This window comes from Mustela putorius, unplaced genomic scaffold (genome assembly GCF_011764305.1).
Source record: "Mustela putorius furo isolate JIRA1106 unplaced genomic scaffold, ASM1176430v1.1 tig00000407_pilon_pilon_pilon, whole genome shotgun sequence".
NCBI classification, from domain to species: Eukaryota; Metazoa; Chordata; class Mammalia; order Carnivora; family Mustelidae; genus Mustela; species Mustela putorius.
This window is the reverse complement of record NW_025421373.1, coordinates 6,982,398-7,126,576: the sequence shown is the minus strand read 5'-3', so window position 1 is coordinate 7,126,576 and position 144,179 is coordinate 6,982,398. Positions and strand designations below refer to the sequence as shown.

General features: G+C 41.5%; 1 protein-coding gene across 2 annotated transcripts; it reads right to left on the bottom strand.

Moving 5' to 3' along the window:
• Window positions 1-46,155: 46,155 nt before the first annotated feature.
• On the bottom strand, window positions 46,156-113,552 carry NPR3 (natriuretic peptide receptor 3). Of its 2 annotated transcripts, none has more exons than XM_013052104.2 (8): window positions 112,013-113,552; window positions 102,843-102,965; window positions 91,485-91,651; window positions 56,507-56,642; window positions 50,877-50,971; window positions 49,188-49,323; window positions 47,664-47,751; window positions 46,156-46,650 (listed from the first exon to the last, which is right to left on the bottom strand). In XM_013052104.2, the coding sequence occupies exons 1-8, from the start codon at window positions 112,767-112,769 to the stop codon at window positions 46,539-46,541; spliced, it is 1,614 nt and encodes a 537-aa protein (XP_012907558.1). In that variant the 5' UTR covers window positions 112,770-113,552; the 3' UTR covers window positions 46,156-46,538. The 2 variants fall into 2 exon arrangements, with proteins under 2 accessions (XP_012907558.1, XP_012907563.1); XM_013052109.2 differs by having other exon boundaries at window positions 47,664-47,748.
• Between the last annotated feature and the right edge of the window lie 30,627 nt (window positions 113,553-144,179).

Below are 144,179 nucleotides of genomic sequence, written 5' to 3'. Positions count from 1 at the left end.
GCCCTGGTTAAGGTGGGTTTCAAATTCTCAGCCTGGTCCATGTTTAGGCTATGATCACATGCAACCCTTCCCCTCTGCTTAGCTCCTTCTTCTCTACTTGAAGGATATCCTCATTGAGAGGGTATCTGTTCAACAGTGGGCTGTTCACTAAATATCCCATCTCCAGGGGCAGATCTAATTTCAACCCCAGCGAGTGGATTCTGGATAAGGCACAAATACAAGCTAGTGGAACCTCAGAAGAATTGACTGATATAAAGAAAGCACCATTCCATTCTGTTCAGTGTCATGGTTGTAAATCAGTCCCACCTAAGATGCCCAGGAGGATAAGATTCCTGATTCTCATGCTTTTGCTCTTCCACCACACTAGACATGCCCAACAAGTTGTGCTCTTCTCTCCGTGATGCAAAACTGGAGAAAGACAATTTAACCTTTCTCTGAGGAAGCTCCTAGAGTAGCAACTGTCAAACACAAAAAGATCTCTGGATAAACCAGGTATGCAAGCACAGTCCTGTGTTATGACAAATCCAACCACAGCAATGAAGGAGACAGCTGAACATGTTCATGCCTGACATGAATTTTATTCTTTGATAAACGTTCCTGTCATGTCAGATTGGCCTGTGGAAGAACACTACCGTGGACAACCATGTCATCTCATGAGTCTATTTAGACAACAGTTTAGAAATACTAAGGACAGTTGCCTGTGGCCTTGATTCTGGCTAACAGGCTTGATTTCAGTTGAACCGTATGGAATTTGTCAAAACATGATTTTTTTTCCCAAGTTAGAAAAAGGCTCCAAGTTCAGTGTGTTCAATTTAGACGATTAGGGTGTTAAATATATCATGCTGTAAAGATGAGACCGCACACCTGGGTCCTTCCATTTTTCTGAGACATGCCCTTGGGCTCTCCTCACTGGCCACAGAAATTTAAAGATAAAATTCCATGCAGAACATTTCACTCTCTTCTAAGAAGTAAAATGAGAACACCAGGGGGAAAGGAAAGCAGCTTTCATCAGGGAGGAACCCTGTGAGGGTCAGAGTTGAGAACAACCTCAATTTGTCTGAACTGTTACTATAGATTTAAAATATATAGCCATGCAGTGTTTTGGCTGATTTCCCAGGGGGCATATATGCTCCAAATTCCTAGCTCATCTATCAAGAGCTGTTAAGTGTTTAATGTTGCTTAAGACACTGTGGTTGTTGCCAATACAATCTTCCCCTCAGGGAACATGTTTCCCCTTAAAAGTTTTCATCTTGGCTTGTTTCAGGCAAAGGCCTTAAAAACACAGCAAGTGTTTTTGCTCTGGGTATTACCACACCCTGACTGCTTCTTCTTATTCTATACCTCATAGCATATAGAATTGAGTCTTTGCATTCATTCTTTAATTCACTTAGCCTTTAAGCATTGTATTTGTTCCAGATACTAAGCTCGGAAGACTTAGGCAAGCAGGAGAGATCAACAAGTCAACACAAAACCGTAATCCAAGGTGATTATTGCTAAGAGATTTAGAACAACGTGCTTTTGGAATATTTTTCGACAGTGTTGTCCTCAACTAAATTATGGGCTCATCTCAGTGATTTTGCTTTCTTTATGCCCCAAATATAAATATCTCTCCTTTAGCTTGTTTTTTTCTAGAAGAGCCTTATTCTCTATTTTTTTCTAATAGATGTTTTAGAAAGTCTACGTGTGTTTTTACACAAAGCCATTAATTCTTTATTCCGTTGCAGCTCTAGTATAGTCCCCATAATATAAAGGTCACTGGGAGATTTTTGACCCTCTTCTCCAAGGTACTATGCCATTCCAAATAACAACTAAGAAGCATATGGGTTTTTGTGCTGTGAAATCCATTCAAGAGGGAGAGAGGCCTTCTTTTTGAAGGATTTCATGCAAAATACTGAAGATGTGAATTCAGTCACTGACCTCCCAAGCAGAGGGTTCTTTCAAAACAGGAAAGAGCAGCAGCTAAATGTTCTTTTGGTTAAATCGTCTGAAAGCATAAACACAGGAATTCCACTTCCTTATCAATCTATTTATCTCCAACGCCTCTGACGGATGAAAGAGGTGATCTCACATTGTTGATTTGGATGGGTAACTTTTCTACTTGAGCTCTCCTGCAACAAGGCAGTATTTGGAATACGTTAGAGGAAAGAAAAAGTAATGCCAGTTCTTTAGAACAATTATGGAGAAACTGCCAATGGAGCTGGCATTTCTTTATAAACAGCTGGCTTCAAATGGCCCAGAGATTAATGGACTGGAAGCAGGAATGACCTCATCAGCTCTCACCTTGACGTCATAAAACTACTATTGCTTGCTCTTTCCTCCTTCAAACAAAGGGACTCAAAGCTCTTGGTGAGTCCATATCCCTATTCCCATCACCGAAAGCTGTCATGCCTTTAAATGTCAGTGCCTCTCTAAAGGGACCTCGGCCCTGCTGAACCAGGAAAAGGGAGAGCAAACAGATGCTTATCTGCAGGAGCAGAGGAACAAACTGCTCCCTGGGCTGAACCCGAGTCTGCCGCTGAGCTGGGCACCGCGACGATGCTCTCTGGCAGGAGGCCATGGCGCGGCTCTCTGTGGAGGCCGGGCGCCCTGAAAGAGTTCATTCACTCCACATGGGTGAGCAATTTCCTCCCAAGTGGCTACTCACCAATGGCAGACCCAATTACAGACAAGATTGATGGGTCTGCCTGGAGTGCTGAATCTACCTTAGTGCTTTCTTCTGACTTTGAAAAAAAAAAACTTCACACACAAGAACTAAAGCTCTGGGACAAATCTCATCTCAAATAATGGGATGATTTCTTTAAATGGAGGGGAAAAGGAAACAAAGAGGAAACTCACAAGAAATATTACAGAAAGTAACTCAGGAAGCACTGCCTTCCACACCTCCCTCCTACGCTAGCGCACATGCATACACACACACACAGAGCCCAGAAGGGCAATAATTCTCAGGGCCAAGAGTTGAAGACTCTTTATTACTAGTGTGGGAAAAGCTGTAAGCTCTGCCCACGGGAATGACATGGGCTGTCTGCATTCTCTCCCTTCCTGGCTTCAGTCCTGCAGCCTGGCTCTGAGGCTAAGGGGAAGAGTTTGATTTTATCCCATTTTATCTAGAATAACTTCTTGCTAGAGCAGTACTGGAACCCCAAGCCCTCTGAAATTTCACCTATTCGCCTTTTCTTCCAGCTACATAACTTATGTGTCCCCGCGCAAAACACAAATATAAGAACCTTGTCCACAAAAGCAAAAAAATAAGTTTTCCCTCTTGTTGTGGTTTCTCTTGAGCCGGCCAAGATAAGGGGTTTTTCATTTGGTATTTAATGTTGCACTCCCTTGAGTGTAATAGGAAACTTCCAGATGAACTCACAGATGTCTGTGTCCTTGCCCCACAAGTTTAGCGCATATGCTTGACCCCAACCCTCTTTCCATCCACACCCATACCCCCCACCAGGGGTAGAAGACAGCAGCACTAACTGGGCACTTTTAGGAAGTGGGAGGCGGAGAACCCAACCAGCAGACCTGGTGGGGGACCGGAGCACAGGTAAATCAAGGCTCCAAACCCCCTGTGCCTGCTTCATCGTCCCTTTGGAGTTCACTTATGAAACACAAATTTAAAGAGAAAATTATCTAGAAATTCAAAATGACAACCACAAGGGTGCCTGGGTGGCTCAGTGGGTTAAAGCCTCTGCCTTCGGCTCAGTTCATGATTCCAGGTTCCTAGGATCGAGCCCTACATTGGGCTCTCTGCTCAGCAGGGAGCCTGCTTCTCTTCCTCTCTCTCTGCCTGCCTCTCTGCCTACTTGTGATCTCTCTCTGTCAAATAAATAAACAAAATCTTAAAAAAAAAAAAAAAACCCACCACAGAACATTAAACCCCAAGGATGAAACCCTTTCTGAACTATGGGAACCTGTGCAACTGTACTGGTTTCCCACTCAGGAAACCAGCCCTGTTTTCTCCTAATACAGGAAATACAGATATGAAGGTAAAAATTGTAAGAGTTTCCTCAAACACACAGATTTAAATAAACAGAAGGTACACACACACATGCGTTTATATGTGTATAACCAGCTCTTCCCTGTACTGTCTTCTTAAGCTAGGTGCTCTGATGCACAATTACTGAGACAAAAGTATAGACATAGTTGGTGTTCTTGTTGCATGTTGACAGATTACTTTGCCACCAGTAAACCCCAGCAGAACAAGCTGAATATATCCATTTAGGCCCTGGAGGGGTACATGTGTTAGTAAACAGTTTTGTTCACATAAACTTTTTTTAATATTTATTTATTTGAGAGGGAGAGAGAGAGAGAGAGACTGAGAGAAAGAGAGAGAGAGTACATACACATGAACAGGGGGAGGGAAAAGCAGACTCTCTGCTGAGCAGGGAGCCTGATGTGGGTCTTGATTCCAAGACCCTGGGACCTGATTTGAGCCAAATGCAGACACTTAACTAACTGAGCCACCCAGGCACCCCTCTATAAACATTTTAATATAAAAAAAAGCTAGCCCAATTTTATTTTCATTTACATTAAAATATTATTTTAGGTACCTTATGTCTGCAATATTTTGAAATTTTTAAAAACCGTCAATGTTTTTCAAAATTAAAGCATGCTATTTAGGGATCTCAGGTAATAAGCAGTATTGGAAAATGTCACCTTTCATGCTGATCTTAATGGTTAAGTTTGTGCCCAGTAGAAAAGGACAGGAAAAGAAAAAAGGAAAGGGAAAATTAAACCTCAGTGGGGAAGTGTCTTACGTTAAAGTCACGTCAAATGTGGCAGTTGGATCTATCCCTTGTCATTGCAATGGGACAAACACATCTGGTCTCATAGAAGACATTATCAGTTCTCATCTTAAATCCTTTAGCACTTGCTGCTTTTACTGTAGTTACTTCTACACGTGTTTTATTCCCCATTCTTCCATCCTCAAACAAATCATAAGCCTCAAGTTTGATGCAGCTTTGCATGACCCCACAATGCTTAGCACGCTGATAAGTACAGAGTTCTCAAGAGACTTTCTAAAAGCATCAGGAAAATTCACTCAGTTTACCCATGTTAAGGTCCCTCATCCCTCACGTGTAGCTATTACTAAATCTATGGGTTTTAGGTAGAATCATATACAGTAACCATGAATTAAAAGATAGCGTCAAATCCAAAAAACAATTATCACATACAAACAATTATAAGTATATAATGGCCACCTTTCATAGGCCATGTAAACCTTAAGCAATATTTACAGAATAAGGGCCTTCTGACCTTTATGTTTCTCACCCTGTAAATAATGATAACATTTCACTGGGCTGTTCTGAAGGTCAAGTGAGGTTATTTATGTAAACATTTACAAGCACATGCATGTAAGAAAATGACACTTGGTAAAACTGTAATAACTGCACTATTCAGAGCATACAGTGTTTCATTTTCCCTAACTTGTTTTCTAATTAACATCTAAATTCAGGGTATTTAGGGTATAATGGAAAAATCATTTCTGACAATAAAACTATATATATGTTAAAAATTTATAATACATGTAAGCTTATAAATACTCTAGTGAAGTTAACAAAAAAATAAAGTTAAGCATATCTGCAAATACTGTTAAACTGAACACTAACATTTTTCTTAAACCAGAGTTAAAACCAATAATAATAAATATAGGCGACTTAATACAAAACACACTACCAATGGAAACAAATATTTTTAAAGGAGATTCACCAGACAATGCAGTTACTAAATGTAAGCATCCAGGCCAGTAAGAAATTTTACATATAGGTTTAGATGTAGATATAGACATAGATAGATAGGCAGATATAAATATATATAATGCATAATTCAAAGTGTTATCATCACTGTGTTCCCCAGGAAGAGAAGATACTATATAGAATACTAACATAAATACAAAGTTTATTGAGCATTTATCATGTGAAATGTATTCTGAGTTATTTTATTTAATTCTCACAACTCTGAGGAAATAGAGACTGTTGTTATCTGCTGTTTTGCAGAGGAGGGAACCAAGTCTCAGGAAAGCTAAGTAGCTGGTAAGCAGGGGAATCAGAATATGAATGCAAGCAAGGAACAATCCAGCTTTAGTGTCTACGTTAGTCTGCCTCCTGTGATGTTATTAGTAGATTTACTACCCTTAAAGTTTGCACCAGGCCACCAACTGCTCCTTGCCTAGGAAACCAATTTGTAGAGTTGCCAGATTTAGCAAATTAAAAATTTAGGATGCCTAGTTAAAATTGAACGTCATATAAATATTACATTTTTTAGTATAAGTATGTCCCAATATCACATGGGACATACTTATACTTATAAATGTTTCATTCTGGGGCACCTGGGTCATTCAGTCAGTTAAGCATTTGCCTTAACTGAGATCATGATGACGGAGTCCTAGAATTGAGTCCCGAATCGGTCTCCCTGCTCATTGGGGAGTCGGCTTCTCCCTCTGCTTCTCTCTCTATCTCTTTCTCTCTCTCTGTCAAATAAATAAATAAAATCTTTTTTAAAATTAAGAAATAAAAAAAAAGTTTCATTGTTTATCTGTAATTCAAATTTAACTAAATGCCCTGTATTTTATCTTGCAACCCTACTGGCCTGCCATCTCCCAGTACCTCTGAGTGACCATCACAATTTCTTAAAGGACAGCAATATGGCTTTTTGAAAAAGATGGACTAATTCTAGGTTGAAGTTGGCATCAGAGACAAGGGCAAACCCTGTTTCCATAGATAAGATCTCTACTTCATAGCAAAAAAAATGAAAATCCCTCTTAAGCTTGCAGATTGGGCCAAAGAGCCCCATTGAACCTCACCTTTCATAGGCCATGTAAACCTTAAGCAATATTTACAGAATAAGGGCCTTCTGACCTTTATGTTTCTCACCCTGTAAATAATGATAACATTTCACTGGGCTGTTCTGAAGGTCAAGTGAGGTTATTTATGTAAACATTTACTGTAAATGCTGCCTGGGGACTTGTGTTTTTGGACGTATAAAATTAAGAAGTTGTGTCATTTTTTTCCAAGAACCGAGAATAAATATTGTTAATCCAAGCCACTTTCAGTGCACATATAAACCAAGAAGCCTAATAATTAAACAGATTAAGATTAAAAACTAACATGCTTGAAGGTATATTTTTTCAAAAAAAGAAAGATTTAAATTTTGAAATCAGCTGTAAAAATCAGTGTCTGTTCAGTCAGCCATATACAAGTAAAATTAATCTTTCTCATTCCTTATTTCCATTATTATCCAGTGTCAATAATAAAAATAAAAAGATAATAATTTTTTTATTTTGTTCAGTTAGCCTCATCCTTAGTTTTTGAGGTAGTGTTCAATGATTCATTGGTTGTGTATAACACCCAGTGCTCAGCACATCACATGCCCTCCTTAATACCCATCATCTGGCTACCTCATTCCCCCAGCCCCTCTCCTCTGAAACACTCGGTTTGTTTCCTAGAGTTCAGAGTCTACCATTGTTTGTCTCCTTCTCTGATTTCTTCCCATTCAGTTTTCCCTCTCCTTTCCCTGTGGTCAGTGTCAACTATTTTTAAGTGATATGATATAAAAAGCAGGTAATAAATAATATTAAAGATTATCCTTTTTTCTCTTTTTAGCTGAAAAGTTACCAAGATACAGTTACATAGAACAACAATTTAATTAAAAGAATTACTAGTAGTCAAAAATAATATGGGAACAGGAAAAATATGTGTTATATACATACAGGATGATAATGAAACAATGAATTTTTTTAGTGATGTTTTAATTTACCAACATTTTTCAGGTATCTGCTCAAGTACTTTTATTTTAGAAAAGTCTTGGTTTTCTTTTAGAAATCTCCCCAAATCGGAATTTCAACTCTTTTTTTTTTAAATAGAAAACCCCTCTGGAGAAAAATTAATTTAATAATAGTTTCAAATATTCAAGTTGAATTGATTAACTGAAACAATTTGTTCCCCCAATTCCTTTGTAAACTGGCAACTGTCAGTCTGATCAGGTCAGAATACTTGAAATATAACTCTACTACTAGAAACTCCTGAAAGAGTTTGAAGAAACTTTAGGGTGTTTGAGGATAAATGTTGGAGATACAGAGCAAGAGAGAAAAAGCTGAAGCTGATGAAACTGAGTGTGAACTTGTGGCTTCAGACAGCAAGCAGCTGAGGAGATGGGGTTGTCAGAGAAAGAAAGAGCTTGGAAGGCAAGAAAATCTGAATTCTTGTCCTGTGTGCACTACTAACTTGCTGTGACACTGGGCAAATCACTCAATCCCTCTGAGCCTCCATTTTCCCATCTTCAAAACGGAGATGAGTTATCACAGGGATATTGTGAGAAGAAAATGAAGTAATGTGACCAAAAAATGCACTTTTTTAAGGTTAATAAGTTGTTGTTTTTATAAACAACATTCTTACCATGTTTATCAGGGAGTGGCACCTAAAGGCTAGATGCTCAAGAAAGAGGGAATTCAATGAAGGGAGAATACATAGGCAGAATTCAAGGACTTTATAAAATGGAGTTCATCTGGGTACAGGAAGAAGAAACTGGGATTGGAAAGGTAGATACAGAAAATGAATTACAGTTCCAGAAAATTCTGATGTTAGTGGTACATGGAACTGGAAATTGTTGTAAAGATTTCTATTGTCCATACACTCATAATTAAGTCATTGTACATATAAGTGGTCCTTCAAAATCTCTTCATTTGTTCTGTTCCTCATTTGTTCTGTTCCTGAGTCTACTGAGTGGAGACAACCCAGGATAGGAGCAGTGACTCAGGAGAGTGTGAAAGAAAGATTGTGGCTTTGGAGGAGAAATCTGTGATTGGATATGATGGAGGAAAGTTTCTCAAGTGTCAACCAAACAAGATAGCTGCATTCTACTTGGATGATTTCATGTTTTGCAATGATTCCAAATTAGAAACAGTTGGCAGGCCGTCAAATCAAATCACATTGAGTTCAGTCTCATCTCTTCCCTCTGCTGCCCTATAAATGGGAATGAGGGATGAATGAGCTACCAGGTACCGTGTCCTGAAAATCCCAAGGATGCATAAAAGGTCTTCTGAGTGAATCTCTTGAAGTGTCCTCCCCCACTTGACTCAAGGTGAAAGGGGAGTATTCTCTGACTCTACCCCAGGATGGGAGCTATACCCACCATTCCAAAAATGTTCTCCAGAAATATACTTTTATTGACCTTGCCAATCTCCTCTTTAACTTATAGCCTTCTCAAAAATTTAGCTTCTTATATGAACTAATAAAGGAAGACCTGAATCACTCACTTTGCAAATCCTACATAAACAGTCTGATAACCTCACTCTAGAATGTAGATGTAGACACCTATTGTTTTATCCTTGATTTTATGGGCCTCTAGCAAAATAAACACTAAGAAAATTCTTCCTTTTTTAATATTTTATTTATTTATTTGACAGACAGAGATCACAAGCAGGCAGAGAGGCAGGCAGAGAGAGAGAGGAAGAGAAGCAGGCTCCCTGCTGAGGAGAGAACCTGATGTGGGGCTTGATCCCAGGACGCTGGGATCATGACCTGAGCCGAAGGCAGAGGCTTTAACCCACTGAGCCACCCAGGCGCCCCAACACTAAGAAGCTTCTTAATTAACATCTCATTTCATTAGTATATTGATAGAAATAATCTAAAGGAGTATGCGCAAAACTATACAGTGATTTTCAGGAAGTGGTAATGATCGCAAGGGACTTTTTCTACATGACACAGTTCTACTAAGATCAAATTTCTTACTTTTGTGATAAGGAAAAAAATCATTAATATGAATGTCTCCAAGATCCTAAGCTAAGGTATTCACATGGAATATTGAATTGATTATGAATCTCTCCTTGGGAAGAGAGCCGACTCCAGTTTTAAGGCATGAAGTTTCAAAAGATGACATCAGCTCTCTGCCCTCTCTTCATGTAAAACTTGGCTTTGTCTTCCTCTGAGTTGGCTTCATTCCCAGGCAGACTATCTCCATGTGGGAGCCAATGTGCCTCCCCAAAGTTCCAAGTTCACCTTGTTTCTTGGTCTTCACAAAGTCAGAAATACAGAGTCACTCCTTCGTAGAGTTTACAGTGATCTCTCCTACTCCCGAGATTCTCAGTGACCCTGCTACGACCTTTGGACAAATCACTCTGTCCAGAGACAAGTACTTCGACTGGTGGGCTAAGTGGCTTAGCCATTTAGTGGCTCACCAAGTGGCAGGTGAGATGAGATCCACTTGATTGTCAGCCCCATCTAAAATATATGTAAAAGAGAAGAGAATGTTTTCTAAAGTGATATAGAGGCAGGCTAAAAAAAAAGGGGGGGGGGAAGGAAAGAAGGTGGGGAGGAAGGATGGAAGACGAGAGGGAGGGAGTGAGGAGGGGAGGACAATAAAACCTGACTTACTGTGGCTCAGTGGGTTAAAGCCTCTGCCTTCGGCTCAGGTCATGGTCTCAGAGTCCTGAGATCGAGCCCCGCATCGGGCTCTCTGCTCAGCGGGGAGCCTGCTTCCTCCTCTCTCTCTCTGCCTGCCTCTCTGTCTACTTGTGATCTCTGCCTTTCAAATAAATAAAAATAAAATGTTTAAAAAAAATAAAACTGACTTACTACCTCAGAGATGCTGTATCTGTAGAGCACATTTATTGGCAGTCATCTACATGTATGTTGCCAAAGATCCTTGGAAATCTAGGATTTAACATTGAAAGTTTTAGCTATAAGGGACTTCAAAGATCCAAGATAAGATGGTATATAACAAATTCTGTGGTGCTAATGTTTCCTACTTTGGTGGGTTCCAAACTTTATTGTGTATCAGAAGCCCTTAGAAGACTTAACTGAAACACAAATTGCTGCCCCATGAAGTCTGGGGTGGGCCCAAGAATGCTTATTTTTAGGAAGTTCCCAAGTGATGCTGATATTGTGAGGCTCATACGTTGAGAACCAGTGTCCTACGTCAAAGGATTTCATGAAAACAAAGCAGATAATATATGGTGGTTTCTGCTCATTTGAATCTCTAGTTCAGCAAGAGTACTAACCTTATTTGATGAACAAATCAATTCAATTTCTGCTTCTCAATTAGTGGCATCCTTGAGTTTAAAGAAACCATAAAATCAATGTATGCATCAGAATTATCAAAGTTTGGTGTTCAAAGTTTAATCAAGGCTCTCCATCCCGGAGAACAGTGAAACTCAGTGTCAAATGCTGGTTCTCTCACTGAGGCTAAAGCCTGACGCAAATGTCCCATCCTTACATTTTCCCACTGCTGCCTCATCCTATGAAAAAATGACGCAAGGCATGGTCAAGTCAAGGACACCATCAGAAAGAAGCCAACAAAGCAGGCAGAAAAACACCAATGGCTTTAAACTCAAGATGCTTTCACCTCCAAAACAGCATGTTCTTTCTCTTTGGTTCATCCAGTGTTTCTGACGGAAGTGAAATTCTTCTCTGGCATCCAAGAAAGATTTATGACTGAGTAAGAACAGATTTTACCTGGCAACGGGTGCGGACAAGGTTTGCTCTTTCCGAGCAGGCCCAATTGCTTTTTATTTTGCAGATGCTAATATTAGATTCACTTAATCATTGCACATTCCTTTTATTAGGTGAGGAGCTGCATTCTTGAAACCACTCTCAAGAAAACAATCCTTCTCTTCCAGACCACCCTGAGTTGTAGACTTGGGGTTTCGGCAGCGGTAGCGCTGCTGGGTCATGTGGCAGACGTCTGGGCAGCCCAGAGACATCTGTTCTTTAGCCTCAACCCTTTGCAAGTGGTTCAGGAACTTCCTCTTTTCTTGTTCACTTGGCCCAAAGTTGTTCCTTGTACAAACATCCAGAAGGTGTTAGTACCACCAGAGTATCAGACTTTATTGCCTCTTTCCTGATGGGAAAATCGGCCCATAAGGAAGGCAAGCCTGCTGCAATAGGATGTATTCAATCTACTTTATTTGAAGCCCTAATTCAGACAAGTTAGATCCATCTGAGTTTTGTACAAAATCTGAAATAGACCATATTAGCTCTGTTGGTTCTCAGTGAATATGTCTTGTTCTAATAATCATTTCTAAGTTGATAATTGGCAAATTGTGGTTAGATTCTGAGTCAATCCCCAAATACTTCCTTAATTCATTTTTCTCCTGAAGTATAGTGCTACACTAGTAGTTCCATGAGATCTCATCACACTTTCAAATATCTATTTCTGAAATTAAAACATCCCAAGTTCCAGCAGAGGCCTTTAGGGAGTCATGCAGAAACTCTCCATCATTCCTCCCTGTTCAACCCATAATAACCTGCAGATCTCTCAACAGTGAGATGGGGATCCCGGAAAGCAGAAAGGGGATCCTGGGTGGGAGACTTGAGATGATGGCACCAGCAGAAGTCTAGGCCTTTGGTGAGCATCAGCAGGCAATAGCCGATGTCCACGGTTTGCGTGGCAGTCCCAGTCCTTGCCAAGTGACAGTAATGGTAGAAATGGGGAGTAAGGAAACAGGAGGAAGGAAAGTTGGCCCTTCACAGAAGCAGTGATGCCCGCAGGGAGATCAGCTTCTGGTTTGGCCTCCAATTCACAAGAAGAAAATACTAAAGAGTCTTGGTTAAAGAAGTGGTTCATTTGATGACCACAGTGGAACACACACACACATACACACATGTACACATACACACACACACACACATTGCCAACAAGATACTCAGGGGAATTGCTTCACCAAAAAAAAAATAAAATGATGTATAATTGGCACATCAATTCAAAACATAAATCCATCCAATATGCTTAAAAATCATTTATTCCTTTAAATCTTTTAACACCTACTTCTCTGCCCACCCCCAGATTCCATTATCAGACCTCACCCGGCGACTATTTATTGAGTACTTACCCTGTGCCAAGACCAACCTCATTCATGTGTCTACTGTTAGTTTGCACAACCCACGAAGCATTGCCGTGCCTCAGAAATAAACTCACTCGCCCAGTTCCTTCCCACACGCCGCCTCCCGCCCCCTCTTTCTCTTCTTCTTTGCTCTTTCCCTTCTCTACAATCCGACTGGCCTTCCTAGAAGGTCTTGTGGGTACTGCTCATTCTAGAATCCCACTCCTGGTCATATAAGCAAGATTCCCCCCTTTTCCCAGGATAAGGAAGCAGACAACAGTCCTGGCTGCCGCGAGGCCGTGCAAGAGGACGAGTGCATTTCTGTCTGCGTTCCATTTGCTAGGCTCGAAGCAGACTTGCTTCTTTTTCTTTCTTTCTTTCTTTCCCCTCATTCCATTTTTCCTTTTACATGCCTTTGTCTTTCTTCTCTTTCGTGCTTGTTTTCCACCTTTATCTGTGAAATGCCTGCATTTCGCTAAGTGGCGTGGAAGGTCAGGGGAGATAGCAAGCACACACGTGCCCAGGTCACACAAAGGAGAAATGCACGTGTTAGGTGGCAGATGATGAAAACAAAGAATCGAGAAGTACATCCCGAAAGAACTCTTCTTTGGGAAAACTCCTTACAGGCATTCACAGAAGGCTCCAGCGTCTTCTATTCATCTACATTTTATGGCATTTACTGAATTTTCTTCAACTGTCTCTCCAAACATACTTCTCTGGTCCATAAACCATGTCCAGTGAAACTTGGATCATATTGGTATAATTCCTGTAACTTTGCAAGAATATGAGATGGAGGGACGCCTGGGTGGCTCGGTTGGTTGGACGACTGCCTTCGGCTCAGGTCACGATCCTGGAGTCCCAGGATCAAGTCCCGCATCGGGCTCCCAGCTCCATGGGGAGTCTGCTTCTCTCTCTGACCTTCTCCTCACTCATGCTCTCTCTCACTGTCTCTCTCTCAAATAAATAAATAAAATCTTTAAAAAAAAAAAAGAATATGAGATGGACCATTCGTTTCTAAACAAAGCTCTCTATTCAAAAGATCATGTTTGCCATTTCTCAGTCAGCATTGTACTATCCTCCGTCATTCTGATAATCATGGTGGTCTGTATCTCCCCCAACATAGTGCTTACTGGGACCTTGCATGCCACTTTTAATTTCATTGCTTCTCTATAGACATTTATTTATTAAACTATGAACATCTGTTCAAACTGCATGAGGCGAAATGTGAAAGAAATACTAAGAACATTGGATATGCCCAGCCTTCCCCAACCTAGTATGGCTTTTAAGTTAAAAATATATATATATACTAAAATTAGACAACATATAAGGATTGGAGGTGACTTCTTGCAGCACATTGAGTTTCCCTGGGGGATAATACGATACGGAATTCCAGGGAGGAAGCATCCAGGCTATGTCGTGAAGTTTGTGAAATATTTGAGCACTAAGGAAACCACTTACTCCTGTGAGTCTGGCTCTGAAAAGTCACAGGAATTGCTCACGCTCACTGCTTCCTGGAGTTTCCCTTTTAAAATGATTAGGGTGTAAGTAGTAGGGAGCCTGATCCGTAAAGACCCCCCAAGGCAAGGAATTTCCTTTGTAGGATAGACAGTAGCTCTGCCTTCCTTTCTCCTGGAACGTGATGAACACACAAAGGCAAGCTCTTCTTTAAGCCCCCTGGGAGGAACAGAATATCTCTCCCAGCAGTCTCACCAAGGAAAAGAACGTTTTGTTAATCATCACTTATTATCAATTTGGCCCAAGGATTGTAGGTTTATTTTTTTTTTGCATCTGGGTGGCGTAGACTCTGGGCAAACTTTATGACATGAACAATTAGTTTACAATTCTGGGTGGTTTTCCTGGTGCAGAAACTCTCACACTGTCCTTCTGAATTCCTAGTGGGATGTATTTCACCTTAATAGGCTCGGCATTTTCAGCCGTCCTCTTGACTGAGTGAAACGGAATCTTCCTTGCGTCTCTTCAGAGCTCAGGAGGGTTTTCTGGGGGAAAAAATAATTGCTTAGACAGACCGTCATTTTCGGTTACAGTTACCCTAAAATGCAATAATCATTAAAAACACTTCTGTGCCTTCTTTGGCCCCATCATCTGATGCTGTGGATGCAAGGATACAGCTGGCCTTCTGGAACGGGGGATGCTTTTCAATACTAATAATGGATCTAGCTTTTCTTCCTTGAGATTATTTATTCAAACAGTGACATTATTTAATTTAAACAAGCCATGTTGGTCCTTCTGCCTTCAACAAATAGGAAAGTCCAATAGGAAATCCACATTAACTCTTATGGATAGCAGAGATGCATTTATTAATACTCTAATCCCCAAAATCACTTAGAAACACTTAGATGTCCCCTCCCCTTGCCTTAGATATTTCAGGCAAAAAACCATTTGCTTAGGTAGGCAGGAGATTGTTAGGTCTTTCATTTTGGTTCTTTTCCTGAGAGGACTCGGAAAAACTGAGAGAGTTCCACTCCTCTGATATGAGACATAAAAAAGTAAATTGAGGGGCCCCTGGGTGGCTCAGTGGGTTAAGCCTCTGCCTTCAGCTCAGGTCATGGTCTCAGGGTCCTGGGATCGAGCCCCGCATCAGACTCTCTGCTCAGCAGGAAGCCTGCTTCCCCCTCTCTCTCTGCCTGTCTTCTGCCTACTTGTGATCTCTCTGTCAAATAAATAAATAAAATCTTAAAAAAAAAAAAAGTAAATTAATATATTCTGTTTAGAACCCACCACCAAGCAAGATGTACTAGCCAAGTTGTTCCTAGTCTAAGAAAAAGCCAAGTCATTTAGGCAAAATCAAATTGTACTTTTCTAGAAAGTAAATTTGAGACAACATTTTCAAACATTTGTCTTTACTACAACCCACAGCAAAAAACATAATTTAAACATTTACACACAAGCACACACACACACATATACATATATGTGTATATAAATACACACACATACATATATATATGTATATAAATACACACACATACACACATATATATTTGTGTATGTGTGTGTATTTTTTTAACCTGAAATAACATTTTGGGGCGTTTTTTGTGGTTTTTTTTTTTTTAAAACATTTTGTGAAACATCACTTATTCATACCACATGCAGTGACTTCTGATATTTTCACCTCTTTTATTTCATCCTATTCAATTCTATTTCATTCTTTTTAAAATCCTATCTGCAACTCACAAAATTTGTTTCCCAATCCATGACCCACAGTGTGCAAAAAAAAAGATACTCCTGGGGATGGGGTGGGGGAAATAATTTTATCATAAATCTACATCCTGCCACTTCTATTGGAGATGCTTAAATTCCCCATTGAGGATGGCATTGTTTTGGCTAAAAACGTTCTCTGCTATTAAAATGTAGATGAATCCTGAATGGGTAAGAGAATAAACTTGGTCTATCATTTACACCTTTATGAGACTGAAAATATTACATGACGTTGCATCACATCACACCGCAACAGAAAAGAGGTCAGCTTGAGTAAGGGAGGGGGTGTGAGTGACAATAAGAATGCTCTGAGGCAGGACTGAGTGGAGGGCTTCTCAGGAGATTAGGGCACCTTGGTGAACCCAGGTGCCCTCTCCCCATGTGAAGGTATAGAGAATGTAGGCCTTTTTTTCTTAAATAACTTTTTTTACCGTTTTTTGGTGTCACTTATGGTAGAAAAAAGCATCTAGAGATGTGTATGACCCAGTTGTTAAATAGAACATTTCCAAGGTGAACACGCGCCCTAGCTCTTTTACCCACTTTCTAAGAGAGCCAATCCCTCCTTTCTCCCCACCGCAAGGCCTCCTCTGCACACCTTGAGCTCCTTGGCTGTCCGCCTCCAGTCCAGCACATATCACAGGACAAGAACAGGAAATGCAGTACAGAAATGGAAGAAACAGAAGCCAGCAGTGGGCCTGCACTGAGGGTCTGCAGTGAGGCAGGGAACAACCCAGGAACAGGAGCCCCACGTGGCCCCACCTCTTCCCCCTTCTCCTTACTCTTTCTCCCTCTGGGAATGTCCTTCTCATCTCTCTCCACCTTGCTGCCCTTTCCGCATAAGAAGTTTCCAGCTCTGCCAGCCCTGCTGTGAACCCCAGGAGCACTTTCTGCCAACACCTCTCATCTGTCGTTTCAAAGCAATTTATGCATTTGTCCATCAAATCACTGTTTGATTGGCTGCCTCAGACTGTCAGTTCCCTGAGGGGCCTATGGTCGTACCATAGTACCCAGGACAGTGACCATGCCCCCGACTCATTCATATCTTTCATTCATTTAACAAATACTGATATAGTGCCATACACTGGGCCGGGTGTAAGTAGTGCATTCATGAGCTGCCATTCTGGAATACCTTGTCTATTTCTCAGCGTTGCCTATTTGTTGGTTAATAAATATTTGCTGAATGAATGAGGTTGTGGAGGAGTGAGTAAATGAGCCCACACCACCATAGGTTGTCACCTCACCACTTCCATTCCAAGACAGCTTTGATTGTGAGGAAGTCCTTGCATTGAATCAGTCTGTTGCCCTGAAGCTTCTGTGTATTGGCCTACAAAGAATAGGAGCCGCTGACAATAGCTTCTATGTCTCAGGGCTTTGTCCTCTCCAACCTAAACAACCTCAGTGTTTTTGGGGTCCCCAAGATGGCTGCATCAACAATAACATGGGACCATTTGAGTTGCGTCACCCATCTACTTGCACTCCTAGAAACACCTTCCATGTGGTCTGTAATCTCCTATAAGCATAGACTCCATGACAAAACTCCAGCCTCCAGGTGTGCTAACTGCTAACTGCACCCCAAACTCTACATCAACAGACCCAACCCCAACCTCCTGCTACATCGGCTTCTCTGAAAAACACATTCTCTCTCTGACTTCATATTAATGTTGGCCACGCACTTATACTTGAACTATATAGGGCTGTTTATCCAGAAACTCCCTTTACTTCTTAAAATTTTGGAATGGCCCTCTTCTTTTCCCCTGCCCATAAGCACATTTAAATGGTTGTTTTGAAAGCTTCCCTTTTTTACATGATTGTGTTTCCCTGGCTACAGGAGAACCCTTACTAGGTGTCCTATCAGAATTCTCCCACAGAATTTTCTGGGCCTCTTTCAAGGGTAGTAGCTAAAGTCAGAATAGGTCAGTCTCACAAGCATTTAAAGGTCATAATGTTGCCTAGAGTGGAAGGATTGTCTGTAGTGAGAGAATAAAACCCAAAGGAGAGAATGCCACCCTAAGAGAAGCCAAGACTAGGATGGAGAGCCTCAGGGCTCTTGTGTCCCTTGCCCCCATTTATCCCTGAAACCTAACAGCAATATTCCTTCCCTCAGTCTGGTTGTTCTTGGATTCTAAGAGCCAATAAATTCCCTTTTTTGCCCTTTTGCCTAATTCCAGTTGGGTTTCTGTAAGTTGCAACCAAAAAATTCCCGACAAATACAACCCCTAATTTTTTCTTCCTGAGTGTTGCCGTGCTGTTCCTAAACCAAATATTCTCATCCTGTACTTACATGGTTTTCAACTCAAAGGCAGGATCTTACATTCACTGCTGTGGAACATCATCTTGTTTTATTTGATTCATAATTCTAGTGTAGCTGGTCACAAATTTGTACACACTGCTGTCAGCTGTCCTAAGAAAAAGTGGCTTTTGTAAACTTTTGGTAGCAGAGCTAGTCACCCTCATAAGACCCCGCTGAGTGGCAAGAAAAAAATAAATTTTCCGGTAACAGTGTCTCCAAAAAGACTTTTAAGCCGAAAGAAACTGACTTGATTCTTTTGAGTAAATTTTTAGTCCTTTGAAACACTCCAGCCCCTATTCTCTAAGATTTTGACTGGCTAAAGGAAGGAATCATGAGATTTCATGATGATGGAAATCTCATCCAGGTGACTTCCTCTGGTCCTCCCTGGTCTGTACAATGGACCAATTTGCCTGGTCTCGTCTCAGAGGTGTTGATGACCTTACCTGAGCATTAGGTCATCATACTGACATCCACAGCTGAATCAGTGGCCCTGACCATTCGACTCTGGTTACAAATTTACGCTGTTATCAAATAAAACAAATCCAGACTTACTAAGAAGACTTTATTCAAAAGGATTGTTCCAAAAGGGATAAGAGCAGTAGGTGTAGGCGCTATTGTTATAAGAGGACGTCTTGAGCCTAAGGTCTGCAAGCATCTCAAGAACTCAGCAAGAAGAGTTTTTCTTTTTTTTTTTTTTAAAGATTTTATTTATTTATTTGACAGACAGAGATCACAAATAGGCAGAGAGGCAGTCTGAGAGAGGAGGAAGCAGGCTCCCTGCAGAGCAGAGAGCCCGATGTGGGGCTCGATCCCAGGACCCTGAGACCATGACCCGAGCCAAAGGCAGAGGCTTAACCCACTGAGCCACCCAGGCGCCCTGAAGAGTTTTTCTTTTATATGGAGGAGTAAACACGGCTAAAAAGAACTGGAAGTGGAGAAATGGAATGAAAGGGTGCTGTGATGGAATAGTAGATCAGAGAATATTTTACCCTGAGGCCAGCCTAGTCATAGGAGGGCTTGAATGCTGGTTCAGGCTTAGGTGAGGCCAAAGTTCAGAGACCTGGGGTAAGGAGAGAGTCCTAACTAAAGTTCAATTACAGGGCACTTGGGTGGCTCAGTCAGTGAAGTATCTGACACTTGATCTCAGCTCATGCCTTGATCTCAGGGTCATGAGTTCAGGGCTCTGCACTGAGCAGGGGAGCCTACCTTAAAAAAAATATTAGGGGTGCCTGATTGGCTCAACGGGTTAAGCCTTTGCTTTTGGCCGAGGTCATGATCTCAGGGTCCTGGGATAGAGCCCCACATAAGGCTCTCCAGTCAGCAGGGAGCCTGCTTCCCCTCTCTCTGCCTGCCTCTCTGCTGACTTGTGATCTCGCTCTCTCTCTCAAATAAATAAATGAAATTGTTAAAAAGAAAAAAAAAGTTAAAAAAAAGAAAATAAATGAAGTTCAATTAAAAAGTATTTTTTCTTGGGGCACCTGGGTGGCTCAGTGGGTTAAAGCCTCAGGTCATGATCCCAGGGTCCTGGGATCGAGCCCCGCATTGGGCTCTCTGCTCAGCGGGGAGCCTGCTTCTCCCTCTCTCTGCCTGTCTCTCTGCCTACTTGTGATCTCTGTCTGTCAAATAAATAAATAAAATCTTTTTTTAAAAAAAGTATCTTTTCTGTTTAGTCAATAGACACAAGCAGTTAATCTAATCATTTATGAGGCAAAATGGGAATTTGGAAGATCTGTGTATGGCCTTGTTGTAGATAAACCAGAAAGCATGGGGAGAATCTTCTTTAAGCCATATGGGGAAGGGTGGTTCTTTGCAGTGAACCCTTTCCTGGAACACAAAAGGATGGGGAATTTTATCCCTTTCTCGGTTTCTAAGATCACAGAGCTCAGCAAGGCCCAACATTGTCACTATGAACCTTGGTTTTTAGTCCAAGCCCTCTTAGCATCTCCATATGCCCTCTCCAGGGCACATGAGAATTCCTGGGCTCTGAGAATGACACAGATGGATCACAGAAAGCTGGAAGTGGTGCCTTGGATCCATCTCTCAAGCCACCTCCCTGTCAGTGATACACCATACTGGAAGCTATAGATGCCCAGTCCATTGTGAGATCAAATCTCACAATGAATTCTCACAATTCTCACAAAGAAGTTTTTAGGTAATCAACTGGCTCTGCCTATAGAAACTGACCAATCATCCCAACATGACTGGATTCCATTCCATAAACCTATCTGGATACTTCAGCACCCTTGAATTTTGGGGCCCTTGAATAAGGTCCTTAAGGGCCCTACCATCAGACCTTCATACCTTACTCTGTCTTTTCTCACCTTCCCACAGCCCTCTGAGATTACAAAGGGTGAGTTTTCCTTCCTTCCTTAATGGCTTCTGTGACATCATACCTAAGTCCCCTCTGCCCTCAAGAATCAAAACTGAATGATCAAAACCATTAGTAGGAACTAAAGAAGTTTAGAAAATCTATTCTCCCCCACCAAAGCTTGTCTTTCAAAATATTATCAGTCTGTGAACTCAAAACTTCCATTTTGGAATTTAAAGTTCAGCATTGCCTTTGTCCTTGCATTCTTGCTGCAAAAATTCTAATTTTCTGCAAGGCAAATGGGTGCCTCTGGCTGTCTAGGAGGTTACATACAAGGAAATTCAAATATGAAGGTCATTTTATATAAATCAAAAATATTATCCTCATTACATTAGCATGAAAATAAAAATGGAACCTAATTGTGACATCCAAATTATTTGTTAACACTGATCTCATTCACCAATAAATTTGAAAAACTCATCTTTTGTACCTTCATTGGTAAAAAGGATAAAATTATTGAACAAGGTAGAGGATCCTGGAGATGCACTTCTAGAAATATATTTGCAAATTGACCATGATCCACAGTGAAAAATACTGCTTGCCTCAAATTTATTCTGATGTTAGCCCAAATAGATCATTTTGGGGGGCTGTAGTCTACTGACTCTAAAGTCCCCCTCAAAGATCATCTTCTTCTGGTATTCATGCCTTTCTATCATCTCATTGCCTTGAGTCTGGGTGCTACTTGTGAGTTGTTTCTAACCAATAGAATATGGCAATGGTGATGCAAGGTCTCTTCTTGATTATGTTAAGTCATATAAGACACAATCTTATTAGAGACTTTCTCCCTTGCTGGGTTTGAAGAAGTAAATGTGCATGTTGGAAGGCCCACACGTCTAGAGAGTGAAGGTGGCCTCTAGGAGCTGAAGACATAGAGTATGGTGTAATAGATAGTAGATGTATATTGTTTTAAGATGCTGTGTTTGCTGCAATTTGTTACATAGCATAGAACACTAATACAGAATCATAAAGTAAGGGGACAAACTGTTCAGCTATGTGTCTTGGTTCTGATCCTTGCCTCAGATTACATTGCCTTTTTAGGCAAGTGACTGAATCAGTACTCAGAAGAGCTAAGATCTAAGACAAATCCCACTAAATTATGACAAGCAATTCCCTTCCCTTCTCTGTGCCTCACTTTTCTCATCTGTAAAATAAGGACATCATAATAGGTGAACTCTAAGGGACTATTCAACTCCAAAATGTTATACCTTATTATCCAAAAAGAGGGGGATACCCTTGAAATGCATTTGAAGTGAGGTGAAACAGAAAGGAATGAAATTTGGAAATAATGGAACAGAAATGAGCAAGCATTGAAAACTGAAAGGAAATTCAGCTCTGAATAAAAAGTTGTAAAAAGCCCATATACTGACAGCCCCATAGAAGTCAATAAAATGAAACAACCCAGACCAGTCACAGATGTGATGCTGGCTCATCTAACAAGTGGGCAATAGGGCCGTTAGTACTCCTCAGACTGGTTTTATGGACTTCATTTTGGAGACATATATTGTTTAAAAAAAAAAAATTCTGGTTCAAATATTTTCCAATGAAAGGAAAAAGAACTTACCCTCCGCCTGACTCTGAGAAACTTTATATGGAAATCCTCTTTGCGTTCTCCACCCTAATAACAGACATTGCTCAGTTATTAGACCGCTGTCATGACTTCCGGTTAGTAGGAAGAGCAGAGCCAATGTTCTTAGAAGTAAACCAGAGCAACAAACTCATGTGAAATAGTTTTGTGGGTCTCCATTTTCTAATGCTACATAAAGAAAGGCTTTGAATAGTGCTGGATTCTGGGAAGAACCACGGTGAGTATTTTCTAAGATTTCAAAGTCAATGGGGGATATAACTGAGAACATAAATTCTAAAATCATCATAAGCCGAATGTTGGAAAAAGAGAAGCAAGTGTTCTTTTCAGTGTGAAGAAAAAAAAAAAACCTGCTCATTAGAGCCTTAGAATGAATCTACTCTTATAACTCTAATCCATGAATAAACTAAGAAATAGAACTTTGCTGAAAAATTCCTCATGGATTTACAAGTTGCTATAAGTCCCCAGGGAGTGGGGTTTGAGCTATAAAGTTGCCTGAGGTACACAGCTCTGTACAGTGTAGTGCAAATTTGGAAACTGACATCTCTCCACAACAAAGACACTACTGATACCAAAAACCAGACCTATCTGGCTTTCTGTCCCCTGTGTTAAATAGTACTTAGTGTGGGTTTAAGAGTAACTTAATGGTTGCTGGCTTTAAGAAGAGGGAATTTTTGAAGGACTATTGGATATGTGAAAGCAGAAGTGCCTATCTAGATTTCTTTAAAACCTGGAATGTGAAAGTCATTTAATTAATTTTTTATCTTAAATTGATAATTATGAATGGTGTAATAATACTCAAAATTCTTAATTACTGAACATATAAGACCTGAAAACTAGTGTACATATACTTTTATTTTTCTTGTCAAATGAAATTACAATGTTAGAGAATCCAGAAAATATGTTTCAATAAATTTAGGTTTCATTTAATCTTCCATTCTATGTTTTATCCAATTTCCCTATAATAATGGACCCATTTTTTGACAACTCATATTTTGTAATGAACTCAGCTAAATGTTAAGTGTGTTGTTTTGGATGGACACCCATTAAAAATAGTCACAAAACTATACTATAATAATACTAAGCTGATAATATTGACCATCTTGCAGGTTTTATCAAGATCTGATGCTAAATCCATTTTTGAAGTCTGCTTTGACCAAATGTAACATTTCTTACTTCCTCAATTGAAGAAGGATCCAATTCGGTAGTACTACAGGAAATAGGATAATGATCAACTCTAGTGGCATAAGAGTGCTGGTCAGAGTAAGGATTATTTTATCTTCTGTATGTTTTGATCATTAGATTGATTCAGAAAACTGGAAGTCAGTGATTCATAATGATCTTACCACCTTAAACAGACAGCTGGATGCTCACTAGGTAAAGGGCTTCAGGTAAATGTTCCATGACACTTAGATGTCTCCAGGATGAGATTTTTGTTTACCTTTGTCTTCAATCAGACTTTGTAGTTCACATTCAAGAATTCCATTTTTTAAATTAACAATTGCACTAAGTGTTTTTAATTATTTAGCAAATACTCCTTCACCAAAGAATATATAAGTGTCTAACTATATTCAAAATACCCTGACAGTTAGGTAGAGCAGTCTGGGGAGAAAGACAAAGACATAAATAGGATGTAATTTCTGGCCTTCAAGAACACCTTTTCTAGTAAAAGAAATGAGACATAGTCACAAACAACCACCCCCACAAAGTAGGATATTCCCTGACAGGAATACAGGTAATATGCAATATGAGTTCAAAGGCAGGATTATTTTATATTGGCAGGATTAAAAAAAAAACAGATTTGACAGTATTTATCTTTGATGCCACAATGTGCAGCGATCATAATTACCTTAGAATCAAGGATCTCAGAAGTAGAAGATTCTGAGAAATTATCAAGTCCACCCTCTGTCCCATGGGTTCTTAAGTAAAAATTCATAGACTAACCTTAAGATATTCAGATCTTTTACATTGCATATCCTTCTCGGTCTCCTTTGGAGACTCATACTCTTTTATCCTGGCATTATACCGAAGTGTCTCAAGGATTCATCCCAAGCACATCCATCTATATCCAGGACTTCAATAAGTCTATATATCAGTGACTCCTAAATTTATCTCTCCAAACAGGATATCATTTCTAAGTTCCATATACAGTGCCTATCTGGCATCTTCAGTAGGAAAACTTAAAGGCAGATTACATTCAACACATCTGAGATGTATCTCATAATCCTCCCCCTCAATCCTGGTCCTCCTTTATACCTACCCCTACGCATTCATCCTTAAACCCCTACAATAGCACTCTCAACCCTGGAACTAGACCATCTTTTTGCAATTCATCTCTGACTATGTTACATTTTTGCTAAACCCCTTATCACCTTCCCATTGTTCATTAGTTAAAACCCGAACATGGCTTCATGGTTTTGGATGCTTTGGGTTGGAAATAATGAAGAATCCCCACTCAACTATCTTAAACAATAATTTTGTCACTTAATACTAAATCTTTAAAATGGTGGCTCTGGATGGATCATCAATGTCATCAAGGACCCATTGAATTTTTTCCCAAGATTTCTGGTTTATGCTAACCATAGTCTTGATCATAAAAAAAATCTCCTTCCCGGGACGCCTGGGTGGCTCAGTTGGTTAAGCAGCTGCCTTCGGCTCAGGTCATGATCCCAGCGTCCTGGGATCGAGTCCCACATCGGGCTCCTTGCTCCACAGGGAGCCTGCTTCTCCCTCTGACTCTTCCTTCCACTCTGTCTACCTGTGCTCGCTCTCACTCACTCTCTCTCTGACAAATAAATAAATAAAATCTTTAAAAAAAAAAAAATCTCCTTCCCATACCAATCCCTCACACATTTACTTCTGCAAGACATTTTCAAGTGTGAATATGTATGGTTCATGGGATCTGTTGCCTCAACAAGGTCCCCAGTTTGAGAACCATCACCTTGGTCGCATGACCAAAAGACAGCATATCAATTTATTTGTCCCATATGAATTTATTTGTAAAGCACCAATAACTGAGGAGTTTCAAGGTCAGAAGCATTCAGTTGGATTGGATTGAAATCTCTAATGGTGTTTGGTCAAGCACAGGCTGGCTCACTATGTTGCCCTCAGTCTACCTCCCAATAAGATAAAATATTCATCAATTGTGAGTCATAAATTCTCTCCTTGCCATGTTCTTTGCTGTAACTCAAGAGATAGTAAGGAAATAAAAGGTAATACAAAAGGTATGATTTATTATTTTAGAGCCTTGGAGGAGAGGTACACCAGACAGAAAGTCATCATGAGATACCGTCCTTGGGAATGGCATAATGCTCTTGGGAATGCAGGCTGCCACGGTGAGTATACCAGGTTTTGATCCAATATCAACTGCAAATAAAATCTAATGAACAAGAAAGTCATTTACAGTGAAAATATGTTACTTGGGGTCATAACTTAGAGGTAGCCAAGGTGACCTTTGTGACCTCCAAAAGAAGCCAACCACCCCAGTTTGAAGAGAGACCAAGATTTAGAATTGGGAGGGATTAACGTTCTATCTTAACCCAAACATATAAAAGACATTGCACAATGACCTTAGCATGAGCTCACAGAAGAAAAGCAGAAGCCAAGATGAAGTGGTCTTTCCATCATTAGGAAAACACACAGAAGTCTTGTAAGGAGAGCGTTATAAAGTTTATGTAAAGAAACCAGGTGGAATTTGGTGGTGAGCATTAATTGAGTGATAATTTTGGATGGAAAACAAACATGAATGTTCTGGATGTTTTCCACTCTTGATCAGAAAACTCTTAATTTGTCACAGTTTCTTTGAATTTTGAAGATCATTTGGGTAGCCATTGAAAGTCAAAATGAGAAACCAGATGTTGGCTGATCAGATATTTTTAAAACATCCATAATCCCAGCAATCATATGAAGAAGTATAAGAAAGACATAACCACCTTACAACAATTAGGATGGTTACTATCAAAGAAACAGAAAATAATAAGTATTAGCAAGAATGTAGAGAAATTGGACTGTTTGCAGGAATATAAAATGCAACTGCTATGGAAAACAGTATGGAATTTCCTCAAAAAAACTTAAAAATAGGACTACCACATGCTCCAGCAAGCCCACTTCTGAGTATATACCCAAATTTAAATCAGGGTCTCAAAGAGATATTTGCATACCCATGTTTATAACAGGACTGTTAACAATAACCAAGATGTGGAAGCAACCCAAGCGTCCACTGACAAATTAATGTAAAAACAAAATGTGTATACACACAGTAGAATATTATTTGGCCTTTAAAAAGAAGAAGTCTTGCCACATGCTACAACATGGATGAACCTTGAAGACAGTATGCTAAGTGAAATAAGCCAGTCTCAAAAAGACAAATATTGTACAATTCCACTTATATGAGGTATTTAGTAGTCTAATTCATAGAAATAGAATCGTGGTTACCAGGGAAGGGAGGAGTTTTTGTTTAAAGAATATAGAGTTTTAGATTTGCAAGATAAAAAAAGTTCTGAATCTGTTTCACAATATTGTGAATATACTTAGCACTACTGGACTTAAAAATGGCTGAGTTGGTAAATTTTATGTTATGTACTTTTTATCAAAATAAAAAACTATGAATTCTCTCATTGGCAATGAACTTCAATAGACATCTTGTTAAAAATTTCTTCACAGACAACAGAAAGAATACAGAATTTTAAGGGGTCTGGACTTGTCTGTCCTTCCTAGTAACTTGGGAAGTATTGAGTGTAAATGAAGACAGAGCTGAGTTAATAACCTCAGAATACAAAAGGGATTGAAGAGGTTTGGTTTTGTTTTTAAATATTTTATTTATCTGTCAGAGAGAGCCCACAGGCAAGGGGAGTGGCTAGCAGAGAGAGAAGCAGGCTCCCCGCTGAGCAAGGAACCTGACCCAAGAATTGATCCCAGAACCCCAGGACCATGACCTGAGCCAAAGGCAGACACTCAACCAGCTGAGCCCCCAGGCATCCCAGGATTGAAGAGGTGTATGCTAAGCCTGCTTCCTGCTCACTTCCGGTCTCTCCAGTTCTGAATGTCTTGATAGATCTGCATCTTTTGATATCACAGACCCACCCACTCTCTCCTTAGAACCTGAACTGTCAAGGCACAGTCTTCATATGATTTGCCCTTATTCATTCTGGGGAGAAGGCTAAAAGAAACTTATATCCTGGGAGCCAAAGCACTAGAGTGGGTTGGGCTTGGGGGAAACCTGGGGACCAGGTGAGCGGCCAAGGGGGCTCTGCATACATAGTTCTTTAGTTTGAAGAAAGGCATTGATTCAAAACATTCAGGCAGTGAGAAACCAGAGGGTAACAAAAAACTAAAAACAAAGCTAACTAGTGGGACAAAGCCTGAGGAGCACAGACCAGCAGTCTAGACCACAGGCTTGAATAGGAGCCTCAGTTCCCCAGGGAGTAAGTACAACTAAGGGAGGTTTAGGGACACTGTTAGGTGGTCCAGGTAGCACACCCAGGAATCCTGCAGCAAATGTACCTGATGTCCCATAAGAAAACTCTTCTCAGGAGAAATATATTCCATACAGAAATTCATCTCACCTCAAAGACCCAGGTAAAGAGACCCCATCAGTGCTTGACCTTTCCAACTTTAAATAAGAAAAGGCAACCACTGTTTCTAGCTTGATTTCTTTCCATTCCTTACCTCTAATCAGATTGCAAAGACTTTATTTCTGGCAGTGTGGAGGATATGATTATGTGGAAACTGCCCACTACAGAACAGCTAGAAATACTGGGAAGAGTGAAAGAGAGAGAATCAAACATTCCAGTAAATGTATAGCTGAGCTCATCAAAAAGAAAAAAAAAAAATCAAGGGAAATCTCCAAGGCCCCAAAGGGGCCAAAATGTAGAAGGAACTGATAAGCTCTAGACCAGTAAGATCATGAGCCAGAGCCACTGCCGTGGGCACGAAGGGAAGGCAGGGAGTTTGACAGATAACAGGGCTTCGGGGGTTTTTGTTTTGTTTTGTTTTGTTTTTTTGTATTTTATTTATTTTTATTTTTTTTATTTTTTATTTTTTATAAACATATATTTTTATCCCCAGGGGTACAGGTCTGTGAATCACCAGGTTTACACACTTCACAGCACTCACCAAAGCACATACCCTCCCCAATGTCCATAATCCCACCCCCTTCTCCCAACCCCCTCCCCCCAGCAACCCTCAGTTTGTTTTGTGAGATTAAGAGTCGCTTATGGTTTGTCTCCCTCCCAATCCCATCATGTTTCATTTATTCTTCTCCTACCCACTTAAGCCCCCATGTTGCATCACCACTTCCTCATATCAGGGAGATCATATGATTAGTTGTCTTTCTCTGCTTGACTTACTTCGCTAAGCATGATACGCTCTTCGGTTTTAACAGCCATGTCAGAATGGAGAATGAATGTTTTAGAGAAATTTTGCCATGACTAGGTGCCTCTCTTGGGTGACTTTGGTGGACTTTCAGCCTCCTTGTCAGAATCAGTCCCCAAATCTTTCTTCCCTTTGGCAAGTCCTGAAGATGAGTGCGATAAACTTTCTTCAGTGCTGCTTCTCGATATGTTTGTCTCAGAAAGCAGAGGACACTGAAGCTTCTTAAGTACAATAACAAACCCTGGAGACCCTCGGAGTCTTCTAGCTTGCGCAACGTTTAGTCATCCATGGGCCTTCAGCTTCTCATCTTCTCACCTAGGTTCACAAAGCTTAGGAATACATCTTCCCACCTGCCTCATTAAAGGCTCCTAGATTCTATACTCTATAGCCCAGAGGATCCTGGGTCCAGAACCTACTTACCTTAAAATGAACAGTTAAACCTAGGATGTTCTTTCAGAAAAATTCAAGTTTCCTTTTAGAAGAAGGAAGCTTGCAAATTTTTTGTTTGTTTCATTAGGTTTCCTACTTCTTCTTCTCCTTCTCCTTCTCCTTCTCATTCTTATTCTTCTTCTTCTTTTTTTGTAATCATTATGTCCCCAACATCTAGCAACAAGCACTTAAAACGTTTATTTAAAGGGGCGCCTGGTTGGCTCAGTCAGTTGAGTGTCTGACTCTTGATTTCGGCTCAGGCCATGACCTCAGAGTCAGGATCGAGCCCCACGTTGAGGTCTGAGCACAGAACCTGCTTAGGATTCTCTCTCCCTCTCCCTATGCCCCTCCCCCCACCCCACTCCCTTCCCCAACTTCCCACCCCCCACCCCCAGGCTCACAAGCACACACACATTCTCTATTAAAAAAAAATTACTGAATGACCAATGAATGATTGCAGCCCTTTATACCACATCATGTTATCAGTTTTTCAGCACAGAAGAGGGGCTTTTCTGTATTATGATCTTAGTTGCTACTTAGAACAGTAACACACTGGGTGATACCTTCCTCCGTGCTGCACGGGGAATCTCATGCTCAAGGAATAGCTTTTTCCTGTCTTAAAGACAAGTCTCCCAGCCTTTGCTTTATAGCCTATAGCCTCTCACTTTCTTTTTTCTCCTCTTTCTGACTCCCTCCTGCTTTGCAACCTTCAAGTCAAGCAGCTAAGTTGAATTTTGTATGAGCTTAGTTTTTTTTAATCTATTGTTGAAGTATAATTGACATACATACATACATGTATACATTCTATACATTACTCAACATACTGCTTCAACAATCCTGTGCATTCCAGATGATGCAACAGTTCTAGACATAATGACTCAATGCTCACCTCGGTTACTGTGGTCACCATACAATGTTACTGCAATATCATTGACTATACTCCCTATGTTGTACTTTTCATCTCTGTGACATTTATTTTATAACTGGAAGTTTGTACCTCTTGATCTTCTTCATCTGTTCTGCCCAGGTCTCTAATGACCATCTCCCTTCTGGCAACAACCTCACCTGCCTACCTGTTTTTAAAGCCAAATGAATTCTGGAACACTGAAAAGAAATAAAATGGGGGGAAAAAGGCAAAAATAAAATAAAATAAAAAACAAAAAATAAAGCCAAATAGGATGTCTTTCCTTTAACAAGTCTCCATAGTGACAGCTTTGTTCACAGCCACCTTAAGCCTGGAACCAGTACCTTGGTGAGGATTTAGAGCCCTCAGGAAATGGGACCACATTGTCAGGAAACCAGTAGATATTTAGAAAGAAAAAAGGAGCACATGGTTACAATAAAAACAGAGCTCCTTATCAGTGATGTTCTTTCTCCTCAGACAAGGAATTTTGTGTTTTCCTGAGAAGGTAAAAATGAAAAGACCATTAGCCCTGAGATAACTCACTGAAATGCACCCAGAGTGGCCGTATGTTCACTGGGAGACCCCCATTGGCATTGCTGGCTATAAATTATGGTCATTCCTAAGAGGTAACAAGAGAGGTTCTGTCAGCTGTGCAATTACTTTGTTTTGGCAGGACACTTTGGAGTCAAGAAAACATTGGCTGGAGTTCAAGGCCAAGATTTTGGATCAGCTGCCACCATAATTTTTCAGAAATGTGATGACCGTACCTCAAGAAATAGTTTCCTAAGTAGGCTGCAGGAATGTCTCCTGTACATGTTTGAAAGGGATTTAAGGAATGAAGCTTTTGGGGACTTTACTAGTACAGCTGAGTTACATGGGCTTCTCAAGCTAAGGGCGAGAATTCTGGATCACATCAGGAATCTTCTTCACCAAACACAGTGAAGTAGAGGATGGTTTTAACTGATGTAGGGCACTCCTGATGCCTGGACTCTGTACCTTGTACATGATTCGTGAACACAGCAATATAAAGTCTATCAAGGTTACCCAGATCTCTCTTCATCATTGAAAGTTCTGTGTTACACTAAACAGCATAGGATTCCTATACTTCTTAGTATCCTGTTTGAATGTAACAGGAGTGAAGAGGAGAATCATGGGAACATCTAAATGATCCCCAACCTTCCAAGGGGCCAGTAGATGCACTCAGCAAGAAATAAGCATTTCTTGCTTATTCACAGCCCTTCATTTATATATCAGAAAGCATCACTCATACTTAAAGATTTCAAAGGATCATTGCAATTTAAATATTTAGGTCTATGGGTCGATGTGGAGAATATTCCCTGCCCATTTGTATTTAGCATAACATTACATCAGTTACTAACAGTATATATTGTGGTTGTCAAGGGAAATATTCACAATATACCTGAGTTCCCAGGATAGAAAATAAGATAAAATTTGAGTGGTGGGAGGGTGGGCATGAAATTAAAAATCAAATATTGAGTCAGGATTACCATCACAGGGGCACCTGGGTGGCTCAGTTGGTGTCTGCCTTCAGCTCAGGTGATGATCTCAGGGTCCTGGGATCAACCCTGGAGATCAAGCCTGGAGTCAGAACCCATGCTGAGCAGGAAGTCTGCCTGAGAGTCTCTCTCTCTCTCTCCCTCTCTCTGCCCTTCCCACTCATGTGCTTGCTCTCTCTCTCCCTCTCTAAACAAATCAATAAAATCTTTTAAAAAAATAAAGATACATCATCACAGATATAGAGCTATGATGCCTACAGAGGAACTGAACATCCTTGACCAGTAAAGGTAGAAAAAGAACTAGTCCTTCGAGGGCAGTAGCTTGGCCATGCAAATAACATCATGAAACAATGAGGCAAGACATTAAGTTATTATCAATTATCACATTCATTTTATTAATTTTATGGAATCAAACTAAATACATTAAAAACACTGTTCTATGAGTGATTTTTTAAAAAATAGCAGTGGGTCTCAGAGTTTATATAGGAGGCTGCTGCCAGATTCCGCATTCTATTTAGGAAATTATATCCATCACTCCTGAGGAAGCCTCTAAAATTTCTCTGCTGTACTACAAGTGTGCTTAGATTGGTTCTATATCATAAATGTAATATTTAAATGGCCACAGATCTAGCATTTTGCAAATGCATGGACTGACGTCTTACTTGGAAAGCCTACTATTTTCTATATTTTTAATCACGTTTCCATCTTTACTATGTGTGCCATGTATGGGTGTGCGGTGTGTGGGGCTGGGAGCTGTAAAGGGAGGAGGATGAGGGTTCTAAAGTTTTCCACAAAAGCAAAGTTTCCAACGATCAGATTGCAAAGGGTTCTTATCCCTTCGACCTCTCCCCTTCCCATCCTCCAACTTCCACTGTACACACAAACATCACTAAAATACTGAGGGTTTCTTATCAAACAATTTGGAACTATTAGCTGTGGCCATAAAAGCATTTTTATCTTTTAAAGAAACAAGAATCAAATCTTTGATCTCCTGGGAGACCCTCAGGGTAGCACTTTCTCTGGGGCAATTAGTATGTTGGGAAGTTTATCCCAGTATTCAAGGTTCCTTTTAGAGTCAAGATTATTTAGAGGTGCCCTTCATTCTCTAGCATAAAAAAAGAACACTAGGTAGACTTTAGAAGTCCTGGGCTCTAGTGCTCAGTTCACTGTTTATCAACTGTGAAACGTCGAAAAGGTCATTTAACTTCTTAGAATATCAATTTTTTTTTCTGTGAAAGAGAAGCCTCATGGGTGGGTTTCATTCTGGGTTCACCTAGTAGGAAGAAGAAAATCGTAAACAATTGGTACGTTGGTAAACATTTAACAGGTCTCTGGAGGGAATGTGCCATGATCTGTAGTGCTCGTTAATGTGTGTGTTGTAAATACTCATAACACAGCCAGTGTCAATACCCACATGACTTCATTGAATGTGGAGCTAAGAAGAGACGTACAGGAGTGCATGGTGGTTTTGTATTTCCCTACAGAGGGCCTACAGACAGACCCAGAGTAGATGTGAATAACGCAAGTGCATGGATAACAGTACAATGTAATGAAATAATTTGAAAGGAATGTTTTGAGTATTTATTACCTTTTTTATTTTTTTTTAAAAGATTTACTTACTTATTTATTTGACAGAGAGAGACCACAAGTAAGCAGAGGCAGGCAGAGAGAGAGGAAGGGAAGCAGGCTCCCTTCCTGATGCGGGGCTCGATCCCAGGACCCCAGGATCATGACTTGAGCCAAAGGCAGAGGCTTTAACCCACTGAGTCACCCCGGTGCCCCTATTACCTTTTTTTAAAATAAAATTTATTTAGGGGCACCGGGGTGGCTCAGTCAGTTGAGTGTCTGACTCTTGGTTACAGCTTAGGTCATCATCTCGGGGTTGTGAAATGGAGACTTGCGACTTGGGACTTGCCTGGGACTCCATGCTCTCAGCAGGGAACTGTCTTGAGAGAGTCCCTCTTTCTCTCCCTCTCCCTCCCCCTCTGCCCCTTCTCTGCCGCCTTATGCTCGCTCACTCTTTCTCTCAAATAAATAAATAAAATCTAAAAAAAATTTTTTTTAATAATAATAAAATAAAATTTATTTAATTAAAAGTTTATATAACTTAGCTCTTAAGAATGACTTCGTTAACCAGGTCACAGAGTTTCTGAAATGTTACTAAATTGTTCTCACAAGCCACTACAAACAACCCCGGCTCGCTGCCAGGGGCTGGCTGGTTTGGTTAATGACAGAGATGAACCACAGGATGACCGTTAATTCTTAAGTAAAATCTAAGAAAGCCTTTGGGGCCAAGGCTTACTTGAACGAGAAGACAGAGGCTCTTGGATGGGTAGAAATGAAGAATAAAATGGTATAAAACATCCGCACTGATAGGCAGGGTTTTTGGCTTCAGGAGCTTTTCTTTTTTTCTCTTAAGTCAAAGCGGCTATAAAAAGCTTAAAGAAAAAAATGTTCCAGTGTGATTATTTGCAAGTATACATTAAATAAGGAAGACGAAAACCATATGATTTCCTCATGTGGAATCCAAACAAAACAAAACAAATGAATAAACAAACATAAAGCGCTATCAGTACCAGAGAACAAACTGAGGGTCGGGGCGGGAGAGGGAGGCCGGGGTCGGGAAAGTGCGGGAAGGAGAGCGGGAGGTGCAGGCGTCCAGGGACGGATGAGTACGAGAGGAAGGAAAGGCACAGCCTAGGGCGTCTGGTCAGTGACCCTGGGCCCGCTGTGCGCTGACCGCGCGACTGCGCCTGCGCGGAGCAGAGAAGGCACAGAGCCTGGGGTCCCTGCCCTTACGCCTGACGCTAATGTAACACTGCGAGTCACTTACACTCACATTTTTTGGGAAAAAAAAAATTTTTAGGCAGCTAGAAAAGGCTTAATAAAGGAAGAAAAAACATGCTTTAGTGTGACGGTTTGCGAGCGTATTGTCACACAGTTAACCAGCATCGCTGTCAGAATGAACTGGTAAGTGGTGCTGTTTCAGCACAGGAGCTGCTTGTAAATGTAACCACAAGGTCAACCCTGGAGGCCGCAGACACCCTTTCCGGGGCGCCTGAGTGGCTCAGTAGATTGAGCATCCCGCTCTGGGTTTAGGCTGGGGTCGTGACCTCAGGGTGGTGAGATCAAGCCCCAGGTTGGACTCCGCTCTCGCTCTCGCCATGGAATCCGCTTAAGACTCTCCCTGCCCTTCTGCTCCTCCCCCTGCTTGCAATCGGTTTCTCACTCTCTAAAAATAAATAAATAAAGTCTTTTTAAAAAGTGAAAAAGGAAAACTTTGAAGGAAAGATCAGGGGTCTGGGATGTTTGTTTTGCCAATAGTTTTGGTTTAGAAATGATCTATCGATCATTCAACTAACAGAATGTGAGAGATCTCTCAAGGAAGACAAGGATTAACTATTAGGACCCTGGGCTGGGCACAGGTTTTGTGTGGCCTTTAAAAGAATCAGCCAGCAAGGATTTACTAAACAGATGGGTGTTCTTAAGCCATGCGACACAGCCGGGGGAAGGCTGGTCCAGAAGACAGGATGTATTCCCCTGTCACCGTGTATAAACAAGAAGACATTACGTAATCCCATCTTGACAACAGACTAATGTCTCTAGACTGATAGACATCATGAATTTCAACTATCATTTACCAACATTAAATTCTGTCAAGTAAAGACCTAAAAAGAAAAAAAAAAAAAAGCACATTTGATGATAGAAAAGATTTTCTCCCAGCTCATACAGAAAATCTTAGTTAATCTCAAGGGGAAAAAAAGCCCAAACTTTCCATATTGAATCAATTAGTGTTTATGAACATTTCCCTGTTATTGTCCTTATTGTCCTTATTAAAGCACAAACTGGTCATGTTCCCTGGGTTGACAGCCAGCCTACAGATAATACATGGGAACCTACAGGCTAAAATCCTAAATTCTGCTGGAAAGGCACCATCTTTTTCTCATCCTCACCACTGATGTCTGACAGGGGTGTGGGCAACAGAGGGTTAAAGGTGAGATGGTCTTCGAGGGTCTTTGCAGTGGCCGCTACCGTATTTCATGCCCTGGCTTTGTCACTTCCTGGCTGGGGGACCAGGCAAGGTGTTGAAGCACACCGTGTCTCAGAGATGACCGCAGTGCCTGCCTCACCAGGCTCTGGTAGGGACCGCATGACATAGTTTAGCCCTCAAGGGTCCTGGGAAGTTCGATGCCACCAATGCGAGCTAGCATTACTTCTCTGTGCCACCCGCCATCTTGTGCACACCCCCGGGTCCTCATCTATGAAATGAGAGTGGGGGTAGATAGAATCTACCACAAGGTCACATACAAGAACCACAATTATGAGCCAGTCTTCACACAGGAGCCCGAGAACTTGAGGCGCTAAGGCTACCCCATGCAAACAGTAACAACCCCATTCGCTGAACTGCTACTGCGTGTCAGGAAAACACTTGAACCTTTCAAAGTAGTTATTATCCTCCTAATCGTATGAGGGAGGAAACTGAGGCTAACAAAGGCCTGTGGTTTGCTGCGACCCCACAAGTAGTAATAAAACAGAGATTTAAGCAGGCCATTACGAATATTTTAAGAAAATTCCACAAGGTAGAAACGTTATGGAGTATCCACATTACAAAAACTGTATGGAAGCTTTTGGGGTAATCGCCTGATGCAGGAAATATTTTATTTTGGAGTACTTAGTACTTGATGAAGAAACTGAGAGGAGAGAAAGGTTATTTTTTTGAAGGATATTCTTTGAAGACCCACAGTGTAGAGGCTATCATTAAAAGGAGAAGTAAAGTGGCCCCAGAAGAGATGGCACAAAGCTCTACATGATTGTTCAAAACAATTTGCAAGTCCCAAAACCTAAAGTAAATTAGTGAAGGAAGTTGGATGTAAAAACATCAGGAGCGTAGGGCTTCTGGCAAGTTGGAGAGTGTTGGCACCATCGAAGGCATTAAAATTCCTTTTTTTTTGTTTTCTAAATACTAGCTGGCCGAAGAGAATGCATCTGCAGACCAAGTATTCACGACCCCTGAGACAATAAGTGCCACAAAGTAAGGGAGGGTTCATCTGAAGCCGGGGTGGGCAGGGATGTCCACGGAGAAATGGGGGTGGGAACTGCACATAAAGGGTGGGCCTGACTAGTAAGCAAAGGGTCTTCCACGCAGGAGGAACAGAGGGAATAAAAAGTTGCAGTCAAGGAAGTGCAGGGAATGTGTAGTGTGTGTAGTGTGTGACAAGAAAACCAGTTTGAGTAGGTCAAATTCAGCACGACCTACCCGAACCAAAGGACTAGTGCCTAATCAGGCTGTTAACTGAGGGCGTGCGGCTGTGAACGCCAGGCACAGAGTACAGAATCTGACCCGGAGAAATGGGAGTCATCAGAGATTACTGAGAAAAGAGAGTGACGTCAGAGCAGTGTCTCAGGGAGACTGACATGGCGGCGGTGAGAAGAATGAGGAAAAGAGGGGAGCAGGGGTAGGAGGCTGCGCCCCACCACTTTGGGACTGAGGTGATAAAGGCCTTGTTCGGTGACAGGGAAGATGAACTGGATGGGAGAAATGGACGGGAATCTGTCAGGATGTGGAAGGTGATGAACAGGAAGGGAGCTCTGCTTGTAGAAGTCTGACAATGGCCACTCTACGGACTACGTGGTTGGGCATAGTCATTGTCTAGAACAGCAGCCCGACGTCACATCCCCGCCCTGCCACTTGGTAGCTAGGAGGCCTTGAGCAAGTTACTTAACCTCTCTGGGCCTCCATTTACACACTTCTAACGTGACTGTAGTCCTACTTCATCAGAGTGACATATGGATAACCAACAAATGGCTCAGAAAATGAACCCATTTGAGGTGCTTAGCCCAGTCTTGACACGCAGAGAGCTCTCAGTAGCCAGCTACTGATACTGAATTGAGAAGGGCACACACTCTTGTTCATTCTTCATTTTCCTTCTGAATAAAATGCTGAGAACAGTCATTTAAGGGGTATACAGTACAGGGGCAAGTTCCATTCAGATACAATCTTCTGTTGGATTTTTGCCTGAAAGCATAGAATACCTTTGACACCACCCAAGATGCTCCTGTCCAATGAGCACAGAGCTCTTGTGCACAGCCAGTTCTTTTCAAGCACCCAGGGAGGGAAGCCTGTGCTGGCCACCACGCTAAGGGATAAGGAGGGGGTGACACACAGAACACAGCCTCTGGAGCACAGCCTCCCAGATCTGCCTTACCTGACCCACACTCTGAGCCATCAGAGGCCCTCTTGGAAGAGCAGTGTGGTCTCTGTCCCAGTTTCAGGTGTCCCGGGACCTGGGGGTTGCCCCTATATGCCCGGAACTTCAGGACTTCGATGCCATCATCTCCCACTACTCTGCTGATGCCTGGTCTCTCTCTGCCCATTGGAGTAGCAATAGAACAAGAACCCCTTCTGTCTCTACTCGTCAATCCACCCCCCTCCACCAGCCACTAACACCGTTATGAGGTGCTGCTGTTGCATTTGGGACAAAATCCCAGCATTCCTAGGAGAGACCTGGACTGAGGGCAAGCACTGGTGGGAAAGATGTTCTTCAGGACCCATGAGGGTCCTTTATGTTGGGAGGGGAGCAGACATTGCTCTGGCAGAGCCCAGCTGTGAGCATGGTTGCCCCAGGATGATGAAGTCCAGGGAGTGGTTCTTGGGGCCAGATCAGCCAGGGCAAGAAGGCAGGCATGAGGCCATGCTGACATGCGAGGCCAGCAGGGCCACCTCCACCCGAGGAGAAACAGATCTGGAAAACACCGTTCTGGCCCCCTGAGGGCCTCAGAGGCAATGTGGCCATCATTGTCCCCTTCTCCGCCCTTGTCTGGACCCTTCAGGAGGAGGCCAATGTCCAGAAAAGGGACCTCTTCCTCCTCACTGCCTCTCTTCTCATCCCACAAGAGGGTGGGGCTACTTGTCATCAAGGCAAATTATCTTGAAAGTCATCAAAAATGACCAATTGGGGGCTTTGTCTCCATAGCCAAGGAACTGGGAGAGTCTAATAATCACCCTACTGAGTGCTTCACTACCTAACCAGGCAGGATTCTAAGTCTGAAGTCTTCACAGCAGCCCAGTGAGATTGGGACTATGGTCACCCCCACGTCCGCACGGGGTGCACAGCCTCAAGTACGGAGCCAGGGTTCCCCCTGGCTCCAAGAGCGTCCTCATCTCTGAAATGGGCATGACGGGACTTCAACAGATAATGATGTCAGGGAGGAGCAAAACCTGCAGAAGGAGTTCTTTCTCTTAGTTCTAGTTTGGTGCTAAGATATGGTTTATTAGAGGACAGTTTTTTATGCAGTTGTTGATACCTCTTCTAATAGTAGCCACTACAGGCTATATAATATGTCTATTCCAGAAGTCCATAATTTAGGGTTAGGAAAGGACCTTAAATGGATGATGTTTGGAGCTCCCTGAGGCTCCTCAAGGGAAAGTAGCCCCCACTAGCCACAGTGAGGAGGCATCCTTGGCCTGTCGTGGATACGGAGTATGAATGAAGAAGTTGAGAGAGGGATGTGGAAGTAAGACATGCGGTGGAAAAATTCAAGGAAGCCACGGTCCTCAAGATGATATGGGGAAGTAATAGGAATACCCTGCACATTAGGGACTGAATGTGTTTCCCCTCAAATTCCTGTGTTGAAATCCAACTCCCCTCCAGTGTGGCTTGGTTTGGAATGGGGCCACTAAGGAAATAATTAAGTTAAGTGAGGTCACAAGGGTGGGGCCCTGATCTAATAGGATTAGTGTCCTCCTTTTTTTTTTTTTTTTTTTTTTTTTTTTGGATTAGTGTCCTCCTAAGAAGAAACTCAAGAGCCAAGAGCCGCTGCCTCTCTACTTGTCTGCCTATCTTGTGATGAGAAAAACAACTTTTGTTTTGAGCTGCTGCTGCCTAGGCATTTTACAGTATGATAACCCTACTCACATCCACAGATAAGGACTTTAATTTAGGGGAGTCCTGCCATTAGCCCCTGCTTTACTTTTCACAAATAACCATTTGGAGTTAAGCCTGTGAAAAGTTAGTGACCTCTGCCCCTCCTACCTTATAAATAATAGATGCTTGCTACCCAGCTATCTCTCTTTCTTTAAAGATTTTATTTTATTTATTTGAGAAAGAGAGATCACGAGCAGGGGAAAGGCAGAGGGAAAGAGAGAGGCAGACTCCCTGCTGAGTGGGAGCCCAATGTGCATCTCGACTCCAGGACTCCAGGATCATGATGTGAGCTGAAAGCAGATACTTAACCTACTGAGTGACCCAGGCGCCCCTCCTGCTGTCTATCTCATGCTGACTCATGACCAGGGACAGAGGATGGCCTGCCCCCTCCCCCACTCCCCTCATTGCATTTCCTGCCCTCCACACCCTATTTCTGGGATTTTTAAGTAATAAATCTTGTGACTTTACTCCCTCTCTGTGAGTATATTGAAACCTGGACCTTCCATCAATAGAACCCCAAGATCTTCACTTCCCCAAAGTGTGAGCTCTAAATGCTAAGGGAGTTAGTTACCTGCCAACCCTGTGTGGGGCCTCGTGCCTCCTCGTTCATCAGATGGTACTCTGCCTGTTGTTCATCCAGTACACTGGCTCAGGCTTCCCAGCACATACCTCTCTCTCTCTCTCTCTCTGCACACATATGCACCCAGGAAAGGACACATAAGAGTACAGCAAGAATGCAGGCATCCATAAGCCAAGAAGAGAGTTCTCACCAGGAACCAAAATAGCAGACATCTTGATCTCGGACTTCTAGCCTCCAGAACTGTGAGAAATACGGTTCTGGTATTCTGGTGTGGCAACCCCAGTGGACTGAGACATCCGATGTTTCCGGGAGCTTTCCGGGTCCCACCCTTCAGTCGTGGCAGGCCCTCCCACAGCCCTCCCCCAACCCCCACTCCCACCTCCAGTCCAGAATCACATCCTGCCCAGAATCTTCTCCAACCTGGGCACCCTGCGTGGATGGCCTTTGTGGTGGTCTCCTGGGACTTCACAAACAGTGGCAGCCACAGCACGACTGATGGAAGTCAGTCCAAGTTTCAATATACTCACAGGGAGGGAGTAAAGTCACAAGATTTTTACTTACAAATCCCAGAAATAGGGTATGGAGGGCAGGAAACATCATTCCAACCATGAGAATGGCTGTGTTTCTCCAGCTTAAAGTGAATCATAAATAACTTTCTAGATAATGAGGCAGCTTTTTACAACCTCAAGGCAACTGGAGATGCTTGAGGCTAGTCAGTTTGCCTAGTCTGCTAGAACCCAAGGAGCTCTTCAGAGTGACAAAAGTGACTTAGGGTCTCTTCCAACCGGGCAAGGGACATCACAATATGAGTCACCAAGGCCAACTGCATAACTATGTAGATGCAAGATAACAGTATCTCTGAAGAGTTCTTTCCTTACCTGCCAGTTCAAGGTTCACCACTCATTATAATAGATAGTTTTCTTATTTCTATAAACGTCCCTTTGCTGGACAGAAATTCTTGAGTTCTTCCATGGGTACCATTCAAGGAGTACAATCCACCCCAACCACTAACTGACCTTCACTTCCACTCATCCTAGCAAAACAGAAAGTCCTCAGAGACTATGGATATGTGCAGTGTATATTAGTTGAATTATAAACAGGAAAAGTTTTCTGTGGGATGTATTTTTAATGAGAACACATTGTTATACTGTGAGCATGTGGCATTCTTGCTTAAGAGAAACATTTACAAGAATACATACACATTTATATCCAAACACCAAACCGAGTAGATATGTTAAATGACCAGTTTGCATCAGAAATAAAATATATTATACAAAACAGGGGTTATATCCACAGTCATTAATTTTCATTCTCTACACAAAACAATAAATTAAATCACATTATATGCAGATAGTTCTACTTACATTAGAATAATAAATGGTAGCTTGTGCAGCTTTTATTTTACTTTTCTACCATACTCATGGTAGCTCTGTATTGTTTGGTAGTCCTATATTTAAAATAACCACGAGTAATATGGCCCAGAAGAGAAGGGCTGCGGAAGTAATCCTTCACGGTATCTATTCTGTGTCCTCTTGGTTTCAGTACTCACCACTGCATGAGGAACAAAGCTCAGATTCCCAGGACCCAGCAGAAAAATTCTACAAACTCACAGCATCTTCAGGTTGCTGAGGGCACCCCCATTGCTGTCTTGCAAGATGCACCACTTTGTAAGATGCTTTGAACTTACAATGGGCACCCCCATTGTAAGATGCACCACTTTGAACTTTTTCAGATGTTGGCATTAAATAATAAATAGGCCATCCTGTTTTGAAATCCAAATTTTCCTCTTTCTCGACATTTTCTGCTCAATTACTGTGTGCTATCACAGCTTTGTTCCCCTAGCACATAAAAAACAATTTGGTAGTCCATGTGACACTTTACACCCTTTGTGGAAGGGCCCTTTATTCCTGTGCATAAAATTTAGGTCTTTAAATGTGTGACTCAAAGAAACAGCATTTTTGCTGACTCTGAATTTGGCTTATTCACATCCCTCCTCTAGGAATCATTCCACTCCTGATCCATCAAAGAGCTGTTATAACATATGGATTTTTACTTCTGATATTCAGCTCCCATCGAAACCCTTTCACCATGTTTGAAGTAGCTTAAAACATGAACATTAACAGCATCAGCTGGTTTAGAATTGCTTTACCTTTGGTATGAATTAACATTAGTGGTTAATGACAAATTTGAACAAACTCCAATCTAGCCCCTTTTGAAAGTCATTTTAATCCCTAGAGTCTAGCTGTGGGGTATGCCTGCAAGAGACAGTCATGAGATCTACATGCTGAAAACCAAAACAAAGCTTGTTGGAATATAGGCACATCACAGGCTTGTCCTGCCCCAGAGCGTGTGCCGTCAAGTTAGCATAAGGGTTTTGATCCAAAGCCAGCCACGATCCTATAGGCAGCACTGTTTTGTGTTCTTTCCCTTTGAGGAAGTACAGGGTTCCTACTCACAAGTTTCTACCTGCGTGGGCCAGACGCCGAGGCATCTTTGGAGCCACAGTGCACGGCAGGGGGCTGGGGGTAGGGGGGGGCCATGGTGGCGGTGGGAGTGAGGGAGAAAGGGGTGGTAAGGACAGGGGCTGCTTTCAATGCCACTCTCTTCTGTTTCTTTCCCAGGATCGACTCCCGATTCTTCTGGCTGGGTGTGTCCCAAGCTTCTTGCTGAGTCTGGCTGTTGAAGATGGGCTAAATAATTGGGTATTCTGTAGTTCTAAGCATCAGCTGAAAAAGAAACAGATCCTTCTGAACAGCACCTTCTCGCTTTCTATGCTTCCATGCTGCCCCCAAAGCATATTTCATGTTTTCAGACAGCTCCAGTTTTTTCCACTGAAGAAGAAATTCCTCCCATTTTCAACTTCTCCATGAAGTGCTAACCACCAGGGACATTATTAAGCAGAACCCGTGAAATATCAATCGAGAGCCCGAATTTGGGTTGCTGTTTGGTTTTATACTGTATCCACTCAAAATCTCGGTTCTTTGTGTCCCAAGAAATGTAAGTATGCATTTCTTTCCATGTATAAACACTTCCTTAATACTGGTGGTATAATATTTTATTTGGCCTCCTACAGAGACTTCCACAAGTAGCCCTGTATACTCACTCACTCACAAGAAGGGGGTGATGCCACGGGAAGCTAATTTCTGCATTGTCACTGTATGAGATCTAGACAATAGCTTTGATGTCACTGCCAACAGCACATCTTACACTTTCAAAATCAGTAGAACCAGAAGGAAAGTGGTACTGGGGACAGAGGGGACACAGGTACCTTGAATAAGTTAAGAACCCTAGAACCTGTGAACAGGGAGAATGATAAGATATTCTAAAGCAAAACTCTGAATCTTAAGGAAGAGGAGAAAAGGAGACATTCTCTTTCCATGCATTTCTCTTCTCTCCATTAAATATAGCTTCTGAAATGTTAAAATAGGAAAAAAAAAAAAAACCTATTTCAAAGCCTATGGAACTATGGCTGTGGTTCAGGAAAGGACAAGCTGACAGTTCTGTGAAATGTAATTTGTAGGGCTTCCTCATGGAAACTGTAGTCAGTCTGGGAGAAGATATGCACTTTATCCAGAAAATTATTTCTGGATAGAAGTAATCATTTGGAGAAAGCTTTTATTTTTGAATCCAGGGGGGAAAAAAAACTAAGCAGGTGAAATGATGACCATAAAATCTATACTTATTTCCAGCACCGTGGGTATATACAAAGCGTATATACTCATTTTGACCTATGTAACTATCAGCTTGTTTGGCCAGATGAGAAAATAGTGATGAAGTTTCCCTTCTGAAATCTGAGTGCCCTAGATTTCAGGGTAAAAATTTATAGGGTGATTTAAGAACTAAAGCCCTATTTATTTTACTGTATGATATGTGGCTTCAGGTGGAGTACAAATGACTAGTTGTCAAAGATGCTGCTTAGCTGTAAGGAAATCAAGTCCCAGATTATAATCTCCAGAGGTCTTAACTCAGGGCACACTTACACGAACACCTACATTGCAGCAAAGTTTTCCAACTTAATTTCCAAACATTTCCAACTTAAACTTAACGGAGTTTTGGTAATTCACATGATGACTTTAAGGAGGAAAGAAGTGAAAACAGACATGTAAATAAATAAGCAATCAATCTCAAGAACTCCCAGAATGGTTTTAACAGAAAGGGATGGCATCTCTTGACTTAGTCCGCCATTTTAAAAAAACTAAAATCTCATGCCACCACTTTATCAGGGGATATAATATTAAATTTAGAACTATTCCTCCACCTAAAGTAGAAATAAAAGATATTTGCTTTAAAAATGTTACAGTTAACGGGCCCCTATATTAATTCCAGAAAGGTGAGAAATGTTTATGTCCAAAGATGACAACCAGGTAGAATGATCTTCCCCCGTAATAAGCACATAGGCTTGAAATTTAAACTTTTTTTCCAAAAACACAAGGTAGTATAAAGTGAATAGCTCAAAAATATATTGAAAACATCATTGATAAATAAAAATGAGAGAGAACTAAGTTCTCAATTCACACAAAGAAAAAGATGGATGCAAATCTTCCATTCTGTTTTCACTTTGAGGAGTCCTGAGTTGTTAAATGTTTTGCTTTCCTAGATTTTACTCCCCAAACACTCTTCCGACATTGGAATTTCTGGAGCTTGCCTTTCTTGCCTTCTTTCGCCATCTTTTTTGGAAGTCAGCACTTTTTCCATTGCATCCACCATGGAGAACTACAACAAAGTCATTTTGGCTGATCATAGCTCATTCAGTTGTCATGCTCTCCAGCTGCCTGAATCTCATTTTTTAAATGTAGAGGGGAAATATGCCTCACACAGAAATAATCCATTCACGGAAATAACCCATTGGCTGGTTGAAGTAGGAAGGGCAGAGGCAGACGCTTCCAGGGAAGCAAGCTCAGGCCAGCTTCCAAGATACACAGCTTTCCCTCTGCCTGCCTCCACCCCCACCCATGTGAACTACGACCTCCATCACGACCAAGGACTTGCTTGAACTCCCCTATTTTCTTCCCTGTACGTGATCTTTTATAGCCACTAAGGTCATTTTAAAAATTATTTTTCAGATGTTCAAACTGTTACTGAGGAAAGCCCCTAGTGACATAATTACAACATGGTATGTTAATCTGCCAACTCTCTCTTCTTCTCTCACTATTTTCTCCATAAATTATCAGCAAAAATGGCAACCTGAGTTTACACCTACGTGCAGAGTAGTGAGTGCAGGTAGATATTCAGTAAATACTTATTTCACTTTGTTCAAATATCTTCTATCTACACTTCACCTGCTATTACGCAGGTTATTAGTGGATGACGCTAAAGCTTTGTGGAGTCCACTAAAAAGGAGCAGAGTAGCTACTTAGATTCCTTCTTTTAACCAAAATATCACTGAATCTTAGTAAAATGTCATATATGCATTTTTAGAGTTATCCTTTCTGTGCTTACTGTCAAATGTTAGTACTCTATAAAGTTGTTCTTAAGGGAAAAAGGGCTGCCTTAAAACCTAGTTAATTCCAATAAACTCCACCCTTTACCTGGAAACTCATCATTTGACCAGAAGAGGTCTATCCCTAAAATAACTTTGCACTTAAAGCAGGTAAATCAATGTCCTCCAATAGAGTCTGTGATCTGAATACATGCCTAGATCTCTGTAATTAAAGCAGCAATTGGCATTTGGCTGTGGCCAAGGGGATAGGGAAACAGGGAGAAAAAGAGAAGCCTCTTTCATCATTGCTGGTTTGTTGCACACTTTACCCATGCTTTTAAAATATAAGTGGAATTTAATCTTCAAAATGAAAAAATAGACACATTTTCTAATAGCAAAATATAAGATTAAAATACCTAAAAATAAAATGTTAGTGTGAAATAGGGCTTTTTTTTTACATTAAAAAGTGAAATATTTTAGATTTGTTTTTCTTATATAAATCCTCTTATCTTAGTAATAGTTACAACTTTCCAGAATAGCTTTTATGAGACATTAAAGGAGACAGGGCAGAAATCCTTTTTGGAGATATGAAGTCAGGACCTGAATATATACATTGGACAGAGCAGTCCTTAACTTCAAATCTGTCCACTTGCACTAGAAAAAGGGACACTGTATTTCCAACATTGGGATTTTTCATTACATTTTCCTCTTTTTGGATGTTAAATTCTTTCCAAGAATATTCTACTCGTAAAAATGATTTTATTCTAGCTATAAAACATTTCATTTCAGAAAACCACATTTTTGTAGCCTTATATGAAATGCCCCCAAAACCATCAAAATATGGAGACATCAGATTTCCAAACATAAATCTAATCATATGCCCTTGAATCAGTAGGAACATTTAACAGAGCGATGTTGTATTCTCATACTTGTTTGTCATGAGGTGAAAGCCCGGGAGGCATATGGTGACTCAAAATAGTTCCTGAGCTTCTAAAGAAATTTTACAACGAAATGACTAACTGCTTAAAAGAATGAGTTCTTAAAGAGTGTCCCTTCTGTTCCATTGATGTCTTTCATCCCATCTATCTCCTTAAAGAATCTCGGGCCGAAAGAAAAGGCTTTCTTTTAAGCCACTGAAAAATGCGATCTGATGGAGTCTTCCCGTAACTCTCGATGTTTTCCAGCGTTACTTTCTTCTTGCTGGCTTCGCCTCTCAATGGTTATTCTGTATTTCTTCCTGGGTAAGGGGAAAGCAAACGCAGTAATCAAACCTCACTTGGCTACAAAATACTATGGTTTCTCTTACAAAGAATGCCCCCAAGGGACATCTGGGTTTGGGCTGATAAATGAGAAATGACAGAATATGAGACCCTGGTCAGAGATTAAAGCAGTGTGGCCCCGAGGCGTTGTGCCCTTATCCAAGGAGGAAAATTGGCATGCTCTCTGAAATGCCATAGAACAAGCCCTCCCCTTTTTCCCTGGGTGCCTTGTGGGTTAAGTCTTGTCTATTCTGCCACAGAAGCTCTCCCTAACTCCCAGGATATGCCCTAGATAAAGACCAGATTAAGCGTACTGTGACCAAAGGAACAGGAATACAGTTGTTCCCGCAAAGAGTCACGTACACCCGGGGTTATAGTTCCCTACAGAAATGAAGACATCTTGGTCTAATGACTTGAGACAAAGCCACAAACTCAACCACAAAAGATTACAGAGGAAGGGACGGCCCTCATGATTTGGGACTCTGAGTACCTTGAACACACATAAATGTTACAATTTTACAAGCTTCGGGGCTTAACCACAGTGACAACTAAATGTGCGGATTCTCCAAGGACTGTGCCCAGTGCAGCCTGGGAGTGTGGACTGCTCAGAGCTGCCTCCTCCTTTTCAGAAGGTGAACCCAGACTCCTCTTTCTGAATTGGAGGAAGAATAAGAATAGGCAAGTTGTTTTGCCATTGTCCAGATTCTCTCTCCACTTACACATTTGGTGGATGGTAGGAATTTGCGTCATAATATTTGTGATCAGAGGAGAGTCTTGGCTCTGTGGCCCACAGGGGGAAGCAGTACAAAGCCCTGACCGCCAAACCAAAAGGGTCGTGAAGACCGTCACAAAAGAACAGCTTCATTCTTTTAACCGCCATGCTTTTGGGGTAAGAGCAAGATACGGAAAAGTCACAAGGACGACTATGCAAAGGTGAGTGACCAAGGCAACAGAGGAGAGTGAATTTTAAAATTTGATAAAGCATCCTAACCTGAAAAAGTAGAAGGCCATTAACAAGCAAGCTCCTAGTAAGGCCCCCACAACAATTCCTGTCACTGCCGATTCTTCTAGGCCACCTGCTTAAAAAAGAAACATAGATAATCAGAGTGCATTTGGAAAAACAGAGATGTTTCAAGTTTTAGTCATTGGGAGATGCATCTCAATTTTCCACTTGTGGCAAATTTTCCTTTTTTTTTAAGAAAGATTTTCTAGGGTATCCTGCAGCTTCTTTTCTTTCTTTTTTTTTTTTTTTTTTTTTCTTTTTCTTTTTTTTTTTTTTTTTTGCCAAGTGCAAAGCTTAAGAGGCATTTCAGAAAGAACTATGGGAGAACAATGGGAATAAAGCAGTTCAAGAAAGATCTGAGGAACACTGGAAACAGGTTTTCGGGTACGTCTGTCCTCTCTTGAGCTCCTAGTCAGAGAAGACAACTGGACAGACCATGGGACTGACCCAGCACATTTTATTATCACAGATGGGTGATGACACTTCAAAGTGCTAGAAGATTTGGTGAAAAATGCATTGGGCTGATATTCTGTTTTTAGATGTTCTCTCACCAAGGCCGGAGTTTCATGTCAAAATGTCCTATATAGCTTTGTGAAAATGTGAATAACAATCTGAAACAATCGAGTGCAGTAGCGTCCCAGTTATTATATAAACACGATAAATAGCTAGCCTTTATCTAAACAGGGTAGTGTCAGCTTTTAATGCATTGTCCCGTTTAATCCTTTTATTTTATTTCACATACGGGCAGACTGAGGTTTAAAGATATAGAGGAACATTCCTAGGGTCACAAACCACTAAGTGATATGGCAGGATTTCAAATCCATGCCCAGCAACTCCAGACTATCCTTAACATAGGTCTGCCTTACTCTTTTCCATAATTATCACATAAACATAAATAGAGCAGTTTGAAGCCTGGCCCCAAAATAAAGAGCATTCTATGTTAGCCTAAAGTGACTAATTGGCCTGAAAGATCGATTTCACTCGGTTCTCCTTCATTAGCTTATCTCTAAAGCAACAATTTCCAATAAGTTCCTATTTGTAAGCTCCTTCTGCGAATGTCCACTTGCTTCTGAATTTATGACAAAGCTTCTAGTAAATAGCATGTTTTACACTGATTTGCCAATTTGTAAATTTAAGGGGTATTTAAGGGACATTATCTGTTCAGTTCCGAAGAGTAGGAGGACACCTACAAACTTTGAATCAGAATGATTCTTGCTACACATTTAATATTGGATCTTTTTATTTTCCCTAAGTGGGCATCTCAAATGTGAAGGGATTATATTGTGAATAGAGGTGTGATAATAGGAGAAGGCTTTTACCATTTTGAAAAAAGAAGAAAGCCCTAGAAAGTGGGCTGCCAGTTCGTAAACTCTTCCCATGGGTTTCACAGCATCAGAGAAAGCAAGCTGAGCTTTGAGAACATGAGCTCCTGGATAGCATCTGCCTTTTAAATTTGCATCATGGTGACAGGGTAGACGGTGAGATGCAGAGCAATTAAGTCTCTAAACTTACATGATTTGCAAGGAGAGCTGTTTGTATGCTCCACAATTCTGGTCTCATCTATTCTCAGTTTTAAAGGTCCCCAAGGATATTTGACATTCGGCCGCATTTCAAAACGACCTTCTTTTCCAAAGTAATCACCAATGACCTACGTAAAAGCAAAAAACAAATGTGCAAACTCAAAGCTCAAAGTTCTCTGTTTCCAAAGTAGGCATAGGACAGGCACCCCCTATGACACTGACCACAATGATGTCTTTTTGAGGACTTTGTAAATCAAGATTTGCAGGCAGTAATGGTGCTTTTAATGGTCGGCATAATTTAGGGAGAACAGTGTCTCCCCATGGTGGGAAAGTGGTTCTATAGAAAACAATAACCAGAATTTACGACTTTTCCCTTGTTCGTCGGAGGGGCTGCTGCTCCCTGCATCTGCCGTCCGCCGCAGAGCAGCCCACAAGGTCAGCCATTTGTAAAGCCCAAACTGCTTTCAGGGTTATGGGAGAAAGTCAGACATCATGACCAGAGTAAGCCATCACAGATGTACGGCCTCATACCTCTCAATCAGCTGGGCATAGAAAGAGTCAAAAGGGAGGCACCTGGGTGGCTCAGTAGGTTAAGCATCTGCGTTGGGCTTGGGTCATGATCCAAGGTCCTAGGATGGAGCCCCGAATTAGGCTCCCTGATCAGCAGTTAGCCTGCTTATCCCTCTCCCTCTCTGCTCCTCTGGCTTGTGCGTTCTCTCTCTCTCAAATAAGTAAGTAAATTTTTTTTTTTTAAAGAGTCAAAAATATCTTTTAGGAACATCCTGTTTCCCCCTTCTCTGGCTAGAAGATTAGTTCATGACTTCGTGAGTTACCTTTCCAGACTGAACTCTTTTTCAACTGGCTCAGTATTCTTTGTTGACTCGATTCAAGGTTTGTCCCCAGTTTCTGATTCAAGCAGAACTTCCACCAGCTATCTGAGCCCTGATCTGGAAGTACCTTCCCCCTCAGGTTCTCGGGATCTGTTTCTCTTTTTTCTGAGCACCAGTGCACTACTGCTAAGTAACCTGTGACATCTCCCCTATCTCTCTGGAAGGAGACCCAGCAAGCTTCCACAGGCTAGTTCATGTCATAGTAAAAAGCATTCTAGATAATCACCAAAATCTAACGATCTCTGGCATGTGCTGAGCACTCACCAAGTACTTGACACAGATTCTCTCCCAAATGCTCACAACGGCCCTGCAAAGGACTATAGCTATCCACCGTTCGTGGAGGGAGAGACTAGAATGCCCATGAAACCCAGACCACCCCAAGGGTGAAAAAAATCTTTCAGGAAATATAGCAAGTGCCAGGTTCTGCTGGCTCTGCTCCTGCCACAAAGGCCCAGTACATGTGCACGAGGAGAAAGGCACCAAGGCCATTATGCCAGGGCCCATCAAGTGCTATGGGAACATCAGCTCTGAACGAGAGGCATCAAAGATACACACTTTGCCACTGGAAACATATGATTTGCCCACTTCGGGTAAACAAGGGACTGTTTCTTGAAATTGTCCAGGATATCCTCAAGCAGAAGTAAGCCCTCCCTACTCAGAAACTCCAAAATTTTCAGTTTATTCTTATTTGGAGGCTGTGTTGGGGACAGCTGTTTGGACACCAGGACAAATGCATTCCTTGGAATCTCAACAAGCAGGAGGAGCAGTGAGGCAGGGGGTCATTGGCTCACCTCCTGGGTGCCTGCTTCCGGGTCTGTCATAGCGATCACGGAGAAATCCCCGTACCGGTCTCCGTTGGCATCTATGGACACCTGGCCAGCAATACCTAGAGGACGAGATGGGAAGAACTCCAAGTTAGTGATTTCAAAAACCTTCATCAGCCAACAGAAACAAGAAAATGAATTGACAGGATTCTTTAAACAAACTCATGCCGCAGGGGATCTCATCAGACTCTGAGCATTTTTGTTGGCATTTGGAAAGACATTGTAATTTCATCTGTGTCTGCATTCCTAAATTCTTAACATTTCTCCATTTAAAAATGAAGAGAAAAAGAAATAAATGACCTTCTTTGGGGAATATGTTTTTTAAAAAATGGATTAAGGCTAATCCTGAAAGCAGCATGCTTGTCCCAGAGTTTTGTATTTATTAAAAACAAAAAAAAAGAAAGAAAGAAAGAAAGAAAAAGAAAACCTGCAAGGAGAGAGGCTGGAGGTAAGGCGTGCTCCTACTCGTCACGAGTACGTGTTATCACTGGCCAAACATAAAAGAAAACTCATTCTAGGCCCAGGACTCCGAGAATGTGCTTCATTATGGGCTCCAGAGATTGCCTGGGAGAGCTGAGGGCCTGCTTCACGGGTCACGGGAGCCAAGAGCTAAAGAGAGCTGGTCTTTACCTCACTTGTGTTCATTCTGTTTTGTTTTGGGTTTTTTGGTATTGTTTTTTTTTGGGGGGGGTTCCCCCAGTTTTACTGAGCTATCATTGATACACATCGCTGTATGAGTTTCAAGCATATGGCACAAAGGTCTGACTATTATGTATATTGTGAAACGATGACCACGTTAAGCTTAGATGACACCCACCATCTCCCAGAGACACATGAAGTCATTCATTGTTTATCCAGATGAGTTCGAAGCTGGCATTAGGTGCTGAATTTAATGCTGCTGCTGAGGCAAAGACGAATGGACAGGTTCCCCACCCACAAAGACACAGGCAGCCTGGACTAGGGATTTCTGACTACATCTATTTGAATCTTAGCTTCCATGGTTTTGAGCTCTGTGACCATGGGCAAGGACTCAGCCCTCTGGGCCTCAGTCTCAGGACCACTGAAGAGGCATACTGGCACCTCCCAGCCAAGAGCCTGCCGAGATGATTAACTGAGCCAGGACAGGTCGAGTACTTCCGCTATAGGTGTAAGAGACATCAGCTGTTCTCTTCTGCTATTGTTACTGCCAGTGGGCCTAGAATCTTGGAGGGGACACCTGATGTGCCCACACCACTCCGAGAAGGAGCTGGCATCTAGTTGGAGACTCAGTAAAAGAGAGGTCTTTTATAGGAATGTGAATGAAGTAAGTCCATGACTTAGACAGGCAGCCATCAGGGAACGGCAGTTTGCTCACCAAAAGGCCAGCCCTGTTAGTATTTAAAGGCATGGAAGCAGAAAGGAAGCAAAGGGACCAGGACGTTCTAGGGGAGGTGGCCCAAGAGGAAGGAAGCAGTGGGGAAAAGGCAGCCCTGAAAGCCCACACAAAGGATTTGACTTTGCCTGGCCAGCAACAGTGGCTTAGGCAGTAATCAGTGAAAGCAAAAATGTATCATTAGTTGATATTAAATTTGTCTGCATTGTAATTTTCATTAACTAAGTAAGAGAATGCTTATGTCAGCCACATCCTAATTAACTAAGGCTATCTCTTTTCTTTCAATTTAGACCATAATAGAGTTCAATGTAATTCTTAGTTAGTGTTTCTATTGATTTGATTCTCTCCGGAAGTAAAATGAATGTCTGGGAAAAGGGATCTCAAGGGAAAGTTCCATCCTCTGGTGTGGTTTGGAGAGGGCAAGTATTTGGGTTTACTGTCCTTTGGGTTGTGGTTTGAAGGCCCACTGGTTTTTCCAGACTTTGGTCTACTTTGCCACAAACAGAATGGAGCTACCATTCATCTTGATTTTTTTTTTTTCTGGTCTTTTTAATATAGACTGGTTACAAATGATACACCAATCTCAAACTTGTTTATCCTTGACAATCTATACGACTTTTAAGAATGAAATGTCATTTTTAAAAATCATATTTATCTCCAAACATATTGTCTAGCCAAAACCATCTGTCATTCTGTTCAGAGGTGTTTATAAAGGTGTGTTCTGCTAAGGCTTTTGAAGAGTATTTTATAAAACAAGGAGGCCCTCGTAATCCAAGACCTCATTACACTTTAAGCTATTACAATTCTGCCAAGAAATGGGGTGAGAACCCTCAGGGTGGCCGATTAGCAAGTGAGACTTCACCTGAGCATATTGTGTTTAAGGTGAGATTGTCGGGCTGACAGCAAAATTTTCCTGTACATAAGGAATGAGACTTCCCACCCTCATTTCTATGGGCCTGTCGTGGACCTCAAGGCTTGGCCGCAGTCCTATTTACCTTGTCACTCTGACCTGTCACACAGAGAGGAAATTCAGCTTCTTCCCAGGCCATTTATTAAGAGCCTTGAGAGATGGTCATAGGTTTCACGGTAATAAAATCTAAATTTGTCAAATAACATCCAGAGTATTTTTCCCTTGACAATTTAATGGCCATGTACGAAATGACCATTTCTCAGAGTTCTCTTGGGGACTACCCTCAGATTGATTGTTTAGCAAATAAGATGGGCTTTCCAAACAATTCAAGTTCAGTTGGCTTCAGTTGTCTTTACATTGGCTTCAAGTATCTTCACAGGTAAGATTCTAACTTTGGACGGAACTGTATCATTGATTGCTCTAGGACTCACTTCACATTGCCGGTATGACCTAGTCCTAGAATGGAAGCATCAGGATGAGCTATGGGAAAATTTCGTCCATGCCCTCTAGACAAAACTTCATTCCAGCCCTTGTGGGCACCTGCCCTTCCCTTAACAACCTCCTTCAGAAGCCCAAGAACAAATGACCACACCATGAAGTGAGCAACAGCTAAGAACGGGATGTGGCCGACCGAGGTTGTGTCCACACACGCCAGTTTCTCAGTGTATTGGGCACAACTTCTGGGAAATTTGACTCTGTCCTAACATGCCCCCTGCATTATCCTATTTGATTCCAGCTCCTCAACTGAAGCAGTCAGAAGTTGAGCAAGACAATCCTAGAGGCTTATTGGTTCACGTCCTCCAATCTGTGTAAAGTTAAAGTAAATGTCACTCTAGTTTCGAGTAAGATGCGGCATTTGCTAAAGCCACCCAGGAGAAATTAAATCCAATTGTCACCATAGCTACTGCCCAGACAGCTGGAACACGACCCCTCAGCACTGTCCTGCCATTTCTAATAAACAAGGACAGGACGAGGCCATGGAGTGCATTGAAGTCCCAAATGAAAAAATATACATATGGACCCCAAATCCAGGCTTGACAGTACTTGTTCCCATCACCAAAAAATTTCCTTCATTGAACTGCAAATAACTGTAGAAGGGCTCAAGGGAAGAGCTGGTGTGATGCAGGACTGGACGGGCCCCCCTAGGTCATCAGCTAGCCCGACCTCTTCGTACGGGGAATGAAAGAGAAACCAAAATACTGAGTCAGTGACTTGGACGCAGGCCTCCTGACCCCTGGTCCAGCGATCTGTATTCCGTATCAGGGGTTTTTAAATGATACCCATCAGCATACTACACTTTATTTTCCACACAGTCCCATAAGGAACCCCTTTTAAAGACTCCAGAAAGATCACATCCCTCAAAATCTTCTGGTGGCTTTCTCTCTCACGCAGGGTGGAAGTGAAAGACCTCAGTAACCTTCCACATTGACGTGATCCGGCCCCAACTACCTGTCAGACTGGGGCTCCTAATGCACGGCCCCCCATGTGCTATGCTCAACTACACAGGCCTCTTTGCCCTCAGCACTCAACACTCTCTCTGCAGGCACACTTAAGGTCTCTGTGTCTGCCGCTCTGTCTAGAATGTTCCCTCCTGAACACCTACATAATTTCTTCCACTTCTCTCACATCTCTACTCACCTGCAACTTTTTCAGAGACCTTGCCTGGCCATGTTCTTTAAATTAGCCATCTCCTCACCCCCTCCTGTCACTTTCTATCTCCCTACCCTGCTTTATTTTATAGCTCCTGAAATGGTGTATTTATATGTTTATCACCAGTACCCTCCACGACCCTGAAAGCTCAGTTAATTGCAGGGAGGACTGCTAAATCTTCTTCGCTTTGAACAGTGCCTGGCATGTAGTAGGTGCTCAAGACTATTGGATGAATGAACGACTGAATGAATATGAAGTTGACAGCTGCATGGCTTCAGCAGCTGGGTCACTCTCATTGAGTCTTATGTTAATTTCCCTTGAGTGTGTCAGTGAAGTGAGAGGAAACCAGCACCGTATAGGCTGTTAGCAAGAATTTAGACTAGTAGACCTTTATGGAAGATATTCAGTGATATTTAATGCAATTTAAAAGGCACGAACATACATTTTGACCCAGATATCCCATGACTAGAAATGTTCCCTGTTGGATGCACTCAAAAATATTCATCAGGATGTGTAAGATGCCTGTGATGGCATTTTGTGTAACAGCAAAAACTGTAAACAATTGAAGTATCCATCAAGAGGAGCCACATGGTCGAAAAATGTGGAACTACCATTTAAAAATGTGCTGAATCTATGAGTGCTCATATGGCAAATTTCTCTTACTTGGCACACAAGTTAAAAAAAGCTGAGATGAAGAGTGGCATACATTATACGATTCCTTTTGTATACGTTTTTTGATAAGATATACAAATGCATATGTGCCGGGAGAAGGCACAAAATATTTTTAGATCGACTTACAGGAAATTGTTAATAGTGTTTACATTAGGGAGAGGGGACTAGGGCGGGAAGGAAAACTTTCACTTTTCATTTTGTACATTTTTGTACTGTTTAACTTTTCCAGCCAAGGGTAATCTCATTCTTATACAATTTTTCATTGTCAACAGAGGTTGTTCAAGTGATGAGATTATGGGCCATTTTTTTGGCATGGTTCTTATACTTCTCTGTTCTTAAGAAAGCCACAGATGATAGTCAACATCTTAAAACTAAAATAAAGGGGCACCTGGGTGGCTCAGTCAGAAGTCTCTGCTTTCAGCTCAGGTCATGATCTCAGGGTCCTCGGAGCAGGGAGCCTGCTTCCCCCAATCTCTCTGCCTGCCTCTCTGCCTACTTATGATCTTTGTCTGTCAAATAAATAAATAAAATCTTTTAAAAATAATAAAAATAAAAATAAAATAAAATCACAGACCTTGATTGGACTTGCTTATCATCTCAAACCACCCAGGATTGAACAGACGAATGTTTATCTGGTATTATTTCTTTTAAAACTGATCACAGAACATTTCACAAACTGATTATTTGTTGTGAATGAGCCTTGTGATAAATTTAATTTGAAGAAGCGTAGAATTGTTATCTAACAACCAGACAGAAATGAGGCACTTCGTGTGTCAGTGGGACTCTGTCAGAGCACTTTCACAAGCTTTATCTCATTTAGTGTTCACAACAAGTCTGTGAGGTGGGTTGATCTTGACCTACTATCCTTACTTGACAGATGTGAAAAACAAGAAACGGACAAAGTCCCACAGGTGTAAGAGAGAAAAGTAGAACCAGGGAAGAAGCAACTGGATCACCTACAGAGTGGTGTTGTCTTACAGACCGAATCCTCACCTTCAAATGTTCTGTTCCAAGTCTGCTGGATAATTTTCCCTCCATCCTTCTTGCTGTAACCAGCTCTGAGTACTTCATGTAAAGCCAGAACATAGAGGAGGATGGCGTCATGGAATCCTTCAACAAACATGTTAACCTGGAAAAGAAACTCAGGTTGAGTGAGCCCAGACACCAATGTCTCAACATTCATGAATAATGTAAGCAAATCAAAGCAGTTAACAAGTTAGACTCAAGGTCCACAAACAGTGGCAGAGATGGGCAGAAGGGTAGCTAACAAGAATCATGCCTTAGTTTTCCTGGCACTGGATTAGTGAGGAAAACCCTTCCTCAGTTCAAGAATCTGGAGGGCAGACAAGATATTACAGAAGTTGAGGAAATTGTAGAAGTCAATGAGGTTGATTGTTCCAAGTATATCCGCCTTTGCCCAAAGATCACCCTGCATAGCTGCACCCCTCCTTCCTCACCTCTATTCTCTACCTCAAACCAACCTAAGTCCAACCTCCCCCATGAGGTCTTCGCCAACTTTAACAGTCCCCATGACCTTTACATGCTCTGCATGTGACACTGACTAAAGAAGAGCACAGATCCATCCATTTAGTTTCAGATACTATTGAAAGCCTACTCTAGCACTGGTATTAAGGATTTAAAGAGAAGGGGGCACTGCCATTTCTCCCTGCCTGGCATCTGTGTCCTCTCTTCCACTGGCAATGGCATCTGTTCTCTTTCCAGTTTGTGTTCTTAGTGGTTCCTGTGATTCTGACCACTCTCCCCCCCCCCCACCTTTTGACCACTCCCCCCGCTCAAGCTCTAACAACAGGAATTGAAATAGGCTTGCACCACTGGTTTATCCCAGCTAAGTCCTGGATCAAGTAAGATAGTCCTTGCCCTTGAGAAACTTAAGCTTCATGTGAATTTGGGGAAGCTGTTTAATTTCTCTCAGACTTGCTTCATTCCATAAGCACCATTTAAAAGCTCTGATACCATATTTAAACTCACTGAACACTCATTAAACATGAAATGATTAAATACAATCTTGAAGTTGAGGAGCTTAAAAATTCTGTACAGAAGTACAAAAAACCAAAAATCAGAACAAGTTTTCTTATTTCAGGAAAAAGTGTCAAGAGTGGAATGCCATGAAGCAAAATGAATTCGGCACCCCATGGATGACCACTGTGAGTCTTTGCAAGGAGGCATTCTATGCCTCCTCCCTAGGAAAAGATCCCGGATGAAGGGAGACACAACTGACCTGCATCACCTGGTTCAAATACACAAACATTCACAGAAGACATAGCCCAATGTCCAGTACTAGTTGGCCTCATCCCATCCGTAAGCACAGTGAGTCCTATTCTTGTAACTGAAGCAAATATTTTGGATTTGCCAAAGCCCAGTGCCAGAGGCAGTTTAGAATAATGGCCTGGGCTCACTGCATAGCTCTGCCACCTCCTAGATGTGTTTCTCCACAACTCTAGGCCTCAGTTTTCCCCCTCTGGAAAATATTAGTACTTATGGGGTTGCTCGTAGGTTCAAGGAATTAATATATATGAAAGACTTCCAACAGTGCCTGACAGAGTCAGTACTCGCTGTTAGGTTTTGGTGTTCTTATTGTCTACATATAGAGAATTATAAACGAGGGATCCTGATTAGTCTTTAATTCCCAATAACAGTAGTCAGAAAATAAGTGATCTACTTATGGTATAACATATCTTATGGACCCATTTTACACTTAATGGAAACTAAGGCTCCTTGCTCATGTTTTAACATACCAATCAGTTCTCTTACTTCCAGAGTGTCACACCCTTAATTCTGCCTAATCATGAAGCATGCAGCCCACACTGGTCAATTCCACTGACCATCTAAGAGAGAGAACAGGAAGCATATTCGTTCACAGAAAAGCTCAGAGTTAGCTGATGGACCCAAAATCTAATCCTGGCCATGACACATTACTTAATCTCTCTACTGTTCATTTTCCTTACTGGCTAAATGAGGGTTTAGTACCTATTCATCCCACAGAGCTCTTCTGGAGATTAAATGAATTAGTGCATATAAAACCTCTTGAAACTCTTTCTGGGACCACTAAAACAAATGGTAGACATTGGCTTTTACTCTTACTCATCAAGTTTAAGTCACAGAGTCATTATTTTCTTAGGCAAAGAATGATACAGAAATAACATCTCCTGGTCAAAGATAATTTTCTGCTATGGCTATGCTAATTCGTTTTCCAAAGGAATAGGAAATTTTCACTTATGCCATGAAGTCATCCTGGCTTGAGAAAGTGTGCATGCTGATGAGTTAGAGTTTTAATAAGTGGACTTAAGCTGTGTAAATTCTCAGGCCATGCTAAAAAATTTTTTCAAAAGATAAATCTATCTTCCCTTTGATAATTATATAAAACTCAGCCTTCTACAAAAGGAAATCCCAGAACCTTGGAATATGGAAGATGCAAGACACCTTAAAAAAGCTCTGGTCTAATCCTCTCCTTCCTTTTAGAACCACCCGTCTTCCTGTACTCTCTAACGGAGGGTTGTTCCCTCTGTACTCCTGGTTCCTGGGGAGCCTAGTATGCCCGTGTTTAAACTGTAAAGTACCAGCTACTGGGTATCAGCTGCCCACTTCTCTCCCTCCTCCTCCTGATTCCTTCACAACATCCTAACCTAGGGTCTCATGCTGCCATTGGCGACCCGAAGCACAGGACATACGCTCCAGCTCCAACTGCCTTCTGGCCCCTCCTCTTCCTTACTCCTTCCTTACTCCTCTTTCTAACTCAGTTGCCCCCTTTACACTCTCAAATTATCCGGCTGAGAAACGTAATCTTGAATTACACTTTTCCTACCAGGTTTGATGGTAGAAGAGAACAGATAGGTTCTGAACACGTGTCTGAACATAGGATCTGAAAACTCACTCTATCTTGATTTGCAAATGGATCACAAAATTTACCTTCTTTCTCCTCAAAGTGGCTGAGTGTTTCCCTTTCCTGACAAAATTAGCAGGAGAGCTGCTGACCCCCACCCCCAGCCTGCTGCGGGGGAGGTTTCATAACACCTACCTCATAGAACCTCAAGCCAGAAGCAAAACCCTAGAGACCATCTTTTCTCGAGGAGAACATTCTCACATCCACACGTGTTTTTTAAATGGGAGGAAAGCCCGTTAGCACATTATAGACACTGAAAATTGCAAATGCAAAAAAAAAAAAAAAAAATTTACTGAGGGAGAAAAAAATCCAGAGTACTAAGCTGCCTTTGAAACATTTTCACTTGACCCCAGGCTAAAAGGAACAAAGTCATCTGGTATGTCCCCCTGTCTCTGGTCATGACAAAATTTGAACCTCAAAGTCCTGACTGACAAATCATGCTATTATTACTAATCAAAGAAAATAGGATTCCCTTACCTGAGTATTCCAGTATTGAGCACCATTTCTAGTCAAAAAACTCTTCCTTACTGTCATTAGGCATAAGTCTTTTTTTTTTATAGATTTTTGTTTATTTATTTGAGAGAGAGAGAGCAAGAGAGAACAGAGGAGGAGAGAGAGGGGGGCAGAGAGAGAAGCAGGCTCCCCACTGACAGGGAGCCCAACAAGGGACTCTCTCCTAGGATCCTGGGATCGTGACCTGGGCCAAAGGCAGACGTTTAACCGACTGAGCCACCAGGCATCCCATAAGTCTTAATCAAATTCCTAAACACAGCCATTCTCCTTCTAGATGCTGAACAATATAGTTCGTGAGCCCTAAGAGTTTACAGCCTCAACCAAACAGTACCACAGCAACACAAAAACAAAAACACACAGATAGCCTCTACACAAGAAAGTTATGAATTAGACCACAATGAGGGGCGAGCTTCAGAGTAAAAATTGCTTGTGCTATGTATCAAATAAAGCATCTATCATTTAAAAAAATGGAAGTCACTCATCATCTTTCACTCATTCTGGGAGGTTTCCCAAAACAAGCTAGTCTGCTGGCACTAACCGTCTCATCCTTTCGTCTCCATTCTCTTGATTTTGCCCTCTCTGGTTGGCCAGCAGTGGGTTTTCCAAATGAAGGAACGCCATTTTGCCCCTGGCCTTCCTCTCTGAGAGCACATATCAGCCATGTCTACTAGCATGGGTTGGTTGGTTTTCTTAAATCCTCTATCATGGGAAAAGCTTGTTATATTTTAAATGATCATCAAGAATTGTCATACATGACATGGCTCCTATCTGTGATGGTGAGTGGAGTCTTTCTCATTTCTCTTTGGAGGAGCAAATTCATAGATGAATTCCTTAATGCCTGAGTTCCAAACAAGCAAGCAAGCAAAGTATGCTGCATGCCTCAGCCTCAGCTGTTCTGTAAAGTGAGAGTGAATAACACAACAGTCATCTAGCTCCCCGGTTCATCTGGATATCTGAGAAAGCCTGTAAAGCTCTCAGACGGAGGCTCCTGAGAGAAAGCTACCAAAGTTAAATGCAAGGCTATGCTGTCCTGGGATTTTGCTTGTGGCATTCACATAATTCAAGCATATCACATAGTGGTTCTATCTTCCTTACCACAAACCAATGGTTCCCAGTGCAAATGAGGAAAACTGAGGGTGTTGGGTAACATTTCTCAAGAGGCTTTTGAAAAAGACATGACCCTTAACCTCTCATTCAGTTGAAGGGGAGATGAGGTAAATGGAAATTTTTTTAAAGATTTATTTATTTATTTTAGAGAGAAAGAAAGAGCACAAGCAGAAGGGGCAGAGGAAGAGGGACAGAGAATCTCAAGCAGACTCCGCACTGAGCTCAGAGCCCAACATGGGGCTCAGTCTCACAACTCTGAGATCATGACCTGAGCTGAAATCAAAATTGGGACACTCAACCAATTGTGCCACCCATGTGCCTGAGGAAATGGAAATTTTTATGGCGACAAGGTAAGAAAAGAGATGGGTCTAAGATGTGCCCTTTCTCCATCATAGCAGGAACAATGACAGCCTGACAGCTATAATTAATAATTATATTAATAATAAGATCTTTAAATGAAACTTATCTTGACCCACTGGGCCCCTGTCAATCATGCACAGGGGAAAAAAATGGCCTTGGCATGCTGCACAGATAGGTCAAAGGTTAAAGTATATTATGCATCTGATGAACACTTTACAAGTGGTCTCCTTGTAATAAAAACTGAGATTTCATTTTAATTCAACTTTTTGTTGAATCATAAAATTAAAAATCTATAATTTAGGATAAAAGCAAAGATTTCCATAAACCAAGTGACACCATACTTCTTCAACACCAGAAGGAGTTCTCATTCTTCCTGGCAGACACTCCAATGCCTGATCTTCTCTACTGGGCCTGCCTTCATGGAATTCACACTTGGTCACTTGCTTAATTTAGCCTTGAGGAAAGTTAAGTTGAAAATCTAAATCCTTATCCGAGTTGAACTCTGAGGAAATGCCAAGGTCAAGAGTCTTACTAACAACAGTAAGGCAGCACATCAGGGAGAGAGCCAGGGCCCAGCTGTGTGCTTGACTGAAGCATTGCCATCATGTCTGTCAGATTCCTTCCTCCCTATATTCAAGTTATGACTTACATGGGATAGGGGTTTGCCCTAAGTTTCCCAAATGACTGTCCTATCCTGGGCTCAGATCCACCCCTGTAACAATGCCTACTCTGGATTAACTCGGGTCTTACAGCCTAGACTATGGCTGCCTACAGATAGAAGCAGATTCTCAATATCTATCTATCTATCTATCTATCTCTCTATCCCTCCCCCTCTCTCAACACAGAATGGATCGTTAAACAAAAGCAGTCCTGGGAAGATCATTAAGTCAAGTTACGATCCCTCCCATGCTACAGCAACTGGCTGACCTTTCAGTGATTGCAGCAGCCGTGAAGGCTAAGCGCAGGCACCACAGTGCTGGCATCTGGCATCCATTTACACAAACACACCTCAGCAAGGAAAGCCACATGGGGCCGCCTTGTAGGAAGCAACAAGGCAGAGGAGGACTCTATGGAATTGGATTCTTTGAACTGCTGGCTGTGGAGCACAAGCAAATGACCAGTGACTCAGAAACATCCCCCCTGCTCATGCAGAGAATTCAGTCATCTGATATATTTGCCCTCTGAATGTGTCACGCTCACGTCATATCCGGATGCTTCTCATCACCCATTACCCTTGAAGGTTTTGCTGAGAAATGCACATACATAATGACATAATTGTCCCTGTCTTACAGATGATCAAGTGAGGGATGTCTGGCCTTGGCCTTGATATCCCACCAGTGCCCCACCAGACAGATGTGCCTCTGGAAAGCTTGATGACCCAACCCCCACAGACAGCTCTGGATACTCATTGGCCTTTCTTCCCAGGGTTATGTGGTCCTATCAGGCACAATGTTGAAATGGATAAATGCATATACCAAAATCCAGTGGGGGAAGGGCTCAGTCAGACAGCAGAACCCTGTGTGGCCTGCAGTGCCTCACAGTACCTCACTTCCAGGAGGTAAGGCCGACCCAAGACAAGAAGAGGGCAAAGGGAGATGGAGACAGGGAAACACGAGAGGACAATTTCTGGCTTCATTATTTCTGAAAGGCCAAAATCAGAAGGAACATGTAAATTCTAATTTCTCCAACTTGATGACATCCTTTTAAACAGCCTGAGAATTTCAGACCACTTCCCTTGAGTCATCTGGAGATGTGATGGCAAGGAAGAGATAAGCAAAAATCCAGGCTCTGGAGGTTTTTTTTTCCTTGGGGGCAAAGGGGTGAACTTTTGTCATTTCTGTCTTGTATCTGAAAATGAAACATCTCTCTTTTTCTTTAAGCAATTTCAACATATGGTAAGGACTGAGCTAAGATCCAGAACCCCCACTCCTAGTTCAAGTATTACTGATTTATTCAATCACTATGAATAGTCAAAAGCTTAATTTTGTTCCATTCTTAATTCAGAGTTTCCCAAAATGTATTCCATAGAGTAGCAGCATACCTTAAAATGTTAAAGGATGACTCTAGAAATAGCAAGTTTACAAAATGCTAGATTGACAAAATCAAGCCGTTCTCTTTAATGCCAGGTAATTATTATAACAGCTAACTTTTATTAATCTTCTACGTGCTACTAGGAGCTATGTAAACACTTAAGTTCTATTATATTAAGTCTTTACAAAACCTTCATAGATAGGCACTGTTATTATCCCCGAAAGAAACTCTAACTAACACTCTAACAGAATGGAGATATCTTGGTCAATGGATGGGGTCAAGATTCCAGAAAATGTTGGATGGACAAGTTCTTAGTAGGGTTCCAAACCAGGACTGCCTAGTTATAACATTTATCCTATTGACACATATGTTCAGCCAACTAATACTGGAAAACAGCTTTGTGCTCTAGTTTCTATTCTTAATTGACTTGATAGCTCTACAAGTTGAGTATGTAGACTGGAAAGAACCATAAGAGTAATAAAGAGAAGACGAAGACTGACAAAATTCTTCATGATGGAGAAGCCAAACCCAGACCTGGAGAGGGAATGGGAAGACAGAGGGTGGAAGAAGAAAGGAGGAGAAGGGACATGAGGCAACAAGCTACTGGTCCCTCGACTCTTAATTCAATCTTTAAACCAGAGCTAATACAACATGATTCAGATCAAGTAGATCAGGATTTCTGAGAAATCCTGGACTCAGGGACGCCTGGGTGGCTCAGTTGGTTGAGCAGCTGCCTTCGGCTCAGGTCATGACCCCAGCGTCCTGGGATCGAGTCCCACATCAGGCTCCTTGCTTAGCGGGGAGCCGGCTTCTCCCTCTGCCTCTGCCTGCCATTCTGTCTGCCTGTGCTTGCTCTCTCCCCCTCTCTCTCTCTGATAAATAAATAAAAATCTTAAAAAAAAAAATTTAAATCCTGGACTCAAATAAAGTTGACCTTGCCCCAGCAATGAATAAAAAGGCCTGTTATGCCAAAAGGGCATCTAAACAAGCTGGACATAAAGGATGAGGGTCCTGCTTCAGAGACTAATCTGTTCCAAATATATCAGCAACCAAATCAGGTAATAAAAGAACTACTGATATAATGTATTTCTAACTAGTACTCAATGTGAAGTATGATGACTTTGATAAATAATAGTAGTAAATGTAACAAAGCTTCATCTATCCAGCTACCAGCTACCCAAAGAAAGGATGTTACATATAAGCAAAGTTTCCAGGTTCTTAAATATTTTTTCTCTAAGTATCAAAATTTTTGAATAATATAAATACTTTTGATGGAAATATTCTTTTTTTTTTTTTTTGACACAGGGAGAGAGAGAGAGAGAGAGATCCCAAGCAGGCAGAGAGAGAGAGAGAGAGGCAGAAGCAGGCTCCCTGCTGAGCAGAAAGCCCGATGCAGGGCTCGATCCCGGGACCCTGAGATCATGACCTGGGCTGGAGGCAGAGGCTTAACCCACTGAGCCACCCAGGTGCCCCTCGATGGAAATATTCTTGGGTGGAACCACATACATTCTAAATTAGCCACATGCATTCCTGCCTTGATAGCATAAGTATGCTACATGTGATATACTTATTATTATTCTCCATATGTAAGGCTATGACAAGAGGCAGTCCAGCAGCCTTTTTGCTATTAAAAAAGTGCACTGGGCTCTCTATACAATGCCGTCACCAGACTTGTATGTTTCTAGACATTCTCACTTCTTCCTTGCTGGCTCTTCATGATTAGTCACACTCCCAAATGAACTCTATGTGCTACTCCTTACAAAATTTCTTGGATTCTCTGAGCATGCCATGAGGTACCTTTACACATTAGCCCCTGGGCTTGGAATGCACTCCCCATGAGCCTTGTCTCATGCAAAGCAAACTGCTACTCAACTTTACTGGATGTTCTCAGGTTACCTCCTCCAGATCCACCTCCCACCCTTCTTCAACTAGCTGTGCTCTGGGAGGATGACATATATGGACAACTCAACTGGGTCTCCTTGTCCCCTGGCTTCTGGTTGCTTCAGCAGATGAGAGGGTAGAAGGAGATAAAGGTCAAGATGTCAGGAGATGCACTCCTCCACCAGATGTCACAGGTGGTTTTCTCCAACTGCCACAAGCCTTATGGGTGCTAGTAACCTCTCCCTCCTCTTGCCCTTTCTGGTCTAGGGGTTGTAACAGCTTCCCACATATGCAGGCCATGAGGTTCTCTGCCATCTTTTGTTGATCTTCCTTAACTCCACACATAAATTTGTAACTGTCCCTTCACTGAGGTCTCTCTCATTTCCTTTCAATGTGTCTTTTATTTCCTCCCAGCATCCTAATGGACACATAAACGTTCTGTGAGCCACTCAAACTTGTTCTTGCTGGATCTTTTCCTGAACTACCCAAGTCCTCCTTCCTTCCACAACTGTACCTAGTACAAACTCGTATCATCTCACTGATCAGTCTATTTTATACATTTGCATGCCTCCATACTCTGACATTACACAAGTTGCTGGATACACAAACCATATGGTAGGTATCTTAGTTTCTCTGGGATCTAGCCCTGCATCTAACACAGAAACAGTACTCACTTGAGTTGACTTCACTGTCACCTGTCACTACCTGCTACTTTCACTCTGCCCTTCTTGATGCCATCTTTCCCTCTCAGACTTTATACTACTAATGTTCTGTAAACTGGTGGAAGAAATCACAAAATTCCTTATAACTACATTTAAAATGGGGTAAACAGTTTCTGAGTAGGATTTGATAGATTCTACTATGATAAAATTAATAGATAATATGCCAATTTTAGCTGCTCAAAGGCTTTTTTCATATAGTTTCACACAGACCCATAGCTGGGTTTGATGTAGTTGAGGTCGCCATAAAATTGATTCAGCAGCTACTACTAAGAGAAAGACTTCCAGATCTTAACACCAATGCATGATGTGCATGCTGAAACTATCAATATATTCTTAGCCAGTGAGTGAGCTTTTCTCTTTTAGGAAATTTTTTTCCATAAAGTTTGCTACAAACACATACATATACACAGAAAAGTAAATATTATCTTCCTCACAAGAAAATTCCCTACAAGTTTTGAACATTGCTTATTGGTGAAATTAAGGAATTATTAGAAATTTTCAGGTGTGATAATAGCATTATAATTCTGTTTTTAAAGAGAGAGCTCCAGTAGTGGTAGGGTAGTTTATATCAGATTAAGATTTCAAAAAACAATTAGACCCTCTAAATAAAAATTTTAAAAAATAAAACTAATTGAAGACACTGGGAAATGACCAAAAAGAGGGAGAAAATATGGGAGTGTTGATTCTTGAAAAAAAGGGACCGTATTTCATGAGAACTAAATGCATATGAGTATCCTCTAAGGGTACTCCTTGTCCAAGAGACATGGGGTTTCAAGTAGGATTTTTTCAACCTAGGATTCAAGCAGAACGTCAAAGCCTTCTTGGCTTTAGAGGTCAGAGGATATAGTTCAGAGATGACCCTAAAGACATACAATGAGGTAGTAAATACAGGGAAGAAGAGAGCCACAGAGAAAGGAGCACTCAAATCTATTCATAAACTCTGCTGTCCTTAGTTGATTCTTAAAATGCACACATAGAGAAAAGACACCAAGGAGTCCAGTAGAAAGCAAGAGCTGGAAAGCTGAAGAAGCTAAGGAACATATAGATTCCACCTTCTGCACAGAAGAATGTTGGGAGTTCGTAACCTGGGAAATATCTCAGCCTTTCTAGTAAAACCCTATATGGGCCACACCTTAGAAGTAAAGGCTATCACAAGAGACTAATGATTCATCCTAAAACTAAAACAAAACCAAAGCAGAGTCACCTCAAGAACAAATAAAACCAAGATTCCAAAAGTTCAAAGTAATTAGTAATTTAACTACCTGCTGGAACAAAAATTGCTTTTCAGAGGAACATAACTGAATACAGTCTATAACATATTATCCACAACATCCAGCACCAACTCAAAAAATACTAAACATTCAGGAGCAGGAGAAATGATCTATAGTCAAGAATATAGCAAATAAAAAAGTAACCCTGAAATGATGCAAATGTTGAAATTAGCAGATAAGAACCTTAAAGCAGCTATTATAAATACATTCAAAGACTTGAAGAAAAAGATGACCTTTAAGAATGACCAAACACAGAATCAGCAGAGAAATGAAAGCTTTAGAAAGAAGAAGTGGATATTCTAGAACTGAAAATTGCAGTATCGAAAAAAGAAATATTCACTACTTAAGTTTAAAAGCAGATTGAGTCCATGATCAAAAAGATAGATCAACAGTAAATATTTCAATTTAAAGAACAGAAACAATACAAAGTCAATATACAAAAAACAGCTCCATTTCTATATTCTACCAATAAAAAATTGAAAATGACTTTTTATTCTACTTACAACAGCTTCAGAAGACATAAAATTATTAGCAATAAATTTAATCAAAGATATGCAGAACCTCTATACAGAAAACTACAAACATTACTGAGAAAAATTAAAGATAATCAAATAAATGGAGAGATATACCATTTTCATGGATTAGAAGATTTAATGTTTTTAACATGTCAGTTCTTCCTCAAATTAATCTATAGATCAATACAATCCAAATCAAGAAATCCTAGGGAGGTTTTTTTGGGGGGGGGGGTTGTTGTTTTTTTTTAGAAATTGAGAAGTTGTTTCTAAAATTTATATAGAAAAAGGGAAGAAGTTAGAACATGCAAAACTTCCTTGAAAGAGAAAGGCAAATTAGAGGGCTTGCATTATCAGATTTCAAGATTTGCTGTAAAGCCACAGTATTCAATACTGTACAGAACTGGTATAAATACAGACAAATTGAGTAATGGAACAGAGTAAAGAGTCCAAAATCCAGAACTTATATCGTTATCTGAATTTTTACCAAGTCACTTAAGCAATTCGCAATGGGAAAAACAGAATCTTTTCAACACATGGTGATGGGACAAAATGATTTTAAAAAATGGGGAAAAGCTAAAACTTGATTTCTCTCAGCATATACAAAAATTCATTTGAGATGGATCACTGATCTAAACATAAAAGCTAAAACTATAAAGCTCTGAAAGAAAACAGAATATCTTTGTGTCTTTGGGATTAGCAAGTTTTTCTTAAAAAGAATACAAAAAAGCACTAACCATTAAAAAAAAAAAGACTTCTTCAATACAAAAAATTCTGCTGTCAAAATTGTCATTAAAGATATTAAAAAGTGAAAAATTGAGAGAAAATATTCATTATACATATATTTGACTTATATTCAGAATATTTAAAAAGAACTTTTCAAGTCAATAAAAAGAGATAAATAACTCCATTTAAAGTTGGGAAAAGGCTTCAGCAAATGGATCACAAAAATGAAGTAGGCCAACAAGCACATCATGTAAAATCTCAAAAACAGCATGTGAGTGAAAGAAGCCAGACACAAACTATATACTGTATGATTCCATTCATACAGTATGTGCTAGGTGAATTTAAGAGTGGGCAAAACAAATTCATGAAAATAAAAATAAGAAGAGTGCTTGTGTCAAAAACAACAAACTACTTAGGAATAGATTTAATCAAGGAACTGAAAGATCTGTACACTAAAAACTATAAGAGATTGATAAAAGAAACTGATGAAGACATAAATAAATGGAAAGTATCCTGTCTGTTCATGAACAGGAAGAAATAATATTGTTAAAATGCCCACAGCACCCAAACCAACCCACAGATTCAATGCAATGTCTATTAAAATTCCAATGGCAATGTTCATAGAAAAAGAAAAACTGTCCTAAAATTTTTAGGGAACCAAAAAAGACCAGAAACAGCCAAAGCAATCTTGGGAAAGGGAACAAAGCAAGAGACATCGCACCTTCTGATTTCAAAACATATTACAAAGCTATAGTAATCAAAACAGTATGGTTCTAGTGTAGAAATAGACACATAAACCAATAGAACAGAATCAAGAGCCCAAAAATAAACCCACACATATATGTTCAACTAAACTTTGACAAGGGAACCAAGAATACACAATAGTGAAGGGTAGTCTGGTGGGAAAACTGGATATCCACATGTAAAGGAATGAAATTGGACCTCTATCTTACAACACTCACAAAAATCACCTCAAAATTGATTCAAGTCTTTTTTTAAAAAATTAACATATAATGTATTATTTGCTGCAGGGCACAGGCTTAAACATTTCACAGCACTCACCACAGTACTACCCTCCCCAATGTCCATAACCCAGCCTCCCTGTCCCTACCTCCGCACCCCCCAGCAACCCTCAGATTGTTTGTGAGATTAAGAGTCTTTTATGGTTTGTCTCCCTCCTGATCCCATCTTGTTTCATTTTTTTCCCTCCTTAGCCCCCATGACCTGCCTCTCAAATTCTTCATATCAGTGAGATCATATGATAATTGTCTTTCTCTGGTTCACTTATTTCACTTATCATAATACCCTCTAGTTCCATGCATGTCATTGCAAATGGCAAGATTTTAGGTTTTTGATGGCTGCATAGTATTTCAGTGCATGTGTGCGTGTGTGTGTGTGTGTGTGTGTGTGTGTGTATCACATCTTCTTTATCCATTCATCTGTTGGTGGACATCTAGGTTCTTTCCATAGTTTGGCTATTGTGGACATTGCTGCTATAAACATTTACATGCACGTGCCCCTTCGTATCACTACATTTGTATCTTTAGGATAAATACCCAGTTGTGTGATTGCTGGGTCTTAGGGTAGCTCTATTTTCATTTTTTTTAAGATTTTTTTTTATTTATTTGACATACAGAGATCACAGGTAGGCAGAGAGGCAGGCAGAGAGAGAAGAAGGGAAGCAGGCTCCCCGCTGAGCAGAAAGCCCGACTCGGGGACCCTGGGATCATGACATGAGCCAAAGGCAGAGGTTTTAACCCATTGAGCCACCCAGGTGCCCCTATTTTCAACTTTTTGAGGAACCTCCATACTTTTTTCCAAAGTGGCTACACCAGCTTGCACTCCCAACAACAGTGTATGAGGGTTCCCCTTTCTCCTCATCTTCGCCAATACCTGTCGTTTCCTGACTTGTGAATTTTAGCCATTCTAACTGGTGTGAGGTGGTATGTCACTGTGGTTAAAATGGATTAAAGTCTTAAATGTGAGGCTGAAACTAGAAAACTACCAGGAAAAAACATAGGGAAAAGGGTCCTTGGACATTGGTCTTGGCAATGATTTTTTGGGTATGACACCAAAAGCAGAAGCAGCAAAAGCAAAAATAAACAAGTAGAACCATACCATACTAAAAAGCTTCTGGACAACAAAGGAAACATTGACCAAATGAAAAGGCAACATATGGAACAGGAGAAAATATTTGCAAACCATTTATCTGTTTAGAGGTTAATATTCAAAATATATAAGGAACTCATACAACTCAACAGCAAATAATGGTAATAATCTCATTCAGAGATTATTAGCAAAGGACCTGAATTGACATTTTTCCCAAAGGGCTCATACAGATGGCTAGCAGATACATGAAAAGATGCTCAGGATCACTAACCATCAGGGGAATGTACATCAAAGCCACAATGAGATATCACTACACACTTCTTAGGATGGTTATTATTTAAAAACAGGAAACAAAACAGGGTGTCTGGATGGCACAGTTGGTTAAGAATTCATTTGAGCTCAGGCTGTGATCTCAGGGTGCTGGGATCAAGTCTCGTGTTGAGTTTTATGCTCAGCAGGGAGTATGCTTGAGGATTCTCTCTCTCACTCTGCATCTCCCCCAGCTTGCTCTCTCTCATTCTCTCTCAAATAAATAAATAAATCTTTTTAAAAAAATTTTTTAAAACAAAACAAAAACCAAGAGATAACAACTGAGAATATGGAGAAAAGGGAACACTTGTGCACCATATGTGGGAATGTAAATTGGTACAGTCATTATGGAAAACAGTATGTAAATTCCTCAAAAAGTGAAAAATAGAAATACTGTATGATCCAGCAATCCCACTTCTGGGTATGTGTCTGAAGGAAATGAAATCAGTATCTTGAAGAGATATCTGCATGTAGATTGCAGCATTATTCACAATAGCCAAAACATTAAAAAAAAAAAACCCCTAAGTATCCATCAATAAATTAATAGACAAAGTAACTGGTAGATATGCAATGGAATGTTAGTCAGCCATAAAAAATAAGGAAATCTTACCATTTGTGACAATATAGATAAACGCAGAGGTGACTGTGTTAAGCAAAATAAACCAGACAGAAAAAGAGAAATGCTCTATGATCTCACCTATAAGTGGAATCTAAGAAAGTCAAATTCACAGAAACTGATAGTGGAATGGGGATTGCCAGGGGCTGGGGGTGGGAGAAACCAGGAGATATTAGTCAAAAGGTAGAAACTTATAAGATGAGTAAGTTCTAGGGATCTAATGTGTAGCATGGTGACTGTAGTTAACAATACTGTATTGTATACTTGTAAAAATAATAGAGTCTTATCTTTTGGATTCAAACTAACATATTTACAGATGAAATGAGAATGCCTTGGATTTGATTCAAAATTATCAGATGTCAGAAGTGAAGGCAGGCAAGTTTATAGGTAAAATTAAAATGAGTTGGTAATTGTTGAAGCTGAGTGATGGGGACATGGAGCTTCACTATACCGCACTCTTTTTTTGTGTATATTTGAAATTTCCCACAATAAAAAGTTTTCGTTATTAATCAATTCCCTAAATGAACAACTCAAGCCAGAATAGTGGAAATATTCCACAGTTGGTGCTACCAGAATATCTGAAAATAGATAACAATCTGGTCAACATTCATGCTTTGTCTGGTCAAGTTCTGCGTTTCCTATCATCAATCAAAATTTTTTAAAATTTTTAAATCAATCATTTATAAAGGACATTTATAGATTTTTTTTAAGATTTTATTTATTTATTTGACAGACAGAGATCACAAGTATAGGCAGAGAGGCAGGCAGAGAGAGAGAGAAGGAAGCAGGCTCCCCGTGGAGCAGAGAGCCCGATGTAGGGCTCGAGGACCCTGGGATCACGACCTGAGCTGAAGGCAGAGGCTTCAACCCACTGAGCCACCCAGGCGCCCTGGACTTTTAAAAATCTTAAATATCAACCTAAAAGAATAGGGCAACACACCAAGTGACCAACATGCTCTCAGTCCCATTTGGAATCCATCATAATGAACTTATCTAAATCATTCTGGGACACATTTTAAGACAGTCTTTGGAAACTATGCAAATAATGAGTTTCATATGCTTACTAACTACCAGGAAAAATAGTCATCCTTGTAATTATCCTGAAAGTATGCCTTCAGGTCTACAGTTTGAGAATTCAGTTTAAGTCTTCAAATTTCAAGAAATGTCCCATAGTCTTCACCAGGTTAACTCGTGCTACATATTATTATGCATTTTGAAGAGATTGGTCTTTCTAAGTCTATCTCATTAAGAATATTGTTTCATTCCCTTGGGCAATTAAAACATTCTCTATTACTTTTTAAAAACATGTAGAGCTAACATACTCTGCTAATATGAGGAGACTTGATACTCTTAAGAAACTTACCAAAACAGAGTATTCTAGATGCAGATGTGTCATGATTTTGAATCATGGCAGTAGCCCCAAGAATTTGAAAAGCAGAATAACATCAAGCTCAAAAAATATATTGCCACAATAGAAGAAACTCCTGGGTATAGCCCAAAGGAATCAGAGAATTACAAAATTCCACAGATTGAAGGGAATTTAGAGTTTATACAGTCCAACCAGCATACACGCAAAACTGAAGCCCATAACAGTTGCCTGATTCGCTCAAAGCCATGCAGATACAAGGACAGAACTACAACCAAAACTAAAATCTCCTAACTCCAAACCAGCACCTTCATCATCAGTGTTAACTTTCTTATCAAGCAGGGCACCTCCCCAAAGGGGACATAGCCCCAAGGATATCAGCCTCTTCCTTCAAAGTCTAGTATCACTTCTCTAATGTGAGATTTCCACAATGTTATCTACATATCAGGAGGAAGAGAAAAAATAATGTGAAATTTTATCCTAGCAAACATGTTTTTAATTGTCAGGAAAAGGGGATCCAAGGAAGTAAAAAAAGGGTAGTATTTGATTCCAGATCATTAAACTCAGCTCTTGCTGCTATGTTAAAAAAAAAAGGGGGGGGGGGAGCGGAGAAAATTCTAAATTGACATAAAGCCAGAAAAAAGGGCTTAGTCTTATTAAGTCCAGTGCTCATAAAGCCAATTCATTATCATTTAAGAACCTGCTATTATTTTAACAACTAAGACATGGAACTTAAAAGGGGAAAAATCCTAATTAGAGGCTCTATTCTCACAGAACTGAGATGTCAAAAATCCTCTGTCAAATATTACTGTCATCTGAGGCAAGGCCCCTCCCTCACTCCTAGGGCATAATGAATGCATTAAGGAGGCTGGCAGTCAGTTCGCATTCTTCCTCTCCACCCACATTACTGCATTCATACTGGGCCATTTCAAGGTCCCCGTGCATTATTCATTCATTCAACACCATAGCCTCTTGGTTCCCTGACTGCCATTATTTAACAAATTTCATGTCCCCTCAATTTCAACTCAATCTCATGCACACACCCTAGACCAATGCCTCTCAGACTTTAATGTGCATACAGGTCACCTAGGAACCTCATTCAGAGGCAGATTCTGATTGAGCAGGTCTAAGGAATGAGGCACCAAGATTCCTCATTTCGGGGCGCCTGGGTGGCTAAGTCATTAAGCATCTGCCTTCTGCTCAGGTCATGATCCCAGGGTCCTGGGATCAAGCCCCGCATCAGGCTCCCCGCTCTTTGGGAAGCCTGCTTCTCCTTCTCCCACTCCCCCTGCTGTGTTCCTTCTCTCACTGGGTATCTCTCTTTTAAATAAATAAACAAAATGTTAAAAAAAAAAAAAATTCCTCATTTCTACAGTCTCCCCATTGATCCTACGTAGCTGCTCCAGAGACCGCCCCATGAGTAGCAAGACGCTAACCCTTGTCATCCCCCGGAGCTGCTCTACTTTCAAAATCCTTGACAATCTCTTTTTGACCATAATCTCCCACTTCCTTCTGCGTGCAGAACAAGTTCTTTGAATTCAAGCTTCCACCCTCCTTGACTCCCCTCTATACTTTGTCCAGCCCAGTGCCAAAATGGAGCAGTTCCCAGTGAAAGGATGAGGAGGCAGACGCCATGTCATTCAGGCAGAGGTGTGGCTGGGAAATTGGAAGGGGGGTGGGGGGAGGGCTGCCACTCAGGAGAGAGGTTGCAATTGGAGATATAAATTTAGGTGCTATCCACATAGAGGTGAACATCCCACCCAGACAAGTGGATGTGCTGCCCAGAAATTGTGTTTAGAGAGAAAAGGGCCAAGGGAAGAACCCTGGGAAACACCAATATTTGTGGAGCAAGTGGGGAAGAGGATTCATGAAAGGACACTAGGAAGGATTGCAGTGTAGGCAGAGAACTTGGAGACAGCGGCGTCTTGGCAGCCAAGGGAGGGGCAAATTTCAACACAGAAAGAGACCTTTCCAAACTACTCCTCTGTGAAATCGCTCCGGTCAAGCCAGGTTATTTTGCTCGCTATTCCCTAAATGCATCTAATGGCTTTCCTACTTCTAGGCTTGGATTCACTTAGCCTCACTTAGGAGGCTCCTCGGTACGCAACTCTTCTTACCTGTCCTTCCAGAGCGGCCCACACAGATGCTGAATTATCCTCACAGGACCTGCTGCAATGCCTTGACCAAACGAAGGACTTGGTAAACGCTTCACAGTATGCGTAGGGATTCAAAGAGCAACCCTCTCCCAGCTTAATTATATGCATGGTGATGCTCATGGTCCGGTGATCAGCAAGAATACAAGTCCCCCCGGAGAACTCGGGGACTGTATCTGAAGTCTCATCTCCCAAGAAATTCTTTTTTTTTTTTTTTAATTTACATTTTTTTTTAATATTTTATTTATTTATTTATTTGAGAGAGACAGAGACAGAGAGATAGGGTGAGAGGGCACCACAAGCAGGAAGCAGAGGGAGAAGCCGCCTCCCCACTGAGCAGGGGCTCGATCCCCAAACCCTGGGATCATGACCTGAGCTGAAGGCAGATGCTTAACCAACTGAGCCACCCAGGCGCCCCTCCCCAAGAAATTCTTGGACATAGGTTTGACATCAAATACATGTCACTGCTGAGTACAGAAAAGGAAAAATGTCCTAAGACTGCAATGCACATAATTTGTATGGCAACACTGGGCAAATTAGGGGGCCAACCTGACACGGGGCCATTTACTAATAGAGAGATTGAATCTTCAAGATCTTTACAACGGGCTAGAAACACAGCCATCTGACTTCAGTGAGTCTGTAATTATCTCACATAGAGAGAGCAGGAAAAGGAAAGAATAAAGGAAATAATTAATAAAGATCTCCCAATTTAGGCCAACTGTCAAGTTAACATATCAAAAATAAATAAATAAATAAAAATTCCCCAGTTCTCCGCCTCCCTACCTCTAATCACAGCCTGTGGGAGCAAGATTTTTAGGACTTTACAAAACGAAGCAAGCTCACTCCAGGGGGAGCAAAAATCAGAAAATAAATACTAATCCAAAATCATTCCCTACAGCTTGAGCTACTTTCGGATTTCACAACTGGGAAGAGGATCGTGTCCCTAGCAATGGATTATTCTACTTCCTCTCTTTCAACAACCAGCCAGCCCCCAGAAAGCATGCAGCCTCAGCTGCCACTGCCTGCAAGGTTACGGGATGTCCTGCCCTCGGCCGCTGGGCTGTTTGCTTTGAACACTGTCACACAAAGCGCTTAAGCTTATAAAACCCCTTTACAATCATTTTTCATAAATTCCAAGAGCAACTCAGTGTGGTTTTCTCCATTTCACAGATTAAAGTCTCTAGCACACAAAGTAGCATGTCCCGAGGTCATCAATTGTTTTAATGCCCATTAATGAATATTTACTGAACCACTACCTCGGGCTCCTCCACCACAGCCAGCCACACGGAGAGCAGCATCCATGGCCCGGCCTTATGAACCAGAACTCTGCCCTTGGACTTTAAAACTCTGTGGCCACCGTCAGCATCAGGCACCAGAATCCTGTGTTAGTGGCCTACGAAGCTGGCTGGGGCCTGTCCACCGCGCTCCTCCCAGGCTGGAAGGCTGGACACATGGGCAGTCTCTTCCTGCTCCTGTGAATGTATGTGAAATGCAGAATTCCTCTCCTGCTACTCCGTCAGTAAAACGCAAGGCTTTGTGTAAGGGCGCTCCAGCGGTTGTGGGGGGCGGCAGGGGGGTGGGTGTCTGACTATAGCCCTGTTTCCCTCAGAGAAAGAATGAATCCTGGCCTCGGAGAGGCTCTTTCAATTCCTCCTCCTAACAGCAAAATACCACCTTTAGGCTCATTTATTGTAGGTCTTCCTTTTCCTTTCTATAAATGCCGTATCCCTCCCCATCCTTTCTATAAATGTGATATCCTAGTGATGCTAAACTGCTGGATCCCAGTGCCTTTGTGAAAATGAGTTCCTCACCACATGGAAAAAGAGGGATGCAGTAGCCCTGAGCCTCCAGGAGCACCAGCAGAGAAAAGCAAAACAAAACAAAACAAACAACAAACGAATCCGAGCTTTCATCCTCTACGGTTTTGCCTTGGGCTCCTTCACTGGCACTCCTGGGTATGATTGTTCAAGCTGATGCGTGTTCTCATTGCAAGCTGGACTGGTAATGTAGCTACAGTCCACATTTTAAGTGATCTGGCTATTCTAAAAAGAACCTGAATTGAGTTTTCATTGTGAAGAATGTGGCCACATGTGCTAAAAAGCTCTCTACTCCACGCAGTGACAATACAAGTGAGAAACAAAAAAAAATTAAACAGCGGAGCCCTTCGATTGTGAAACATCGTTCCCCACTGCATTGCTATTTTAGTCATGCATATTTGAGTATATTGTCTCCAGTATTGCAAAATATCTTTCTAACTGAAATTATATCACTGTACCTAATGGTAATTTAAAAAACAGTGATTGTCTTTCAAAGGGTCAAAATGAAACCTACTGTCTGGAAAAGTCCTTTTTGATAGGTACGGTTGTTCTTCCTGTCGCAAACATCTTTGGGTTGCACCTGTTCAACACTGCTTTTGCAATTAATGAATCCACGCCTGCCTATATGTGAAAACTCATGACCAAATGGATAATAATTTACAATCAAACAAAAAGCACCTAAGTTGGGAGATACCCAAGTTTTTAAAATATTCTAATTTGGCACAACTAAAGCTATTGAACTTATAGGAATAAACAATTTCACCGGAATTTCCCTATTTCAAGAAAAGGAAAGTGACTATCTTTTAGATTTCACTGTGTCTTAATTTAAATGTGTTTTGAAAGCCAACTGGTATTTCTTTAGCTAACAAAAAAGAATGGCTTTTAATAAGCCATTCCTTTTGCAGTGCCACTGTTTGCCTGATTACATTTTCCTAATAAAACTAATCTTATTAATACGTTGGCATGTGAACTCATTATTTTTCTGTTGTTAAAAGCCAACTTGTGGTTCCCTTTTACTCTTTCAAATACAATTAGCTGAGCTCTCCAATGCCTGAAAGAGCCTTTTCATTTGGACAAATTATTCCCTGGCTGTCTTTAAAGAAAGGAGAGACAGCCGGTGGGGGTGGGGGGAACGTGAGGAGCCTCTGCTATTCTAATAGCATCTCTGGCAGGCACAAAGGCTGGCCTGGGCACCATCTCACCAGTAGTGGAGCAAAATATAGTTTGCATCCATCAGCTGCATGTTCTTCTTTCATGACTTTTACTGACCAGCTAACTTCTATTAAAATCTCAGAGCCTACAGTGTCCATTAAATGATATTATATAAGACAAGAAAAGGTGAAGTGCCTGGCAGAGATTTTATTGATGATCTGATAAGTTTTCAACTGATGTCACCTCCCACACTGTTCCTGTGCAAAACCAGTGTCAAAATACAAGCTGGTTGAGACAGCTTTCCTGCTAGGCCGTCCCCTCATTGAAGGAAATGAGAGCGGTGTTTTCCAACATTTGGGGCTTTCCGAAATGTAATGTGTGGCCTATCTAAACAATGATTTATTAAACCTGTCTCTGTTCAAATACCTTGGCTGGATAAATCGGCTGCTCCCCAGGCTCCCATTTCATTTCTGAGTGTCAGTGGGAAACGTGGGAGGGAGACGATGCCCAAATACACATCCCCCTCCCTAACAATACTGCTGTGCATCAAACACGGCTAGAGTATTTGTTTAATTAGTTAAATTTTCAACTTTTAAATAAGGAAAAAAAACAAGCTATGGGTGGCCCGCTAACCTCAAACGAGCAAATATTCAAGGTTATAAAATCACCCCCTGCTCAGAATACCTGGTTAGAAATAAAAACAGCATTTACCAAATTCTACCCCAAGTCAAGAACAGAGGTGGCATTAAGAAGCAAGAAACGGAATTTGAAGGCCAAAGCACTGAGGATGCAGCATTATTTCGTTTAAAAAAAAAAAACAGTGGACTCTACACATTCTTTATAACTAGAACACCTTTTTGTAACAACAAAAAAACATTTCTGAGGTTCACTGGTGAAAGGCTAAAAATCAGTTCTGATCCATTCTTAAAAACCAGGCTCTAACTCTGTGTTTGCAAAAGTACCCTGGCAGCTCTATCTTAGCTAAGTCAAATTGAACACAGAAGGCTGCGATTCCTTATGAATGCAAAGGTGAGTTTTGCAGAGGCAAACACAGGCCATAGAATGTAACCATTTCAAAGCTGAAGAAAAGTTGGTCCTTTCTTACAAACTGGAGAAATGAAAATTTCCAAGAGACTTCTCTGATGTAAGGTTACACGCAGCAGAATAGTACATTGTAATGAGTCTCCTAAAATGTGGGGCGGGAGGGGGGCCTTGTGATGATTGTTACACTGTGATTTTTCAGTAAGGGCTATGTACATTCCATACCAGATATGGACAGTGAAACACAGCCTCTAAATTAAGACTAAAGACAAAAAAACACTTTCAATATGTAATAACAGAATCCTGGGAATGGGAACGTTCCTTGAGGTGTGGACCAAACCTCTGGTTTTACAATAGAGGAAGCCCCAAGAGGTGAAGGGACCTGGCCAAGGGCTTTCGCAGCCCAAGTCCACTGCCTTAGTCCATGGTCAGGAAGTCTGCCTTCTCTCCTATAGCTCTTTCCCAGCTGGATTGCATTTGGCTCTAGCATAATGCTGTCTGCAATAATGGAGATTACTAGGGGCTGGATCCCATTCTGAGGAGACAGTCTCTGCTTTGGAAGGTAACTGAGCCCCACATTGGGGCCCTCTTAACATCTTCAAATGTTTTTTAACTTTTTTTCTGAAGCATTTTGTTTTACAATGAAAGAATCCTAACAGATTCTAGAAAGGGTTTTAAATTGCTACCATTGCACTGTGATAAATTACAAATAACCTGCCAGGATACAAACAGCTCCCATTATTTTTATTTAAACATCCCATCTTTTAACCTTAAAATGAGTTAACTTGGCTTTTAAAAAATCTACTTTAAAACCTAGACTTCTACTTTGACTGGCAACAGGATCCCTACATGATGTTCCTGTATAGGTACAAAAGAATCATTTTTCAAGTGAAGCTGGTATATAAGGTATATTAGAGGAGTTTAGTCCTAGACATAAAGAAAAAAAAATTAAAAAATAAAAGACACATACACCAGTATAATAAAACTGTAAAAGAACAACCCTTTTCTTAGTATTACTGTTAATGTATGTTGCTTGTGTATAATTGCTTTTAAAGACTCACAGAAGGCAGACATGTCTGTGAGGGTGAGGAATTGGGCACTAAGCTAGGAAGTCAAGTAAAAGTAGCCACTAGAAAGGAAACTAGAACCAAATAGGAATTTCTAAAGGAGCTACAACATTTGGGACCAAAAGAAACGTGACAAATCCCTCTCAAACACACACAACTCTCTTCCTTGCTTTCTCTATAATGAGATTACCCTCCCACACCTGTCACTACCACAAAACCAAACATGATACAAAACAAGATGTCATCGCCATATTTGAACATTTTCATGGATTCAACAATCCAGAGAGACTTCTAGTAAAACACACGTTCCCTCCAAAATCCCTACCAAAACAACAATAAAAGAATTTTTAGGGCGTAAACTTATAACTGGAAAGAGTACAGGAAGGAAATAGTAGATGAGAAATCTCAACAAAATTTTGGAAACTGGAGAGGGATCACCAACACAATAGACCCGAGAAACTAAAGCTAGACTGCACACAGGAACAGGGCAGGAAGCTCTGATTAAAAAAAAAAAAAAAAAAAGAATTCCCCTTAAAGATGTTCTAGAATTGGAAATACTAGTTATCTCTGGAGGCAGGGATGCCACGCAGTTGAAAATGGTGGGATTGGGGGTGCCTGGGTGGCTCAGTTGTTAAGCATCTACCTTTAGCTCAGGTCATGATCCCAGGGTCCTGGGATTAAACCCCACATAGGGCTCCCTACTCAGTGGGGAGCCTGGTTCTCCCTCTCCCACTCCCCTTGTGTGTGCTCCCTCTCTTGCTATCTTTCTCTCTGTCAAATAAGTAAATAAATAAAATAAAATCTTAAAAGAAAAGAAAAGAAAATGGTGGGATTAGTTGAAAGTCTGTATACAGACCACTTCAACTCAAATGCTGCCCCTGCCCTCCCCCCAGGAACCACCAAACCATACCCAGAGAAGAAATTGCCCCTTCCCATCCAGGCAGAAAACAAGAGGTTTATTGGCCAATAAACCTCTTTTTTGTGTTGGCACAAAAAAGACCCGAACAGGAAGTTATCTGGCACAGGTGGAGCTCAGGTGAAGCATAAAACTGAAAATGAGGTTTAAGTGAAAAATCTACAATCCTAAAGGTGAGGCTTCCCCACCATGGTCTCCCAGAATGTAGGGAAGACTTACAACTATCAAGAAGAGAGGGGTGCCTGGGTGGCTCGGTTGGTTGGGCCTCTGCCTTTGGCTCAGGTCATTGTCTCGGGGTCCTGGGATTGGGGTCCTGGGACCAAGCCCCGCGTCAGGCTCCCTGCTCAGCAAGGAGCCTGTTTCCCTCTCTCTCTCTGCCTGCCTCTCTGCCTACTTGTGATCTCTCTCTCTCTCTCTCTCTCTGTCAAATAAATAAATAAATAAATCTTTTTTAAAAAGAAGAAGGGATTTGGAGGAGAATTCTTTAATGAATCCAATGAGCCTAAGAGAAACAACTTCCAGCTAATCAACTTTGGGATAACCTTTTGAAAAAACTAACTCAATACCTTAATACCCTACAGTAAAATCTACCTCTAAACAAGTTCCCATGTACACAGAACATGTAGATGGCCTCTTTCATGGATCACCCTTAAATATAAATAGTTAAGAACTACTAATAGTTTAATAAAACTTCATAATATGGAAGAGAAAGAAATAAAAAGTAATATTTTTTAAAAGGAACTTGAAATAAGCAATGAAGAAGTAAAAGAAAACTTACCAAGAAACACCTTGTCTCAACAAAAGTAAGGTACCAGAATTGTAAAAAGCATCTTTGTTTTATGTTCCCTTAGAAAAAACTCTACTTACTAAACTGCGACAGTCCACCAATTATGAAATGGATCCTAACTTCAGATAATTTAAAAATGTGAAAGAAATGTGATCTAGAACTGATGAAAAGGTATATGCAGAAAGATAAGATATTGAATCCAGGAAACCTTGTCAGGTACTATTTTTTTAGAAAGAGACTAAGAGAGAGCTCTTGGAAATTAAAAATATTATAGCAGAATTTAAAAAGTCAATGGACACTTTGGAAAATATAGTTGAGGCAATCTCTCAGAATGGAAAAGAAAAAGGCAGAGTTGGAAACAGGAGAAAATATTAAAGAATCAACCGAAAAGGGCCAACATCCAATTTTAAAATTTCTGGAAAGAGCAAACAAAATGACCAGCACAAAGATATTAAAGGATCCACACCAAGACACATCATAGTGAAAAACAGAGAAAACAGAGTACCAGTGAGCCAACTGTCTGCCTCTGGCCTCCAATTCATTTCCCTCCCTGCATCTGCTTTGCTCCGCTCTATATCACAGGAGGATGATTCTTCTAGGCTGCATTTCCCTGTTAGCTGACTTCTGGTTGATTCAGTCAACAGGAAGCACTGGTAGAAGGGTCAGGAAGAAGGGAAAAGCCAGGATTTTCCTCCTCTCTCTCACTTCACCTTAGGTAACATCTCTGGCAGAGGATGCATTTCTTCCATGCATCTAGCTCTTATGACACTAACTCTTTGGTCCTGGTAAAACCATTTCTTTCGTGGTCCTACTAGCTCTAGAAGTGGTAATAGCTTTTGCTATTGCTAATTTCTGGCTTGTCTTACTATTCTATTCGGCATTTCAGCTCTTCTTACACCTTAGAGTTAACTTCTCCTATTAAATTCCTTCCATTCAATTACCTAATTTTTCCTGACTAGACCCTGATTAAACAATCAACAATACAGAGAAAACACTAAAGGCTTCTAAAGAGAGAGAGAAAAGAAAAGTAACATGAAAAAAAAAATCAGAATGGTAATACCAAAAGCAACATGACAATAGGGAAATGACATCAAAATTTGAATGAAAATTAACCTTCAAGCTAAAATTTTATACCCAGCTAAATAACCAATTATATATAAAGATAAAACAAAATGTTCTCTAATACTCAAAGTCTCAAAAGATTTTCTGATCATATCATCTTCAAAACTAAGGTGAAATTCAACTGAGAAGGAGATTTGATATTCAAGAAAAAGGGGAACTAATACAGGAGAAAACTGAGAAACATTTCCAGGTTGATACTAAAGGAAGCCATTACTCTAAACTGGAGCCAGAAAACAAAAATCATTAACATCATTCAGGGAATAGTGAGAACTACATGGAAGCAAATAACAAAACAAGGAAATTATTAACATCATAGAAAAAGGGCTACACAGAAGAGGAAATGTAATCATAAAACACCATGTGTTTCTGTTATGTGGTTCATTATTTATATGGTCATAATAATAGTAGCTCTGAATGTGGGGGGTAGCTTTTCTTCAAATTTTATTTTGTGACTGTACTTTTAACTAAAAATTATGTTATAAAATATTAGGAGGATGGGAGGAAAAGTAAGTACTTGTAGAGAAAATGTGTAAAGGAGTTAAATGTCTTTCCATTTTAGAAAATAATAAGATGATATCAGATTTTATATGTCAAAAACAGCAACATAAATAAGCTATTTGAAAAATATAGAGGGAAACAGCAGAAGAAGCCAATAAATACATTAAAGATTATTGCCTCTAAGGAATGGGAGTCAGGAGTAGAGAAGAACCGGACACTGCTCTTTGTCTATAACTTACAGTACCATAAATTTATTTTTTATTCTGTCTGGTTCTTTTTTTTCATTTACTGTATTCATCTAAAAAGTCATGTATTATTTTGGTTTCAACAACAACAACATCAGGGGAAGAAGGTGAGCTTCACCCAAAGGCAGAGCCAACTGTTTACGAAGCCAGCCAGTGAATGGGCCTCAGAAGTGCCAAACACAATAGGGAGAATGGGGCAAGGCCAAGAGTGGGATTTACACGACTGAGAAGTCAGACAGGCTGCCAGAGGGGAAATGATGTCTCCAGCACTGGCTCAGTCTAAACTGAGAAATAGTAGCAAGGATAAATTTAAGTCTACCTCTGCAAGACATAATGTGAAAACACTAGGAATTGGAAAGACTAAATGGACTCTCTAGTCCAAAATGAAGGAAGGAAGGAATGACCTAGTATCTCTCCCATCTCAGCAATAAAGCTAATTGTTTTAGAATTTAAGATTAGGAAATACTCCAGCATTTAGGTGTTTCTTCATTTGCTTCCAGGGGAGTGAGTTTTCAATGCAGCTGTGCATGCACAACATTGTACCCCATCAATAAGAACGAATAGGGCTTCAGACAATAAGTGGGCAAATGGTAGACAGCCTAGCTATGGTCTAATTCAATGATTCTTCCTTCTTTGTGACACTGACCCCATTAAGAATCAGGTGAGGGATACTGGCCTCTCTCTCCAGAAATATACACATGTTCATTTACACACAAAAGTCTGTACATAATTATAAAGAGTTAATGCACATTAAGTCAAGAGACCATTATCCACTGAAAGAGGTCATGGAAACTTAGATGAATTTGGAAGAAGCTGTCTACTAAAGAACTAAATGAACCCACTCCACTGTGGTTGATTTCATTCCTCTAGGACCGTGGGTATTTTCACATATGCACAACATATGGTCTGCTACAAGATAAATTGTCCATATCTCTGTGAGTACCATCAGTGTATGAGAATGCTTTACACTGAGGTGCATAATGTTTTATATCCATGCTGGCATAGAAATGTCGCTCTTGTGGGCTTCCACAGCTCATGGCCATGGATATATCTGCTTCAGTATTTTTAGGTGATGGGTATCTCAACCCAGATGGGACTACTGCATGGTCACAGACCAAACTCACAGCCAGGCTCTCTGGAGTACTCAATAAACAGCATCTCTTGATCTATAAAATAATAATTTACACTTCAGAAGAAAACATGTTGCTGCAGATGAAGAAGAGAGAGAGTCCTAGCCAGATTTTGTCAAGCGTGTAAAAAAGTCAAGAGAAACTGCTATCTTAAAAGTGTGTGTATTTGGGCAGGCAGGGTGCAGAAAAAGGAAGGAAGCCTGTGTTGCCTTCCAGGCTCACTTGTAGGGCCCAAGATATTTAATCTTCAGGTCATGGGTTCACCCCCATATTGGGCACATTGTTAATAAAAGGATCAGACTGATGTAGTGGAAAAACAAAGTCACTGAAGCAGGAGTCAGGGGATGCAACTAATCTTGGCTTGGACACCACACAGTGCATTCTAAAACCAAATTCCAGGGCTCTAGAATTGGAACCACTCACATGGCAAAGGCCAAACACCCACTAAGATACCTTTGAGTGAGAGCCACTGCCCATGTGGGCAATGGAATAAAAGTCACCAGAGAAGGCCAGGCAGGCACTCTGCAAACATTTGTCTGGGCCACACTTAGAGCCCCTCTGCTAGCTGAGGACCTCTCCATGGGGCTTTATTTCTAACTTGAGATTTCTGATGACTTGCAGACAGTCTCCAGAATCCCCACTATGAAAACCCATTATTATCCCCAATACCATCTTCCCCGGTGTAAGTGACCCTGAACTCCTCTCTTTGTGGACCTAACAAGGTCTAGGCACAGGACTCCATCACCACCCAACATTGTTATACTGACTGCAACATACTGATTACGTTTAGAAAGGCCGCCTTGCCTGCCTGGGCCTCAGTTTCTCCCTTTCTATCACTGTGCTGAGTGTAGGTTGGATTTGATGTCCTCTCATTCAAAAATAATGAAAATAATAAGCATGATAATAAAGTGTATGTTTATTGGCTGCTTCCTTTGTACCAAGCATACCACAGGGGGATGCAAGAATGAACAGAAACAGACATAGTTCCTCCTCTCTCTGGGTTTACAGTCTGGTTGGAGAGGCTGGATTTAATTAGAAAATCCCACACACAACTAGAGGCTATGATGGAAAGGATCAGAGGGCCCTAAGACATTCTGGAGTGTCAGGAAAGACACGTCCTGAGAAGGTGGTGTCTGAGCTGAGATCTGAAGGATAAGTAGGAGTACTACATACTATAGGCATGCAGAAGCATACATACATTGGTCTGGAGTATAAGAAATAAAAGTAAGAGAAATAATAGCTATCATCCAGTGAATATTTACTAAGTGCCTACATTGTGTTAAATATTCTTTATATACAATTCTTGAGTTCTTTCAACAGTCTTCTCAATTAAAAATTATTATCCCCATTTTATAGTCAGTAAACTAAGACACAGAGTTTCAGAAATGTGCCTACGATAAAAACAGTAAGAGGCAGAGCCAGGTCCATGAAACACCTAGCCTGCATATTTTAACCATCAGGCTACACTATCTCCAGTAGTGGCTCCTGGGCCCTACTAAAAAATGATACACCAGAATGGAATAGGTCTTTACTAGGTTCATTAGTAAGAGGACAAATGCACTTGTAAAAATATTATTAGAGGCACCAGGGTGGCTCAGTTGGTTAAGCAGCTGACTCTTGATTTTGGCTCAGGTCATGATCTCAGGGTGGTGAGACTGAAACCCACGTCATCAGGTTCTGTACTCAGTATGCTTTGGGATTCTTTCTCTCTCCTTCTGCCCCTCCTCCCACTCCCATAAGCGTGCGCTCGCTCTCTCTCTCTCTCTCTCTCCTTCACTCTCCAAAATAAATAATAAATCTTTTTAAAATGTATTTCTTATATTACCCATAGGAATGGTGGAAACATCATCATAATACACATGTGGTAATAACTAGACCATTACAGTACATGTAACATATACAGTACCAATGATAGCCCAGTCCTAAGCAGTCTGATTTTCTCCACCAAAGACAAGGGAAACAGAAGTAGACATCTGATCCAGAAATGCTGATGCAGACGCTGCCAAAAGCCCTTGGGATGACGCAGCCAAAGAAGCTGCATCCAGGCAAACATGCATAGGTTCAACCTGATCTTACTCTCTGCAGTATGATCTGGGAAATAGAAAAGCTCACAGTCTTGAAAGGTAGGGAGACCAGAGTTATGCCTGGAGTGCAGACATAGTTAAAATTAGAAAAATCTAGTAATGAAAGTGATTTAAATGTTTTCAGTTATACGATAAATAAGTTCTGGGAATTTAATGTAAAGTATGATGATTATAATTAATACTGTATTGTATATTTAAAAGCTGCAAAGATAATAGGTCATAAAACTTCTCATTACCAGAAAAAAAAATTTATAACTATGCAAGGTAACGGACATTAACTAAACTTACTGTGATAAACATTTTGCCATATATGCATGTATCAAATATTAAACTTATATGATGTTATATGTCAATTAGAGAAAAACCCAGTAATGCAACTTAGTACATTATAACAGAATAAAGAAATAACATCTTCTCTCTGCATACCTGTGATCTCTTTCTCTGTCAAATAAATAAATAAAATCTTAAAAAAAAATCTTGATTATCTCAGCAGATGTAGAAAAGCCATTCGATGAAATTCAAAGACCCCAACCTACACAGGTGATAAAATTGCATAGAATTTAATATGCATACTCTATGCTACACACACATGCACACACACACGTACACACACACACATAGCAATAAGGTCAGTGCATTGTATCAGTGTCAATATCTGTATTGTGTTGGTACATATAATTTTCCAAAATGCTACCAATGGGGGAAATTAGGCAATATATACAAGTGATCTCTCCATACTATACCTTAAAACTACAATTATCTCAATAAAAAACCAACTTTAAAAAGAGAGCACAGAGGTGCCTGGGTGGCTCAATCATTAACTGTCTGCCTTCAGCTCACATCATAATCCTGGGGTCCTGGGATCAAGTCCCCCATTGGGCTCCCTGCTCAGCAGGAAGCCTGCTTTTCCCTCTCACACTCCCCCTGCTTGTGTTCTCTCTCTCGCTCTCTCTCTCTGTTGAATAAATAAAATCTTAAAAAATAATAAATAAATATAAAAAGAGAGCACAGGAGGTGGAGATGGAGGAAAAAAGAGGGGGATGAAGGAAAAAAAGATTAATTTTATGGGAACAAAATTTCATGAATCCATCAAAATTTGATAAATTAAAAACATAAAATAGTAATTTTATTTTAAAAATCATAGCTACTCCTACTTCCCAGTGTTTCAGTATAGGCTTACCAAAGTTTAAAGTATCAAATTTTTGCATTTTGAGATCACACCTTTCCAAGGCTGCTGCTAACATGTTAAATATAATGAATGCAGTGCTAACATACATGACAGAGCGTCAAGAACATGCTGTAATTTACATTGCTTACAATAAAAACCTGTGTTCAAAGCCTTTCCTTAACTTCAATTTCATTAACTTCAATGCTTGTTATGCTATTTTTGTTTCAGTTATTCTAATAAAAGATGTAATTTTGCCAAAACAAAACCTCACCAGCAAAGAATAGAAAGAAACTTCCATAATCTGATAAGGACTCTCCCCCAAATCCCACACTAAATACTATGCCTAACAGTGATATGAACAGATATGAAATCTGTTGTGCATTCTTCATATTAAAGTTAAGAACAAGGCAAGAATGCCCATTATCACTACTTATATTCAATACTATCCTGGGATCCTTGCCAGTGCCATTAAAAGTTTTAATGTAATTAATTATACTTAATTTAATTTAATATGCTTAATTTAATAAAGTATATTTTTAATTAAGTGTACATAGGAAAAGAATTGAAAGAAACAAAATTGACACTATTCATAAGTCATGTGATTATTTTTTTAAAACGAGTGGTAAATTTTAGAACTAATAAGAGAGTCCACTGAAGTTGTTCGATTTGAAATCAATGGTAGAGGCTGAAGAGCCCATGATGAATGTCATGAACTGAAGTTCTAGGTAAGTAGATAAAACAATCTGTAGTACAAAGAAGAGAAGCAGAAAGCCCTAGGAAAGAGCTGAGCTCTAGAATGAAGACCACCATGCCTTGCTAGCTGTGTTAAGCATCTCCTGCAGCTTTAGATCAAGGTCTAGCACCTGGGAGTCTTAGCTACAGCAGCTCCCGGGTCTTTGGCACTCATAGCTCCCCCTTCCACAATACTCACCACAATCACCTGCCTACACTAACCCGATGGCACGCAAAAGGGCCCAACTAAACACACATAAGATATGACGGGGCGCCTCGGTGGCTCAGTCAGTTAAGTATCGGACACTCGATTTTGGCTCAGGTCATGATCTCAGGATTGTGAGATCCAGCCCCACGCTGGGTTCTGCACTCAGCAGGGAGTCTGCTTGAGAGTCTCTTCCTCTGTCTTCTTCTGCCCCTCCCCCCTCTAAATATAAATCAGTAAATCTTTAAAAAAATACATAAAATATGAAAAGTAGATACATGTTCAGAATCAAAACAAATTATTATGAGCCTTAATTCCTACTTAAAACTAAAATTTTCATTTATTTATAAAGTCAGTTTTAATGATCCCATCATCAGAGAGAAGCCATATTATAATGTAAAACCACAATTAATCTCTAAACACTAGCACTTGGTTTGGAATATATTATGGATCTTTTGTAGTAGGTACAAAGGTACACACCTCTTTTGCCCAAGAAGTATCATGATGTGGGACAGCCTTTACTGTGATACTTGAACTTCAACAGCCTCAAGTAAAAGCCAAACAAAAATATTCAGTGCCTTTATGTTCTTTCCTATTCCTGAGGCAAAGGATTTGGATGACAACGATACTATCAAAGGTTTCCTCCAACCTGGGCTCTACTGCAGAAGCTCCACTTCCTTCCTTCCTAATTGAGAACCCGCTGTCCAATACGCCAATACGGTAGCCACTAGTCACACATGGCTACCAAGCATTCGAACAGAATTAATATATGTTGCAAGGGTAAAATACACATTGGATTTCAAAGACTTTATCCAATAAAAAGAATATATAATCTCATCCATACTTTCTACATTAAGTGTTGAAAGAACATATTCTATGTGAGTTAAATAAAATGCATTATTCAAATTAATCTCACCTGGTTATTTTAACTTTTTTAAAATGTAGCTACTAGAAATTTTAACTTACATATGTGGCTCACATTTGCAGCTCACATATATTTATCTACTGGACAGTAATGGTTTAGAAAATCAAAAGGTATTTTAAATGATATGCATATAATATATAACACTTAAGACATGAATAAATATGTTTATAAGACCCTTCAGGGGCACCTGAGTGGCTCAGTGGGTTAAGCATCTGCCTTTGGTCTCAGGGTCCTAGGATCAAGCCCACATCGGGCTCTGTGCTCAGTGGGGAGCCTGCTTCCCCCTCTCTCTCTCTGCCTGCCTCTCTGTCTACTTGTGATCTCTCTGTGAAATAAATAAATAAAATCTTTAAAAAAAAAAAAACCTTCATATGTCTTTTGATAGCAAATTCTTACAAAGCCAGGTGTAATATAAAAACGGGTATAAAAAGAGGTATAAAAGAGGCCTCCTTTATGGAGCTCCAACTTTTTGAAGGGAGTACAGTAAATGTTTCAGGTAGATTCTCTGTAAGTCTCCCAACACGAAGGAGCAGTTTGGACCAGGGAGCCTGTGTAATTTGCCCTAGATCACACAACTAAGAAGAGTTAGCTTCAGGCTCTGAATGTAGGTCTATCTGGGGCCAACGTCTGTACCCTGCAGTACTTCAAATAAAGAAACTAAGAGAGGCCCTTTTTGGAAGGGCCCAGATGAAGCTGGTCATCCACTTTGGGCACAAACAACCCAAAGCGATCTATCTCCATTAAGAAGGCATCTCTTTCCTGCCCTGGACACTGTGGAGTGAACAGTTTCGAAAACCAGCATATCCCCCCAACTGGTCTGAGAGTCCATGGCTCCCCCTGCTCTGAGAATGAATCTACAGGAGTGATGTGGGAATTTGAGGAGTCAGAGGCAGCCCAACAAGGGTGCCAAGTGAGGTGTGGCCCACCATCTTCAGGGCCACCTCTCAGATGGGTTCCTCCACTCAGTCCTGAGGGTGTCCAAAGCTCCTGACCCTAGTCCACTCTCGGAAAATGCATCCGTAACAACAGCACCGAAGGAGCAGGAAATTCTGGAAGACCCCAGGGAAATGATACAGTCACAGGAGACAGAGGCAGACTCACCAAAAAGATTGCCAAAAGAAAGAGACTTCTAAAATCCAAAATATCTCCTGCCATCAGGCTTTGGAAAAATTCGGCATGCAAAGCTTTGGCACTCCATCATCCATCTTCCCCCCAACACTCTCCCGGTCAAATAGGCGCCGGAAGTCTACCAACATCTGCTCAGCATTACCACAAGTCCCCACAAAGAGCAATTTTCTTTCCTGCAGCAGTTGGAAAAGTGGGGTGGGGGTGATTGGGGTGGGGGGTGGAGCAGGCCAGAAAAAAACCACACAGGAAGCTCCATGACATTCAGGCACGAACCTAGGAATCTCTGAATGGTTCAGAATGGGACACTGTCACCTCTGATTTAATTAGAAGACTGTTTTCAGGATGCAGAAGGCCTAGGCCCGAAATCAAGCACTTACATAATCTTCCTCATTGAGTCCTTGTTTCTCAACAGAACTTTTCACCTCCATGGAAAACTTCTCAAATTCAGGCTTCACTGTCCTCAGTAGAGTGATTGTTTGGAGGGATGAGTATGCTTGCTTTGCTTCAAAGTCATGTTTGTCTCCTCTCTTCCACGAGCCATCTCCTACAGAGAAATAAAAATATTTATAATTCCAAGGCAGTCACCATAAAGGGGCCATTCTCCCCCTTCAACTGCAGTGTGTCACGACGTGTTACTTTTGGCAGCTGGGCCAGGCGGTATTGTCATAGTTTTGCCCTTGGATATAACCTGACGGTGCCAAGATCCTCAAAGGAGAAGAAGACCTTTTGCACACATGTTCCTTTGAAATGTGAGAGAGCAAGGAAGGCACTCCAGAGTTAACTGCCTTACAATAACCGTGTGACTGCGACTTTCAGCCCCCGAGAACTGCAGCACTGCGGAAGTAAGAAGAAAGCTTTTATTCCTTTCCATTCACTTTTTTTTTTTAAATATCTACCATCAACTGTGGAGGTCAACTGAGTCATTACTATGGTAAAACACACCTGATGTTGTGTGCATGTGGAATGACAGGAACGCCGTGACAGATGTGCACAAATGTGGTAAAGCGGGCGGGATTCGTAGAACTTGGGAGACTGAGATTATTGACTCTTTCTGAACTTTTTCTGGAATCACCTCAGAATAAAACTAACTTTGGTGACCGTGAGGATTTATCTCTCTCTAGTCCTGGCAACATCATATAAAAATTATTTATTGGCCAATATTCATCAGTATATCAATAGTAATAAAATAAAAATTCCTAATACTTATTGAGCACATATATAATAATAAAAGCTCTATTTATTGGGGCGCCTGGGTGGCTCAGTCATTAAATGTCTGTCTTCGGCTCAGGTCATGATCTGTGGGTCCTGGGATCGAGCCCCGCATTGGGCTCCCTGCTCAGCAGGGATTCTGCTTCTCCCTCTCTCTCTGCCTCTCCCCACCGCTCATGTTCTCTCTCACATATGCTCTCTCTCTTTCTCAAATAAACAAATAAAATATTTTTTAAAAAGCTCTATTTATTGAGCACTTTATATGCATAAACTCAATCTTCGCAAGACTCTGCTTCAGGTACGTTATCCTCTTTCACAGATAGGGAAATTGAGGCACTAAGAAACTGGGTCCCCCCCACTGCCCCGGCTTCACAGTGCTCCCTTTCACAAAAGCAAAGGCAAATTAGAATTAGCGCTCTTCTCTTTATGATCTCACTTCTGAGGAAACATGTGGCCTGCAGGACCCCAGAAGGAAACGTGGACTGTTGTTTCTATGAATTATCCTCACGATCCCTACAGATCTCCAGAGTCATGACAAAGAATTCAACCTGCTGGAGTCCAGCATCAGAGTCATTCGTTCACACCAAGCCCCTAGTCCACTATGGACTCCTGGAGCCCCGCGGCTGAGTGGGTAGGACAGCTGGGAGCAGGCAGCCAGGGTTCGGCAGCTCTCACTCCCCTCCTACAGATGCAGTTAGAGGAAGAGCTGGTGGCTTTGGAGCTTCAAGCCCCTCCTAAAGCAGACAGACAGTAACTGTCCAAGGACCACATGCAAGGGTCTGTGATGGCCACCTCAGCAGGCATGAGGAATGTCCTGACCAGCCTTCACCACCTTTTGGAAAGGGATTCTGAGATGTCTGTGTTAACAGCTGAAGTTACAACAGGATGACAACTAGCTCACTGTGGCAGGAGGTGGGAGGAGTAGAAAGAAACAATGCAGAGGGTACAGAGAGCCACCAGGAGCTCCCACACTCCCAAGAGGGAAGGTTTCAAGTGAGGAGGAGGCATCAGCCGGCCCAAATGTGTGACTAGGATTTTAATAGAAGGCGAGCAGGACAGAAGGGCGTGCTTGGCAGAGCCCGCAGCACAGGCAAAGGTGCAAATGTGTATGACATCCAGTAGGCAGCTGGGAGCCTTGGTCTAGAGCATGAGATGAGGCAGAGACAAAGAATTTGTTTGTGGAGTTATCTGTATAACGATAATCCTAATAATAGCAAGCATTTATTAATTGCTCCTATGTGCCAGGGAGCTGTTAAAAGATAAATAAGACAGAGCTGAGGAAGGAATTCATTAAGGACTAGATCTGTTCTCAAGGAGCCCAGATTAAATTTCAGGCCACCAAACAAAACTTGACAAAGTCCTCCTCCATATGAAACCTCCCAAACACTAAGGAGGCGACAGCAGCCTAGACTAGAGCGAGACGGAGAGAGGGAGAGCTGCTGTCCCCACCCCCAGCCAAGACACAAACAACGTGGCCTTTCTTAAGGAGCCAAATCCATTTCCCAGGAAGACCCCCAGTTCTAAGAATGTCCAGAACAGCTTCATCCCAAGGAGGAACCCATTTCTCACAAGCATCAATCAATATTTATTAATTCATTCGTAACTAACTATTGATTCATTCGTAACTGACCTGAGACATCAACAGTAGTCATGCTCTGTAGGCAGAGGCTCAGAGTTCCTCAGCTCTGGGAAAGAGCACTCTCTAGGCACATAAGAAACGAAATACTAAACCCTACAGGTTCTATGCTGCAGGATTAGAAAACACAAACAGAAGTGGGACCAGTCCCTATCTCACTTCCTGAAATAAGAAAACACTTCTTCCTAAAAGAAGTGAAATCCAATACAATAAAACTATCTACCACAATCCAAAGGGTAATAACTTGGGAGTTTTTGTCTTCTAGGGAAAAAAATAAAATAAAAAAGGCAAACAATCAAGCTTAACAAATCTGATCCAAACTGAATGCTTATCTAGTCACCACCATAATCGATCCTCTGACTTCCTGCTTTTGAGGGTGTTGCTTCTTGTAACATGTCAGTAACGTTGCCCACCTCTGGGCTGTTGAACACAGGAAAAGCAGAGCTGGCCTGGCATGATGCCCCATCAGTAGGGACAAATTTAATTCAGGAGACAACTGGGTGCCTCTGGAGATTTACGAGTGTAACAAAAGAATGACATGATCAGGACCAGGCCTTGGGAGATAGCAGTGGATTAGAACGGGCAGACACAGAGGGTTCACAGCCACCACCGTCCCCGCAAGAGGTTATGAGAGGCGATACGAGGGAAGTCACACACCAAAAAGCTAAGCGGGTTTCTCTGGGTAGTCAGAACCAGGAACGAGCTTTTTTTTCAGGGTTGGTTTTTTTTTTCTTTCCCTTTTTTGTGTTTTTCGGAATCTAGTGAATTTTCGATCATAAACATTTACTGCTTTTGGAATTATAAGCAAATCGCTTCTCAGCCTTTTGGCTAAGATCAAGTGTGGAATTGTAAACAGAGGGAAAGCGCTTGACAACAAGAGCTGAGGACAGGGCAAGAGGAATGTCGGGACTCCACGGGAGGGAGGGAGTGAGGGGCGCCTGGGTGGCCCAGTCATTAAGCAGCTGCCTTCGGCCTCAGGTCATGATCCCTAGACCCTGGGATTGAGCTCCCTGCTCAGCGAGAAGCCTGCTTCTCCCTCTCCCACTGCCCTGCTTGTATTCCCTCTCTCACTGTGTGTGTCTCTCTCTGTCAAATAAATAAAAATATTTTTTTAAAAAAAGAGTGAGGGAGTGAGAAACAACAGAAAGGGAGGCACATCACATCACTGGTGACGCCAGAGAGGGAAGAAAAAGGGGATATTGTGAGAGGAAAGAGCAGAGCCTGGAGGAGGAGGGAAATGACGTGGAAACATTCATGATTTCTTTCAGTCGGGGTCAGGGTCAATCCCAAGACGACTAACTATAGAATGCCCAAGTGACACCACCAGGCCGGAGCTGGAAATAGTCGTCTGAAGCCAGAAAGAGGAGTGAGTGCTAGAGAAAGTGCTAGACGTCCTTTCCAGATGGCTTCAGGTTAGACCAGGACCTGAGGGCACTGGATAAGAAAAAGGGAGAAAGGCTGAGCACAGACACTTTGGGGAAGGTGTTTGTAGCAGGCAGGGGGAGGCTCTGGCAAAGCCAGAGAATGCCATGATACCAACACAAGAAAAACAGGTTCCCAGGGAGAAACTGGTGGGAACAGAATGGAATGCTCCAGAGCGGTGCCGCCTAACTGAGCAGCCACCGGCCACATGTGTGACTCGTCAAGCTTATACCAATCATAGTTAAATAAAATTTAAAGTTTGGATCGTCGGTCACACGTGGCACCTTTCAGGTGCCTGGTAGTCATGTGTGGCGGGTAGCTGCCATACTGGGCAACAGAGAATAGAACACAGCATCACAGAAAGTTCCATCAGACAGCACTGCTTAGAGGCACAGAAGCTCTGTCTGATGTAAGACTAAGGGCTTTAGTGATAAGGATCCCATCGGTGAACTTGACGGTAACACTTTCAGAGGGGCGAGCACTAACGTCATCCTCTCTCAGGGGGGCTGAGCAAGGGGGTAAGAGGAAACAGAAGTCTGCTAGTGAAGAGTAGGGGAGAGGAGGTGACCCTTCACGGCTGTTTCAGGAATGAGGAAAGTGAATTTTCTTTGTTTTGTTTTAAACATCATGGAGTCGCAAGCTTGTATTTAGGGGCACAGAATATTTGTGAAAGAGGATATAACCTGGTCACCCCGAAGCCTTGTACTCAGCAATCCCATGGCCAGAGAACTGCGCTGGCAGGGGGTACCCACCCTGGGATAACTAGCTGAAGCATCACAGAATATGTCCAAGAAATGAATGCCTGGAACCCCTGGGCTGGCTATGTAGAGCTTGGCTCTTCCCTTGCCTCTCCTGACCCTCTCCAAATGTCCCAGTGTTAGAAGCTTGCCATGAGCTGGGCCAGTCCACTTGCTCCCTTCAGTAATCACAGCGCCTCTTACGGGGCGACGCCATTGTGAATGGCAGTGCCAGTAGCATTTCATTCTTCAGTCCTCATAAAAACTCCATGAGAAGGATGTAAATGTAACCGCCACCTTACAGATGAGGAAATGGAGGTTCCAGGAGACTGATGAGCCCCAAGTCACTTAACAAATAAACAGAAGGAGGACTCACATGCAAGCCTGACTCCAAACATTGGTGCCATGCCGGACCTGCTCTATATTCATTTCATCCAAGTTCGAGGTGTTCCAAGCTTTAAAACTAAGCGTGCAACGGGATGGCAAAAGTGTTAAGAACAAAAGTAACGCAGAAAGAAAGCTCAGAAGAAGTGTCTATATGTGGTTTAACCACTGTTACAGTTGAAAGATCGCATGAGAATTCTTTTTCTTTTCACATAGTCCCAAACTAACTTGAATGTGCATATATTACTTCTGTAGTAAAATGTACATCTAATTAGAGTAAATCTAATCTCTCCTAAATTTTTTCTATTTTTTTCCACTTTCAGCAAGTCAAATAATTTATGTGCATTACCTGGCTCTACTATATTTCCATCTTCACCTTAATTAGTGCCCTCTGAGTTACTAGGAACTCAAGAAAGCTCTGCAGTAACCTTACCAGTCCTGGACAGGCTCACCCAAATAACTTGCCACCTAACTTTCATCCGAAGAAGTTAATGCTCATGAGTTAGCATGCCGACGGGTGCTGTTAAAAACTCCACGGGGTGGGGGGGTGGGCACCTGGGTGGCTCAGTGGGTTAAAGCCTCTGCCTTCGGCTCAGGTCATGATCTCAGGATCCTGAGATCAAGCCCTGAATCAGGCTCTCTGCTGAGCAGAGAGCCTGCTTCCTCCTCTTTCTCTGTCTCTGCCTGCCTCTCTGCCTACTTGTGATCTCTGTCTGTCAAGTAAATAAATTAAAATTTAAAAAAAAAAAAACCCTCTACAGGGCAATCTATACATCATCTTCTTTCTAGATGTTGTTTTAAAGATTTATTTATTTAGTTGAGAGAGGGAGAATGCGAGTGAGTAGGAGGGAAGAGCAGAGAGAGAGAGGAAGAGAGAGAGGCTCTCAAGCAGACTCCATGCTGAGCGAAGAGCCCTACATGAGACTCAATCCCAGAACCCTGAAATCAAGACCTGAGCTGAAATCAAGCATGAGACGCTTTGCCAACTGAGCCACCCAGATGTCACTTCTCTCTAGATTTTTTTAAACCTCCCCTTTCAGTCTTGTTTTCTACCACTTGAATTCCCCCATCATATATTCTGAATTCCTGTAACTGTAATTTAGGCAGATCTGGGAATTTGAGTACTTATCAAGACCAAACAATCCAGTAATCAGTAAATACAGACACACTATATTTTTTTTTAATCCAATAACAAGTAAGTATTAATTAAAATAGAGTCTTTTTCTAGACCTGCTGTAGTGTTTGGTGTGAGATAGGGAGATAATGATATTGGGAGATAATGGGAGAAAATGATATTGAAGAACTTTCTATGAACATATATCTGATTCTGAGAGCACAATGAAGTGCCTGGGTGGCTCAGTCAGTTAAGCATCTGACTCGTGGTTTCGGCTAAGTCATGATCTCATGGGCCTTGGAATCGAACCTCATGTGGGACTCCATGCTTGGCGGGGTCAGCTTGAAGATTCTCTCCCTCTGCCCCTCCCCTAACTCACACACACTTATGCATGTGGGTGCTTCCTCTCTCTTTTTCTCTCAAATAAATAAATCTTAAAAAAAAAAAAAAACCCTCAGAGAAGACCCTTTACTAATGATAGACACTAGATCCTTGGTCTAGGTCTCTCTCTTGCCATAAGATTCTGTTTATTGCTTCTACTCAGGAGGAAAGGGGCTTCAGGGTCTGTGGCAAGCATAGACCTTTGCCTCCCTACATCCATTCTTCCTTCTTCCTTAGGTTCCTAACTTGATTTGGGGTAACAGAGAGTGTAGCTAAAAGCACACATTTTCTCGCATCCTTCACAGCTAGGGTTGCAAACAATATATAGTAGAAGTTAATCAGAGGGACCTCCAGAGAGACCTTCAAACAGGACTGAGTCAACTGCGGTAGCCTCTGTTTGCCTTTCATCTTTCCCCCTTCACCTTGCCTGGATTGAAGACAGCCTCCCTGGAGTCCTAGCCACCATCTTGTGATCTTAAGGATGGATGCTGTTCACTGAGATTAAGGGAGCCAAGAAACAGAAGCAGCTTGGGTCTCTGATGACAAGTTGGAACCACCTTCTCTGCCCGGGAGGGCCCACCTGTGGACCTCCTACAGGTGAGAGGACAAACCTTTACATTTGTTTAAATCACTATAGTTGGCAGCCTTGGTTATTTGCATGCAGATGTAATTCCTAATACACCTACATTCATTCTTGGGCTGTATTAGATGAAAGATGGTTAATTTGTTAACAGAATGTATGGCCTAAACTTCTCTATAAAATAATACCAAGAGGGGCACTTGGGTGGCTCAGTGGGTTAAGCGTCTGCCTTTGGTTCAGGTCATGATCTCTGGGTCCTGAGATCAAGCCCCATGTTGGGCCCCCTGCTGACTGGGGTGCCCACTTCTGCCTCTCCCTCTGCCCTTCCTCCCCACTCATGATCTCTTGCTCTCTCAAGCAAATAAATAAAATCTTAAAAGGAAAAAAAAAAGGGGGCGCCTGGGTAGCTTAGTGGGTTAAAGCCTCTGCTTTTGGCTCAGGTCATGATCCCAGGGTCCTGGGATCAAGCCCTCCATCAGGCTCTCTGCTCAGCGGGGAGCCTGCTTCCCCCTCTCTCTCTCTGCCTGCCTCTCTGCCTACTTGTGATCTCTGTCTGTCAAATAAATAAATAAAGTCTTAAAAAAAAAAAGGAAAGAGAAAAAATAAAGAAAAAAAACTACACCCAGAAAAATGTATAAACTTACCATTTTTAAGAACTATATATAAACATTAAAGTAAACTAAGACTAATAATATAGCTAACATTTATTAAACACTCATTATGTTTCAAGAAGTAGGTATCTCACACACATTACCTCATTTATTACTCAGCTTGATGCCATGAGGTAAGTACTATTATTATCTTTAGAAGAAACTAAGATCCATGGAGGAGGGCAGTGTTACAATTTGCCAAGAGCTCAGCCTCTCCTGCAGACTGATACCAGAGCCCAAAGCCTGACCACCCACACTATAAAAGGTAAAAAAGAAAGGTCTAATCAGAACACCAAGGATACTTGGCAAACTGTATAGAGTACACTGTATCACTCTATGCAATTTAATGTTCAAGAAGCAGAAAAACTGAACTCATGGAACAATACGTTTTAAAAAGTTGTCCCCAAATCACCAAGACTAAGTCATACGGTTATGACTTTTTACACAGTGATACCACGCAATGAGAAGGACATGGTATCACTTTTGTGGTATTCTTGCCAAATAAGTATAAACTCCTTCTAACCATGGGAAAACAACAGATAAATCCAAACTGGGAGACATTCTACAAAATAACAGACTCATCAGAACTATCAGGTCATGAGTGACAAAGAAAGATTGGGGGAAGAACACAGATTGGTGAATATTAAGAAGATATGACAGCTAAACAAATTGGGTCCTAGAACAGAAAAAGATCATTAGGAGGAAAGGTAGTAAATTTCAAATAAGTCTTGTAGTTTAATTAGTAGTATTGTACCAGTGTTAATATTCTTATTCTGATCGTTGAGGTATGGTTATTTAAATTGTTAACACTAGAGGAATCTGGGTAAAAGATATACATGAACTCTCTATATTATTTTTGCAAGTTTTCTATAAGTCCAAAATTATTTCAAAATAATTTTTTTAAGTTTTTCAAAAATTACCTCTAAAAGGAAGTTAGGTCCAGATACAGAGTTGAATTGTTTCCATCTTTCAAGGAATATTCTTATGGTATATAAACTGTTCTAGAGCACAAAAACAATGGAAAGTGTCCCAATTAATTTTATAAAGCTAATATAAACCTGATATTAAAATCTGGCAATACAACCTCAAGGCAAGAAAACTACTGTCCAATCTCACTCCTGAATACAGACTCAAAAATCCTAACTAACATACTAAAAAGTTAAAATCAGCAAGACACCTATAAAAGTCCTCATGAAAAAGTATACTTAATTCCAAGAATACTACAATGGCTCAATCTTGGGAAATTTACTAAAAGAATAGGTCAAATGTACTTGATAACATTCCCCACTCATTTCCAATTTTTAAAACCACACTTAATAAACTGGAAATAAAAGGAGACTTTACCATCTACTTCAGTTCAAGAAGTCAGAAATTAAAGGATCACAATTGTTATATAAAACTCTGGAGGTTTTTGCCAATGCAATAAAAAAAGAAAAATAACATGTTCAACCGTCAAAATGGGGAAAAACTCTTATTGCTGTACAAAAATAATATAAAAAGCTATTGAGACAGAAGATTTAATAGGTGGAATTCTTGCAAAATAAATAAATGGACGCTCATAGATTTTCTATATAGCAAGTACAGTTACAAAATGTAATGGGAAAAGAACATGATCAAAGTAACAACCAGAAAACATAATATCTAAGAATGAATTCAAGAAGAATGGTACAGAACATAAATGAAGAAACTGCACAACGTTGCTTATGGATGTAAATGGAAATTCAAATGAATAAAATAATTGAAATGTTAGATGACATAAGGATGCGGGAAAACAGACAAACTTAGAGTTTGTTGCAAAAGCATCAAGTGGTAAAGCTCTTTAGAGGTCAACTTGGCAAGATCTATCAGAACTTAAAACTTTTGACCCAGAAATTCTACTTTAAGAAATTTATCTCACAGGTTATATGTAGGTATAAATGTTACTCAATAGAGCATTGTTCTTCATAGTAAAAAGTTGCGAGCAATATAAATATTGAAAAACAACAGACTGCTTAGGTAAAAACAGCATATCAGCATTATAAAATCCTATATAGCCACCCTTAAAATAGTATCACTTTATTGAAAAATGTTTTTGTAATTTTTTTAACAAAATAATCAAGATGCACATATTTCTAAATATTATCAATATTTACTTACCTTCTTCCTTGTGATTTTCTGTTTCTCAAATTTTCTATAATACTCATGTATTGTAATTAGCAAAGAAAAGTAATACAAGCTTTACCCGTGAATGCAAGAAATTCCAGTACCTAATATTTGCACTGCACTGGTCCATTTATAATGTGCATTCACATGCATGTTCTCCAAATAAACACTATGTTTGCATTACCAACTTGCAATACTCAGAATAAGTGTTTTTCATTTTCACCACTCCCTACCACTATCTCAGTGAACTCAATACCATGGCCAGTATTATAATTACATTCTGATCTGGGGTCAAAAAGTAAAACCACCACTTTGCTTATGTAAAGAGAAGGGGAAAGACAACATGGCAGCAGGGAGGAAAAATGGGTGATTATCCTCTAAGCCTCAAATCTCCAATCTTATCCACGACAGGAAGCAGGAGCTACTTTTGTTTCATCAACTTCTCTTTAGCCCTGTGAGAATTGTGTTTTATTATCTGTTTATGCACAATGCTCTATTGTTTGAGCTGATTGACTAAGCCAGGGTATCAGAGCAGGAAAGTGAGGTGTATGCTTTAAGGTTTAGAGCCTGTCTCTCAGGAGCAAGAACATGGAAGCTCAGCATAAACAAGCCATTTGTGAAAGTAACACTTACGACTCTCTATAATTGCTCAGCTTTGAGCAGCCAATGTGCAGTATTTGAGAAAATGTTCCACTGTCCTATACTGTCTTCTTCAGAGAGAGCCTCAATCACATATGAAGGAAATGTTTTGTACCTGTGATCTTCATGGCCTTAAACACCCTCCATAATGAGAACACTGGGAACACCCCTAGATCCACTTTAAAGAATTATATGCTTTCAATCATATTTGTTGGTGGATCTCAAACTTCGATATAGAGGAGGCCTAATGGGCAGTAATCTGTGAAGAGAGGCTGGAAGCAGTAGCTTTCAAAATGCTTTTACCTCAGTTTACAGTAATGGTTATTTTATTTTCACACTGCAGCCCATTACAAACCTATGTGTAACCTGCTTAGATGTATACACACATACAATTATATTACCAAAGTAAGTTTTATGAAATACACTTGCAATGTGTGACACACTTTTCTATGTCCTATTACATCAATATATTCTCATCTATTTCTATTAAACAGCATGCCCAAATCTCATTCAAATATTCCAACCGTCCGTCATGGTGGCAACCTGCAGCTGGAAACACGTTTGAGGGGTCTTTAGGGCCTGGATTTATGAGCATCTGGAGCTCTGCAGGAAGCTATGCTCATTCCCAGACAGTCCGAGGGCACCCCAAGTAGGAGGTATTTTCTTGCTCTGAGTTCTCAGAGTAGAAAAGCTTGAGAACTTAGAAGTCCTGGGAGTGTTCAGTATCACAAATTTCTAAGTTCCTCTTTATGGAACCAAGTCTATTGAGGTAATTCAAATTATTGGCTTTCTTGGGACCTCTTTTGACAGCTTGGAGGGGGGGACCTGGAAGCACAGTTACCGTAGGAAGAGCTGTTGAAGAGTTCGATGTTGAAGAAGGCGTAGTCTCCACTGGTCATCCCGTGCTTGTGCGCTGCCAGCATGATGCCCCGGATAGTGTCGCTGCTTGCACACATGATCACCACTGGGGAGGAAGGAACAAACAACACGTGTGAAACACCCCTTTCCCACAGGACAGCGAGGACACAGAAACCGGGGGAGGGGTACATCTGACAAGGAACAGGGTACTAATAGAGACCTAGAGCACCTCCTCACTCATGACCGTCACATCACAAAGGGAAAGAAGAGTAACATGACGGTGGAAAAAGTGAGCAGACGCCAGTGTCACCGGGTGATGGAAGCCACCATCGCCAACCATGGGGCACACGCACGAATCTAAACCCAGGACCAAAAAGGTCAAAATGGGCAACGTGAATCCAGTCAGGAGAGCAGCCAAAAACCCAGCTTTGGAAATGTTCTAACCTAAAAAACTTCAAGGAACAGAAAACTAAATGTGTGAAACTACATCTTAAAAAATAATAATATTAGAAGTTTTGCTAGAAGGGGCATTATTGAGACAACTGGAAAAATTTGAGTAAGTCTGTAAATTAGGTAGCAGTATTTCATCTGTGTTAAAGTTTTTGCTTTTCATACTTATACTGTGGTTTTGTAAATGAATGTCCTTGCTCTTGGGGAACACGCACTTAAGTATTTAGGAATAAGGGAGCATCATGGTCCTACTTACTTCCCAAATGGTTCCTAAAAAGATAAGTGTGTGTGTGTGTGTGTGTGTGTGTGTGTGTGTGTGTGTGTATTTGAAGGTGGTAGGAAGGGAAGGAGAGGAGGAGAGATTTGGAGTGAAAGCATATGGAGCAAAATGTTACAACTGGTAACAGTTGAGGCAAAGGCTGTCCAGAGGTTTCTTACCATTTCTTACATCTTTTCCAAAAGTATAAAATTATTTCAAAATCAAGTTTTAAAAAAATACTTCAAAGATACCAGATTTGCCCAATATAAGCCAGTGAAGAATATCAATGGCCTTTTGTCCTGCATAGCATGGAAAATACATTTTCCTAAGAAAGCAAGCTGAATGGCTTTAGGGGGAACAGTTGTTTGGCAAATCAGAGGAGGCAGCGAGTCGTGTAAGTTTTCTGCAGTCTGAACGCTGAAACATTTTTCTCGAGCTGTCTCAACATATATAGGAAATAGTTAACAAGACTCCAAGTCCATCCTCATATTCTCTCCATTTATACCCACACTGTCAGGTCTGAGAAGCTTTAGGCAGTTCCAGAAACTTGTGGCTCACCCCATAAGAGCTACACCAGGCTGGTGTGAAGCAGGTGCCTGGTCATTATTGCCTGGTCATTATCCAGTTAATTTGATCACTGTCGGTGGCCCCTGGTCCCCATGATGCAGACCGCTGTGTTTCAGTGCATACACAGAGAGAGGAGACCCAGAGGGTTCTGGGGGCTGTCCCCACATTATCACCATGCACGCCAGCCCTCTGTGATACAACTGTTCTTTGTAAAAGCATGGGTGCTGAAAACGTCAAACAAGCTCCAGGCTGGGCCAAGACTGCCTTGGCAACCTGCACAGAAGGTCAGGTGCCTGTTGATAATTCATTTGTTACGCATGTTAATTCAGAGTGTTAGATCACGACTCTGACATTTCTTACTACAGAAGGGCTCGCTGTGCAGGCTAACACTCTGGAGAACAAGATTTAACAATACAAAACTCCAAAAGGTCTGTTAACTATGAGAGTAGGTGTTGTTTGTGCCTAGAAACACTGTTACATATTTGGGTGAGTAGTCCAATTCCAAGATGCCTCAGCAAGGAAGCTTTGAAAGAAACTCTTCATCACTCATTGTGACCTAGACCCTTGTTTCAGCTCTGATTCAATTCCAGTTCCTTAAAATGATTAAAAGAGCCATGCTGTCCCACAGAGTGGCCAATAAGGAAAAGGCTGAAGCTGGACAAGCTTGAAGAGTGCAGATTCCAAGAGTGGGCCTCTACAGAAGGACCCCAGAGGCTCTAGCTGACTGTCCACCAGCAGTCCCCATCAATCTGTGATCATTTGATCAGAGTCCGGAGTCTGGCCCCAAACCCCCAGATATAGAATCTGATTCTGTCAGCACGTAAAAAGTAGAGTCATTGCTTAGAGGCAGAATCCCAATAATCTAACTCAGATGTTTTCAGATACTCTCAAATGCAGATTACTTCATTTCAATGAGGAACCCAATGGTCACAAACTCAAACACACTTGCATCAATATTTCCCTGGGCATGCCAGACAAGAAGCCAAATTGTACACAGTGCATGTCAGTGAGGATGGAATCCAAATCGGGGAGGTCAGTCAAAGGATTCAGGTGTCCAAAGACACCAGGCCTTGGTAACCCTAAGCATCCATAAAAGTGCTAGTGCTTGCCCAGGACCTACCCAGCTGTGTCCTCAGCATGGAGCAGAAGTTTCCCTAAGTCCTGTATGGGCTCTGCCTGACATTGCCCCCTCCCCACCGACCATCACCTCTCTGTCTATTTTTACAGCTCTGGCCCTTCTCCTTCTCCTATTCCCCATCACCACAAAGACCAAACCCTCTGACAGACACACTCTTTCTTTAAATGTCAGTACCTGCTGGGACGGACCAAGAGTGATGCAGAGCACCAGCATGTCCAACTGAGCAGACTTCGATTACTTTAGATCTCATCCATTTTGTGTTGACCGTACTGTTAAACCCTTCTTTGTGAGAACTGGTTTTCAAGTTCCTGGGCAAGATATTGTTTTTCTTGCATAAAAGAAGCCCCATAATGCACGTTATGACCCAGCTGAAGTTGGAACAAGCACTTACAGACACTGGCGAAGCAGAGAGAATGCAGAATCCTTCTAGATTTGTAGGGTATTCCCTAATCTCTTATGGCTGTTTCATTCATGCCTAATTCAATGGCAACTATTTTTAGCAACTTGTCTTTATACAATCTGTTAGAAGGTTTAAAATAGTTTTCACTGAAATAGCCTTCTCCTCCTACTCCGGTTTCATCAGTTTGTATAATAACTAATTAAATTACACACTTATTATATTAAGTAAACAGGTAAAAATGGATTTGGTGACAATTCCTGGAGAGTATATGGACAAGTGTGAGAAGCATGTGGCCATAATCAGGAGAAGTATACAATGACCAGTGTTCACCAACAGTCAATAAAGCATGGGGAGCAAAAGAGAGCTGGAGCTAATCCTGCAGGCTGTCTAAATGATAGTCAATTAAGATAATTTGAGCTGTATTTAAGTATAATTAAATACACAAATACTCACTTTTTGGTCAAATTGTTAAACTTGTAAAAGGAGGGATGATGGTGTGATTCTAGGTTTCTGGATGGACTGTTCATCATTCTGGTCTCTTTCTCTCTTTGCCAAAGACTTGTGATGTCCCATGGCATCCTCCACTATCTGACTCCCAGTGCCTTCTGTAAGTGACTTTGCAATCACTCTAAGAATGAACAAGGTAAGTGCTAAGGGGTGTCTACAGAAGCCGCATCAAAGAACCAGAAACAGTCCACATGGCATACCTGAGTTAGGGATGATATCTTTTCCCCAGTGTCATATCTCCATCTGGAGTAATCTCTGAGAGGGTGAGACTCCTTATCCCTCAATGTGCCTTCATTTATCCCTCTCCCTGCACCAAAGGAAAAGGAGTAAATTGTGGGTTTGGTGAGTGAGTCTGAAAACAAAAATGGCATGCTGGATCCTTTCTTCCTTCCTCTTTTGGGTGTATGTCTGCTTGCAGAGGGCACATATTTAGGGAGAAGTAACAGTAAGTGGGTCCTTTTGGCAACAGATCTAAACCCATGTTTTCTGAAAGGTCTTATCAATAATAAAAACATATTTTGGGGGAACCTGGGTGGCTCAATTGGTTAAACATCTGCCTCCCACTCAGGATGTAATCTCGAGGTCCTGATTCAAGCCCCACATTGGGCTTCCTGCTCTGTGGGGTGTCTGCTTCTTCCTCTCCCTTTGTTCCCCCCCCCCCAATTCATGCTTGCTCACTCATTGTCTCTCAAATAAATAAAATTTTTTTTAAAAAAAACATATTTTCATATTCTCCATCAGACTCTTACATCCATTCTCCATTTAATTCTAAGATTAAAAAAGAAAAGAGATGTTACTTTATGGAGCCAAGGCAATATATGCCATGTGCTGCAAACTGAAAATATGATAGCAGAAATTAGAAAAATTTAATAGAAACTTGGGGGGCAGTCAAAGAAATATCTAAATAAGAGTAATTTCTTTTTAAAAGACAGGTCGTAAATAGGAGAAAAGAGGTAAGAAAGGTAGTTTCAATCCAGGTCTAACATCCAAATCATATTCATTCCAAGTCATATACATTCAAATACAAATCAATACATTCTAGAAAGACAGAGCAAATGAGGGGTTGAAAGAAATAATTAAACTTTTTCAGAACCAGAAGACATGAGTTTCTGAACTGAAAAGGTGCACCCTCCAATACCTTGATGTGCATAAAGCATGATACTGGCATGAAAGTACATCATAACACAATATTAAAACATTGAGAGCAAAGAGAAAATTCCAAAAGTTTTCAGGAAAAAAACAATAGATAACAAACAATAAGGTCAAGAACCCAAATCAATTGAAGCTTCCTAGTAGCAATGTCAAAATTTATAAGACAATCCTTCAAATCTTGAAGGAAAATGATTTCCAACCTAGAATTCCATAATAATGCATAAGGGCAGAATGAAGACATTTACGGTCATGAAAGGTATCAACCTTTAGCTCTCATCCATCCTTTCTGAGAAAGCTCCTGAAGGAAGAACTCAACCAAAACAAGAACTAAGAAAGAGGAACTAAGAAAGAGGAACACCTAAGGATCTATTGTGAGAGAGAGAGGGGTAATTGGAGTTGCAGGGGTATGTTAAAGAATCCAGAGTGACAACTGTGCAACCTGCTTAGAAAATAACCAAACTGGAGCACCTCAGGGACTTAGAATAGAGAGTTGATGGATGATTTAGTTGTAAGTCCATAGAAACAAAGCAAACAAGAAAAAAACAACTTGTTTTTTAACCCAAGGAAAACTAGAGCAATTCAGGAACTATCATTATAATAACTGATACAGTCCAACTAAAAATAACATTTAGAAGGCAATAAAGATATAGACACTGAAAGTTGAGCTAACCAAAAATTTTTACACAACCATTCTGAAAGGATGTCTGCAAAGAGAGCTTGAGTATGTGGTTAATATGCAGGAGAAGAGAACTAAATTACCATCTGCCACAGGGATGGTAGGAGAGAACCCTCTAACTAAAATAATCAAAGTCACATGTTATTTAGAAGTCAAATACCTAAGGAAATCGTTGCCAAAGTTGAAAATGCTTCCCTCTGGGAAGTGAGACATGGGAAGTACGAGGCAGCAAATGCTTGTTCCTAATAAGACTCGTGCAATCTTCTGACTTCCTAATCTATGTAACTGTATAACTAACTCCCATAAAATTAGTATCTTCAGAAAGAAAATTAGAAAGACTTCTTTCTGGCCATTTCTACACTATACAGCAATGCGTTTCATTAGCAAAATAGAGATTGCACTTTTATTTTTATTGTTCACAAAGGCTCATCCACTCCAAAGACTTTCATCCACACTGCAGCTTACAATGCTTCTTTTCCCCCTGCTGTGTGCTAGTTATTTTATACTTATCATGCATTCACTGCTTAAAAATTCTGATCAACCATTTGGTCATTTACCCCAGCCTAAATCTAAAAATAAGTGACTCTTGTCCTGATTAAATACTGTTGTCTCTATAGCTGTTAACAAGCCACATCCATGACATATTAATAACTAAAAGGATAAAATTACTGTTCTCCATACAAAAATGTGTGTGTGTACCACTTCCAGTTCTGCGTTTCCTAAGATGCAGAGACAAAACAACTGCTAGCTTCTATTGCTTGAAAGAGTTGTCATACTTAAACTTGTCTTTTTAAAAATAAATTTATTGTTGACTATAGAATACTGAGGGCTGTCATGGACTGTAGGATTAAGTTTTAAGTAAAGATCATTGTTTTTTTACTGATGTAGACTCAGGCGTGTGTATTTCGGTGATGCTCTATGTTGCCTAAGGACAAAAGACAGGGAAATTTTTTTTTAAATTATTGACTTAGTGGCAAGTCCCTGAAAGGAATGACCAATGCCCCTCAGTTCTTCATTCTACAGTACAGCACATAGCCAAGTGAAATTTTAGTCATATTATTATTTGAGGTGGTGACATTATCAGTTGTTACCCGTTAAGAAATTCAAACATTTGTGATATGATTTTAAAGATGAAAATAAGTTCAGAAAAAGTGCTAAAAACGTTATCTCCAAAAGATGGCTTAAGGGGGACAGACACTCTCTGGTTCTATGATGTTTCATACGGAATTTTCGAGGACAAAACTGTGGTCAGTTAAGTTTTTAATATTTGAGTGAGCACAAATGCAAACACCAGATCAGCGTGAAGAGGCCTGCTTCTCATCTGACCTCACTGTTCCAGGAGGAGGAAATCCCGCCTCAGAGAAGGTAAATGTTTTGCCCTGGGCCCCGCAGCAGCCGCAGTATCTGCTCCTCCTGCCAAGGTTCTCTCCCCAGAGCACGGCCCCACCTCCATAAGGGCGATTATCATCATATATATTAAATAAGAATAACCAGTCTCAAACCTCATGTTGACTGAGCATTCGGTATGTGCCTGGCCCTGTTCCAGCACATTCCGGGTGTTAGCTCACTTAACTCTCCCAGCATCCCCAAAAGGGGCTGCCCCAACTCCTGACACCTCAGCGGAGGAGCCTGGGGTAAGAGACTTAGGAGCAGCCCAGCCTCTTTTGCCAGGGCAGGTGCTCTGCGAGTCAAATGCCAGGAAACCCCTGAACTGAAGCCCTTTTTAACACTTTAACCAGCTATGGCAAAGGAAGGGTGATGGGTAAAAGATCTCCAAAGAGAGCCTTGTGATCAAGCAACTTTCTCACCTGAGGGTGGGGAAATGGGGTGGGGGAGAAGCCTTATGAGAGAAACTGTTTTGTTTTATATCTATGAATATTTATCCTTCTGCCTAGTCACTGTTGGAAATAGACTTTAGAGTAAGAATAGCCTCATCACCTGTAAACATACAGTTCAGCCCAGCAAACTTCCACCACTAAATTCAAACAAAAAAGAAAGAGAGGGAGGGAGGGAGGAGAAGCAGCAGCAGCAAAAAGACCTGGGAACAGGTATGAGGCTTCCGGAATTAAATTAATCCTTGGCACCAGACTGTAATCCGAGCTCTCAGGAGCCCCCAGGCCTACCAGGGCACTGGCGTCCCTCTACCCCTTGCCTCAGTCACACCACTGTGAGGCTGAGGGGACTGGTGGTCCCATCTGCCCTCATTGGGGCCGACTGCTCCCCTTAGGCCACGATCTCAGGCCCTGTGTGCGTGGGTCGGTCACTGCCAGCATTCAGACTTTCAGGACTGTGGCAGCACAGACACGTTGGCAGACCACGCCTCGCGCCCCCAGGATGACACCTCCCCCCAGATCTTCCTGCCCTGAAAGCCAGGCCCTGCCAGCCCCTGGAAAGCCCAGAGCTGAAGTATCAGGTTCCAGGGACACAGGGCAACTTGAGGTCTACGGGGCTCTGCCTTAACCTGGGGACTGGGAGAGGGGAAAGAAGTAGATGTGGGTTTCTCCGCCGAGCGTAGGGAGACGGCAGCGGTTGGACACAAGTGCCTTTTTTCATAATCAGCAAAACCGGCACCCCGCTGCTTGTCTGGCAGGGATTCCGCGAAGACAGCCTGGATTTCAAACGCTCAAAACTTGGCCATGCACCCCACTGTCAACACCTTCCGCCTCTTCTCTCTCAAGAGTGCGTTCACTCCCCAGTCGGAGTGCACAAACTGGACAAAGGGGCGGCCACGAGCCATCCCCCAGCGACCTTCTGCCCACTCTCACCTGTTCCCGAGACTGCTAGCTTCCGGTTGCCCTGTGTCCCACGGTCACAGTGCCCAGGCTCCTGCCCGTGCCAAGTCATGGACTAGCCCTGAGTTTGGCTCAGCCCTTCTCGCCAGTGACCTCCCCGCGCAGGGTCGTGGCGTGCTTTGCCCGACTACACGTTGGCCATCCAGGTGCCTGCGCTCCCGAAACCGGGAGCCGAGAAGAGTTCCCCGAGCACTGTTCACCCCAAACTTGACACCAGGAAAGAGGAAATCGCACTATGCTGGGATCTCAGCCCACCTTCACGCCGCCTACACTGCAGTAAAAGCGACCGCACTGGGGTCTTCTGTCATTAGGTATCCGCGACCACCCGTTTCTCCTCCCGCTCCCTGCTCCCTGTTGCCGGAACCTCCATCCTCAGCCTTGAGCTTTGTCCGGTTTGGTAGCTCAGACCCGGGGAGAAACTTGGGGCTCACGTGCAAAAGCTATGAAGCGACCGCTTCCCCAGCGCGCGCTCTCGCAAAGCCTTGCTCAGGGCGCTTTAAGGACCTCGGTGCAGATCGCGCGGGGTTTGGGGGTAGGGGCGGATAGTGAGTGTCGCCTGGGTCCAGACACAGCGAGGCATTTTTGGTGGAAACCACAGAGGCTCGTTTACAAGGGCCACGAAAGAAATGAGAAGGGCGAAACAATGACCTTTTAAAAGAAAGCTGGGATTTGCGGAAGGTGCAGCCAGGGAAACGCTTAGAACCAAGCCAGCCAAGTAGCGGCGAGCCAGCTGTGGAGAGAATGCATTTGCTTCCGCACTGGGAGGGGGCGCACGCTGGTAAAGGACTGAGCAACAAGTTCTCTCTGGCCTCGGGACGCTTTCAGACCCCGGTTGCTGCAGGACACCGAGAGTGCGCCGCCAATCACCAGCCTGGTGCTGGCGAAGGAAGAGAGAGGAGGAAAAAAAAAAAAGTGATTTGACAGCACCTGTCGGACCCAGGCACTCGGGAGCTTCAGGCTCAGTCGCCCCTCCCCCAGGCTCTACTACCTCCCTCGGACCTCCGCATTCACCCCGCGACAGCGAAAGGCGATGGTCAAAGGTTGTCGCCGCCAAACAGCGCACACCCGGGCGAATCCCCGCGTGCACGTCCTCCCCGGGTCCTCAGTGCAGGGGGTACAGTAGGGTTCGCAGAGGAGCTGACGCGTGTGCGGGGAGACCCGCCGCGGGCGGTGGGGTTAGGGCCGGAAGCCGGGGATCGCAGTCCTGCTCACCTCGCTCACTGGCCTGGATGTAGCGCACTATGTCGTCCAGGTCCAATTCTTTGGTCTCATCGAAATTGTAGGCGGACGTGTGCAAGCCCTCCTCCTGGAAGACCTCGTGGACCCCTTCGAGGGTGAAGTAGCAGTTCCGCTCCAGCTTGTCATCGCTATAGATAAGTGCGGCGCGGCTCCACTGGTGGTGGCGGAATAGGGCGAGCATCATCTCACCCATCTTAGCGTATGCGGGTGCCACACGCGTTAGGTGCGAGTACTCGGTGTCCTTGTGCTGGAAGCCCGCGGCCAGTGCCCCTGCCGACAACATCGGCAGGTCCCAGTGCGACGCAAGTCGGGCCACCGGCGCTGCTGCGTACTCGCACACCGGCCCCAGGATGAGATCGGGCTTGGCGCCGCGTGCCTCCGCCACGCGGTCCACCAGGCTGAAAAGTGCCCGGTTGCCGCAATCTGAGTCTTCGTAGGCCACCTGGAAGCGAGTTCCGGGTGGCAGAAGCCGCCGCTCGGTCCCGTTGCCCTGCACGCTGCGGAGCGCGTATTCGATGGCCGGCCGCACCCGGGCCAGGGAGAACAGGTACGAGTCGTCCTGGGGCAACAGCACCAGCACCTCGATCTTCTGCGGCTGCAGGGCCTCTCTCTCCCGGCGCCCTCCGCCGAGGCTGGCGCCCCCGCCGCCACTGCCACTGGTGCTGCCGACCAACAACACCCAGACAAGCAAGACGCACGCGGAGAAAGTGAGCACCAGCAGGGACGGCATGGTGCCGCAGGAAAGAGCCTGCCCTCGCTGCTGACTCGCCCTCTGCCCCCCACCCACCCTTCCTCTTTCCTCCCCACTCTTCTCTCCGAGGTCCCTGCGCCCCCTTGGGCGCTCTAAGAAAATAGAATACCCCTTCACCAGAAGACAGAGGAAGAGTCCTTCTTTGCAGTGTCACTCGTTTAAAAAAGAGAGAAAGAAAAGAAAAAGTTCACCGCGTGTAAACCTGTACGCCTACAATAGATTTATATATATATATATACTTAAAAATATATATACATATATATGTGTATATATATATATATTCGCCCTCCCTTTATATATACTATTTTGCTTAGAGGTGGCTTCTTATTTGGACGTTGCTAAGATTGCTTTTGAAAGCGTATTTGTAAAAGAAAAAAAAAGTTAGACTTGTCCAAGTGCTTGTAATTGACGGTGCATCTCCCCCGCGTTTGATCTCATTGATTCGCGCCGGTTCCTGGATCCATAGCCCTCGTTTAAATAGCGTGGCAGCCGCGGAGCGTGTTACCACACAAGGCGCTCCGAGGCTGGGTTTGTATTTCCAGCGGGTGGGGTGGGTGGGGGTGGGGAGTGGTGGGGGCTGGGCTGGGGAGCCTCTCATTAACATTCTTACATCAGGGCTCCTCCCCACACCCCTACCTTCCCACCCCTCCCGGGGTCCCTAACCCCAACAACTCCCAGCCAGCCCCTGCCTTGTCCTTAAAGCCGCAGTCGCCCGCGTCCGCACAGGCGGGAGCCCCCCACCACACCGCACACCCTCTGGGGTCCCCCGCCTTACCCTGGCCCCGCACGCAGCAGCTCTTTTTCCAGCTCCAGGCTTTAAAAAGGGAAACGTGTTTGAAAGTAAATGAACGCAGGCACACACTGTGCAAAAAAAAAACAACAGGATTAGAGGAAGGGGGTGGTCCTAGAAATTTGTACTTTCCTTGCAAAAATCCGTAAATCCCGCTCACTCTCATCTCTTTCTCACTCCAGCCAAACTCCCTCCTGACGCACCAACTCGGGGTGGGCACCCGACCTTCCCGGTCCCCTGGCGCAAGGTCAGGCGGGGACCAAGGTCCCAGTACGATGGCTCGATGGAGGACCTCGAACTCCCAGTTAGCCCAGGCGGTACTTGGACCCCTCCCTCTCCTCCGCTCTCTCCTGCCACGCACCCGCGTTCTCCCTCTGGGCCTCGCGATTTGCGCTGGGGTCTCCCCGCTTCCAGGAGTCCAGTGACCCCACGCAAAGCTGGCAAGCGGCTCGCAGAAAAGCGAAACTTGTTGCTCCCGGAGGCGAGTGAAGAGTTCGGCTTCTGGATGTGGCGAATAGTCTGAAGAGCATCTCCGAGGCGTCCTCGAGGTTTTGTGTGCCAAACCAGGTAACCAAGAGACCTCCCTAAATCGTCACCCAAGGATCCCCTGGGTGCAAGGGCACCCTCCGTTCCAACCGCTTCTCCTCCGGGTCGCGAGAGGCACTGTGCTCGCGGTTCTGCACTGCCGAGAAAGATCTTGTGTCCGAGACTCCTCTAGCCACTGGTCACAGCCACAACAGCAGTGGAGACAAGGATGGAAACGGCCGTGGAGTCCGTGGTCAGAGGGGCCTCACGGGATACCCTCTGTGCTACAGGGCAGCTCCAAATGGAACTTGAACCACTGAACGTGATAACACTCCGAGGTCATCTGCAGTGCGAACGTGCTGCATTAGACTGGGGAATTGTGATTCTTAAGCGCCGCAAATTAAAATAAACTGAAAATGTTTTTAAATGGTCTTTCATTAGACTGTGACCTCGAATTTCCAACAGTCTTAGACCAACGCCCTCTTTCGGCAGAAACTTGCAGCCGACTGTTATCACCGATGTCATGGCCCCAGGGATTACGTTTGGTTGCTTTGCTTTTGTTTGTTGTTCTTTCTTTTCTTTTTTCTTTTCTTTTCCTTGCTTTTCCTTTCTTTCCAACACGGAAGCCCCAAGAGAGCAATTGCTCTCCAGTATAACAGTGACAAGGCAAATTGGGATTACAGGAAACGTGGCCTCTTCAAGCAGCAGCACTGGAGGCCAGTGACAGCACCTCCTTAATGCTCTTTCTGGCACCAGAAACGTAATTATGGACAACAGGTCACCGTCTGGGTCATTAAGATTTCAGATTATGCACTATGATCCCTCAGTCTTCAAGCAGGACCTTTCTACTCCTACAAGAAATCTTATTTATTTAATTAGAGCTGCTAAACAGTAGCAAAAGAGGCATCTGCATAAAATTTTAATTCCACAAAGACGGTAATTTGCACACACTGGAAATCGAGATTTAGCACTTCACAGCAATTAAACACTCCTGGAGAGAAAGAGGGAGGGAGGGAAAAAGGAAGGGAAAGAATGAAGGAAGGAAAAAGGGAGGAAGAAAGGAGGGGAGGGAGGGAGAAAGAGAGAACAGAACTAAATCACCAATTCCAAGGGTCTAATGGGTTTCGAAACTGGTTGCCAGGAGACGGGAAGGAACCAAGGTTTCCTGTTACTGCTTTCTGTGCCCTGTGTCTGGAAACACCGGCCAATGGCGATAGGATTCTGCGCGCTGTGTGGTGTGGGCTTATTAGGAGAGTCTGGGGTTTCAGTGGCACCCTGCATGAACGCTTCTGCCCCAGTCACACCGGGGGTCACGCCCAGGGCAGTGCGGTTAGGTTGGGTATCACAGGCTCTCCGTGGCCTTTCCATCAGAGCTCTCAACTTACAGCTTGTCACTCAATGGCACAGACTAACCAATGTGTGGAAAGGAAGAGCCCCCAAACTACACAGCAGAACCAGAGAAGCATTACTGTCCTTGCTGGTGCTCAAAGCACCCCTTAAATTTTTCCAGTGGGCAGAAATTGGAATTTTTTAAATTGAGGTACAATTGAGATATAACGTTATATTAGTCTCAGATGTACTATATAATGATTCCATATTTGTATATATTGGGAAATGGTCACCACAATAAGTCTAGTTATAATTTCCATCACTATGCATAGTTACAAATTCTTTTTTCTTGTGATGAGAACTTCTAAGATCTCTTCACAACTTTCAAATATGCAATGCACTCTTAACTATAGTCAACATGCTATATCTTACCTCCCAGGACTTATTTATTATATAGAAATTAGACTTTTTAAAGAAAAGCTTTAATTCAAAATATGCACATTTATAGGAAGTAATAGTATATGAACGTTAATGTTATACGTCTGTTTACTTTCTACCAAATTAGATTTTTTCCAAGCAGGGGAGAGTCTGTGTAAATTTCTTGAATACCATGAAGCTCTCCAATCATAGGACTGGAAAAGATTTCAGAAGTCACCCCCCTGACACCCTCACTCACTAGATGGTGAATTAAGGCCAAAGAATAAAAATGAGGTACTTAAATACATCTTTGTCCCTGAGAGTATTTTAAAATGGGATTGAATTAGAAATAAGCATGTACCACCTATTATACCATGTAAAAGAGGTTTGGGGACAAAGCTAATTTTCATTAAGTAATAACATTCTTTGCATTAAAATTTTGTTTTATATGCAGCTAAGTTTTGAGGATAGGCAGCACACTAATATAATTATTAAAAGAGTATAATAGCATTTTTGCAGCACTGTAAACATATAGATCAAGCCAAGAAAGAAGGAAACAAGAAAACAAATAGAAATAACTCATCCCTTAGAGTCAGTTTTTAAACATTGTTCCTTTCAATTCTGTAGAACAGTGAAATGGAAAAAAAAAAAAAAAATCCCTAACCTTTTCACTTAGTACATTGTTTCTGGCAACAATTGCTGAATGAAAACAAAAGAAAGTTACAGGGAAATGCTGCAAAATAAAATAAAATTAACCAGATGAAAAGCAATGTGAGCTCTAAGCAGGATTATTACAAAAGCTAGTCGACTTTTTTATAGGATTTAGAAATGTTTTCATCCATATCACAAACTATATTTTTTTAACATGAAGTTACTAAAAGAAGGTGGCCAGTTTTCTATATTCAGCTATTTCTTTGCCACTCTTTGAAATGTCTGGTGTCTATATAAGTTAATTTTTTTTACCACCAGGAAAGACAGCATGATCGGGAGAACCCCAACATGCCATTCTTTGAAATGTGTTAGAAATGCTATCTTAAGGAAGTTTTCTCCACCAATTTTTACAGGCTGCATGACCTTCTCCCTCATAAACCCAGTGGCAACCTCTCAAGTTAAGAACCCTTCCAGATTTTCACAGAAAACATCTTCTGCCTCGTGAAGCCAGCCCTGAGGTCACAGTAAAGGACAGTAAAGGATCCCTGTGAAGCCTACAGCCCACAAAGAAAATACCTTCTTGGGACAGAATTGTTGAAAACACACTTCCCCCTAGAGGCAGAAAAGATGAAAGAATATTACACACAATTCAGAACATTTCTGTAATTTAATGAGTATTGAGGTTTTTGTTTTAACATATAGCTGATGTTTTAGAGGGAACCATTCAAGACCTGGGAGAGAGATCGGTGAATGCCAAAAAAATTAAATTATAACTTTGCCTCTGGGTTTTAGCCTTCCTTAAGCAGGAACTCTATTTAATGACCCCTTTTCTTCTATTTTACAAATCTGTGATTTTTTTCCCAACACTATAAATAATAGCAATTACATTTTTTTCTACTTAAATTTATGATTCAATTTCACCAGAAACTGCAGCTAAACATGGCCTTGAGGGATTCTTTTGAAAACAGCTCTAACGAACTTACTTCCTTAAGGTCAGATTTGTTTCTGTATGTCCCCTCTTAGGTTCCCATTCGCCACAATCTCTTGTCACTTCTTTGAAGATGTCCTGAAACAAAATGACATGAGAAAGACTTCTGAAAAATGCAGAGCTGCTGCTCTTGGTTTAACTCGAGTACTGGGCTGGGGGCCGGGCTTCCCAGGGGAAAGAGGGCCCGCACAAAACCCTTCCAGCACAAGCGCAGGTTATCACCTCACCTGTTTGACTTTCAGTGTCCTCACTGGCTTGGATTTTCTCATTTCTACACAGGAGATAATAACATTTTCCTGGTGTTGTAGAAGTAAGAATCAGAAAAAACAGATGCAAGGTGCTTTGTCTACCATAGAAAGATAAATGGCAGCTCTTGATATTAAATTCCCTTCAACACCAAGCAGTGTTCAATAACTGTTTATGGAATGAAAGAATTAATTCAAAACCCAAAACGGTGTGGCTTTTGTGTAATTTGCTTGGAGTTATCTATCGCCCGATCACCAGACCTTACTTAATAATGTTTGTTTGGTGACAGTGGCTTCCCAGGGGGAACCCTTTTGGCAATCACTGTGATACTGGCTGCAAATATTCCCAACCACAGCTATTTCCTGGTAAGCTTGAGACAAGATCTTGTTCAATATTCTCCCCCCTTCACAGTGGAGCAAAGAGAGCAGGAGCTGATGTTCGCCACCCACAGCTGCCCTTCCCATCTAAAAGGCTCCTCCAGAAAGTCAGGTTCCCTCCAGCCTCAGAGAACTAAAGGGATACATCAGAGAGTAATTTCTTTAAAAGGGGGTAAAATAGAGCAGCTGCACAGAGGGGCAGGACTTTGGGGACGGGGAAGAAAGAGGCAGATTGCATGGAAACACAAAGAGGATTGTGTTGGAAGGAATGTGTTTACTTTATAGATCGTGGACATTATCACAAGTAATGAGAAAAAAATAAAATGCATCCTAATGTACTAAATACCCAGGTAATAAAAATTTTAGGCCCAGGGCTAAATGCTCTTGTCCAATTCAGGAAACCTTTTAAGGTACTTACATTGTGTCAAGCACTATGGTGTTCTACGGCTTCATTAAATCTACTATATCAGACATTCATTAGTTTTGTCTGGGTCTATGATCTGACCCAAGTTACACTTACTTCTATGTGATAGAAAAATCATGTTATAATACTCAACTGTGCTATGTTTTAAAGAAACATAATCAAGACAAAATTACATCAAATTTATAAAATGTTATAAAAACATCTTATAAAAATAATTTTTCCAGTGTTATTACATCACAATATTGAATGGTTTGTACTCTAAATTAACAAGCATTAACCTACTAGAATATAAATTTCATGAGGGCTGAGGAGTTTTTTTTTTTTTAATTCGACATTCCCTCCTTCAAGAAGGATACAGCAGACATTTAAAAGTTTCTCACCAACAATAGGGCATCTGGGTGGCTCAGTTGGTTAAGTGACTACCTTTGGCTCAGGTCATGATCCTGGAGTCCCGGGATCAAATCTTGTATCAGGCTCCCAGCCTGAGGGGTCTGCTTCTCCCTCTGACCTTCTCCCTTCTCATGCTCTCTCTTTCTCTCTCTCTCTCAAATAAATACAACCTTTAAAAAAAAAAAAAAAAGTTTCTCACCAAAGATAAATCCAAAGAATACAAATTTCTCACAAAACAGAATTTAGAAGAGAAATAATAAAGCAATTATAGGAAAAAAGATAATTCAAAGAGAAATTCAGTCATAGATACAAATTCATATATATAAGCTTATAAGTTCATAATTTTCAGCACATTCAGATATGACCATGTTGGATTTCTTAATGTGCAAACAATGTAAGAGGCCCAAAAACCTAAATACCAATTTTAAGAGGTATTCACACATTGATACACCAGTATCTATTCACTCATATTCAATTCTTGATCACTTCCTTGCTAATGGGGAAAATGCAGTATCCTTAAAAAAAAAAAGTCAGTACAATATCTTGTAATGCTATGAACAGGAATTTAAGGTGATGAGGAAAATTTTTGTTACACCATGTGCAATGTTGTGAGGTATAATTTTTTATTTCTTTCCAACAAGTACATTCCACTAGGTATTAAATCTTGGATAGCTGATACATGAGACTAAAATAGAATAGAATGCCATGAGGAAAACATCAGGAAAATTCTTGACATTTGCCCTCTCATATTTTCGGTGATCATGTTGTGACATCAAATTTCGCCTTGACACTAGTGGAGAAAATTATTTCTTCAAGCTGACATTGTTACTTTTCAATTGCTGGTAACACCTTTGACATTCAATGTTCTTCTTCCTCTTCATCCACCCTACAAAAATATTCTCGTTCCAGCCCTTCTTTTCTTTCTCCCTTCACTAACTGTCTGGGGAAAACAGTAAAGATTATTTTAACCTGAATTCGTTGCATTGCAGACTCTTGGAAATCTTGAGATATGACATGGAAATGACTTTCTACTTGGACAATGTCTCATATTCAAGTGCATGAGAGTGTGCAGATGATCCCAAATTACAAATTATTCATGCTGTGGTAGATCACTGTGAGGTTTTTTTTCACCTCGGGTACATTTTTTTTAATTAACCATAAATCAGTTCTTGGCACACTCAATCTGGCACGTATCGATCTGTGAGATTCTTGTTTTATTTTCTCTCCTTCATGGGTCTCTTCACATTCCCTTTACTCCATGGGATCCTCTTTATGTGTTCAATATCTGCCACAGACAGGTCTTAGATTCTTGAAAAAGTGTTTCTTGGGCATGCCTGTGTCATTCCAATATGGAAATTGTATTATACTATTTCTTATTTTCATAAAGAGTAACAAGGATAGACCTTAACTATTAGATGAAAAATTTATATCATTATGTTTGTTTAATTTTTAGAATAGGCCGTCTCTTTTTTTCCAGCTTTATTGAGGAGTAATTCTTTTTTTTTTTATAAACATATATTTTTATCCCCAGGGGTACAGGTCTGTGAATCGCCAGGTTTACACACTTCACAGCATGAGGAGTAATTCTTGAGCACTATACATACTTAAAGTGGACAATATAATGATGTGAGATACATATACATGGTGGACTAGTTATCAAGATCAAGATAATTAATGCATATATCACCTCATTTTGTTAACTCGTTTTGTGCGTTTGGTGAGAATGCTCAAAATCTCTTAACAACTTTCAAGTATACAGTCCGGTATTACTAACTACAGTCACCAAAGGAATCACATGTGAGAACTAAATAAATGATGGCCCTAACTAAAATCCCAGTATTGTTACCAAAAGAGAGAGAAAGGGATATTGAATGACCAGAACAAGTGCTTACTAAAGCATATTTTCTTAAAACTATAGCTTTGTGGTTAGTAGGTATGACCAATCCACAATCCTAACCCAGGGTACAACATCTCTGAGTAGTATCCAAGATGGCTAAGTTCTGTTTTTGCATAAGAGACTACCCCAAAACTTAATGGCTTAAGACAGAACCCAGGAGATTGAGGGGACACCAGTTAATGGGTTCTAAGACAATATCCCAACATGGAGACTAGAGAAAAGTTCAAGGTACAAATAAAACAGACAATGAGACTTTGAGCTTTGGAACTAGAGGATATATACTGAACAGGGATTCTCAGCCATAGAAGCAATCTGCAGCAGAGAAGGCTAGTTGTCCACCCAATATCCATTCTTCCCTTCATCCTTATTAATAGAACCCCATTTTATTCAAAGCAGCAATCTTCTCTAATGAAAAATTATATTGATCAGCCTCCCTTGAAACTAAGTATGGTAATGTGAGAAGCTAAATATGGCTAATCACACTCTAGAAAACAGTGTGGATTTTCCTCAAAAAGTTAAAAATAGTGCTAGTCTATGGTCCAGCAATTGCACAACTAGATATTTACCCAAAGAATTAAAAAAATACTAATTCAAAGGTATACTCGAATGTTTATAGCAGCATTATCTACAATAGCCAAACTGTGGAAACAGCCCAAGTATCTATCCACTGATGAATTGGTAAGAAGATGTGGGGGATACACACACACACACACACACACACACACACACACACAGAGGAATGTTACTTGGGCATTAAAAAGGATGAAATCTTGCCATTTGCAACATGGATGGAGCTAAAGAGTATTATACAAAATGAAGTAAGTCATATGATTTCACTCAGATGTGGAATTTAAGAAACAAAACAAATGAACATGGGTGAGGGGAAAGAGAGGCAAACCAGAAAATAGATTCTTAACTACAGAGAATAACTGAGAATTCCTGGGGGCAAGGTGGGCAGAGAGATGGGCTAAGTGGGTGCTGGGTATTAAAGAGGGCCCTTGTTGTAATGAGCACTGGGTGTTGTACCTAAGTGATGAATCACTAAATCCTATACTTGAAACTAATATTACACTGTATGTTAATAAACTGGAATTTAATAAAAACTTGAAAAAGATAGGGACAGCTGGTGGCTCAGTAAATTAAATGTATGACTCTTGTATGGTCAAGCTCAGGTCATGATCTCAGGGTCATGAGATTCAGCCCCACTGCAGGCTCCTCATTCAGCACAGAATCTGCTTGAGATGCCTCTCCCTCTCCCTTTACCCCTCCACCTATGGCTAAGTTAATTAATTAATTGATTGATTAAATATTTTCTAAAAAACCTTGAAAAAGATAACAAAATACTAAAAAAATAAGAAACATGGCTAGTCATATGTAAGTGGAAATTAGTTGTTGGGTAAGAGTTCCAGGAAGGCTCTTTAAAGGGGGTCATAAGTTGCCTCGTTAGCGCAGTAGGTAGCGTGTCAGTCTCATAAAGGGGGTCATACTCTGACTCTGTTGGCCATTTCTCTTCTCCCTTTCTGGAGCATGTGCATGTTGGCTAGAGCTCCAGCAGTCACATTAAGGCTATGAAATGATTTGGGGGATGGAGCCCTTGTGCCAAGGATGGTGGAATAGGAAAATCAGTATCTGACTCCCCAGTGATAGACTGGTAGACCTCTTTTTTACAAGAATGAACAAACTATATTTTCAAGCCATCCTTTGAGTTTTAAGCCAATACATTTGAACCTAATCCTAACTAATACATCAAGGTAGACCGAGTAATTTGTACTATGTACATTGGGCTATTTGTGGCTTTTTGAAACTTGGTATTTATTTTCCTTTTGTTTTTTGCCTGTTTCACAGAAAGGCTTTTGAAGCCCTATCCTTGTTTCAGTTGTACCCAGGGAGCACAAGGCAAGAGAATCTTGCCTACACAGAGACTGTGTACAGGTGGCTGGCAGGAATAACAAAATTAAAGGACACAAAGAAGGGAAGTAATTGGAACTACAAATCAGCTTCCCCTGCTCACCAGGACACACGATAAACACTAGAGTTTCCAAAATACTAAGAGAAGAGAATTACTCTTTACACACCCTGGAGAACAATCAGATAAACCTTGAAACATTCTTTTAAAAATGGAAAATATCTGGGCACAGAAAGGAGAGGACAATGGACATCCTAAATAAGGGAAGTCTCGTAAGCATGAACTCCGAGTCAGTTAGCCTGGCTGGTCTCAGAGGAATGGACTCATTGAGGTGAAGGGGTCATAGGAAAATGAAATGGAAAAAGAATAGGGCAAGATTTTAATAACGTTTAGAGCTTGAATACTTCTCCTGAAATCATCGAGCAGAGCCTTAAGATTTTTAGGCAAGGGTCCATATGATGAAGCTAATGATTTTAAAATGTCAGTCTGGTCTTGACATTAAAGATGAGTTTGGAACTGAAGGCAGTCTAGAGATTAGAAGAGCCTTTAAAGGTACTTATAAAAATCCAGATGTGAAATAATCTTTTCCTGGATGGACTCAGGTGATAGCAATAGGAACAGAGATGAAGAGAACAGTAAAAGCTTGTGGAAGGAAGTCATCAGACAGGAGGACGGCGGAGTTCCGAGTAGCACTAACATAGTTACTTGGAAGCAGGTTTCTCTGGAAAACTAAGAAACTAAGAATGTTACTGAAAGCTATTACAAAAAGCTTTAAGGAAAAGTCTCTGAGTTTTTAGGTCAGGCACTAAAACCAAAGTATATCTGAAAATTCAAGTGGTTAGCATATTCTAAGGAAAACTGTTCCATTATCCCACTATTGGGCTGTGTCACCCAGACTCAGAGAACAATTATGGAACTTTATACCTTTTTGTAGATTTCTAAACTTCTCTATAGAGCAATCCAAGTGAAATAGTTAAAAAGGCAAGCTTTCCTAAATGCAATTCAGTATATTCTGGATTGGGTCCTGAGATAGGAAAAGGACATTAGTGGAAAAACTGGTGAAATCTGAAAAAAGTCTAGAGCTTAGTTACTAGTTATGTACCAATGTTAAGCTCATAGTTTCAGTAAAAGTACCACAGTTACAGATATTAATAAAAGGGAAAACTGCATATGTTAGTCCATTTGGGTAGCTGTAACAAAAATATCGTAGACTGAATGGCTTAAACAAAAACATTTATTTCCTCATAGTTCTGGAAGCTTGGAAGTCCAAGATTAAGGTGCTAGAAGATTCAGTGTCTAGTGAGGGACCACTTCCTACTTCATAGAAAGCCATCTTCTCGCTGTGTTATCACATTGTGGAAGGGGTGAGGGAGCTGTCCAGAGTCTATTTTACAATGGCACTAATCCCATGATTGGGGCTCCACCCTCATGATCTAATCATCTTCCAAATGTCACACCTCCCAATATCATCACACTGGGGTTTAAGCTTCAACATATGAATTCTGGGACACAAACATTCACTCCATAGCACTGGGAATACAGGAACACTCTGTGCTATCTTTGCAATTTTCTGTAACCTAAAAGTATTCTAAAATAAAAAGCCATAAACTTCTAACCCAAACAGACTTAGACTGAACTCCAGCTGAATGAATTTAGGCAATTTCCCTAAATCTCACTTTCCTCAAAAATGAAAGAGGGTAACAATAGTACTGATGTCGTGGTATTTAATGAAACAACACAGGAGCGCCTGGGTGGCTCTGTTGGTTAAATGTCTGCCTTCAGCCCAGGTCATGATCTCAGGGTCTTGGGATCAAGGGCCCACACTGCAGCAGGCTTCCTGCTCACTGAGGAGTCTGCTTCTCCCTCTGCCTCTTCCCCTCCCCACCCCGTCCCCACTCTCATGCTCTCTCTCTTGCTCTCTCTCTCTCAGTAAATAAATAAAATCTTTAATGAGACAATACAGGTAAAATCCTAAGTGTCCTGCCTGGTACCAAGTAACACTCGGGTTTATTTATTGTGTATTGGTGAACTCTTAATCCAAGAGCTCCCAAATAACTCAAAGGTAATGGAAAAATCTAAAAAATTTCCAGTCAAAAAATGATTCAGCCACAATACACCCCTCAGAATGGCCAAAATCTGAAACACTGCCAACACCAAATGCTGGTGAGGCTGTGTGACAGGAACTTTCATTTATTGCTGATGGGAATGAAAAAATGGCGCAGTCATGTTGGAAGGCAGTTTGGCTGTTTCTTACAAAGCTAAACATATACTTTTCATATGATCCAGAAATCACACTCCTTGGTATTTACCCAAAGGAACTGAAAAATTGTACCCACACAAAACCTGTGCATGGATGTTTATAGCAGCTTTATTCATAATTACCAAAACTTGGAAGCAACCAAGTTGTCCTTCAGTAGGTCAATGGATAAATCAACTGTGGTACATCAGACAATGGAATACTAATCAACCTAAAAATAAATGAGCTAACAAGCCATGAAAAGACATGGGAAAAGCTTAAATGCATATCACTTAGTGAAAGAAATCAATCTGAAAAGGCTGCATACTGTATGATTCCAACTATATGACAATCTGGAAAGATAAAACTATGGAGATAGTAAAAAGATCACTGGTTGTCAGAGCTTGAGGAGGGGACAGAGAGGACTATACAAAATATGGAGGATGTTTAGGGCAGCAAAAACAATCTGTCTGATACCGTAATGATAGACACATGTCATTCTACAATTGTCCAAACCCATAGAATGAATCCTAATGTTATGTCCCATGGACATAACAGTGATTGTGTCAGGATAGGTTCACCAGTTGAAAAACGTGTCCCATTTGGAGGGGGATATTGATATTTAGGGGGAGAGTATACACGTGTGAGGGTAGCAGTATATGGGAAATCTCTATACCTGCCTCTGCATTTTGCTATGAACCTGAAACTGCCCTTAAAAGATGAAGCCTTTTTTTGTGTCTGTGTATATATCCTTTGGATAAATACCTAGTAGTGCAATTGCTGGGTCATAGGGTAGCTCTATTTTTAACTTTTTGAGGAACCTCCATACTGTATTCCACCAACAGTGTAAGAGGGTTTCCATTTCTCCACATCCTCGCCAACACCTGTTGTTTCCTGTGTTGTTCGCCCTAGCAGTTCTGTCTGGTGTGAGGTGATATCTCACTGTACTTTTGATTTGCTTTTCCCTGATGATGAGTGATATTGAGCATCTTTTCAAGAGTCTGTTCGCAATCTCGATGTCTTCTTTGGAAAAATGTTTATTTGTATCTTCTGCCCATTTTTAAATAGATTATTTGTTTTTGGGGTGTTGAGTTTTGTAAGTTCTTTGTATATTTTGGATACTAATTCTTTATCAGATGTATCATTTGCAAATATCTTCTCCTATTCCATAGGTTGCCTTTTAGTTTTGTTGATTGTTTCCTCTGCTGAGCAGAAGCTTTTTATTTGATGAAGTTCCAATAGATTATTTTTGCTTTTGTTTCCCTTATAAGAGACACACCCAGTAAGAAGTAGATATGGCCAATGTCAAAGAGGTATGGAAGTGCTGAATGACTAAATTCTACACCTGAAAGTAGTATTACACTATATATTAACTACCTAGAATTTATACTAAAATCTTGGGGGGAAAAATAAAGTCTTTTTCTTAAAGAAATGAAAAACATTAAAATTTCTTTTTTTATTGAGGTATAATTGACATACGACATATTCGTTTCAAATGTACAATATAATGATTTGATATTTTCATATGCTGGGAAATTATTACCACCATAAGTCCAGTTAACATTTGTCATCATACGTATCTATAGCATTTTTTTTCTTATGATGAGAACTTTTGAGATTTACTCTTATCAACTTTCAAACACACAATAAAGTTATATTAACTAGAATCACTATGCTGTACATTACATGCCTGTAACTTATTTGTTGTAACTGGAAGTTTATGACTCCCCTCAACCATTTCCCCCACTCTTTACCTCCCACTTCTACCAACCACTGGATCTGTTCTCTGTATCTATAAATCTGGTGCTTTTTTTTAAGATTTGATTTTTAAATGGGATTGAATTTAATGTTACAGGTACTCTGATGGTCAGTTTTATGCAGCCAGCTTGGTTGAGCTATAGTCCTGCAGTTATTTATTCAAATGTGAATCTAGGTTTTTCTGTGAAGGTATTTTGTACATATAATTAAAATCCATAATCAACTGACTTTAAGTGAAGGAGATTATAGATAACCTGGGTGGGCCTGATTAAATCAGTTGAAAGGCTATAAAGAGTAAAACTGAGACTTTCATGAGGAAGAAAGTCTACCTGTGGATAGCAGATAAGATTCTTACTCAAGGGACAGCCAGGGTGGCTCAGTCAGTTAAGTGTCTGCCTTCCTCTCAGGATCAGAACATCTCAGGTCAGGATCAAGTCCCACATCAGGCTCCTTGCTCAGCAGGGAAACTGCTTCTCCCTCTGCCTGCTGCTCACCCTACTTGGGCTCACTAACTTTCTCTCTCTCACTCTCTCTCTCTGACAAATAAATAAAAATGTTTAAAAAAAAAAAAAAAAGGGTTGGAGGGCTCTCACCAAAAAGCCCAACCTGCCATTCCTGAAAATCTGCCTTATAAATTTTGGACCTGGTTTGCCAGCCCCACAAACATGTGAGACAGTTCTGTGGAATCAGTCTCTTAATGTGCATTTTAAATGGACATTAGAGACATTAGAGAGACATTCTGTCTCTCTAGTTGAACCTGGGTGATACAAGTAACCTCATCCAAGATTCTAGTTTCAGCGTACCACCACAAGCAATTGGAGTTTCTCCAATATTAAACTATGGTGACCAATGTTAAACAAAGTTCAGGTGACAGAAATGTCACCACCGTTAGCATAATGCAGAGGAATGCATTCTAGATGGGTTCAAGTTCTCCTCTTTCAGCTCAGTTCAAACCCAAAACAGTATGGAGAAAAGTCCCTGACGACCAGCTGAGATTGGTATGCAGGGCTGAAAAGGGACCGTCCCTGAAACACAGCAGTGAAGGCAAGTGTGCACAACAAGCAGAGGTGGGATTCAGTACTCTGCTTCCCACTGGGGAAATCAGGTCCAAGACAGACTTTCCTTTCGCCTTTCCTTTCGCCACTCCCTGGTGGCTAGCACAACCCGTCGGGCCTGGTTTGGCCAAGGCCCAGGACTCTGGAGGGAAGGGCACCTGGCTGGCTGAGACTCAGGGAGACACAGACATGGCGGGGAGGCAGGTGATGTTGGCATGACTGACCACATGTTGGCATGTGACTGGGCCACAGCCCTGTCGCTGGCACACGGTGGAGCAGGTGCCCTACCTGTGCTAAGGGCAGCCGGAAGGATAGGATGATGAGCAGCCCCAGAGCAGCCCCGAGGCTCGGACTCCCGGAAACCAGTATCTAACTCCCCCAGTGCCTGCCTGGCATGAGCAAGATAACTCCAAGATCAGGTTCACAGAGTTCTGCTGACGGATCGTTCCCACCAGGCTGCTGTGATTATACACCTTTTATCAGCTTCTCTCTGCTGATAAAGGAGAGAGGTCTCCACTCTCCTAAGCAATGCTTCTGCCACCTCCCAAATAAACTCCTTGCTTTCAAACTCTTTCCCCAGCGTCTGCTTCTGGGGAAACCAAACTCAACAGGGTCCCTTCAGCAAAAAAGGGATTTCACTGGGAGGCAGGTGGAGGTGCGAAGAATTGAGGGAGAGATCATCACAGAACTTAAAAAGGGAGAGCCTGGGGAGAAGAGCCCAGTCCACAAGTCACTCTCTCCCTCCCAGAGGAGCCAAAGTCTGAGCGATATGTCCATTTTGCAGAGCACAATTTGAGAGCTGCCCATGGCTGGGTGTGAGAGAAAATGTTCCCTTTAGCTTGCAACATGGGAGGTGGTGTCTCCTCGCATCAAGACATGTAACCTTGTGTCTGCCTTCGGCTCAGGTCATGATCCCAGGCTCCTGGGATGCTGCCCATACATGGCTCCTTGCTCAGTGGAAACCTGCTTCTCTCTCTGCCTGCTGCTCCCCCTCCTTGTGAGCTCTCTCTCTGACAAACAAATAAATAAAATATTTATTAAAAAAAAAAAAAGACTTGTAACATGAGCTGGGTGCTTTTACAAAGAAGATCTGAACTCTTAAAAGACAGGGGAAAAAAAGACAAATTCCAAACAGAAAAAAAAAACCCAACAGCCTTGAATCTATTTCATTTTATTCTCCAGGGTTAAGAAGAAGGTATGAAACCACTAGTGGTTTTCTGCTGTTATCACCCAAATAATCACATCCTTTGCCATCTGCTTATCAAAATATCTGTGGTATGAAAGCTTTAGGAGAGTCAAAATGTCCTGTTCCTTCCCAATCTGATGCTGATTTTTTTTTTCTTGGTCTGTCATTTCGTAAGTCAGTTTCTCTACCTTTGTAAACTCTATTAGGATCTATTTCCTACCTTTGTGAAATAGTTCATCTTTCTCTTATACTAGATGCTCTATTTACCCTCCCAACTTCCTTTCTATTATTTATAAATCATATCTTATTTTTTCTTCACTATTCCTAATTCTACAAGATCATAAGGGCACGGAATTGAGATCCAAGACAGCAACAGAGCACAAGAGGAAGCATTTCTGAGCCCTTGCTCAGAGAGAACCAGCCTGCAGGCACGAGCTCACGGAAACCCTCCAGTAACTGTCTGCGGTAGGCTTTATTATCAGCTCCATTTTAGAGATGGTGAAACTGAACCTTCAGCAAATGGAACAATCTGGCTGCAGTAGAATGGGTAGTATGGGACAGGGCCGCAAGCCGAATCCAGTCATTTAACTCGAAAGCCCACATTCCTAAGGAATTTTCCATAGGAAAAACAAGGGGTTTGGGTTCACCCAGAACCAGGATGGAACTTGCCAGTGTCAAGTCTCACTATTATAGTGGAAAGCAATTCAGAATCTGCCAGTGTGGTGGGCTCCCCAACTCAGCCGTGCTGAACACCGTCTACCCTCCTTGCATCAAGAAATCATTGTCAAAGCATTTTCCATTTAAGCCATTACTTTTTTTTTTTTCAAGTAGGTTCAACACCCAGCATGGAGCCCAATGCAGGGCACAAACTCATGACCCCAAGATCAACACCTGAGCCAAGATCAAGAGGCAGATGCTTAACTGACGGAGCAGCCAGGTACCCCTTTTACACTTCATTATAAAATATAAATACATGCATCTGTATTTTGACATATATCAGAAGTATTTTGTACTACTAATAAATTAGGAGGAAAGGGCTCTAGCAGAGGGTCTTCTAATTTAAAAATCTAAAGATGCGCTTGGAATAGTCATAGAAAGAATCCCGAGTAAATTATTAATATGTCAGAATTTTAGAATTGGAAGAATGCAGCCAGTCCAATCCTTTCATTTCACGGAAGAAAGAAGGTATGGAAAGTGAAGGGAATACCCATTGCTACCAAGTGAAGCCAAGCCAAGAATTAAGATATTTTGACCCAATCACTTCTCAGTGTGATATGTCTTTTTATCGTATCATACATTATGTTATTAAGAACTTTTGCCACTTTTGTTTTGAGCCTGCCAGCTATAGACATGCTACTTAGTGAGCATTAATGTTTGACAGAATTTTCTAAAATTTTCTAAATTCAGCATTTTTTTCAAGTAAATCATTTTTTTTAATCTACCAAGCTTATTTTGCAGGAAAAAAAATATGTCTTTTTTAAATGTACATAAGCCCTCAGGTTCTATTTCTGTTTGATTTATATGTTCCTAGGGAATCACACATTTTCTTAAAGGTCCCTGGGCTTCCTTGTCTCATTGTGAGCAGCCACTTTCCTGTTTCTCAGCAGGAGTTATTTTTAAGCTGCCAGAGCTATGGAGATCAAATGGAGGCTTTGGTTGACATCTTTTATATGTCCAATTACCGGGCTTTGGGGAAAGATTCACAGTGGGTAAAATTTCTATTTGCTAGAGACGTATTTTCGTCATATAAATGCCAGGGGTCCTCTTGTTTCATGCAGCTATTCAAAGATTATGAAGCAGAATAATAGCTTAATTAATTCTTCTGAACAAGGAAAAAACACAAAGATCCAGTTAAAATAATAATAATGATGATGATGATGATGATGATGATAAAACCAGAAAAATAAAAAATGAATTGTAATAATCAAAAGGCATTCTTTGTATAGTATCCCTGTATTATATCCCCATACTGGAGAGCAGGGCGGGAAACTGTCCACACAATGCTCAGAACTTTAGGGCTCAGGAAATCCAAAAACACTAGATGCACACCAGTCCCCCCCACCCCTTGTGGATGTGGCCATGAATCAGGAAAGGCTAAGGAAGGACACAGAATTGGGACCCCTGGCAGCTTTAGAATGTTTCCGGTTAAGGAGAAGGGAGGTGTTCTAAGATGAACCTGGGATTTGTTTTAATCAAGTGTGGTGTGGTGACAGACATGGGAACAACTACCTTTGAAAGAAGAGGTGATTCCTTACATTTCCCAACAGAGGGGCCCAGCACACCACACGCTTCCTTGGTGGGAAAGCACAAGAGGCAGAAGGAGTGAGGATAGGATGATCCAGAGCCTTTATTCTCAGGGAAGGAATGGGTAAGGCAGGATGACAGGTTTGAACACGTTGAAGATTGAAGAGTTTGAATAAATTTCACAGGGCTCGAAGCTCTAGAGGTGGTTCCCAGTTGTCTAGTACCTGCTTTAGGGCAGGGGAGATGGAGTTTGTTGTGTGAGTTAAGTGGCTGGGGAGTCAGACTTTGGGTGGGTTAATGTGAATATGAAAAAGATGCTGCCTCACTGAGTTGTTGGTGCTCTCTAGGAACCAAGCCGTCCCGGGTGGGGCAAGATCTCAAACGTCAGAAAATACAGAAATTAAAAATCATGATTAATACTGAAGACCACTCTCAGGCAAGACGTTCTTCAGCAGAATTAACCCAAATCAAAATGTCAGGTAGAACTGCTATTTGATATTCATCAACTCTGATACAAAAAAAAAAAAAAAAAAAAAAACAAGAAGAAATCGCTACAGTCTGTAGGTTGGACGTGTAATTCGGTCCCATTCAGTTGCTCAAAGCCCTTGGGATATGAAACTGAATCACAAAAGCATTATGTTCAGAAAGTTTTACATTATTGTAAGGACAGATGCACACTTTACCTTTCTCCTCCCCAATTTAAAATATATTTATATTTTTTCACATTTTTTAATTTAAAGATATATTATTTTTCAGGCAATAGTTTTCTCTTTTGTAGGTTGTGGTTTTAGTTTAACAGAATAAAAATTAAAATATGTTGGTCATCAAAATCTGTAATAGTATCTAAAAACTGAAAACAATCTAACTATCTACAGCTAAGAAATTAAGTAAATCATGAGATAGCCATACAACGAACCATGAAACTGGTATTTAAAATAATGTTGCTGAAGAATAGGGAAAGGCTTTTAACATACTTAAATGGGAGTTATAGAATTCTATGTTCTATGAAACCTGCTTTTCTGAAGAAAAAGACAAGTATTTACATTAAGAGGAAAAAAGCATAAAACACAGGGAGGATATACACCAAAATAGGATCCAGTTATATGGGTTGTGGGATTATAGGTGATTCATTTTCTTCATTTTCCTTACTTGTATGTCTAAATTTTCCATAATAAGCATGTATTATTTTATAAAAATGAGAAAATAAAAGTCTTATTTGTTTTTATTATATTGGAAATTCTCTCCTCCTCCTGGTTCTCCTGCGTCATAAGGCTCATGTAGCAGGGAGACGGGCCCTCAACCCAGACCCGCTGCACAACCTTTTCTTATTCCAGACCCTATCCAAAACTGGAAACTGGTATCCTATGAGTTGCCCAATAAGGGAGACAAAGCAGCATGCCCAAATGGGGTCTGTGCCTCTAAAATCCAAAGAGGCTACCATGCATTGTACCTCATTCTTAGTGGCGAGGCAGACAAGGTGCAACACATGTCTCTCACTTTAGAAGCAATGTTCAGGTCCCTGGGCTCTAGAAACTCACCAAGGTGCCAAAGCCCTAAACTTTCTCAGGGTTTCCTTTTCACCCTAAGGCATACTCATTTTTGGTAAGGCATCAAAGCGGTTTGCTACCTCCTCACCACCAAGTCCTATTAGCATAATTCTATCCACAATAGGATTGCAAAATGACTGCTATTCCTCCAAACTACACTGTGACAGGGAACAAGAGAACTGACTTAGCCCTAGGACTAAGCATATGGGGTGGGATATATATTCCAAACAGTTCAGAAAATACACCCTACCATGCCATGGCTGCGGAGTCCAGGTTTCAGTCAGCCAAATGAGCACAGAAATCTAGAATCTTAGAAAACCATTCCAGTGTGAATAATTCAGACCCAAAGAGCCTCATGTAGTGTCCTTTTTGGTTTAACACCTTTAAGGGTTGGGGGTTTTTTTATGTTTTTTAATTTATTTTTTAAATTTCTTTTCAGTGTTCCAGAATTGTTTATGCACCACACCTGGTGCTCCATGCAATACATGCCCTCCATAATGCCCACCACCAGGCTCCCCCAACCTCCCACTCCCCCTCCAAAACCCACAGGTTGATTTTCAGAGTCCACAGTCTCTCATGGTTTGTCTCCCCTTCCAATTTCCCCCAACTCCCTTCTTTCCATCTCCCCCATGTCCTCTATGTTATTCTTTTATTTTGTTTTCTTTTGAGAGAGAGACAGAGAAAGGACGAGAGGAGAGAGGGTCAGAGCAGGGATCCCAATGAGGGGCTCCATCCCGGGACTCCAGGATCACGACCTGAGCCAAAGGCAGTCACTTAATCAACTGAGCCACCCAGGTGCCTCAAGAATCTGCTGTCATGAATAGGAGAAGATATTTGCAAACAACATATCAGATAAAGGACTAGTGTCCAAAATCTATAAAGAACTTAGCAAACTCAACACCCAAAGAACAAATAATCCAATCAAGAAATGGGCAGAGGACATGAACAGACATTTCTGCAAAGAAGACATCCAGATGACCAACAGACACATGAAAAAGTGCTCCATATCACTCGGCATCAAGGAAATACAAATCAAAACCACAATGAGATATCACCTCACACCAGTCAGAATGGCTAAAATCAACAAGTCAGGAAATGACAGATGCTGGCGAGGATGCGGAGAAAGGGGAACCCTCCTACACTGTTGGTAGGAATGCAAGCTGGTGCAACCACTCTGGAAAACAGCATGGAGGTTCCTCAAAATGTTGAAAATAGAACTGCCCTATGACCCAGCAATTGCACTACTGGGTATTTACCCTAAAGATACCAATGTAGTGATCCAAAGGGGCACGTGCACCGGAATGTTTATAGCAGCAATGTCCACAATAGCCAAACTATGGAAAGAACCTAGATGTCCATCAACAGATGAATGGATCAAGAAGATGTGGTATATATACACAATGGAATACTATGCAGCCATCAAAAGAAATGAAATCTTGCCATTTGCGACAACATGGATGGAACTAGAGCATATCATGCTTAGCGAAATAAGTCAAGCAGAGAAAGACAACTATCATATGATCTCCCTGATATGAGGAAGTGGTGATGCAACATGGGGGCTTAAGTGGGTAGGAGAAGAATCAATGAAACAAGATGGGATTGGGAGGGAGACAAACCATAAGCAACTCTTAATCTCACAAAACAAACTGAGGGTTGCTGGGGGGAGTAGGGTTGGGAGAAGGGGAGTGGGGTTATGGACATTGGGGAGGGTATGTGCTTTGGTGAGTGCTGTGAAGTGTGTAAACCTGGCGATTCACAGACCTGTACCCTTGGGGATAAAAATATATGTTTATAAAAAATAAAAAATTAAGAAAAAAAAAAAGAATCTGCTGTCACTTTGCTCCCCAGACTCTTGCCAACTCAGATCAGCGACATCTTAGAGCTATGTATAAACTCTCCCTTCCCAGACCAGCCTTTGTGCCTCTCCAACAGGGCTCTGTTGGTTTCAGCTCTTGTTAGGGGCCTGGAGGCACTGAGTGGTGACCCTAGCTGGGGACACAATTGCCAGGTACAAAAGGCTTTTAGGAGGGGAAGGCTTGTTCCCTCAGAGAGGGGTGGGGTTTCCTCTGCTATCAAGGAAGGTAATGGGAACTTACAGATTCAAAGTTCTCAGCCTTGTCCATGTCTGTCCAAATGTCTTCAAACCAGTCATGTCTCACATCCCAGCCCCACCAGTGACCCTAAAGGTAAGAAGCCTAGAAGACTTTTACCCTCTTTACCCTTTACCCCTTAGTCGTATCAACTCTGCAGTTACAAAAAAAGAAGGATTTCTCCAAGTTGTCATGGAGGCCTTCTGGTTCCCTATGTGCATTCTCAAGTGTATCTTTAAAGATTTCCATTTCCCTTGGACTAGGGTTCACAGAAGAAGCCAAATGTTTCCACGATCCTTACAAACATGACTATCACTATAGCAATTAAGTCCCACAGCCACTTGATCTCCCCATGCCTTGCCTTCCACCGCACTTGGCCTCTTGCTATCATTCCATGATTGTTTGGGTAGTCATGCTGCCACTAAGCACCATGAGTTATCCATGTCCCGTTCTCCCCTCATCCCTACCAAGCCCATGATCTCTGTGCTTCTTGACTTATATGTAACCCAATCTCGAAATCCTGTTTCAAGGGTCTGTTTTCTGAGGATAATATAAATTATAAACGGAAGTTGTCTCTGAATTCCACCATCCCACATAGAACTCCAGAAATAAAACACAGATAACAACTGTCCCTATCTATACACCGGCCGCATCATATTACATCACTTTTCATTCTAAAATCCCCAATCTGTCATTATTTAGCTAATTTCCCTTCTCTTGCCATTCTCATTTGACTTTTAATTAAGCATTTCCTCAGAGGTACTTAATTCCTTGCTTTCCACCTGAGGCAGATTATCAATGCACTTCTTCAAACAAAGTCAATGTTGTTGTGGTTTTTTTTTTCCAAGAGAAATACAAGTGGACTTAATTTCTTTTCTCTTACTATTTTTGCATCTGCAGCATGTAGCTCAATGACAGTCTCATAAAACATACCAAAATTATAATAATAACAACACTTTATATATTAAGTCTTTACTATAAGCTGTATGTATCTTATCTCATTTAATCTTAGTAAAGAGTAAGCTCCATCACTGGTTGTGGGTTACAGAAACCAACTTGGGCTAAACTTATCAAAAATAAAAGAATTGGTTGAAAGGTAAGGTTAGCCCATAGAATTAAAGCAATGACTGATCAGCAAATTTTGGAAAGGACAGAACCCAGGCAAAAGCAAGGAATAAAGCAGCTGGAGCTGACAGACAGGAGGGTGCATTGGGCCTCCACCTTTGGGATGAATCAGTGTCAACTATTTTCAGTCCTTGTGTCACTCTGCGTCAAGCCTCAAATTCCATTGAGAGTCCGTCTGACATCATTTGGATCTCCTGCCCAGCCCCAGGCTAGAGAATGGGGGTGGAGGTGGGATGGGCCACCGTGATTGGCAGTTCCACCAAGACTGCGTTTGAGAAAGGAGAACAGAGGGGCGGTCGTAGGGAGGCTTCATGGGTGCTGGGCAGGCAACAAAATGTCTGCCACAATGACCTCAACACATCCATGATCAGAGGAGAACAACCTGGACTATTGAAAACATTCAAAGAAATGCTCAACGGAGGCAATTCCTCGAGAAAATGTCCCAGAACGTTTAGAGCACTGTTTCTTAAAAGGACCACTTTTAACAAAATAAATAAAAGATTTAAAAGAAAAGCCCATGGACCATCTAGTGTTGCCTTAAATTAAAGTTTCACTGCAATGTTACTTGGATGTGTACAAATACGAAAACAGGGGTAAAAATCCTGGAATGCATAGCACTTATAAAATCATAAAGGCACAACACATTTTAAAATTCAACCTAAACAAAATGACAAAATGAATAGAACTCAAGTTATTTACACATCTTACATGTTTCAGGAACGGAGCTGCCCCTCCCAGCGTGCATCTGGTCCTGCCTGCCTACTGCGGGCATTTCCGAGCTCAGCACCACTGTGCTGTTGTCGCATGCCTGCTGATGACTCAGTTCTCCCACCACTTTACCCCCTCAGTCCACTGGGAAACCTTGGGGCAGCAGGGCCGGTCAGGACTTGGCCTTCATTGGGCATGAAAATATCTGTGCTCTCTTCTTATTAACCCCAGATAATTAGAATATTGTTATCTGATGTTAACGAATCAGAAAAGCAAATGCAAACAGAGGCATAAAAATTCTTGGCACCTCAACCAAATCTTGCAAGTACTGACTTTCCAAATGCATTTTTTAATTATTCTAAATTATGTGGCTGAGTTAGACTCAGAATTATAGCATCTTAATAAGGAACAAAACACTGATAGCTGAGGGGCGCCTGGTGGCTCAGTGGGTTAAAGCCTCTGCCTTCAGCTCAGGTCATGGTCCCAGGGTTCTGGGATCGAGCCCCACATCGGGCTCTCTGTTCGGCAGGGAGCCTGCTTTCTCCTCTCTCTCTCTCTCTTTCTCTGCCTGCCTCTCTGCTTACTTGTGATCTCTGTCTGTCAAATAAATAAATAAAATATTTTTTTAAAAAAACACTGATAGCTGAAAGGAAATGCTTTCATATATAAGATAGAGTCCTCCAGGAATGTTTGAATTTTACATTTATACTTCTAAAATAATCTCAGAAAGTTTAATATCAGCATATTGTGATTATCTGGATGACCATTAGAACAATGAGAAAGATTTTGATTATCACTGGTGACATGGATCTCTTTAATTTATAATCATGCTTTGTTTACAAGTGTCTTAGAAACATGAACAAATAGCACTGAGATTATCTCAATGAAAAGTAGCTCTTATATTATCATATAAGAAAAAAGTAATCTTGGGGCACCTGGGTGGCTCAGTGGGTTAAGCCTCTGCCTTCAGCTCAGGTTGTGATCTCAGGGTGTTGGGATCGAGCCCTGCATCAGGCCCTCTGCACAGCAGGGAGCCTGCTTCCTCCTCTCTCTCTGCCTGCCTCTCTGCCTACTTGTGATCTCACTCTCTCTGTCGAATAAATTTAAAAAAAAAAAAAAATCTTTAAAAAAAAAGTAATCTTGTGTGTGCTAGTTCCAGATGCCAGAATGATTCCTATTATATAGATCAACAGAACTCATTAATAGGCAGGCTTATGAAGAGAGGCTATACAGAAACGTCTTCTTAATATTTAGTTTCACTTTGGGGCACCTGGGTGGCTCAGTTGGTTAAAAGTCTGACTTCGGCTCAGGTCATGATCTCAGGGTGCTGGCATCTAGCCTGGGTCAGGCTCTGTGCTCAGCAGGGAATCTACTTGTCCCTCTGCCCCTCTCCCTGCTTTTTCTTTCTCTCAAATGAATAAATAAAATCTTTAAAAAATATATTTAGTTTCATTTTAAACAAAATATGATATATAATCCTTTATTTCCACAGTTAGAAATTCAAAGAATTTGCTTTTAATAGTAATACATTAACAGTAACACATTTTGTTGACATCTTATATCCCTGTATGAAAACTCCCATGATGAAATTGGTCATACTGAAAGAATGCAGGGGTGGGCAAGTTTAATTATTTGCACAATTCCAAATGAGTTAATAGTTGAGTAATAACCCCAAAAATTAGAAATTTCTGCATCATCGTCACTTTAAAATGTTAATTTTTACAGTACCTTATATGAGAAAAATTAGAACATTTCAAAATATCAGAAGAATCTATGGGGGTTCCTAGGTGACTCAGTTGGTTGAGTGTCTGACTCTCAATTTCAGCACAGGTCATGATCTCAGGGTCTTGGGATGGAGCCCCATGTTGGGCTCTAAGCTCATTGGGGAGTCTGCTTGGGATTCTCTCCCACTGACTCTGTCCCTCCCCCTGCTTGCATGTGCTCGTTCTGTCTCTCTTGCTCAAATAAATAAATATATTTTTTAAAAAATAAGAAAAGAAAAAAATCTAAGGATTATCACTTTGTTAGTTGTATGTTGGGCGAGGAGGAAATATCCTGCAGAAAGTGTCAAGCACGTCAGGGTCATCATTTACTTTTTTTTTTTTTTTTTTTAAGATTTTATTTATTTGACAGAGAGAGAAATCACAAATAGGCAGAGAGGCAGACAGAGAGAGAGAGGGGAGGAAGCAGGCTCCCTGCGGAGTAGAGAGCCCAACTCGGGGCTCAATCCCAGGACCCTGGGATCATGACCTGAGCTGAAGGCAGAAGCTTTAACCCATTGAGCCACCCGGGCGCCCCAGGGTCTTCATTTTCTAACTGGGTATGAGCTAGCTTAAGAGCGTCACATGATGGAAGTGTGATGTGTAGTCTTTGAAACTAGCCAGGTCTAGGGCTAACTACGGGCTGTGCCATTTATGAATTGTGTAATCCAAGACATGTCGTTAACCACTCTGAACTTTTGTTTCTTAATTTCAAGTGAAGAGGATAATAAGACTTACCTGTAAGAGTGAGAGGATTTGGTTTCTTTTTGCGCTCTCTAAGTCATTCTGTAAGTTTGGCAGTCACATGACTACTTCAGGCCTCCTATCTTCTAGGTAATGAAGATTTTGGTGGTTCTCAACAGGAATGTTACTTTCCTCCCCTGGGGGCATTTGGATATGAGTGGGGTGGTTTTGGGTTGTCACAAAAATTAAGGGAATCAAGAACGCTGTGTGCCTGGGTGACTCAATCAGTTAAGCATCTGCCTTCAGCTCAGTTCATGATCTCAAGGTCCTGGGATCGAGCCCCACATCAGCTCCTTGCTCAGTGGGGAGTCTGCTTCTCCCTCTCCCTGCTCCCCCTGCTCGTGCTTTCTCTCTCTGTCAAATAAATAAATTAAATCTTTAAAAAAAAAAAAAAAGAATGCTAAGTGCCCTGCAATGAGGAGGCCAGTCCCACACAACAAAGAATTGTTCCATCAGAAAGTCAATATAGCCCTATTGTGAAACTAACCTGGATCATCTCTGACGTTTTCACTTTGACATCTCAACATTTTATGTCACTGTTTCTTTATAATCATCTTGGGTAAACCAGATAAGCAAATGCTGTGAGCCACCATGACACACACAAGCATGTTTCTCAAAATAGTTGTGTACTATATGCTGGCTAACTGAACATAATAATACTTTTTTTTATTTAAAAAAATAAAAGAATGGAGTCCTCAAAGTAAGTCTAAGAGCAAGTGAAATAGAAGCTTTCCTGGAAATAGTTCCTAAAGTGCTCCAGACTAACCAACCTGAGGCATTAGAGAGAAGAAGATATCATTCCTCTACCTCTCCTCAGATCTACCCCCTTACGCTCCCACCTCCTTCCTTAGGACTAACCTCTTTCCAGAATGACTGACTGTGGAGTGGAAACACCAGCCTTCACTCCCAGGACTGTAGTATCATTCTTTAGCCCCCAGACATCAGAATGCATTTCTGTATCAGCACGTTTGCCAAATGGGGCACTCAATCTTCATAACACAATTTGGGGTCAGACAAATCTCACCCAGGTCACTTTGCTCCAAGCACAGTCTCTCCTCCAGCATAAGGAAAGAGAAGGCTGGGACTGCGTGTGTTCCCAGAGCCTTCAGGGTCTCTGTTCCTGATATGGGAGCAAGAATACATACACCATCATGGCCTGGATCTGTACTTAGAGAAACCCCACTAATACGAAGACAATGGGCAGTGAAGCAGCTCTGCCCACAGTAGCAACCCCACATACAGAGACAAGTCATTTAGCGAACACCTGTCAGTTCCTTTCATTACTAAAGGACTGTCCTGACTAATTCCCCCAGAACAAAGGGACTACTGGCCAAATTAATTAGAAGTCAGGAGTACAATATCAGTCAATATCACTTGTTACAATTCAACAAATTACAACAATCACTCTTACATGTCAGGTACGATGCTAAGTCTTTTAAAAAAAAAAAAAAGGAAGGAAGAAAAAAAGGAGGGTGGGAGGGAAGGAAGGAAGGAAGGAAGGTCTAGAGAGACTCAGGGATAAACATGTATAGAAATTCAGTCACAAGTTCCTGGTAAACAAATTCTAGCAACAAACCTACCACTATACATCACCGTGGCAAGCCTGAGAATTCAAGTAAACCCAAGTTACTCCAGAAAGGCGTATTTAGAAAAGGAAAAATACACGCAGGAGCCAGACTGCTGAAAATAGAAAATGAAGGTAAACCACACAGCATGTCTTCAGTGAAAACTCAGGAAGATAAAGGAAGTGGAGAGAAGCCTAATTCCTCAGGACTGGGTTCTGGGCTTGTACAGAAGGCAGAAACTAAGACATCTATAAGAGCGCTTGACAGCCAGAGCTGAGCAGAAACACAAGGCACCCCAGGAAGACCAACAATTTGGCGTGTCCCCAAATCACCGCTGTTTTTTAAAATGGCTCAACATTTATTTAGAAAGGTTAAGTTAGAGTGCTTTTATTCTTTCCTTTTTTAAGATTTTTTTTATTTGAGAGGGAGCATGAGTGGGGAAAGGGGCAGAGGGAGAAAGAGAAGCAGGCTCCCCACTGAGCAGGGAGCCCAGTGAGGGTCTCAATCCCAGGACCCCAAGATTATAACCTGAGCCAAAGGCAGACACTTAACCCACTGGGCCACCTCGGCACCCCTAGGGTCCTTTTATTCTTAAAAAGTACATATAAGGGCGCCTGGATGGCTCAGTGGGTTAGGCCGCTCAGGTCATGATCCCAGGGTCCTGGGATCGAGCCCCACGTCGGGCTCTCTGCTCAGCAGGGAGCCTGCTTCCCTCTCTCTGTCTGCCTCTCTGTCTACTTGTGATCTCTCTCTGTCAAATAAATAAATAAAATCTTTAAAAAAAAAAAAGTACATATAAAAAGTACTCCTCTTCTTCTTGATGCTTCCCTTCTCTTTCCTTCTCAAACCATTCCCAAAGCTACCAGATGAGGCAGGAAAAGGGAAGAGGGAAGAAGCCATAGTGGCCCAGAATGCAAGGTCAGCTCAGCAAAGGGAAAGCAGTATCTGCACACTGGGGCAGTGGGGCGTGTCAGAGCTCTGCAGGAGGAGGAGGGCGTCCTTCAGGAGGTGGGGGACCATCAGGCCAGGTTGCTGGGGCAAGGGGGAGAAGGGTATTTTTGTGGAGGGACAGCAGAGCACTCAAGTGAAGAGGGCATCTAGACAAGGCAAGTGGGGCAGACTGGTTGATCAAAGGAGTAAAGGACAGTCGTCCCCCTTTATCTGCAGGGGAGATGCTCCAAGAACCCCCAGTGGATGCCTGAAACCACAGAAAGTACCAATCCTATATGTACTCTATTTTCTCCTGTATATACATACCTGTAATAAAGTTTAATTTATAAATTAGGCACAGTAAGATTAGCAACAGCCATAATAAAACAGGACAACTAGAACAGTATGCTATGACAACAGTTATATGAATGTGGTCTCCCTCTCAAAATATCTTACTGCACTCACCTTTCTATTTCTTGTGATGATGCAAGATGCTACACCGCCCGCATGTGAGATGAGGCAAGGCGCGTGGCTGGCGGAGGCTTGGTGCCCGAGCCTTAGGCTCCCAGTGACCTTCTGACAATAGGTCAGAAGGAGGATCATCTACTTCTGGATCACAGCTGACCGCGACTAACCGAAGCCCAAGAAAGGGGACCCTCTGATAAGGGGGGACAGCTATAAAGCTAGTGGAGACAGGCTTCTCATGCAGAAGAGACATATAAATATGGGAAGGAAGGAAGGAACTTTTACGGTGATGGATTCGGATTGGAGGTATTGGTGTGAGGTCATGAGTTTCTATAAATAGCAGATACAGAAACTAATATAAATTTAAGTGTGTGTTTCTGTACATACATGTATCAAGAGAGACAGAGAGAGAGAATCTACCTACTAAAGGAGCCTAGCAGCCACAAACTCCAGGAACAATGAATACACCCTGCACCCAGATCTCTTGAATCCTAACCACCACGGGCCAGTGAAGGGAGCCACGGCTTCCCAAGGAAATGGCTGGGCCGCCCCTCCAGGCTGGGACAGGGAGAGTAGAAGATGAAGCTGAACATCTGAGGCCAGAAAGCACCAAGTCTCAGAATGAGGGGACATGCCACAGAAAACACAGCAGCCTCCTGAATGGGGCCCGAAACGGGGACAGTGGATCAGATAAGTTACAATAATCATAGATTCTTAGCCAAACATGTAAACTTATACACCTATTGGAAAAACACAATCAGTGAACTGTCAGTTTAATGAGGCACAGGATATAGATATATATATATCTCCCCACAAGAATACTGACTAATCACAAAGAAGAAAAGAGAAGTCTCAGAGGTAAAAATGTTCTGTGGTGTACTTGCAGCTTTCCTTTGTGATTTCTTCAAAATTATATCTTTTAAAGTGTGTAAGAGGGACTCCTGGGTGGCACAGTTGGTTAAGTAAGTGTCCACCTTCCGCTCAGGTCATGATCCCAGGGTCCTGGGATCAAGTCCCACTGTAGCTGGTGGGTTTCCTGCTCAGCAGGGAGCCTGCTTTTCCCTCTCACTCTCCCTCTGTGCTCTTCCTCTTTCTCTCTCTCAAATAAATAAATAAAAACTTTTTTTAAAGGGGGGGGGCATGAGAAATGCTAATTCAATTCTAACTGAAACGTAGTCAGTAGTCTGAAAAAATTCAGCGGAGCATTTCCAGCTTTTGTGGTCGTTGTTTCCTGTTGGAATTTTCTCATCCTAGCCAATTATTGGGAGGCATATTAAATAATAAAAGAAATCCATCATCCATCATTTATTCCATCCACATGAAGCTTTCTGTGCCATGCTTTCCTTCGTTTGCAGATTCCAGCTGGCTAGGAGGGCTCACTTTTAATGGCTGGAGGAACAGTGTATGGGCATCACAAAAACATTCAGGAGACACAGCTGGGCACTCAAGTTATTTTACTCCTACTCATAGATGTCTATCTGAACCAGTTTCCCACTGCACTACAGCATTCCTGTGCTGCATCGAGCCCTGGAGCAGATGCCTGCTCCCACTACCCTCCCCAGGCTCTGTTACGGTCATCACCCCTGGAGTCACAGTGAATGTGGGAATGACTCAACAGTCCCCACTCACTATTTGGATGGACACACAGATGCAGAGGAAGAAACAGTTCTCTTACTGTACATGCTGTCTCAGCAAAGATATTTGCATGCATACCCTAAAAAGTTTCCATCACGCACATTTAAATTATCTGTAGCATATCTGAACTGCTATTTTAAGATGTCTAAAAAGCTATGGATAATCCCTCTCAGAGCTGCTACATATGGTTGGGCAGGTTGTGGCCTGTACAAGAACACCTGGCCAACTGAAGCTGTGTCCATCCAGAGAAAGGGTGCATTTCAGATTTTGCACAGAGGGTCTGTATGCCCTCGCAGCAGTCATGCATGTATTATCTTTACTGCTCTTAGTGAACAAGAATTTGTATATAAACCTTTATGTGTTCACTTTTGACTCCACTACTTCAGTACCTTAAAATCTTG

Excerpts from the sequence above, each read along its gene's own strand:
- NPR3 (XM_013052104.2), bottom strand. The coding sequence starts at position 112,769 with ATGCCGTCCCTGCTGGTGCTCACTTTCTCCGCGTGCGTCTTGCTTGTC. Across the intron at positions 102,966-112,012 it reads CATCCAGGCCAGTGAGCGAG|TGGTGATCATGTGTGCAAGC; the intron begins GTGAGCAGGACT and ends CTTCCTCCCCAG. Across the intron at positions 49,324-50,876 it reads CGGAAGCAGGCACCCAGGAG|GTCATTGGTGATTACTTTGG; the intron begins GTGAGCCAATGA and ends GCTTTTACGTAG.